This window comes from Ostrinia furnacalis, unplaced genomic scaffold (assembly GCF_004193835.3).
Source record: "Ostrinia furnacalis isolate ACB-3 unplaced genomic scaffold, ASM419383v2 OfSCF6942, whole genome shotgun sequence".
Lineage (NCBI taxonomy): Eukaryota > Metazoa > Arthropoda > Insecta > Lepidoptera > Crambidae > Ostrinia > Ostrinia furnacalis.
The window spans coordinates 279684-422062 of record NW_021137181.1 but is presented as its reverse complement, the minus strand read 5'-3'; the positions used below and the strand labels follow the sequence as shown (position 1 = coordinate 422062).

The 142379-nt window shown below is 37.5% G+C and overlaps 15 protein-coding genes across 16 annotated transcripts; 9 read left to right on the top strand and 6 right to left on the bottom strand.

Annotated features, from left to right (window-relative positions):
* Positions 1-33019: 33019 nt before the first annotated feature.
* Positions 33020-34438, top strand: LOC114363012 (INO80 complex subunit B). 2 transcript variants are annotated; one of them, XM_028318604.1, is made up of 3 exons: positions 33020-33271; positions 33390-33745; positions 33857-34438. In XM_028318604.1, exons 2-3 carry the CDS (start codon positions 33527-33529, stop codon positions 34394-34396), a joined length of 759 nt encoding a protein of 252 aa, XP_028174405.1. In that variant the 5' UTR covers positions 33020-33271; positions 33390-33526; the 3' UTR covers positions 34397-34438. The 2 variants fall into 2 exon arrangements, with proteins under 2 accessions (XP_028174405.1, XP_028174404.1); XM_028318603.1 differs by having other exon boundaries at positions 33021-33320.
* A 320-nt stretch (positions 34439-34758) lies between these two features.
* Positions 34759-37613, bottom strand: LOC114363013 (BTB/POZ domain-containing adapter for CUL3-mediated RhoA degradation protein 3). Its single transcript, XM_028318605.1, has 3 exons — positions 37186-37613; positions 36773-37032; positions 34759-36402 (listed from the first exon to the last, which is right to left on the bottom strand). Exons 1-3 carry the CDS (start codon positions 37349-37351, stop codon positions 35950-35952), a joined length of 879 nt encoding a protein of 292 aa, XP_028174406.1. The 5' UTR covers positions 37352-37613; the 3' UTR covers positions 34759-35949.
* A 1647-nt stretch (positions 37614-39260) lies between these two features.
* LOC114363038 (probable protein phosphatase CG10417) lies at positions 39261-41671 on the top strand. The gene is made up of 6 exons (XM_028318633.1): positions 39261-39469; positions 39766-40000; positions 40502-40593; positions 40685-40808; positions 41313-41500; positions 41639-41671. The coding sequence occupies exons 1-6, from the start codon at positions 39359-39361 to the stop codon at positions 41669-41671; spliced, it is 783 nt and encodes a 260-aa protein (XP_028174434.1). The 5' UTR covers positions 39261-39358.
* A 2508-nt stretch (positions 41672-44179) lies between these two features.
* Positions 44180-46193, bottom strand: LOC114363015 (transmembrane protein 177). Its single transcript, XM_028318606.1, has 4 exons — positions 45564-46193; positions 45302-45438; positions 44890-44981; positions 44180-44798 (listed from the first exon to the last, which is right to left on the bottom strand). The coding sequence occupies exons 1-4, from the start codon at positions 45719-45721 to the stop codon at positions 44229-44231; spliced, it is 957 nt and encodes a 318-aa protein (XP_028174407.1). The 5' UTR covers positions 45722-46193; the 3' UTR covers positions 44180-44228.
* A 3532-nt stretch (positions 46194-49725) lies between these two features.
* On the top strand, positions 49726-61058 carry LOC114363018 (uncharacterized). Its single transcript, XM_028318610.1, has 16 exons — positions 49726-50467; positions 50553-50713; positions 50876-50995; positions 51078-51221; positions 51359-51443; positions 51599-51774; positions 52277-52471; positions 53283-53450; positions 55030-55182; positions 55273-55454; positions 55958-56117; positions 56553-56682; positions 56980-57060; positions 57435-57569; positions 57999-58173; positions 60889-61058. The coding sequence occupies exons 1-16, from the start codon at positions 49810-49812 to the stop codon at positions 61040-61042; spliced, it is 2877 nt and encodes a 958-aa protein (XP_028174411.1). The 5' UTR covers positions 49726-49809; the 3' UTR covers positions 61043-61058.
* A 1523-nt stretch (positions 61059-62581) lies between these two features.
* Positions 62582-64726, top strand: LOC114363037 (uncharacterized). Its single transcript, XM_028318632.1, has 6 exons — positions 62582-62648; positions 62763-62879; positions 62931-63110; positions 63306-63382; positions 63760-63897; positions 64353-64726. The coding sequence occupies exons 1-6, from the start codon at positions 62582-62584 to the stop codon at positions 64560-64562; spliced, it is 789 nt and encodes a 262-aa protein (XP_028174433.1). The 3' UTR covers positions 64563-64726.
* Positions 64727-65667: 941 nt separating this feature from the next.
* On the bottom strand, positions 65668-73805 carry RecQ5 (RecQ5 helicase). Its single transcript, XM_028318608.1, has 11 exons — positions 73475-73805; positions 72528-73174; positions 72280-72385; positions 71495-71655; positions 70149-70339; positions 69684-69893; positions 68991-69195; positions 68620-68829; positions 68219-68378; positions 66428-68077; positions 65668-66336 (listed from the first exon to the last, which is right to left on the bottom strand). Exons 1-11 carry the CDS (start codon positions 73566-73568, stop codon positions 66230-66232), a joined length of 3741 nt encoding a protein of 1246 aa, XP_028174409.1. The 5' UTR covers positions 73569-73805; the 3' UTR covers positions 65668-66229.
* LOC114363019 (DNA polymerase beta-like) lies at positions 73531-80725 on the top strand. The gene is made up of 7 exons (XM_028318611.1): positions 73531-73613; positions 77137-77581; positions 77692-77814; positions 77895-78063; positions 78134-78323; positions 78593-80076; positions 80305-80725. The coding sequence occupies exons 2-6, from the start codon at positions 77154-77156 to the stop codon at positions 78685-78687; spliced, it is 1005 nt and encodes a 334-aa protein (XP_028174412.1). The 5' UTR covers positions 73531-73613; positions 77137-77153; the 3' UTR covers positions 78688-80076; positions 80305-80725.
* Positions 80726-80938: 213 nt separating this feature from the next.
* On the bottom strand, positions 80939-96460 carry LOC114363016 (multidrug resistance-associated protein 7). The gene is made up of 22 exons (XM_028318607.1): positions 95624-96460; positions 95425-95542; positions 95187-95345; positions 94579-94828; positions 94215-94479; positions 93886-94123; positions 93552-93700; positions 92858-92977; positions 92355-92742; positions 92036-92158; positions 91670-91783; positions 90139-90318; positions 88049-88191; positions 87205-87741; positions 86999-87131; positions 85880-86053; positions 84429-84635; positions 83521-83648; positions 83350-83441; positions 83048-83245; positions 82019-82250; positions 80939-81205 (listed from the first exon to the last, which is right to left on the bottom strand). The coding sequence occupies exons 1-22, from the start codon at positions 96233-96235 to the stop codon at positions 80963-80965; spliced, it is 4803 nt and encodes a 1600-aa protein (XP_028174408.1). The 5' UTR covers positions 96236-96460; the 3' UTR covers positions 80939-80962.
* Positions 96461-97109: 649 nt separating this feature from the next.
* Positions 97110-98384, top strand: LOC114363028 (coiled-coil domain-containing protein 97). Its single transcript, XM_028318619.1, has one exon. It carries the CDS (start codon positions 97336-97338, stop codon positions 98380-98382), a length of 1047 nt encoding a protein of 348 aa, XP_028174420.1. The 5' UTR covers positions 97110-97335; the 3' UTR covers positions 98383-98384.
* Positions 98385-102269: 3885 nt separating this feature from the next.
* On the top strand, positions 102270-113881 carry LOC114363030 (uncharacterized). Its single transcript, XM_028318621.1, has 3 exons — positions 102270-102697; positions 110541-110652; positions 110747-113881. Exons 1-3 carry the CDS (start codon positions 102416-102418, stop codon positions 112687-112689), a joined length of 2337 nt encoding a protein of 778 aa, XP_028174422.1. The 5' UTR covers positions 102270-102415; the 3' UTR covers positions 112690-113881.
* A 179-nt stretch (positions 113882-114060) lies between these two features.
* Positions 114061-115616, bottom strand: LOC114363029 (uncharacterized). Its single transcript, XM_028318620.1, has 4 exons — positions 115318-115616; positions 114895-115042; positions 114515-114624; positions 114061-114148 (listed from the first exon to the last, which is right to left on the bottom strand). The coding sequence occupies exons 1-4, from the start codon at positions 115490-115492 to the stop codon at positions 114135-114137; spliced, it is 447 nt and encodes a 148-aa protein (XP_028174421.1). The 5' UTR covers positions 115493-115616; the 3' UTR covers positions 114061-114134.
* A 6136-nt stretch (positions 115617-121752) lies between these two features.
* Tom70 (translocase of outer membrane 70) lies at positions 121753-124999 on the bottom strand. The gene is made up of 2 exons (XM_028318602.1): positions 123332-124999; positions 121753-122922 (listed from the first exon to the last, which is right to left on the bottom strand). Exons 1-2 carry the CDS (start codon positions 124822-124824, stop codon positions 122769-122771), a joined length of 1647 nt encoding a protein of 548 aa, XP_028174403.1. The 5' UTR covers positions 124825-124999; the 3' UTR covers positions 121753-122768.
* Positions 125000-126328: 1329 nt separating this feature from the next.
* On the top strand, positions 126329-127562 carry LOC114363036 (phospholipase A-2-activating protein-like). Its single transcript, XM_028318631.1, has 3 exons — positions 126329-126588; positions 126663-126896; positions 127457-127562. The coding sequence occupies exons 1-3, from the start codon at positions 126452-126454 to the stop codon at positions 127560-127562; spliced, it is 477 nt and encodes a 158-aa protein (XP_028174432.1). The 5' UTR covers positions 126329-126451.
* Positions 127563-127652: 90 nt separating this feature from the next.
* On the top strand, positions 127653-130620 carry mRpL48 (mitochondrial ribosomal protein L48). Its single transcript, XM_028318616.1, has 5 exons — positions 127653-127882; positions 128164-128274; positions 128552-128685; positions 128872-128974; positions 129950-130620. The coding sequence occupies exons 1-5, from the start codon at positions 127856-127858 to the stop codon at positions 130151-130153; spliced, it is 579 nt and encodes a 192-aa protein (XP_028174417.1). The 5' UTR covers positions 127653-127855; the 3' UTR covers positions 130154-130620.
* The last annotated feature ends 11759 nt before the right edge of the window (positions 130621-142379 follow it).

Here is a 142379-nt window from a genome sequence, read left to right as displayed (position 1 = left end):
GTGTTTCCGGACGGATACGATCAGTACCTCTAGTACGAAAAACTTTCGAGTTCGTTTCGTTGCGTATTCAAAGTGTCATCGAAAAATTTTGTATGAAAAATTAAACAGCGCCCCCTATATTATAGCCGCCCTAGGGGGCGCTGTTTAATTTTTCATACAAAATTTTTCGATGACACTTTGAATACGCAACGAAACGAACTCGAAAGTTTTTCGTACTAGAGGTACTGTACCTCTAGTACGAAAAACTTTCGAGTTCGTTTCGTTGCGTATTCAAAGTGTCATCGAAAAATTTTGTATGAAAAATTAAACAGCGCCCCCTAGGGCAGCTATACTATAGGGGGCGCTGTTTAATTTTTCATACAAAATTTTTCGATGACACTTTGAATACGCAACGAAACGAACTCGAAAGTTTTTCGTACTAGAGGTACTGTACCTCTAGTACGAAAAACTTTCGAGTTCGTTTCGTTGCGTATTCAAAGTGTCATCGAAAAATTTTGTATGAAAAATTAAACAGCGCCCCCTAGGGCGGCTATAATATAGGGGGCGCTGTTTAATTTTTCATACAAAATTTTTCGATGACACTTTGAATACGCAACGAAACGAACTCGAAAGTTTTTCCTACTAGAGGTACTGCAAGCTTTCAAGAGGAGAGCGTATCTTCACCTTAAAGGCCGGCAACGCACCTGTAACGCCCCTGGGTCTGCGGGTGTCTATGGGCGACGGTAATCACTTACCATCAGGTGATCCGTCTGCTCGTTTGCCTCCTGTCACATAAAAAAAAGAAGTACCTAAGTAAGATAAGGGTGTAGATTTATTTAAGCTTGTACTATTTCTTTATTTCTTGCCAGATATAATAAAAGTTCTCGCCCAAGACAATATTTTACGGAGCTTATAGTGACTTGGCCGCGGGCGGTGCGGATGCTTTACAGTCCGAACATGATAAGTGGCTCGCGTGCATTTCCTGCTTGTCCCGGATTACCTACTTTATATTTTTAAACCGGCAGACAGTGGTGACTGAGTTTGTTGCGGCGCTTCTTCTCAGCACTTGCCAAATGTTTGTCTCGAAGCGCTGGTAGGGCAAAAAAAGAATGAGACATGTATAGGCTCCTTAAGAGCATTTGACGATTTGCAAGAACTAATTTAATTAGTCTAAACAAATAAAGATAATTTTGATTTTGATTTTGATTACTCCTCGGGATCTACAGGCGAGCTCACATCAGCGTTAACACTGCAGCATCTTATTCTTCTTCTTGTCGTGTCGACAATAAACCTACACAGTGTCAGCCCAGTATTCTGCCACAAGAGTGGCGTTGTCAGTAGCCTTCATTAAATCTTCTTGCGTGCAGTTGTTTGGGCACACAGGGCACGACATCATGTGCTTCGTCGACTGCAATGTGTTATGTAGGTACTTTATAATTAATAATATTGCGATACGAGGGTATGCCTAAATGCTTTTGACAAGCCTATATTTGTAAGGAGAAGCCAGTCACCAAATATACGCCGTTGAGTTAACCTGAGTTTCATTCCGATATACAACAATAGCGAACAAAACCACACTTGCACTCCAAGCTTGAACAGAATAGTCCTTTCTACGGCTGACCTGCATCTTATTGTAGCAATATATGCTATTTTTCTATAAAAATATGTCGTCTCTATTGTGATGATGATGATGTTGTGATGCCGAAGGTATATTCCGGTACAAGTATCTAAAACCCCAATCCGATTGCAAATAGTATAAACAAAAGTTTAGGTTGCTTGTATCACACAAGACAGCGTACAGATTCGAGCGCCCGCCTAAAACCACCGCGGGTGGCGCCACCAGCGCGATAACGTCGGTTCACCTACGATTCAAACGTTACGAAGGATTTCGTTTTTAAAATATAAAACCAAATTTCAAACTCCCGCATTTTGAGTTCTATGTCCTGAGGGATACGGGTGAAGGATACTGCTCAGTGAAGTACAGTCCGGTCGGAAAACATAAAATTAATGTACCTTTAGTTAGTTTTAATGGAGGCAAGTATATTTCTTGAATGATGAAAGAAAACGAACAAACATGGCTCCTAGATTTTTTCAAAGATTGCTATTGTTTACCTAGATATTTTTAGGTTACACAACAATTCGCTGCCTAAACTATTAATGCCACCACAGGATGCTTGCTAAAGCAATGCCCAGTGATAGAAAATAATGACAAATATGGCGTACCTACTTACTCGCCAAAAAACGGAATTTTACTGACATCAATCTCAAAATTACATTACATACAAATCAATCAAGATGTGAAAAATTATATGCGAGTTAACTTGCTGTTGATTCTCTCTGATGAACTCATATTTTCGATGTTTTATGTTTTGAAACTACACATTATTTTATTACTAACATTATACAGGGTCGACTGTACACAGATACGCTCACCCGTCGCGACGGCTATACAACATGTCCGTGCGATTTTATTTTATTTTATTCCATTCTGATCGAATGTGCAAAGAGTTTTTCGTATTTTCGCGTTTTTGGGGCACGCCATGAAAACACAGGTTTTAGTTTACTACTTATTTGTTTAGCAAAACGATGATGGCTTTTAATAAAAAGTCAGGGCACAGAAATATATTTTTGTCGCCCTTGTGTTTAGGTTTTTTACTGAATAGACCAATAACCGTGCACAATAATACTAGTAAGTTATTAAATAACTACGGAATATAATTTCGACAAACGCTTTTTCAATATAAAAAAACCTTATAATAAAATAAAAAAAATACAAATAACAATGTTGAGGTTCATTTTTTTTTATCTTATAGCAACTATTTATAATGTTAAAAATAGTCTCACAAATTATTTTCTTAATATTAAAGGCAATTAATTTGGCACGAGTACAATACTGTCTATCCCTCCAGGGGCAAAGAGGAGCCTGAGATTATTAAGTATAGCAATATAATCTCAATGAAAGTCAATTTAATCAAAACATTATATTGTTTACTATTCTTGTTTACCTTTAAAGTTTCATGCTAAAGTTTTCCATAGTAATGAGAAAAATATAATCAAATATTCATAAGAAAGAACGCGTGGTTTCAGTTTTGTTATCAAGCTTGTTTTACATGTTATATTACTAAATTTTGTACTGTTAGAAGTTAAATATGCTGTCTGAAGCTCTTATAATATCGTGACTAGACTTATACTTACTTAACCTCTTAAAAGTACATTTAGGTATAAACTGGGACGGAATTATGCCACAGCTCGCGTCATTTTAATGAGAAAAAAGCCTCTTACGGTTAAAGACATTTATTTTCTCAAAAGAATTTACAAAATCCACTTATAGAGAAAACACAAATACAATTCATTACAATTAAATACATTATTACCAACTAGCATTTTAAATGTGGGTATGTTTGAAAACATTCAAACATTGAGTTGTTCGACGCTGCGCGCTAAGCGTATTGCGACTTGCGACTACTTTTAGTGGGGATATTCACTTAAGGGTGATAGCACAGTACAATGCGATAACGCGCTATTGAAATTTGCAAAAAATGTTGAGATGGATCATGCAGCGCTACTTGCGGATATTATTGGAAAGAAAACTATGTGGGCTCTAGATCTGAAGCCGCTTTAACGAACACGAAGTGCTCATACAATGCGGCGTATTTTCTTACAGTCTTTAGTCAGGACTTTAGTCGAATTAAAACTCCGGTTGAACGTGATATAGCCGCACTAGAATACGATGCTTTTTTGCATAATCGCAAGACTTCGTTCCAGTGTCGACCGAATGTTATCACGATGTCCTCCTATCACATAAAATAAAAATTAAAAAATTAAAAAAAAAGATGTATGTGGCCCAGGGGTTACCGTAGCCGCTAAGGTTTGAAACTTCTTGCTTAAAATATTGTAGTCTTTGGCATAGACTACGACGGTAGTCATGGAGATAGGAGTTTGTTATCTCGTGTCAGATGTAAATGGTGAAAAGAAAACTCATGATTCGTGTTATTTTTATGCAATATGTAGGTATTTTATAAAAGTGGACCCCGAGTGAACTCCAAAACCCATCTATTATAACGATTCGGCTTCGATATCTATAATACAATATTAGAGTTTATTTCATGTGTCAGATGACAAGGGTGGAAACAACCTACGATTCATGTTGTTTATTTACGTGCAATATGTGGGCATATTATAAAAGTGGAATGCCGAGTTGTATTTCTAAAACTTGTTCTATTATTTTATACTATTTGGCTGCGACTCGGCGTGACGACAATACAAAACATTTTTCGCGAATCGGTGTTCATACATTCACACAATACATTAGACGCCATGTTGTCATAAACGACATATTATAAAATCGGTGTGATTTAATATTCTTAATCATTAATTTTATGGCAAGTGTCCATCAGGAATCATTGTTCTTACACACAGAATCGTATTATTTCGCTTTCGGGTAGTAATATGTCAAAATTGTTGGTTCTTAGGCGAACAATGTATGGAGAACGAACATTGTCCTTTATACTGTTAGAAGTTAAATATGTTGTCTGAAGCTCATATAATATCGTGACTAGACTTATACTTACTTAACCTCTTAAAAGTAGATTTAGGTATTAAACTGGGACGGAATTATGCCACAGCTCGCGTCATTTTAATGAGAAAAAAGCCTCTTAACCTGTAAGTGTTACATATAAAAAGCCACGTCCTAATTTTAGCCCGCTTGCGGTTTTTAAACCATCCTAGGTGAAACAACTTCCATTTAACTAAGAGCCGCAGGTTAGAGTCAATGTGGTTTTTATTGTTGGTGTGGGAGGCAAAGTACAGGTCTTGCTAGGTAGCCATATTTGGGGCATGCGTGAGTTTATAACTGGGGTAGAAGGGGCCAACTTTGGACAACTGATTGCTTCGCCGATAGAGGCCGCTAGTGGAGGCGGTGGCAAATTTAAATAGTTTGTCACAAGCAACTACGGGAATTGATTTAGGAGTTCGCCCCTGATATTACGTTATAATACGGTTATTTTGGTTAGGTTTCGTGCAAACTGCGCTTTTTGAATATTGAATAATAATATTCTAATATTGGAGCTGCTTTGAATGATAGAAGGACAAATAGAGACTAAAATATAAACGGCAATGTTGGAAATTGAATTCATGACATCTGGCTTGCCTTACAACCGCTCTGAAATTCAGGAACGAATTCTATCGAAAAAGCTTATACAGAGAGTGAGAGAATTGCGATAATCACTCTATGAGGAAGGTATATTAATAAATATTTGAGTTACATTAACATGAAAAATTGAACATACCAAAAATATATCTAAAATATGCCAGCGCCAGCGCTGCCCCAGGCAAATATCTTTTGTTTTTCACTTTTATTTACGACCAACAGTCAGAAGAATGAAAGGTACTCAAGTAAAAAACATTTACGTATTACCTACATTACTCCAACTAAAGCGGACGTCAAACACCAGCGTTCTTTCACAACATGGAGGTACTTATAGTGGAGAGGAAATACTGATCTATACAAACATTGCCTATACAAATACATATCAATCGTCACATTCATGATAAACAGCTGTTTATCTCTTTCTAACTTACCCATGGTCGGTCACGTATGAAAAAAGAGATAGATAATGTTTGGTCAGTACTCATTCTGGCATCATTTTCATGTGACGTCACAAACTACCTGACTTGTGCCGAGTAGGTAGATACAAGATTTAAGAAAACAACATGGCCGCAATATAGGCAATCAGCTGACAACTACACGCACACACACACACACACACACACACACAAAGCTGTCAGCTGATTGCCTATATTGCGGCCATGTTCTTTTCCCAAATCGTGTATGTACCATGCACGTTTATTTTAAAGTCNAGTAATCGTTTAAAATATTATATTTACGTTGTCATTTAAGTCTCTTTACGTTGAACAATATACATAAAATTATAAAAATATGCCGACGTACAAGGGCAATGCGTAAAATCTCAAAATATATAAGAAAACTATAAAAATTGATAACAGCAGTAGCAAAAGCATTACATGTTAAGGCTAAATGTGAAATTTCATTAAATTCGTTTTAGTAGGTCAGAAGATATGACCCAAAAATATGGTTCTGGCCACTAAAATGGCTCTCCTGTAAAATTTACTTTTTTCACTTACGCCAGTATACGTAGGAGCCATCGATGGTCGGTCACGTATGAAAAAAGAGATAGATAATGTTTGGTCAGTACTCATTCTGGCATCATTTTCATGTGACGTCACAAACTACCTGACTTGTGCCGATTTAAGAAAACAACATGGCCGCAATATAGGCAATCAGCTGACAACTACACGCACACACACACACACACACACACACACACACACACACACACACACGCACACAAACACAAACACACACACACACACACACAAAGCTGTCAGCTGATTGCCTATATTGCGGCCATGTTCTTTTCCCAAATCGTGTATGTACCTTGCACGTTTATTTTAAAGTTACGCCAAGTCCATGGTATATACCTCAGTGTTTTACAATCGCTCAGTGCTCGCTGTAGTGAATATTTAAATTGGTCTGCTGTTATGTACTCGCCGTTAATAGTTTCCCATTCTTCGGCCCAAACAAATTCCGGCGCCGCTTTAGAGCGCAATTTAACTTTTTGCCGTGCGAGCGGCCAACTTTGTCTTTGTCGGATTATTCGATTTAACCCTCAAATCGCATGGTTTTTGACATTTTCTTTGATTTGAAAACACGCTGATAAGCTTTAGCAAACGACCAAATATTGTTACTCGGACAGACGTACAATGATACGCCTTTTTAACCATTTCAAGATATATTTGGGACGTGTAGGTATAAGCGCCCTGGAAAGGGCCTATGTACTGAATAAACTATTTGATTTGATTTGTCTATAAAGATGAGATGATGCAAAGTCATGCCGATATCACAATCCTAGGACATTTCAAATAGCCTCTGCCGCAGCTTCGCTCGGGTATGTTAAATAAGAGCCCTGGAAAGGGCATAAGTATGTACTGAATAAACTATTTGATTTGATTTGATTTCTCTATAAAGATGAAGTGCTAATGCTTTTAGGCACAGATATTACAACCCTAGGGCATTTCAAATAGCGTCCGCCCGCAGCTTCGCTCGGATGAGTTAGTTCTTGCTTAAATTATTTTGCTAAAATAAAAGTAATCTGATGGTGCAAAAAAAACTCTTTAAAAATCAGCTATCTAGAAGTAAATGTTCTGTAAAAGTTCCAGCTGTTTTGTAGATTATAGCCGAATCACGCAGAGAGACAACAATTTTAAGAATTGTTTTCGTATAAGTTACTAAGTTATGTTCCATAATACCTATGGCAGGGTTAGTTTGACAAACAGACTGTTCGATTTATTAATTTGTTTATGTACTCGTATATATTTTTCGATTCCAATCACGGTCACGTGTAAAACGTTCATTAGCCTTCGTTTGCGAGCAGTGATTGAAACTGATTTGATTTCGGTGTTCCCTCATTAGCGATCGCGTATGACGGCTCTCATAGCGGAATCCAATTTGCTATTATTATTTTGCGTTTAAGCTTTATTTTGGCACTCGCAATTGTCACACTTAAGCTTCTAGTAACAAAGGTTTTCAGTGGCCATAACCAGGTATAGTAGGTACCTTATCATTGTTATTGATATAGTTGAATGACAAATAAAATGTTTGTTAAAAAATAAATTTACAGTAGCTATCAAATTTACAAAATAATTAAGTATCTATTAACATTTTTACACAATGCCATTTTGTGTTTACCCACTACGAGTAAGGTAACCAAATAAAATAAACATAAATACCCGTATACGTTTGTTATATTATGACTTCAGGCGCAAAATTCCGTTAATTCAACAAGCTCAATCAAATACCTAGACGTTCATTTACCTAAAGATTAGAACTAAAATGTATTATGATACATTCTCCAGTCTCTTTTATAAACCTCGTAAAACAAAAACTTGAATGCATATATCGTTGCAAGCGTCTGCGCGATGCAGTACTTTAGTCACTATAAGTAGGTACGTAAACTCTTGAAAACTTTTGTACGTATACAATTAGTCTAGTGAAACTTTCTGATATCCGAAATAAAAAATATCCAAAACTGTAACCGATTCAAAAGTTTCGGATAGTTTCGAATGTAGGCAGTTTAAATTGTTTTTTGTATAGCATTAAATGTGAAGACATAACAGCCTGATTTACCTTTAGAATGCCATCTAGTATAAATTTTTATTTTTTTATTACTTTTTATTCGATGTAAAGTGTGCGGCCATGAATGAACCGTGTTGGATAACTATTGCAAATTGCATTTTAAAGCACAGATATCCGTAACCGTAACCGAAACTTTCGGATATCCGAAATAAAAAAATATCCGTAACCGTAACCAAAACCGGTATAATATTATTCCTATATCCGTACCCGTATCCATAACCGAAACTACATATCCATAACATCCCTAGTCTCTACTAACTCGTGTAGAGCTCCGTCGATGTTTAATCACTCCGATATATTATGTCTGAACGATAATGAGGTTCACTTGTCAGTTTCCTGAATAAAATGACGTAATGCCACAGAAATCATGGGGGACGTGGTGTCGTGGTCTTGGCAAAAACTAGGAAGCTGTTGAACAAGATGGAGCTGCTGAAAAATAATTAAGGATCGAGCACGTAAAGAAACATATTATGTTACATCTAGCAGTAGACTGAGTAAAGCTTATGAATGATAAAGCTCTTAGGTTCAGCTTTCCTTGAAGTATATCCTTATGTCCTTTACTTTAGCCATTTCTACTACATTGTAACTTTAAATGTGCATTTCAAGTCTATCATGCACGTTACATTACGGCAGTAAAGTTCCACTAACCCCATCGCAACTTACAACGCCATAACCTTTCTGAAAGTGTGGTAGAATATTTTTGTAGCCCGTGACATTCGTCCGATGAACCAAACTCGATCAGTGTATCAATTATTTATACTGCAAGGCCGCTCATAACAGGAGTGTGTCTTAAAACAGTGTCGTTAAAATCAGGTCGATAGTATCGATGCATATGATAGGATGTATCAAATGTGATACTCGTACCTTTGTAATTTGAGATTTATCAAATTGTCATAGCTTTTTTGTTAGTGTGGCACATACATAATAATTAAAGAAAAAATATCATCTAACAATACTCGTTGGTACATTATTTAAACACTACTTACAAACTTTTTCCCTGCCTTGCCCCGCTACACGCAGTCGCTGTTCCAAACATGCAAAGTCATTCATATGTATACCCTGTCGAAATCTTGTTCAAGTCAATGTATGTATTTTATCGTTTTGTATATCTTTACAGATGTAACATTCAAATGCGAAGCATACATTTTCCGGAAAGGAAGTTGCTCCAGTTTGTAAAGAAAACTCATCGCATCGAGGAGTATGGAAATTTAATTCACGAATTTTAATCAGGGAAAATGACTGTTTCTCATAAGTCCTAGCACGCGATCCACGATCTGATAATATACCTGATGGAAAGTGCCGTTCATCGAGCAATTGCAACTCACGGGGGATTGCGGTGACTCTATCTATCGATAAACGGTTTTACACGTTTCACATCACTACTTAGAAGGGGCGTAATCAATTTAAGGGTACGAGCTGTGGAAGTTTTGAACGGCACGTCGGGGCGATCGTCCCTAACTCGAAAATTGTCACTGCCCGGGCCTCGTTAGTGCTTTAGACCAAACTACTAATTGAGTAATGCTCATTACGGCTGTAGTGGCTTCTGTCTTGATTCGGACGTGCTGTTGGCTGTTTCAAGGGCTTGATGTAAGAGCGTCTTGCGACTTGGCGCTAATGACAAGGCGGGGTTTCAATTTATAACACAAACGGGTCTCGCTAGACGTTGAAAGTTTGCTCTTTAAAACTAGAATAACGTTTTCTATACTGGAAATATATGTTTGAATAAGCTATTCTTATTAAATAGTGGGTGGTCATAAACTTTTCCTTTTGCAAACGATTCCTACACAATTTCATACATAATTAAATACATAGGTATAAGATTATTAGATTTAATCGAAAGACGAATTTTGGTATTCACTGAAAGTGGGTAGTCCTCCCACATGCATGTTAAAATTCAATTCAAAACCTACAAGACAAAATAGATATTCTTAGAACAGACGCAAATTACCTTAGGCCCGATTCGACCAAACTTTTATCCGAGAATTACTCCTGTGTGCTTACCATGAGTTTACGTTAGGTGTGTTCGCTAGCGACTGCGTAAAAAAATGACATTAAATGTATGACATATTGCGCAGCGCCCTTAGCGGCTAATTTCAAGAAATACAATCTTCATACATTTTTTGACGTACTCGCTAGCGAGCACACCTAACGTAAACCACAATAGCCATAGAGGAGAAGAAGAAGAAGACCTAACGTAAACTCATGGTAGGCACACTGGTGTAACTGGCACATTGACAGTTTCAGTATGGGAAATAATATGTCAAAATGACAAGTTTATTCTGTGGGTCTAGACAAAGTGCAAAATAAAATCGCAAACCAGTCGATAAGTGGTCGAAAAGCCCCTTTTTTGTATGGAGTTTTGCCGGATTCGATTTTCGATTCGATCAAAAAGTGCGTTTTGTCTAGGGGGGCTGAGATAAATATTTACTCTTGTTTGGTCGAATCCACCCTCAAAGTAGCAAAAAGTCCGATCTACTGTCAGAAGATAACTAAATATAGATACAGTTCTATTTGCGAAGACGCTTGTCTATGTCAGCACAATCATAGGGACTATCTTTAGCACACAAATCAGCCAATCCAGGGCTAACACGCGAAATATTACGGCTGCTATCACGCTGCAGAGGTCACAGGGTGTGTAGGGTTACCATATAATAGAATTTTTGCGGACAAATTAAATGTAAGTAGGTACCTACGGACATTTGACCATGATTACTCTGAACAAGCCACTCAGTTATTTCACTTTTAGAAAGTTTTTAAGAATGTTTTGTGCATCTAAAATTTAGGTATTATTATATTTTATTTTATTTTGTAAAAGGTAAAATGTCTGAACCTTTATAATATCCAGTTACTCTCAGCTATATCTCGCTACAATTCAACGAGGAAGATTCTAGCTAGGCCCATGGCAGGTCCATATTATGGGAATCCAGCATCTATAAACTTTCTTCTCCAATTTTTCTTCGGATTTTGGTAATATTTCTCTCTGTTTTGCAACAAGAATGTACATGACTGATTTATCAACTGTACCTACCTTCTCATTACTACTACAATAAACTGTCTGTACTTTATTGTTTCAGGATTTTCCTCCCCGATGGTGACCCTACCCGCGGGCAGTCCGATCACGTCGGCATTACCATAAGTCGATTGTGAGCCCTCGCCGCATTTATTGCGTTCTGTCAGCGGATATTTTTATTCAGCGTTCAAAGCAAGTGCACTCTTGAATTCAAAGTTGATCAGCATAAGGCACATTGAAGATTGGGACATCGTAAATCGGAATTTTAATGAGATGATATTTGTGGAGCAAATATTCGAGGTTTAATCCGATGATTTTTTTCGTTTGTTCGTCGTTCGTTTCAGCCATTAAAGACGTCCACTGCTGAACAAAGGTCTCCTCCAAGGATTTCAATTACGACCGGTCCTGCGCTGCCCGCATCCATTATCATCCCACGACCTTCACCAGATCGTCGGTCCACCTAGCGGAGTGCTGCCCACGCTACGTCTTCCGGCTCGTGGTCGAAACTTGAGAACGTTTCTGTCTCAACGGCAATCATCTCTACGGTGCCCCGCCCGCCCAATGATTTTTATTTTATTCGACTTTATGTCGATTTGAAAAACCGGAAAATATGTGGCCAGCTTAGGTGACGCGTTTGTGAGGCGTGAGTGAACTTCATAGAGCGCTTCAGCGACAAACCACTCGGTTGAGTGAACTAACACTTTGTTGCGTTTAATGTTCTGCCATTGTGTCTTTTATAGACGTGAATAACTATTAAAATGTTATCCTTTTACATATGTATAATTCTTGAATTTAAAAAACTTGTCTTGGCTTTCCATGAATCGCTTTTATAGGAGGCCGATAATCATACGACTCCACAAACTACGGGGTGTAGGTAGTTTTTGGACTGCACGTAACTTAAAACTGTAATAAACCATGCCCTACCCATAAAACATAACCGACAGGCCCGACAGCCTTCATTATGGCGCAGCCACCAAACCTGCCAAATCGACCGCAAAATGTTTTCCACCTGCAATATTTTAAACACTCGCGACAGCGTTCTAACATTTTCCCACAAAATTTCGCGCTGCATCAGCAATTTCGTTATTGGCGCTATAAATTTTATTTTATTAGCACTGAATACAAGGCTGGACACATAAAAAAGTCTAAAAAACGACCTGCATGCCGGCCCGTGAAAGCTGGACGTTCTCATCAGTTACATAGTGGTAGTTTTAACCGGAAAATTCATTATGATGGCGGCACGAATTATATTTTAGAAGGCAGTTTTACGCGAGACTCCAGCTAGCGGTTGGTTATAAACGTTTAATATTCTCGGGGTGCTTAAAATTGCAACAATGTAATAGTAATTAAATCGTTCACATTTTAGGTAATAATTCTACAACAAACAACTTGTTTGCAATGTAATAAACGATATTTTTTTATTATGATTCATATTGTGCTTGTCAGACATGCCTCTATGCTTTTGAGGACATACAGTATACAGCAGCATACATGCATAACTACTAGTATAGAATCGTAGTGTACTACGATTGCTACGAATTCGTAGCATAGGTACTACGAATCTGCGCTTGCTGTTTTCTGTAGCGTATCAAAACGTTGCAGCGCGTTTTGGTAACGACTAATATCAAAATTATCGAAAAAAAAAAACAATTTGGCATTAGCATTTGGCACCTTCGTCGGCTCATTTCAATTAAATTATCAAATTCTGAGTTTATTATACACAATTTAATGCTCTCACATTGCATCGCTTCGCTTTGAAACGAATGAATAAATCTCCCTCGAAGCTAGTAGCTGTATACTAAAATAATATTTGAAATTGCATAATGAATGATGGCGTGATTCGCTCGTGCTCCTACAATTAAGTTGCATTTATGCAAAGTTCTCGCTTCGCATTTCAAGCTTTCAGTATCCTTACATATAAATGAATGGTAATAATGAATGGGTGAAAAAATGTTTGAGCACTTTAAGGTTTGTAATTAAATGACTAATACCTACTTGATAGGCGTCGATTTATTAATGAAAATCAGTTTTTTGATAATTGCGAAAATTTTGAAATAATGCTGATGCCTCATGTCACTAACCAGCCTATGTGGTTAGAGCCTGTGTTGATTACGGTCTCAAATTTTAAAAGCAAAATGATACGCCGTACCCCACTACAGGGTCTTTTTGTAACCATAAACTACGGAGTTAAGAGATAAGAGACCTTCTCTATCAAATTGGGCCAGTGTGGATGAATATGGGCATTGGGCACATTATGAATTGCCTGTTTCCATTTTTTTAACATAAATAAATTATTGAAATCATTATTTGCGGTTCGGTTCCTCTGTGGTTAAGTATTCCATGTGAGACTCGATCGCACCTTCGGCCTGATCATCACTTTCCTTTAGATGAGATGCCATGACCTTCTCTGTTCTTTAGTGGTTAAAAAAACATTGAATTATTTTTATTTGGCAATGTGTTCTGACAACATTTTTAGACATCTTTTACTTATATTTTCTTCCAACAACAATGTACTTTTATAAGGAGGGAAACCTGTTATTGGCTCTACTATAAGTCTAAATCTTACAACTAATATTTTCTATTATCGCTGTTGGTTTCTATAAATAAACTGATTGTCTGTGATGAGATGTGAATTGTAAGTTCCTATGCCATCAGCAAGGACCCCATAACACTAGATTAAGTTCTCTAAGACGGATAGCCCATAGCTTAAGTGCTCCCGAAGCACCTTGAAGCAAATGTACTGTCTTATCGAAGCATCGCACGTGCTACGTAAGAGCTACCGTTCGAACCGTTTTGCCTGTCCGGTTATCGCGCAGCTCATAGGTCACCCTGTTCGTGTGCAGCAACCCTAATGATAGGGATACCGTAGGGCTGCCACACATTCTATCTATGTTATTTATTAATAGGTTAGCATTCGTTTTAAATTGGAATTATTGCAAAAATTGGGAATTGCAATTTAGCTTCCGCTAACGTCAAATTGTTGATTCTCATTAGAAAAAAACTCTCATATCGTTATTAATTAAAACTGTCGCTTCGAATAGTTTCAAGAAAAAAAAACTTTGATAAAAATATGAAAGTAACAAGTTTAATTACTGGGATTTTCTAAATTTTGATAATACAAAAAAGCATACCAAGCAAAAGTACACCTACACTAAAAATATTAAACAGGTTACATTGAAGCTATATTAAACAGTAATTTAAACTTCATTATAATGGCAGCCCTAATGGCAGGGTAACCACATGAAATACGTAGGTGAGTACACCCATGCAACACTGATTTGGATTCCGGCCGCTCCCGGCCGCGTCCTACTGAATATTTGCAATTAGATTACGCCCAATGCGCACCGGATTCAAATTGAGGAGTTGACACCGTGAAACAATCACTTCAACTCTAAAGAACACAATTCAGAAAACTCAATTAGTTATCAATGTAAGATATGAATTTTTAGTCAATAAAAGAGGTGGCGAAAAGTGACATCATAGCCATAACTGGCGACAAATATGGAAGAACCGTGTTTTATCATTTAAAGCCAATTATCTCACCTGATGGTAAGTGATGATCAGGCCGAAGGTAGAAGCGAGCTATCTGAACTCTAACTGCCGGAGCACAACAATGCTGTTAACATTGTTGTTATTGCGACAGACTTAGGTAAGATGGTGGTAGCTAGCCAGGCGGACTTAGAACAAGCCCTACCACCAACCAAACCGAACAGAAAAATCTGCCCCCACTGGAAATCGAACCCGGGACCTCTGCATCTGAAGCAGGTGGTCTTACCACTATACATCAGAGGCGGTCAAAAGTTAGTGTATTATTCCATCAGATTCCATCACAATATGCGTTCTACCACGCTATGCTATTTTTATTTTCACTAACCCAAAACGGCAACCACGTAGATTAAACAATTTACACTAAAATTAGCGCACCAGCCGTAATTCGAGCCGAAATATTTTTAGCTGCAAGTTTTTTTTAGCCTGCCCTTTCAATACAGTTATTTACGGCCACTTATACCAATTATAACCCACCCCAGGAAAGCAAACACCAATTTAAATTCTATTTTCTCAATTGTCCAAAGGGATTAACAATTTGGGGCACGCCTACACTCATTTATTTGATGTTTTTGTTTGATGAACATTAACAGTACTATAAACTGTTTCCTTTTTCTATTTAATTAAATGTAAAGTATTATATTACCGCTTTTATTTACTTCAAAACCAAAAACGTGCCCAGGATTTTTCATCTAAAAACACAGAAAAAGTTTTTATTATAAATCACCAACTATCGTATACATTTTGCAATATCTGGATATTCTTTTACTTTCTCGCACGAGTGAATTTTCCACTCGAAACGCCGCCTACACCTTGCCACGTGGCGAGTTCTTTTAGCTACGTGACGAATCTAGCGACAGCGGGTGCTGAAGCGGACGAGGTAGCGATTTGGTAAAATCGTAACCTAACTCTACTTACTGTTTAAAAAAGCATCGTTCGTTTCGTTTCAGCCAAATAACAGTGGTAATCTTTAGGATTTTCTGAGCTAAAATAGAGGTTTTTAAAAATATTACCTTAGAATTAGTAATACCTCTACCACCGTATAATCTCTTTTTCTTTAGCTGAAATTGTTGATTCCTAATTCTGGCTCATTCTTAAGCACATAATATCTACAAAACTTTCTTGTGTGTTTTCTGAAAAAAATTCAAAAAGTCTTTCAGAATAAGTTTTTAAATTCTCCATACAAAATTCCAATTTCACAGAAGCACCCAATAACAACGCGGCGAAGAAATCCGTTCCTAAAATAGGCCTCTCGTTACAAAACAAAAACATAAGTGTATCGCGTAAAATGCTCCAAAGTATAGGCTAGATACTTGACAAACGGGAAAAACGTGTCCTCTACCTACCTACACTGATGTTTATGTGAACGATCGGGAAGTAACAAAAAAGCGCGTATGTGGTAACAAAAAAGCGCGTATTTTGTAACAAAAATGCACGTATTTGGTTTCCATCATGCGCTAACTCGATAGAACAACGTACGCCCACGTGAGTGCGTGCCATGCAAAATTTACCCCAAATAAAATTTGACAAGCTCGTGACAGGCGCTTGGTGAGGGTTCCGTACCTGTTACGAATTTTAAAAGATTTATAATAATAGACCGGTTAGTTGTTTTACCCTCTTAGGGGTGGGGTTTCGTAAAACCCATCTTAGCGGATGTCTACACCCTATAAGGAACCTACCTGCTAAATTTTAAGTTTGTTAGGTGTTATAGTTTCTGAGATTTTGTGATTAATCAGTGAGTGGTTCGTTCGTTCGTTCGTTCGTTTCAGCCAAATGACGTCCACTGCTGGACAAAGGCCTCCTCCAAGGTTTTCCACAATGCACGGTCCTGCGCTGCCCGCATCCAGGCTCTTCCCGCGACCTTTACCAGATCGTCGGTCCACCTAGTAGGAGGCCTGCCCACGCTACGTCTTCCAGCCCGTGGCCAAAGGTTATGTATACCTGGGACAAACAGTCCAGTTAGGTAGGGCCAACTTCGAGAAAGAGGTCAATCGTCGAATCCAACTCGGCTGGGCAGTGAGTGGTATTTAATATCAAATGATACCCGAGCAGGGGGTGAAACGAGTTAGTATATTGGTTGAGTTTACAGTACATTATCTATCATATCAAGTACTTACCTAAGATTAAAATCAAACCCAGGGTCAATTTCAAGTAGGTAAAAGAAAATAAAAATACAGTCCATTAAAATTAAATTTACGTCGCGTCTGTGGAACCCTAACGGATCTAGTAGCGGCTGTGCCGGTAGCACCAGTGAAATATGGAAATAAAATTCTTTTAAGCCTGATTGAAAAACTGCCTAATACAAACATAGTCAAATGTTTGCATACGTGAGCAATCTGACAATTGGTATGCAGAAAATTCGGGAGCTGTTTTATTCAATTTAAAACACACTATGGTCCACCATTGCTAATTTCATTACGTATATATACGTAATGAAATTACGTATATAATTTCATTACGTATATTTGATAGTTGTCTTTGTAGATATTGAAATGTTTCCTGACATGCCGTCGACTGCTTAATTTGTTAAAAGCCACGCTACGGGTCACGCTATCTTAATCGCACGAGTAAAGAAACGAACTGCCTTTAAGTATCTTACAAAGTCGTGAAATTGTACAATGTTAGTAGTTAACTATGTATTGTTTTTGTAGCAAAGAAAAAAATATTTATACCTAGTATCGTATTTTAACTTGCCTATGTTACCTATCCAGACATTTATCAAACAGCTAAGTTTATTTATTTGCAATTTTACAAATCTATTTTTCTTTAATTTATTTTTATGATTGGCAGGGCAAGGTATGTGTGAAAAAAAAACAGACTAATTGCTTTACCTAAAAGACAGCAAAAAAAATTTTTGGGTAAAATACGGACGTCCGTCAATCCAAAATAGAGTTGCAGTTTTAAAAAGTAACCAGCATTCATGAGCACGTTGAATAAATTATACTCTCCTTAGTATCCATTAGGCCAACTGATGGCCTACGGTGTGGACGGACCCTGAGTGAGGGTTGCCCAAACTGTCCAGTTTCCACTACGAACGGTTCCCTGGTGATTATGAGGCAGACTAAAAAGGCGCATCCCTAATATTAGGGACGTCATTTATTTTTCAACAACACTTTGTTTAAGCGCGCACTTGGAACACGTAAGTATGGGGTATAAATGAGGTGTGTTAAATTTTTAATTAACAAATAGGTATGGGAAGATACTCCAAAATATAGAAGACTTAATAAAAATACAGATTATGTATTTGTTATTTTCTTGTTATCATTACTACAGAGTATTATGCAAGTTTTTAAAAGCGAGATTAAGACTGCAAGTGCACACGAAGGGTTTTAAAAGCTTTCAGCCTAAATAGGTACCTATTGTTTATACTCGTAGTTTTCATTAGCTATAATTTACTATTCTAATAAACTTCTCCTTGCCTCGTTAAGTTATCCGTAAACTCGTAAACTTAATGGTAAACCCGGTAAAGCAATCTAGCATTTGCATTTCTCTTCAGTAAAACCTTTTTATTCGTTCCAATGGACATTTATCGTGCACGTAATTCCACTCATTAACACCAAATGAAAAATAACTCGCTAAACGGGTAATTAGCTACAAAACACGTTTCTCTGTTTTGTTTCCAATTATGCGACAGTGGCAATTAGAATCCGTGCTTCATGTTTGTTTTTACATTCTAATTTAATTGATAGGTAGCTAGTGATTGTCCAGCACACTACATGTCATGCTCACTGGCACGTTACTACTGGGCACAAATGTCTATGTAAGTAATTTACTTAGATGTTGCCATTTTCAAATCAACTTCCAGGGTATATTTTGAAAATCTCATTAGAACATAGTCAACAAAATGGTGGAATCATGGTTCTTTTCTATTGTTGTACTGGATAAGTTTATTAAATTAAACATAATACCGGTCTCGAGATGAAGAGAGAAACTAGGCTATCCATATTTTTGGACTTTTCTGTAGAAAATTACTTAGGAACGGAATTAATTTAAAAATATTTATTACTCGAACTCTTGAAAATTAGAAAAGAGAAAAATTACTGATTCATAGTTCTAAGGAGTGAAAAACAACGTAAATAAAATCATTATTATGATATTAGAACCGATACTTTTTTTGCATTTCCATATTATTTAGCTGGTATTTTCTTTTGTTCATAAAAGTGATTCTGATGACGACTTATCTTTGAGAATTAAGTAGGTATTTCAATTGCGAGTATGTAATAGGGGAGAGTTCGGTATATTGTACCGCCGGGTAAATTGTACCACCCTCATATTTCGTAAAGTATTTATTGAATGTCTGTAATTGCAACACTCAGCGATACACAACTAAATTCAATTAATATCGGCCATGTGGTTTTTGCCGTGACAACGAACACGTGTGTTTTAANTAAGTAATACTATCAGACCAATAAAACTACACGGAAATCTAATTGGTGTGTCGGTCGTACGACGCCTTCATTAGGGCGCTAACACTACCCACAACTTTATTAATTTTCACAAATAGTTCTGTTTCAAGAGGAGCCACTGTAATAGAGTTAGCTAGACAACTACCACTGAAATGGTATCCGCCTCGAACTAAACAGATTTTAACATACAATTTAATAATAAACTGTAATTGTGTAACCATATAACATAGTAATTATTAACATTTTACGAAATTAGGCCTCAATTTGATATATTTATGGAATTATGAATTTAATTTTAATATTTGCTTGTAATTTGGATTGACGTTCTCGATCCAATTGTTTGAAATTCATCATACACCGGTCATACGCAGAGCATAAACGTTTGGTCAATTTATTGGTTAAAGTAGCTAACTACGTAATCAAGGCTGAGTTGCACCAACTTACTTTGACTGTAACTTTAACAATAACCGGTGCTTTTTGTATGGAGTTTGACAGATTTTTGACATTTGTCAAAGATGAAGTAAGATGTTGCAACTCAGCCTAAGTATTGGATTTTTCAGAATACATATCGGCCAAAAGTAAGTAAGTAAGTAAGTAAGCAATTATTTTATTTGCTGCACACAAAGTCACATACATAGTTCGACAAAATAACATAATACAATATTTAACATGCACATTNCAGCCGCCCGCGTGACAAAACACGCGGACGTTGCCCGGGGTGCACCACGTGGAGGTCCCTCACCATCGCACCCCACAAGCTAATGCCTGCTCAAAGCTCTACAATGTATCATAAGTACTTATAATTATTAGGTAACTATACTTACCTAATTCAAAACTTGTGTATGTCTACTTTCCAAACCTATATTTTGAAAACAAAGTCTTCAAGCTTCAATATTCAGATCCTTTTATAACCTTAAAAGCGAGTTAAACCCACTACTTTTGTTGACTTAATACCTCAGTCGGCCTCCGAAGTTATTGTGGGATAAAGTTATGAAAATTATGTCGGGACCCTGAAAGTGTATACGCAGGTATGCCTGTATATTGTCACGTTAGGCTACCCTGGCAAACGCCTATGTATACCTAGGAACACAAGGGTGCTCCCAAGGGAAAGGAAGGAACAGTCGCTTCCCACAGCTTCTCATATTTCTACATAAAGTTAGATTTAGGGCACGAGATGTCATTTGTTTCAAATTCGGTCGAACAAATTCTAGAATTGCAAAATCTGAGAGTGGGATCTTAGTAATCACCGTTAGGAATGTTTTTTGTAAGTTTAATTTGACTGATTAAATAGAAATAGTAACTCATCACTACATATTATAAACAAATTCGCTTTTCTGTCTGTCTGCCCCTATGTACGAGTATGTTTAGATCTTTAAAATTACGCAACGGATTTTGATGCGGTTTTTTTAATGGATAGGGTGATTCAAGGGGAAGGTTAGGCATATTATAGAAGAAAAAAGCCGAGAAATTCCGGGGCGGACCGCTAGTATAACTATGTATTTAGGTATATATGTATTTATCTGTTCAGTATCTAGTATAGATTCTAGGTAATAAACCATACCTAGATGAAATAATAATACCTTTTATGATCAGAACCTCCTTATTTATGACCCGAAAACAATGAGAAAATTATATTTCAGTAAGTTGTAACAACAAACCCTTGGAAAGCCTATCCTGCCAAAATATACAATGTCAAGTATTGTGAAGGGCTTCGGACATGCTCGGAATAATTTCCCGGAAGTGAGGATACTGTGACCTGGCGTTAATGAAGCAAACATATCCTGGATATGCCTTTACTTATACAGTAACACACTAATAATATAGTTATAGGTAATATTGTTTAAATGTTGTAGATAGGTAACTAAGAAAATAGAGTGGTGTGTGATTGAAAAAGAGGGAAAATAGGAATGGGGAGAGTTCAAACTTTCTTGCTCTTAGACTTTTCTCTCTTTCTCTCCTCTCTTTCTAAGTGCCTATTAACTACAATTACCGCAATACTTAGTCACATTTCGACATCATATTATTATCTCTATTTCTGAAGCTTTTTGCAGTGCTACATAGAAAAACCTTTGTATATTCACTTAGAGAAAAAAACACGAATGATTGGTCTTTTTCCAGCCGATGTTACAAATACACTAATTACACTCGTAGAAGACACGAGCATCGAACTAATAAGGGAACTTCGTTTAAGAACTTGTAGGGTGCGCTACAGGCGCTACCTGCTCGCATGACTATGAAAATTATTTGCAACACGCAACCCCTCTGTTTTTTCTCAATTTTCTTTACACGTAGTACGAAGCTAAGGAACGAAGTAGAACGGGAACAGCAGGCTCGTTTCAGTCGAAGTTCATAACTTCCTTCCTGAAAGATAAGTTATATTATTATGTAAATATAGCTAGACGGCATCACTAGCAGAATCGAAAACCTTCAAAAAAAATGAAAACAGTTTAGGCCTAATGAACTGCGCACTTACGATCGCCTAAAAGTGATTTGGTCACAATACAACAAATGGTCATAATATTAAAAAAATGCTTCACAAAGTTTGAAATTTTGTATTCCACATCACATATCACTTTTAGCTTTAAGGTTAGAGATATAATTTTCGTAACATTCAATAACTCTCACTCACTCATTCTATTGTTGAATTGTTGTCGTCGTTTGAATTTGAATCAACCAAAACCTACTTACAACCACATCCATTGTGTTAGCTATTTTAGTATTTTCATTATAACACTTTGCGCGGGCGTTTTCTATTTTATAGACTTTAATTAGGATATTTTAAGCCTTTATTCTCGTTAATGAAGTGTGTGTATGGTAGAATATTTTAACATTAAAATATTAATAGAGTCCCATTTTTATGTTTACTAAAAGCAGGATCAGAAAAATCAAATTCTGCGCTCTTTTCCAAACTTCGTTTAATCCTTTAATACCAAGAGTTTTGTAAATTAATATCAGGTCTGGCCAACAGCTTGGATTTTGAATTATTCCATTTCCTAGTGAGCCGAACCCAGTATTCGGTCGTCTTTGATAGTGATGGTCGCTAGCTTGAATTTCACAAAGCATTCGTAGTCCAGTCATTTGGTACAAATTAACGTGGTTACCTGGAAAGTTTTCCGGGAGTTTTGAAAATTGGTATTTATACAGGGTGTTAGGTAAATGGGTATATGAGGCGACACTAGCCCATGTTAACATGGGCATATAAATGGTATGGTGAAGTCAGAAAATTGATATCTTCATTTTAATAATTTTTATTTTCTAACAAATCGGATTTTAAAAACATTACTATTTTGTATGAAAATTAAAAAAATTAAAATGATGATATCAAATTTNAACAACAATAACTACAATTACCGCAATACTTAGTCACATTTCGACATCATATTATTATCTCTATTTCTGAAGCTTTTTGCAGTGCTACATAGAAAAACCTTTGGATATTCACTTAGAAAAACACGAAAGATTGGTCTTTTTCCAGCCGATGTTACAAATACACTAATTACACTCGTAGAAGACACGAGCATCGAACTAATAAGGGAACTTCGTTTAAGAACTTGTAGGGTGCGCTACAGGCGCTACCTGCTCGCATGACTATGAAAATTATTTGCAACACGCAACCCCTCTGTTTTTTCTCAATTTTCTTTACACGTAGTACGAAGCTAAGGAACGACGTAGAACGGGAACAGCAGGCTCTTCATAACTTCCTTCCTGAAAGAAAAGTTATATGTAAATATAGCTAGACGGCATCACAAGCAGAATCGAAAACCTTCAAAAAAAATGAAAACAGTTTAGGCCTAATGAACTGCGCACTTACGATCGCCTAAAAGTGATTTGGTCACAATACAACAAATGGTCATAATATTAAAAAAATGCTTCACAAAGTTTGAAATTTTGTATTCCACATCACATATCACTTTTAGCTTTAAGGTTAGAGATATAATTTTCGTAACATTCAATAACTCTCACTCACTCATTCTATTGTTGAATTGTTGTCGTCGTTTGAATTTGAATCAATCAAAACCTACTTACAACCACATCCATTGTGTTAGCTATTTTAGTATTTTCATTATAACACTTTGTGCGGGCGTTTTCTATTTTATAGACTTTAATTAGGATATTTTAAGCCTTTATTCTCGTTAATGAAGTGTGTGTATGGTAGAATATTTTAACATTAAAATATTAATAGAGTCCCGTTTTTATGTTTACTAAAAGCAGGATCAGAAAAATCAAATTCTGCGCTCTTTTCTAAACTTCGTTTAACCCTTTAATACCAAGAGTTTTGTAAATTAATATCAGGTCTGGCCAACAGCTTGGATTTTGAAATAATGCATTTCCTAGTGAGCCAAACCCAGTATTCGGTCGTCTTTGATAGTGATGGTCGCTAGCTTGAATTTCACAAAGCATTCGTAGTCCTGTCATTTGGTACAAATTACCGTGGTTACCTAGAAAGTTTTCCGGAAGTTTTGAAAATTGGTATCTATATAGGTTTTGATGTGTTCTTTCGCGCAAAGTTGAAATTCGGAAAGAGCACATCAAAATCTATATAGGTATACCAATTTTCAAAAATCCCGGAAAACTTTTCAGGTAAAACTACCAAATGACTGAACTATCGTGGAATACAAATGCTTCGTGAAAAAGCTAGCGACCACGCTATCATCAAAGGTAAGTTTGTCAATCCTTATCAGCCGTCCTTCTACATATTTCATTAATTATGTGCGTGAAATCTAAAAATCTGACCTTGAAGTTGTGTCGCAAATAAGCTCGGTCTCACTTACTGTGTACTACAAGTACTTACCAAGTGGTATACCCTAACGCAGGCATACGCGCCTAAGCCATAGTAAACTAATAATAGTAAAATATCTCCCCACTATAAACATAATTTCCCTGACACAAAGACCACACAAGGTCATATACGAGAGTAACCACTATTGATGGTGACAAGAAATCTTCATCGTACCAGGAAAATCAGACGTTATTATTTTCAGTTAACTGCAAATACATTAAAATGGTTCACCGTCACCATTCATTTGATGAGTGCTACTGACAACGCCACTCTTGTGGCGGAGTTTTGGGCTGACACTGTGTAGGTTTGTTGTCGACACGAAAAGAAGAAGACCGTCACCATATTCTGCATATTATGATGTATATGTATGTATACATATACTGTGCCATCTGGTTTATCTGGACAGGTGTTTATAAAGCTTAATTATTCACTCAATAGCAGTCCATTTGTGTTGGTATATACGGAAAATTTAAAAAAAGGTTTTGAAATTTTTGCGCATTTTAAACTACAAACAAATAATTACAACAACAAACAAATTAATCTTAGAAATAGTCTTTATATTTACAAATAGTGAAAAGTTTGAATAGTTTATTAAAAAACAAGTACGACATCCCTTACTATTTAATTTTGACTATGCCTAAGCCGGCGAATCCCCCGAGACTGATGCTCTCCTCAACTTATTTCCTACAAGCCACGCATATTCGCGGCCATATTAAAACGTTTATAGGTCGCATAAACAGAACCTCTCCAATTGGGGAGGTGGGACTAATTCAACCCGTACACATTCCCAAGATAAAATGACACCATTATCACTCAAGGGTGGAGCGAAAAACGTATTACGTTTAACAAACTGGTCCCCTTCTCGTATCATGTTTGTGTTATTCTTGTTTATTTAATTGACGCGCTTTTCTTATGTTGAAACGTTTCTTACTAATTAATTATGATACTGGGTCGTAATGAATAATGTAGGCGTTGGAAAATTTTCAAGACCCTAAAAAATGGTTTGAAGCGGAGTCTAATGAAACTGTTTTAGGTATTCTTTTTACTCATACATACTTATAAAGAACACAAAACAGTCAATATTTGATTGGAGCAGACAGTAAGCTCTATAAGTTAGGGCATGTACTTACCTACCTTTACATTACATAAACCTTTTGTGCCATGTGGTAAAGATTACCTATCCGGGTCATTCCACAAAAATATGTCAACTCTTAGTCCGCGCCACATTTCACATGAAATATTAGTTAATATTTTATTCCAAAATTGTTAAATAACAGCTCGCAATGGGCTTTATTCATCACCCATTTATATTTTTTGAAACTATTTTTAACACGCTCACTGCGTTATGAGGTCTAAAAAGCCTCATGCAGAACTTACCGCAGGTGCGGCAGTCATAATCGCGTTCTCTCACTCTGTGCGGGGGGCGACTATTTTAATATTTCTATGAGTACAACAGAGACAAATATATCAAATTGCTTCTCTTACGAAGCCTAGCATAATGACGTAGACAATATTGTATGAGGTCGATTAGGTCCCATACGCACTGGATAGAAATTAATCACGTTCAGTGCGCCGTGAGGTCTGAACTGCCTCAAAAATTGCAGGCCTCATAACCGCACAGGGTGAGGCGCGGGCGCCGCGCATTTAGAGTAGTGATGTGATAAGTTTCGATACGGACGCACGCTGTTAGCCGGTGACACATTAACACTGACTTTTTAACTAAAAATGGCATTTGTATACACTTAACGCACGTATTTATTTCAGGTATTCCTAGTGACAGATAATAATAATAATGTATTTTTATTTTTTGATAATTACATTGTAATAAGAAAAAAATAAAAATAAGAAAGAAAATTGAATAAAGAAAAAATAATAATAATAAATATTTTTGGACATTTTACACTGCGCTTCTAGTCCCAAACTAAGCAAAGCTTGTACTATGGGTACTAGACAACGGATATAAACATACTTAAATACGCTCAAGACGCGTCTGAGGTGCGGAGCGAACGATAATCTCTGGTCGAGGGTGACACCTAAGTACTTGGCCTCACTCTTCCAAGGAATAGTTTGGTCAAATAAGGTGAGATGGGTGGGGACATGAGGACGAGTGCGAACCGGAGGAAGTTTCGCAGACAAAGCCCTAGAAAAGTACACTGCTGCACTTTTTTCGGGATTTACCTCTATACGCCACTTCCTGAACCATTCGCCTAATTGTGTGACTGCGCGTTGGAGCACCAAGATGACGTAATTCCGATTACGTCCGGACTTGTAGAGTGCGGTGTCGTCCGCAAAGAGGGCTAAATCCGTATTCGGATATTTGGGGATGTCATTGACGTACAATGAAAAAATAATGGGTGCTAGATGATGTCCAGGGTCCTGATGATGGAGTCAGGAGGTGGCCATAGGAACTCCTAAACGAAACGGCAGAATCTTATCGAGTTTGGGTTCGTTGGATTCGACTTCTCGAGCACTTTGGTGCTAAATAATGACCCAGAGATTGAGATACAACTAAAAAGTGTAAAATAAAATTATAATAAAAAAAACTTTTTTAAAAACAAGCTTTATCCTGAAATGCAGTTGTACTAAAACGAAAGAAGAAAGATAATATGTGCACTTAATCGTGACTCACACTGTATGTATAAGAATAATAATATATCATTATAGAAACAGTTTTTTGGCATGGCTATTAGTTGAGTGAGTACTAAGATAGGCCCCCAAGTAGTTTCAGCCCAGGGCCCCACAAATTCACGATCCGGCCCTGCGTAGAATACTTCTCTTGAACTTTTACATAAACACTTTTTAGAGTAAAATTAGAAGTTCCAAAGATTACCCGTTAAGCAAACATTCACATACGGCTAACTTTGAACAGTATAAAACAAACTCTACATTTGTAGTCAGAAGTACTTATTAAGATAAGAACGTTCTCAAAATAACAATAGCAAACCCGTCCGTTTTAGGCTGGGTTGCACCATCTTAGTACTTTGACTTTAACAAACGTCAAAAATTTGTCAAACTCCATACAAAAAACACCGGTTATCGTTATAGTTACGGTCAAAGTTAGGTGGTGCAACTCATCCTAAATTTTATCTGACTAACAAACTCCCAAGTGTAAGGCAGCACTACTAGTATTATATTATCTGTGGCAGCACTAAGGCTGGGTGCTGGGTTGCACCATCTTACTTTAACTTTGACAAACTTCAAAATCTGTCAAACTCCATACAAAAAACACCGGTTATCGTTATAGTTACGGTCAAAGTTAGGTGGTGCAACTCAGCCTTAAAATGTTATCTGACTAACAAACTTCCAAGTGTAAGGCAGCACTAAGTTCTTTATATAATCAGAACAAATTCGATTATTACGGCTTCGTCGTCTGTTCCATCAAATTTTATTAGCGAACTACGAAATTCAGGCAAATATGTATTATACTGGTCTTCGAGATTACTTCCCGCAGTAATTAATTTAAGTAAAGTGACACAACGGCAAACAAGTGAAGGCTAGTCGCTTGCAGGGCTACCAGACCGTTTTAATTTATTGTTTTTTTGATAAATCAAAATAGTTTTTTGCATCGAGCTCCTAATAAACAATAACATATTATTTTAATCGGCAGTCATTTTAGTTATTATAATACTTCTAGTAGTATGCAATGGCCAACATTGAGATGAGACCTAGTTAACTACAGTGTAACAACAACTATCTTTGAAAGGTTTTCGAGGGTAGAAAATGTTTGAATTTTTCCATAACGTTATAAATGAAAACCTATAGCCTACAGGCGACTGTGTACCTTTATTTTTCTCAAAAAATTTTCAATTACAGACAAAAAAATACAGTTTGGCTAATTAGCTCCGCCCGGAATGTTGGCAGCCCCTGGCAGTCGCAGATGACAGAGAAACTTTTTGTAAGAACTTCGCGACACGAAACAACGACATTTCCCGCCGGTTAATGGGATTGTGCAGTTAAATTCCACTGCAATTATCGTACAACGTCTGAAGGGACTGATTTTCTTTGCTATTGTGTAAAGATACTCGTGGTATAGTTGTAATCAATTTCAAGAAAAGAATAAAAGAACATTGGCTATTCATATTCAAGTTCTAAAACATACGTTATTTTGTGGATGATGGACAAAAACGACTAAGTATAAACAGAGCGCTTAAACAAAATAACATTGGTGACTTTATTGATGAGCTTTAATTCTGATATCGATTCACGCTTATAAAAAACACCGCAAAGCTACTTATTTCGGAATTAAAAGTAGCGTACCTATGTTTTTTCTACTTTCTTCGGTGATAAAAACAATGGTTTAGTAGGTTCGCAAACAATAATATAAATGTATGCGATTGACAAGATCCTAAAGCATCCCACGTTGTCCAAAGCGCTGTAACACATAAGAATTTAACTGCAATACACTACTACCCAAACCGTAACAGAATCGCTTTAACGCACCCAGCTACGTTAGTTTCCACCCGATTAGGTGCCAACGGGCGACCATGTCCCGTCCTCGCGCCCGCGACTGCTAGCCACTGGCCCGAACACTGACATTCACCTCAAACGATTTACTCCGATACAATACACTCTACACACCCTTAAGTGTTATTAACGTTCACATTTGGAAATTTGATTGAAGTTTGATATCAAAGGCGTCACCTTACTAACAAGCGGGAGAACCTTAAGTTAGACTGATTGCGCCGATCGTTTGGAAACTGAAATTCGTTTTTAGGTCTATTCCACCTTGATCACCCAGGTGATCGCCTACATTATTCATTATGACCCAGTAACATAATTAGTAAGAAACCTTGATCACCCAGGTGATCAAAGTGAACTCCAGGCGTCACTTTGGTGTCCTTTGCTTTGTTCACCCATAGATAATAATAATAAGTATCACCTCGGTGATCAAAGTGGACTTATCCATGGGTGATCAAAGGACACCATCTGAACAAGGTGATCAAAGTGGAATAGACAGTTTTACGATACTTAGTTTTTATCGTCCGTTTTTAAATCACTGTCGTTTCAAAATTAAACTCTACGTAAAGTATTTTTGAGAAAATAAGTAAGATTCATCTTGACAGTGGTTTCAGTTCCATTTCCTGATTGCCCCCGTCAAGGGGGATAAAGGAGATAATAGCCCCGTCTAATGGCCTACCATTGCGGGGTCCCCTGTTAGTACCCGCTGGTCCCCTGCGAGTCCCTGTTGGTACACGCTTCCGGATCAAGATGGCTATGGCCTTGCTAATGGACAGTATGGAATTGTTTCACGTACTGAGTGATGGATACATTACTACTTGTACCTATTCGTATCCCATGACATGACAGAATGTAGGTAGGTATACCTACATAGGATAAAGCTACAGGAAATTATATTATTGGTGTAATATTGGGTAGTGGTTTTTACCCAAATTACAGCCTACTTACCCAGTTTATTTAACCTGGCATGCTCGAACTATCTCATCTATGATGTACCTAAAAGCTTAAGCTGGGAATCAAACAAAACTCCAAGACGAGACTCCAAACCAAAAATGTCTATGTCAAAATTAATTGAATTACCTACTTATCTTTGTAAATAATCAAAATCATAATTCCATTCCAAACACATCATAATATCTATGANCCGTTTAATATCATTCGTCTGTGTATCTCATTCGTCTGTCAGATAATCGATGCCATTTCTGTGATCGTAGCGGTGCGTTGGGGCAACGGCGGTATCGGCATCTTTGAATCGATTACGATTTCCCGTCACTAAATGTTGGCTGTGACGTCACAGTAGGTGTTAAAAAGTCGGCACGCTTGGTTTTAATACAGAGCCCCGATTACGGTAACTTTTAACGTCTACAATCCAGACGCGTTTCTGATGCGTTTCTGATTCTGCAATACGATTGGTCAAAACAGCTGACGTGCGCTGTTGAACGACCAATCGTATCGCAGAATCGAGAAGCGTGTCTGGATTGTTGACGTTAAAAATTACCGTAATCGGGGCTCAGATCGTGTTACTTGCGTTATCTATGTATATCTATATCTGTGTCTATGACTGTGTGTGTAACATCTACTCATATAATTGTCGAGGGAGACTATTGCGAAATCCACATGTACCATCGTACAAATAGTTATTCGGACGCCAATAAATGTCAAACCGTCTGAAAACCGAAACAAGCAGATTCTACATTGGTATCGGTAAACGTAGCACATGTATGTGAATTTTATTATAGCCGCTAGCCAGACAAACATGGTTTATCCATACAATATGCTAACGTAATGAAACGCTAAAGTAGTACAGTCACTACTTTAAAAATAGTAAAGAAACACAGAGCTTCTAACATTTAATAAGTTTGTACTCGTTCGTATATGAAGAGGAAGATTATGGCTATAATGTACAGTGTACATTGTACACCCTTTAAGTTCCTACTTACCAGTGAAGGTCAAGTTTTTCCCGGAGGAAAGTTAAACTGTCATTGGACCCGCAACGAAATTAATCAAAAGAACATAAATTAAGTAGGAGGAGTTCGAAGTTAAGGTTTGACTTCCCTCCATTGCACTCTAATCCATATCTGTTGGTACAATACTTATTTATTTTTAATTAATACATCTATTAGTAATTGTTATATTATAAGCTTTAAGTAGTTACATGGCTAGAGGAACTTCAATTAATAAAAAGTAATTAAACTGCTTATTAGTGGCAGTAGAAATATCTAGGTCTAAATTTTTAAGCTTACATTTTCCTGCACACGTGTGCGTTACGTGTACAAGTAAGCTAATTTTCCAATATGTAAGAAAATAGTGTCTGGCAAATAGGCAATATACACCGGTTTACATTTCAGCCCAGAGAAAATGAGCTCTACCAAGATGGAGCACCGATTATAAGAGATAACAGCTTAGTGTGTTCTTGAGCCTATAATCTAAATGCCATTTAGACTATGTTTTGGTAAAAGGTTCCTTTAATAGCGTACAGATTTGTAACACAAAATTGGATGAAAAGGGAAAGGCTATTACTTCGTACTTTATCGGCGATTGCCTATGAAATGAAACGATATCCGATAGTTTCTCGGGTTATTTCAGTTCAATTTAATGTTTCATAAACATAGCATAATATCTACCATTTATTTGAATAAGTACATTTCAGTTTATTACTTAACAACCACTCTAAATATGTATAGGTAGGTACATCCTAACCTACGATGGCACGAAACTTTCTATAGCCTGACCAGGAACATAAAAACCCTCGCCATGTTGCGGAAAACTAATGGTACTAATTGACTGACATGTTTATCGTATAGTACAGTCCACTATGAAAATTAGCTGTCATCATCATCATTTCAGCCACAGGACGTCCACTGCTGAACATAGGCCTCCCCCAATGCTTTCCATGTTGATCGATTGGTAGCGGCCTGCGTCCAGCGCTTCCCTGCTACCTTTACGATGTCGTCGGTCCACCTTGTAGGTGGACGTCTCACGCTGCGTTTTCCGGTACGCGGCCTCCATTCCAGAACCTTTCTGCCCCATCGGCCGGTTGTTTCAACTACCTATTTTAAAAATTTTGTCACTTTCTAAGTGTTGAATTTTATGGGAATGGGAAAGAAGTACCGAGTTTGAAGCGTTCATGAGCAGACATTGCAGTTGAATATTCAAGTNGCACGGTGCAGTCACCTCCCTAGAACTAGGCTTAACATGCTCCTGCATGTCTATAGTGTTTGCTCAATGTTGATTTAGTCGATTTTCTCCTGAAAAGAACATGTAAGACAAAAATAAAATATCCAACTTTACAGACCTTCTAGAGCAGATGCCGCAAAAACTATACAAGATATAGAAAAACTTGATAGTCTCACCTGTAGCAAATTGAATAAGCTTTTTTTGGTTCATAGTAGTCATGTCACTGGGACGCATAGTTTCCGAGGATTAAGCGAAAAACCGAAAAGTGGTACCTTTAAACCCCCCTCTCCCCGCCGGCTCAAAGGCTAAGGGCGGGGACTTTTGCTATGTTCACCACCTAACTAGGCTAAATAAAGTCCCGATGTCAGAAATTGTGTTCCACGGATTTCTCTCTACACCGTCGTTAAGGCATTCATTGACTGGACTATCTAAATACATCTTAACTTACGATAGCACGAAACTTTCTATTTTCAATATTGTGCTTTAATCAAATCCATAAACCACATCGAAATAAATGATGCGAGATTATTTGCCGCCCTAACCACATTCCGACGGATCCAAAAACAAACACGTGAATGTTATATTTCCGCCATAACGTGCAGGAATCGCGTGCCGAGGATGGAATAAATAAATTAACTTGCGTGATTATGCAAGGCGGCCGATACTTTGATTATAAGTTCATTAGTGTACCATTAAAAATATTCTTTTAGAATTAAGTACCTACAGCTAGTAAAATTATATAATTACGAATTTTAAATCACCTCGCACCATTGAGTTATAATAATGTACTCTACGTAGTAATAATATTAGTTCAATGCCTCGCACGCGATTTAATAGTAAAGATTTGAATTCAAATGTATTGCATTCGGTCTAATCTTCATAAGGTTCCAATTTGCATTGAGGAGATCCGCAGGAAAATATAGCCTGCAGAATTGGTAAAATCAAGTGGCAGTGGGCGGAGCACATAGCTTGTAGAGATGATGGCCGTTGGGTTCGGGTAGAAAAATTTCTCTAGTGGCGACCACGGGCCGGAAGACGTAGCTCGGGCAGGTCTCCCACTACGTGGACCGACGATCTTTTGAAGGTCGCGGGAAGAACTTGGATGCGTGCAGCGCAGGACCGGTCGTTGTGGAACTTCTTGGGGCAGACTTTGTCCAGCAGTGGACGTCATTTGGTTGTAGGTAAACTTAGTTTTAACGAATATTACCTACCTTTTTCTACCTTTGCCTATCATTTTCCTTTAATAATTTATTGTTGAGCAAAAATAAATTAGGTAGGAATAAGTAATACTAAATTCCTAGAAAAATTTTGCACGATTTTACGTCCTAATGGACAAACTTTATTTTTATTTCACATATTAAACCTTATTTCTATAGAGGAATATTAATTCCTCTATGCTTATTTCACATTAATCTTGTGCCATGCATAGGTATACATTAAAAAAAAAGTTGTCAACACTGTCAAAAAAGATAACCTACAAATTCCTACGATTTGTTTTGTTGTTATTGATTACAAATTATTAAAATTAACATTAACCAAATCCTGAATGTTAACTACTGTGTACTCTAACTCGTTTGTTTATTAAGATTTGTCTTTGAGTCTAAAGGAAACGTGCAATAAAGGAATCCGCCATCTTCATATTCATATAATTTTGGTTCGAGCTAAATGATCATCATAACAAAATAATTAACATAGAAATGGTACGACGTCAGCGAGAACCAAGCACTACAGACGACGAGATTGTAATTGGTAGTAGAATTTCTGTAACCTATTAAGTTTCTGTTATTGAATTGGACTAATAAAACCATTATTTTACAGACACATCTCCACCCAAGAAACTCAAGCGCCACAAGCACAAAAAGTTCAAGAAACGCAAAATTGAAAATGAATTTGATAGTGACACATCCATTGATGTTTCCTACGAGGACATTGTTGACAAACCATACAAAATAAAGATGAAAACTGGTAAAGAACTGCCAGGGACATCTGCAGCAGATTTACTTAAAGCCCAAACAATGAAGTCTTCGTCAGATTCTAGGAGATCCATGCCTGGATCCTCATCAAGTACACCACCAAAAGCAACAGTGAAGAAAAAGAAAAAGGGTAGAGATAGTGGTACTTCAAGTGAGGAAGAGAGATGGCTTGATGCAATCAAGTCAGGCAAACTGGAAGAGGTGATATTATATTTTAATTTTCTAAATTCTGTTACAAAATATTTGCTTTCCCAATTTAGTAAGAAAATATTCCTAGTATTTCATTTGTAAAGACCATAATATTTTGCACAGGTTGATGAAGAGTTGAAAAAAATAAAACCAAAGGATCCTAAAATGATGACCGCAAGACAGAGAGCCATGTATGAGAGAGGAACTGATAAAGAAACTAGCCCAGGAGGCGAAGTCCTTTTAGCACTACCATCGGGTTACAAAGAGAAAGTCATGACAGCTGAAGCAATACAAAAAGCAGCCCTAAAATCACAAAAAAGAAAACAGCTGGCTGATGAAAAGCGTGAAAAGGACAAGAAAAAAACAATGGATAGATTATTGAAGAAACAAGAATCTAAAAATTTAAAGAATGCCCAGAAAGGTAAACCATTAAAAAAACTGGAACCTATGATCGTTTATAAAAACAATAATAATGAAATATCTTTGACTTTACCACCTGGAATACCATTTCCTATAGAAGCTCAGCCACCCATTGAAGCGCCGGCGCCAATAAAGTGTGGTATTGAAGGATGTCCGAATGTCAAAAAATACAACTGTTCCAAAAGTGGAATTCCTTTATGTAGTCTAGAGTGTTACAAAACAAATTTAATGACCTTAGTATAACTGTAGAAGTAAAATAAGAAAAATAAAGTACCTATTGGGTAATTTTTGTGATATTTTACTTGTTTTCAACCCAGATCTAAAATTATTCTGGACAACATAAGTAAGTAAATGTTTCATCTTGTAGTAAATTGCTATCTAAGATAGATAATGTTATTTTTTATGTAATAAATGACTGACCTAAAACAAAATATGTATAGGATGTGATTCTTTGATAAATTGAAACAGGAAAATATTTTTAAATTAAACTACAACAGACAGCTAAACAGTGAGCATATATTTTGTAAGATTAACAAGTTAAATTTTACATAGTTATAATTATTATTATATTATTAATACAAGGTACACAATGTGGTTTCTCTATACAGAAACCAGTCTTGCATGGGAACTAATAAGAAATAGTTAACCATTATCAAAATGTGGACAAATAAGAGCATCTCCCATAAAAATATACATTTGTGCAGTAATTAATGACTTGTAATTATTGCATTATTAATATTAATAAATAGCCTCCCAATCGTTCATCAGCCACTGCACAAATTCAACATAATTTAATAGGATAAATTAAAAAAATACATATCAGACTAGACTTTGCTCAACAATCTGACTACTTAAACAAAATGGCATCTCAACAACAAAGTGTAAAAACAGTAGGACTGAATTAAAATTATTTTTGTAAAAAATTTCCTATATGCCTAAGGACCATAAATATTCATATTGTACTAATGCGGCTATGTAGGAATGTGCAGCTATCTGCACTACATTGGACATAGTGATAAGTACTCACTCATCTAGCAAATAGACTATTATTTTACTTGTTCGACATGAATACAATACTTGCTTCCTTAATGAGCTTCTTAACCATTATTTCAGGAATGTTGTCCTAACATCTAAACAACACTGATTTGGCAAATTACTTGAGCTATGTAATGTGATTATATGCATACAATAATTTAAAGTACCATGTAAATGTACTGTGAATCTTGTACACATTGTTTACGAATTCTTAGTAGCTACAATAATAACATTCTATTTTACATTTTAATCTAGTTTACAAGACACAAGTAATAAGTTGGGGAAAAAATAGAATTCTTCATCATGTTAATTTCTTATATCCTTACTAAATTACACTACACTTGATTTTGTTTGGTATTATGAATGCATCGTATACAGAAATTCCAGCATAATCAATCTCAATGTCACTACCAGCTATTCTTCTAACACTGGACTGTCATTGATATACTTTTTCTATTTACTATTTTGTGACGCACTTACACCAACTAACACAACATGGATATGTAAACACTTAAAGATGTCCAATCAGTTTTTTCCACCTGCTTTTGAATCGTAAATGCTATTTCCATTCCATCGTAACCATTCACATCCCCAAGAGAGCTCGTAGAAATAGAGACCCATAGAGAACAAGGCATGGGCACAGCTCATAAAATCTACAGACCAAAGCATGGCAGCCAACAACATGGCAGAGAGATTCCAGCTTGGTATCAGACATTAGTGCGTTTAGAGCTCCTAAGGCGCGCCAAGCCAGACTGTAACCGCTAAGACTGGTTATTCTGCTTATTCGATCTGAGACGCGCCAAGCCCGAGCGCTCCTCCTCCTCATCGCTGGTGCAGGACAGCCCTCCAACAGCACCGCGAGACGACGTAGCTTGAATCAAATCCTGATCAGGTCCATTTCTGCTCTCATACAATAATATTCCTAATGTTTCTTCATAAATTCTAGCTTCTGGAAACTCTACCTTAGTGTGTTTCTTGTCAGTGGCATACACAATGGACGTGCAGCAAACCTCAGCACACTTCTTTCCATGTCCAAAGAAGGACCAGCAACATATTTCATTGGATCCAATAACATCTTTTATGAAAAGAACTCTGCCACTGAAGCGTAGTGACAATTTGTCAAACAATTCAATATTCTTTAGAAGGTTGTCATCAGAAGTGCTTGTGTATGAATATTTGTTGTTGTGTCTGTTGATAAGCAGCTTCACCACAGGCTGAAAATTTAAAAATTTCTGATTAGTGAAAGATAGATTGTGGTTAATTGACATTAAGGCTAATGCGAGCTCTTATTATTGGGAGAGTATGAAATACTATTAAAAAAATAGCATAAAGAATAATGTTGGGAACTCTGCTAATATTTTAAAGCAATGACTTGAAGGCCCGTCCATCTGCCGCCATTCACTATAACTATGTTGGCGGCGTGCTCCGATGCCCTCAATGCGAAATTGGTCGGATGGATCATCATCAATATTTTAAAACATGTTCAGTCCTTAATTATAACTGTCTTTCAAAGCATGTGAAGAATAAAGTAAGGAGTGTAAGTTACTAGTTCGAAAGATATCAGTTAAAAGCTAAAATGCATACCTTGGATGTTGACATAATAAGCAACTGCTCCTCTTTATGTGATGTAATAAGGGGCACTCTGCAAATAGGCTCTGCTTCTCTCTCCTTCTTTGCCAAAGCTTGCTGGCATGATTCCGTCAACTCCTCAATCAGAAAGTATTTCGCTTCAGCTAATAACTCCATAACTTCACGATAACTGTCTGGCAGTGCAACTGTGCCATCACGGAGATAATTTAGTATAGTCCCAAAATGCTTGCCACACCGGTCAATAAGTATCCAGCCTGAAATTTAGACACAGATTGTTAGAACATTTTACAATGAATAAAAGAAATTAGGTAGCAACTGGGAAGTGCATCATGTCATTCACATTACCTACTTGCTATAGAATATGAAAGTGATAAAATATCGGCTGTAGTTCTAGTCATAAAAAATACCTTCAGAATCTGTGAGCACCTCCATCCTCCCACTGAACATCGTCCTCAGCATATTGTCACTCTTGGTCAGTGTACCAAGCGTAGTGTAAAAGAGAGTACCGCCCACATTTAACTTCACGTATTGCGATGGACTGCCTTTTATCAGAGTTTTGTGATCGCCCGACATTTTATACGACGAAAATCTGTACGGGTCACTGCACGAACTACAATACACCCCTACTATTTTGAGAGAAGAGAAGCCCCTCGGATAGGAACTACAATACACGATATTAATCGTTATATTTCCTTCCTCTTTATTTTCATCGAACAATTTCGTAATTTAATACTTTTTGACGATTTCTTTCAAAAACACAAATCTCAACTCAATCAATGAAATAAATTTTTTTTTTGTTAAATAGTTGTCTATCTCACTCTTTTTTAGCTTGATCTTTTTCTAGCACACCCACGTTCGATTGAATGAGATGTATTTTATCTCCTTTTTACATATATCGTTTATTCACTCGCACAATCGCGCGATCGTAATTTTTGTCTATGAAATTAATGCCATTGTTATTTTATTTCAAAATGAATTTTATCTTTCTGCCCAAGCCTGTGGCCCAAGCCATAATTTTAAAAAATCAAACAAAATCCAAAGACAAGTTAAAAAGTAAAAAGTGATTGTCTATTTTTTTTTTAAATGCATAAGTGTTGCCATTACACATCAAATGTGCTTACTTGAAGGGTAATCAATATTCAATCATTTCTATACCTTGATTTTTTAGAATCCAGCAGAGATGTAAACAAACACTTTCATACACAATTACACCATAATCACTTGTGTGGACACACTGTTCATAATATCATACACAATATTTAACAAGCCCATGAAACCAACTTTATTTTCACGTTTATACAAGTTTGAAATCAATCTTTGAAACAAATTGTTGTTGTTGTTGTTTCAGCCAAATGACGTCCACTGCTGGACAAAGGCCTCCCCCAAGGTTTTCCACAATGAACGGTCCTGCGCTGCCCGCATCCAGGCTCTTCCCGCGACCTTTACCAGATCGTCGGTCCACCTAGTAGGAGGCCTGCCCACGCTACGTCTTCCAGCCCGTGGTCGCCACTCGAGAACTTTCCTGCCCCAACGGCCATCGTCTCTACGAGCTATGTGCCCCGCCCACTGCCACTTGATTTTAGCAATTCTGCGAGCTATGTCGGTTACTTTGGTTCTCCTACGGATTGGTTATTTTTGACATGACATTGACAGATATGTCAAAATCCACCAATCACGCAGCAAGCAACAGCAAGCAACAGAAGATTACTAACTTTACGGATATCATTGATTGTTTTACTGTCCAGTGCATAGAGAAAAGTAATACATAGGAAATAGAGAACCCTCTCTGTCAAATTTTTGAGCCTACTAATTGACAGCCTGGTGTTAAATTCCCTGTACTTAACCTACGTACGTAACGCTCACATACATACATAGTACACGCACACATACATACATAAAGTCCACGCACACATACACACAGTTCACGCACACATAGGCCCTCATAACCTTCAAAGAATTATTGTTTTTATGATGTAGAATGTTTAAGTACAATGTAGAATGTTTTCAAATCCATTATTTTGAAAATATTTATCTTTATGGTGTACGTAACAGCTAGCTAGAAGGGAAACGATAGCTTCTTTGATAAATTCTACATTTATGTTTTTTTAATGATTTGACGTTACTTAGTAGAAAGACGTAATAGCACCGTAAGACGCAAGCAAGGGCAGAAATCTTAAATAAGAACCGCCAGCCAGCGGTTTTTGTTAAAGATTTCTGATTAAACAAAACATTATATGAACTAAAATATTTTTTTCTTTCTTTCTTTCTTTCTTTCTTTAAAATTCACATCCTGTTTAAACTAAAATAAAGACTATTTTGGTATTGTTATTAATCCTGTGTATTAAATTATCATTTATAGATGCCTTATTAAACTGAGCTTAAAAGATGGGGATTTGTGTTTTAAAGTTTAGTGTATCAATGGGTAGTTTTATTTTTTATTCAGGCAACATTATATCCGGCGGTTGACTGCAGGGTACGGNGGTTGACTGACTCTTGCTACTTACCGCCTGCGTGATATTTTGGAGAATTTTCGCGCCTCATTCATTCTTTATTTCATGATTATTTGTATAACATTCCAAAATGGGTGCATATTTATCGGAACCAGTAACTGAAAAAGTGTCAAGCGATGAAGCAAACGCGAAACTGGAGTGTGGCGCCAGCTCCATGCAGGGGTGGCGTGTCAATCAAGAGGTACCGATATTGTTTCTTTGCTAATTATTAGTATATTTGTGCCTAATAAAGCAATATTTAAGCCGCGAACCATGCAATATTATCATAATATATGTTATTATTCAATCGTTTTCGTCGTTAAAAGCTTTTATTGTTACTGTCTAGCCTTTCGCTATTTCCCTCACTGGTGGTATATTCTGTAACCTATGTGCATTATCATATTTGTATTTATGTACTCGTTACTCTTTTGCTTAGTTTCTGCAAAATGTAACGTTTAAATCGACAGAGTTTCATAACTATTCATGATAACTTTGCAGGATGCACACAATACGATATTAGATTTTGATGTGAACACATCATTCTTTGCTGTGTATGATGGTCACGGTGGGGCAGAAGTAGCAACATATTGCTCACAAAACCTACCGGACTACATAAAGAATACAGAAGCTTACAAAAGTGGTGAACTTGTAAAAGCATTAGAAGATGCATTCCTGGGATTTGATGCCACTATTGCTACCAAAGAGGTTATGGATATTTTAAAAGAACTTGCAGGTAAAGAACATAAATTATTATGATTTTATCAAATAACTACATATTAAACCCAAAAAGCTATCTAAGTCATAAACATCCCAAGCAACAACAAACCTAACCTTAAAATTATTTATCAATCTAAATTGTTGCAAAAAAACAACAATTAAATGTTTGACCTTATAATGTCCTTTAAAATAAGTATTTGCCAAGCCATGTGTAACCCTAGGTTAATTAAAACATAAATTATTGTCAATCTTTGATAATCTCATGTTATCTGTGAGCTAACTAACTTGGCAAATGAATATTTTCTAGAAGTATGATTTTTAAGTTAGACTTCTTAGCAACTGGTAATTAATTTAATTAATTGAACAATCCTATTCTATTCATTAAAAATGTGCACCAATCTATTTTTTTTTAATGTGTGTGATGTGAAAGAAAATGAAATGACTGAAAATTAACAACACTATTACCTTCATAAATTGAAAACAAATTGAACACCTTAGGTGATCTTGTTTCTTATAGGTGAAATAAATCCTCCAGGTCCGAGCGACAATGATGAGTCCGAGGATGAAAACGTCAGTAATTTATACCAAGAAGCAAGTCTGCCTTTACAGGTGAGCCTTTAAAATATACATAAATCAGTATACTCATTAAATTGACATTATTTTTCTGAGCAGTCTTCCTTTAACACTATTATTGTAACAGGAGGTTCTGGCCAAGTATGAAAATAAGCTGAGCACGCTGCACCGCGCAAAACTAGGCGACACAGCTACACCCTTGTCTCCCTGTTTGCGAGCCAAGAAGAATACAGATGAACCAGGTGGCTCAGGTATGTGATGATTTCAGGCTCCAATATTATTCTGTTTCAATGGATGGAACAAGTCTCCCCATTTGGTTCCTTTAAAAATTCATTTCATTCAATTCCATTCATATTTTTCATTGCATAACAGCAGGGTTTTGAAAATATATTTTAGGTAACAAAAATGTTTAATACATAATATAATCATTCCATTATTTATTTTCATTTGTTGAGGTGATATAATCTTTACAGTTGCAATTTTAATGCAAAATAAGACAAGACCTTGACCTTCAAAGCATAATCTCTGTATTAAATATTTATTTGGGTTTTTATACATTAATCATTATGTAAAAAATGGAACCATAATAGAATGCCTATTGTTCACATTTCTAATGTGGTTAGCTAGGTTTAAATGTTACATAAAATGATTTTAGCTTGATAGTGATAGTTGAATTCTATACACAAAAGAACTGTACGTCATAGCCCCTATTAAATACAACTGATTAGGATATTATTATGCAAAACATATTGCAGGAGCCTCAAGTTCGAGTTCAGGGTTGTCGTTTGCTGCAGGATCAAGCTCGGAACAGGCAGGCGAGGGCGCTTCGTCCAGCAAAAACGGTGCTGTTGAGATGGACACGACCCCGGATAAACCGGACGAAGACTCTGGTGGTGTATCCTCAACTAATTCAAATGAAGAAGACAAGGATGTGAATGGAGAGGTGGGTTTAATTCCATTATCTATAAAAACTCATGTCTTAAAAAAAAGGGTGTATTATTTTACTGTAGGCTTGTGTCTGTTACCCAGTAGTTGAAGTATTTGAGCTTTTACAATATGAATGTTCCACTAAATTGAGTAGGTTCAGTTCTCAGCTAATATGCACCCAATTTAGTTAGGATGTTGCAAGCTTGAATAAAAAAGTGTCCATAAACTATTCAATGCTGTGTAAAAGTGCTTTTAAAAGCCTACTTGCAAAATTAAAATTAGTTTTTTGAATGAGGTTTTTTATGTGCAATGTTAGCGTGTGTAAAGTGTTTGAGTGATGAATTTTATTGTATTCATAAGGATAGTGCCAGGGTCTGGACCAAGTGTTGCCCAGAATCAACCCATAGTACATTTTGTTCCTCAAGCCTATACTAATGTGTAAACCGAAGCGCACTGAAATCTATCCCTGGAGTTACGAGAAAAAGAGAGTTTTGTTTTGAATTATTTACATACAAAATATCATCGATGTATACGTACTACCAGGGTTCGAGGATATATATCAAGGGATATATATCAAGATATATATCGGATATATATCCGATATATATCCAGCCGGTTTTGATGATATATATCAACTTTTAAAATTTGTTACTGTATTTGTACTTTTTGACATAAGATTTTTATTTTTTTAGTTGATTGTGCCGTATTTAACAGAATATTTTATGTTTTTGCTTTATTTGTCTGATTTTAAGTTTAAAAACTATAAAAACATGTTTATGTAACACATATGCAATAGTATTCATGAATAATACAATAAAATAATACTATGGCTTTCATACAAAATTGATATATATCAAAGTTGATATATATCGGATATACAGGGTGTTTNATACACAATAATTACTGTATTTGTACTTTTTGACATAAGATTTTTATTTTTTTAGTTGATTTTGCCGTATTTCAAAGATATTTTATGTTTTTGCTTTATTTGTCTGATTTTAAGTTTTAAAAACATTAAAAACATGTTTATGTAACACATATGCAATAGTATTCATGAATAATACAATAAAATAATACTATGGCTTTCCTACAAAATTGATATATAACAAAGTTGATATACAGGGTGTTTGGCGCATCGTGTGCCAAAATGATTTGGCGGATAGAATGGGTCATTTCCTATTTTTTCACCCTCCATAACACGTTCCATGTCAGGCGGCTACTTTTATATTAAGTTTTTTAGTAATTTCACCAAAATACCCAAATCGCATCATTTAATTTCGATTTAAAAAAAAACTACTAAGCGTAGCCTCAAAGTAAATATTTTGTTTTGACGTGCATTGATATAGGGTTGCATCAAATCTAAATTTACTGGCAAATATCATCAAGTTTTTTTTAAATTCAGCTTTGAACTTTTCTGAAAAGTTAAAAATGGACTGAACATTTAAGTTTACATGGCTATAAAAAAAAAATTGACGGATTTAGTATGGAGTATGGACTTTTTCCAACTTTTTTCTATCTAGAGTAGTAAAGGGGGTGGGGGTCATTTTTGAAAACTAGTTGGATTACAAAATTCTAGGTTAGGTTAGACTGGTGACCTTACCCAGCGTGAAGGCAAGGCCGCCCGCTTCGTCTCTCCTTTCCCTGCTATCATCTTTTACACACATTGACGGCTGCGCGTTTGGTATTGTATAGAATACCTAGTCAGGGCATAAAATTAATAATATTTCATACAATAACTGAACGTTTTTGGCTAGGGATTGTATAGAACAGGGTTTCCTATTTTTTTTTTTGCCAAGGAACCCTAATTGATTATACTTTTCCTAGCGGAACCCCTGTACCTACTACTCCGTTCGCACGCCCTGCCCCTCCCTTGTGCGTAAACAAGTCGGTGCGCGCGAACAACGTCGGTCACGAAACGTGGGATAATATTTTTTACGGAACCCTTGCGGCCTTTCCACGGAACCCCAGGGTTCCGCGGACCACCTTTCGGGAACCGCTGGTATATAATGCCGGATTATACACACTGCCGGTAACATAAATACACGATTTTAAGAAAACGATATGGCCGCAATATAGGCAATCAGCTGACAGGTTTGTGTGTATGTGTGTATGTGTGTGTGTGTGTGTGTATGTGTAGTTGTCAGCTGATTGCCTATTGCGGCCATGTTGTTTTCTTAAATCATGTATCTCTCGGCACAAGCACAGAATAAGTAATAGTCAGGTAGTAAGTGACGTCACATGAAAATGTTGCGCATGAATGAGTAGGTACTGACCAAAAATCTCTCTCTTTTTTCCTACATCACTATAGGTAAGTTAGAAAGAGATAAACAGCTGTTTGTCTTTAATGTGTCGATTTGATATGTATGTGTATAAGCAATTTTTGTATACTTAGCTTAAAATGTTAGGCGAATTAGGCTACTTTGAGAAAAAAAAATTTTAGGCGATTTAGGCTACTCGGTAGGAAAAATTAGGCGAATTGAGTTAGCTGGTATCTGGCAACCCTGTTTCCGAGTTGATAGGTGTGCTTCGTCCTTTAAACATTCTTGATGATACAAACAAAAAAATTTTGCAAAATATTATGTTCTTTGAGGTTGTGGGGTTCATAATTATTGTTCTTATCGTATTATAAGTAAAACATTAATAAAACAAAAAAAAAATGTATTAACAAAATAAGTTCTGTACATTTAAATTTAAATGTCGCCTAGTTTACTTACAATGATTGAAATTAAAAAATCTAAATTAAATTATTCATTAATTTCTTCATTCCCTTTTTTAATTTCATTTAACTTCTCTACAAAATACTGTTTCCTATGAGAAAGAGCAATTCGAGGTTGCCTTATAGCGAAATTCTCATTACCTAACTTGCTATATTTAGCTTCACCATCTTTACCCATCAATTCTCTTAATGCTTGATTTCTTTGTAACATTTTTTCATAGAATATTACTCCACTTTCTACAAATTCAGGTCCTAACTCACACAATTTCTTATCAACTGAAGTTTCATAGTGAACTTCAGTCATATCTTTCATAAGAAAATAAGTGCCCATACTAAATAATCCTACTATTGAATACAAAGTCAACCTCATAGAAAGTGGAGCAATGTATAAATTTAATTTCGTATTTATGAATTGAGAAACATTATATGCCAGAAATAAACATGCAAATGGATAAGCAGATTCATATAAAAACTTGTTGTTCTGAGTCATCATAATCTCTCTACAAATTGCAAACTGCTGTACTTTTTCTGGCAATATCAGTGCATCTGCTAACTTTTTACCAGCTTCTGTAGTCCAGTCTACATTTTTTAGATTGACCTGAAACATATAGTATAATATTATAACTGTTAATCTACAATATATTTTATCCATTTTGTATAGATGATTCATAAAAGTATGATGTACTAACCTGAATGCTATCCTTTTCAATATCTTCAAATGATTTATAACTAAAGTTGACTGGGATACCGATAGCAACTCCATATTTTGAATTTGTACTACCTAAATGGAAAAACTTCAGATAAAAAGTTGGAAAATACAATTTCAAAACACAATCAATCCTGATGTTAATATCTATTAAATAAAAAAGTAAAATACTTGCATAATGAGCACCTATCAAAATTCAAATGGACGTACATATTAACATGGTAAGGATCCAACCCACAACTTCACTCAAATTGTGTTGGATCTTTTTCATGGATATTATGTCCAAATATAACCTAGTAAAAGTAATAAAATAGTAGAATTGTTGTATCTATTATAATTTAATACTATTCTAGTTATTTATTACGACAGATGTGACTTATATAATTTTTACTTACCTGCATGAAACAAGTCATAACCAAAAACACTAAAAGGTGTTATGAGTTTTCTGTGTACTTCAGGCACCTTAAGTATATCCAAACAACTCTTGCAACGATCTTCAAGTTCTTCGGACAGATTTACTGGCTGACTATTCCTGTTAAAATACGTAAAAATTATTGTACCTACACAAATTGAATAGCAAGTAGGTATAAATTAATGTATGCAAGTGATGACGAAAATGACGATTAATTAATTAGAAAGGACAAAAAACATACTTACTGATAATAGTGAACGAATTCTTTGTATTTATCAAGAAGCAACGTATGAGGAGTGAACTTCGCTGCTGTAAACGCAAAGCCAGTACCGGTAACCAAAGCAAAAGTAAACTTGCGCCCCGATTCGGTCAAAAACCAAGACACTGGTCTTTTAACACTCATGTTTTCGTTAAGATGTAAATATAATTACAAACAGAACGGCTGCAATCCTATCGTGATCCTATCACCAATACACCAATACGAGAAAAATAGATGGATGGAATGGCAGTGGAAGTGCCGGAGACGGACTGCCTGTCAAAATCATATGTTATGTCATAACAATAGTAATGTACTAATGTCCCAACACCACAATCGATAAATCGATTACTTTATTAATTAATTTGTGCTAAATTCATTGGCGCTTCTTCTCCAGTTGCGCTCCGTTTTTCATTCCAGCTGAGGTGTACATTCGGTATCGCGGTAAAGTTCACGCGCAAACAAAGACGAAACAACGGATTTAACCACTTTCCTATAAAAGTTGTTCGTGAAGGCACATAGAGTTATTAACTCTATGTGAAGGCATTTGACTCAAGTTTGAGAAAAAGTGGAAAAGTAGCTTTCTTTCAGCTTTTACCACAGCTTTTACACAAAGAAGCGGTTGCGTTTTGATTTCGTTTGAACTAGCTGTCATTAAGCGACACCGACCGCGCGACGAATTTGTGAGTTTCGTTCGTCGTCTAGTCGCGTTGTAGCTGAAAATATTTAGCGCAATCGGGGCACTGCGCACTGCTCGTATTTCATTCCGCTCACATACAAAAAGCAGAGACGTAATATTTAAAATAATCTTACTATTTCTATTTTCGATTCTACTTTTAGCTCATTCTTAACTCAATTTTCGATGTTCGATGGCTAGCCCACAGGAAAGTTATTCTGTGGGTCTAGACAAAGTGCAAATTATAATCGCAAACCAGTCGAAAAGTGGTCGAAAAGCCCCTTTTTTGTATGGAGTTTTGACGGATTCGATTTTCGATTCGATCAAAAAGTGCGTTTTGTCTAGGGGGGCTGACTCAGTCGGACTCTAGTTTGTCTGTGGTCTTGTGTCAGTCATCAAATGACCTCGGGGGCGTTTAGCGGAAAATAGCGCTAGCTAGCACTAGTACGTAAAATAGATCCCTTTAGTGTAAAAAAATATGGAATCGTCACTTTTGAAGTTTAGAAAAGGTGTCCTTTTTTTTAAGGTGTCCTATCCTAGCCACAGATATAGACCTAGCCTTCTAGCCAAAAACATGCTAAAGTCTTTGGCGGTTGCCATGGCAATCGCCATTCTTCTAACAATTGAGAATGTTACTAGGTATGCAAAATCTCTTGAAACCTATGTTACAGTTAAACTTTTACATTTACAAATACATTAGATTTTATTTCATTCAAAAATACCCAGTAGTTATGATTTTATAGGCATTCAAAGTTCGCTTAAATATTGAGTCCCGCCGACGGTCACGTGACCCCGCGTGACGTACATTCACAGTGTCCGCTCACTAGAAAACGGATATAAACATACTTAAATACATTTTTTTTTGTAAATACAAACTTATTATACAGGGTGGGCCAAGAATTCGTTAACATTTAAATGTAACTTACCGCGCAAACTATTGCCGCGCGGGGCGCGGGCGCGGGCAGGGGCAGTGCTGCCAGATTAGGCGAATATCGCCATTTAGGCTACCTTCGGGGGTCAAATGGCGACCAAAAAATGCAAACGGCTACCGGTAGCCATTTAGGCTACCTAGAAATAAAGATCGGGCTATTTAGGCTACTTCAGGATTACCTTGGAAAAAGAAATTTTGCATGTAACAAAAGTAACGAAACGTAATAATGCACATCCACCTAACACTTAATCTGAGACATCCACCGTTCTTTCCATTCGCTCACTCTTCATAAGAGTGAGATAGAGCTATTGCGTACTGTGCGTACAAGTATAGATATAAGATACTAGCTTTTGCCCGCATCTTCACCTGCGTGAAATTTAGTTTGTCACAGAACATGTTCCGAGTTATAAATAATGATGCTGTAAAGTTTCATCAAAATCCGTTTCGCAATTTTTGCGTGAGAGAGTAACAAACATGTTAACATCCAGACATCCATACACACTTTCGCTTAATAATATTAGTATGATAGGTAATACTCGTATCTCATGGACTTGGCGTAACTTTAAAATAAACGTGCTCAGTACATACATTACGCACACACTTACACGCATTATAAATACACGATTTAAGAAAACAACATGGCCGCAATGTAGGCAATCAGCTGACAGGTTTGTGTGTGTGTGTGTGTGTAGTTGTCAGCTGATTGCCATGTTGTTTTCTTAAATCTTGTATTTACTCGGCACAAGTCAGGTAGTGACGTCACATGAAAATGTTTCCAGAATGAGTACTGACCAAACATTATCTATCTCTTTTTTTATGTCACCATGGGTAAGTTAGAAAGAAATAAACAGCTGTTTGTCATTAAATGTGTCGATTTGATATGTATTTGTATAAGCAATTTTTGTATACTTAGCTCAAAATGTTAGGCGAATTAGGCTACTTTAAGAAAAAAAAAATTAGGCGATTTAGGCTACTCGGTAGGAAAAATTAGGCGAATTGAGTTGGCTGATATCTGGCAACCCTGGGCAGGGGTACTAGCTCGCTACTTGGGAAATTTAGTCGCAATGGATCGCTTCACGGGGCCGCAACGCGCTTACTGCGTGAAACAGTTTTATTTAAACAACTTTTCGCTCATTACTGTGAGACGCTTATTTCGCGTTTAATANTATCCAGATGTGGTGACAGCAGACTTCTTTTTATGGGGTTACTAGCTTTCCGCCCGCGGCTTCGCCCGCGTGGAATTTTGTCTGACACAGAAAAACTTTATCGCGCGCGTCCCTGTTTCAAAAACCGGGATAAAAACTATCCTATGTTCTTTCCCGGGACTCAAACTATCTCTATGCCAAATTTCATCAAAATCGGTTGCGAGGTTTAAGCGGGAAAGCGTAACAGACAGACAGACAGACAGACAGACAGACAGACAGAGTTACTTTCGCATTTATAATATTAGTTGAGATTAGTTGGGATTTAAAGAGTCGTGTCTACATTGATAAACCGAATACACTGCGTCAACTTAAAGAAAAAATCATCGAAGAGATGTCGGCGATCTCGCGGTCTCTTTGCAGAAGAGTATTTGAAAACTTCAGCCCCCCTAGACAAAACGCACTTTTTGATCGAATCGAAAATCGAATCCGTCAAAACTCCATACAAAAAAGGGGCTTTTCGACCACTTTTCGACTGGTTTGCGATTATAATTTGCACTTTGTCTAGACCCACTGGACTCGCTTAGATGAGCGCAAAAACCGGAACGGTGGTCATTTAGACGAAATAATTTAAAAAAAAAATTACAACTAATTAGCTTTCTCGTAAATAAACGATTTCTAAAATATGTTAAATGGTTTTTTTTATACGATTTTTTCAAATGTTAACTAATTCATGGCCCACCCTGTACATAATACATATTAACACCCAGACCCATCACAGAAATTAAAATTGAACCAAACCACCTTCCAGCTTTATCATTAGACCCTGATTACTATATAGAATTAAAATACTCATGAATCTTAGATTAATAAAACTCATGAATACAAAATGAACTAGCCCAAACTCGATGCATTTAAATCGTTTTATTATAGAGTTCCTATGGCCACCTTCCAGCTCCATCATCAGATCAGCTCCATGTCATCATAATATGGCATGGTCATCCAAATCACATGTGTTTGCGAAATTGCCTGGAAGTGGGTCTTAATTCAGCTTGCAAGATTCCACCCATACAATTAGGAGCCAGTCACTGTAATATGACGTCACGCGCATAAAATGGCGGGCCGGCCGCCGCCCGCACTTTTAAAATTCAATATCTTGGAAAATAATTGACGTATCGAAATAATTCTTTCACGTATTGTTTCACGTGTATTTTTTATTTTTAACAGAGAATACAGAGAGCTAAAAAACAAAATTAGTGAACATTCTTCATTTCTAACAAACGCTATTTTTCGCCAAACGCCCCCACTGTCAAAAATGTCAAACTGACATTACTGACACTGACAATACGAAAGCATACAGCGATGTATGCCTATGTATTACTTTTCTCTATGGCATACAGCGAGTGGTGGTCTGGGTGGTCATGTTTAATTTGTTTGTTTAGCTCACAAAGTACGTAAATAAAATTCCTGGTGGTTTAATGTTAAAATGGATCAAGTATTAAACGAACTAAAGAATATTCACTTAGATTGTCTTGATGATGATTGGGTCCAGGGTATTTACTATTCAGAATTTCTTGAATTCGGTGAAATTTCCACCGAGTATGAAGCTGCTATTGATGCTCAAGACAATATACGTTCAGTAATCAAGAAAATCATGAAATCCTTTGATGAATGGCTCAATACTGAAGATAGCGTCGAGGAAAAATCTTGGGCTGCTTTGTCAACTCATGTCCGACATCAAAAACTTTTAGCCATCATTGCATATTACATTGATCAAGGCAGTAAGAACGTTGTTTCTAAAGAATATAGAAACAATGCTTTGCTTGCATCGCGTTTGTATTACAAATTGTTATCCATTCCTGGGTATAAGGCCTATCATATTTATCACTCCCAACTTTTTGCACATTCCCTTGGTTGTCTTGGATTTCCAAAAATTATGTGTGACAATGAAGAGAATTACTTCAATACCAAAGAGTTGACTCGGGAAGTAAATTCAGTGATAAGAGAGCTAAGAAACTTTGTCATTGATCTAAGAGCTATAATAGAGAAGCTTCAGCTCAACTCAAATGATATGAATTTTGAAGACATCCTGAGTAATTTAGTAGATATTACTGGAGGTGCTATTGTTAATAAGTTGAATATTGGTAAGTATAAAAATGGTGTTGTCTCATTGCTGAATTTTGAATTATACATAATATAATTTTTCATACTTTTTTTTTAAATTTTCAGATAAAATTGAACTTGCTAATTTATCAAGAGTTATCTATGAAATGATTGATATATTAATATGCGAGGCTAATGGAGAGCCAAACAAAGAAGCTATAAAACTACTTTTCAAGTGCATTCTTCCAAAACTGGTTGCAGCATCTGTTGATACCAGAAATGCTAATGTATGTAATGTTTTATAATATCCAATGTTATTTTAAGCAAAGAAATGTGGAAAATGACAACCTAACTGAATCCAGTTAGGTGGTGACTAGTTTAGTGATTACTAAGCTAACTCATAGTTCTCACTACAGTAATTAATTCACTAGTTACTTTTTTGTTTACAGAATCTTGTAAGAGCGTCATATGTTACGTATTCTGGACTGCTTCTGAGTAAATATGGTAAAGCAGCATTGCCTGGTTACAATGTACTTTTGCAACATCTCTGTTACACATTAGATGGTTTGGTAAGTAGTTATTTATATGTAGAAAATATAATTTATATTTTATTTAAAACTATATGTCATCATGTTTCTTCTTCTACATTAGGAACGCGCAGAAGTTCGCGCCGCTCGAGTCTCGTTGGTTGTTGGCCTGATGAGTCTACTGCCACGTAAATCTTACCGAAATATTGTGAAATGGTTGCTCAAGCTGTCAACAACATCAAAAATCTCACATCGTCAGATTGCAATGGTATCTTCTTTAATATTCTAAAAGAAATATTTTCTACATGGCACTGGGTAACAATTGCTTCACCAACAGCTGACATCATAATTTTGTCTAAAAAGATTATACAGAAATATCTCAAAATATATCATATATTTTTACAGGAAATGTTATCCAACTTACTTAGCAATGAACCTGAAGAAGTAAAACCTCAAGAGTCCATACCTGAAAAGCCAGTGGAAAATGCAGGTATGTAAATAATGACTTTTAAGAAAATGTGAGATTGTGTTTAAACTATAATGGGCCGAGAATCGATAGTTTGATCATACTCAAGATGACTTCGTTTTCTCGCTTGTGCTTGCCACTGAGATAGATACTTTGATAAAATGGGTACAATTTTATAGAATCATCTGAAACACAACCTGAACTTGAACAGCCTGAAAATACTGCATCAGATTCAGGAATTGGAGACTCTACAGCTAGCACAAGTATGGAAGTGGAGGGACAAACTAGCAGTGCAATGATGACTGAAGATGAAAGCAGTCAAGATAGTCAAGAGACTATAATTCCACCAAATAATGTATGTATATGAATGCCTCACTTTTAAATGACCTAGAATCATTCCTTTGCTTTATCATAGTTTCAATCAGACTAATGATAAGGGATCGAAAAGTTGATAAAATATTTCTTGCTGTTGTATTACAGTCAGCATCAAATACATAGTTTGTGACACCCAAATTGGCTTTTGACCAGTTGACAACACAACCTTATTCCAGTTAGTAGTATAGTTTAATGAAGATACCTATGATACAGGCAATTTTGCTTAGTCTAGGTGTTAATAATTTCATTCACTTCAAAATGTATCTAGGCTAAGTAATTATTGATAAAATTCTTATTCTTAATATTTAGTAACAAGGACGTCTTGCGTACTTTTTGGCTCCTTTGGGTGTCTCAAACTATTTATTTGTAGCTGACTGTACAAACGATGACACGTCAAGCTAGATACTGTGGAATCTTATGCAGTTGGAAAAGGTGTGATTTTTGAAAGAAAAAAAAGGTTTTTTTTTTCATTTCCAATGTAGGAGGACCAAGAAATAACGGAGGAAGACGTGGCCGGCTTGCTCAGGCAGCGGCCGCACACGGTCCCGTACGCCGACATCCTGCGCGCCGTGCACGAGCGCGTCAACGACGTGTCCAGCACGCTGCGCACGCGCGCGCTGCAAGTGCTCGCCGACTGCGTGGCCAGCCCGCGCGCGCCCATGAAGCACGCCATACGGGTTATTAGAAAAATAAAAAACTGTCATCTACTAACAAATGACAATCGCACTATAGTCACGATTCTGAAACGTCAAACAAGCGGTAAAAATCGGAACTAATAATCCAGTATTGATAGTAGCGCCCTCCTGACAATCTCATAGTTGGGATGGTTCAGTGTCGGACAACTATAAAACGAAATAAAAATCGATTTCGACAGTAACTAAAGCGCTCTATTGCAACCAATATCATTATCATTTATAGTAAGTCTCCAAAAACCATTCTTACTTCATAACTTTTTTGTCGCTGATTTGGGACAAATCATTTATGACAAAAAAAAACATTAGGCTGAGATTGGTGGAATTGTTGTACCTGCAACAGCTTGCCTTAGTTGAACATCATAAAAATCTCAAGAAAAAGAAAATTTGTAAAGCGCATGCCACTTTTGTTGGTTATAGGTCCAGCCTGCCTTAGTTAAACATCATTCAGACGCAGAGGTCCCGGGTGTGATTCCCAGTGGGGGCAGATTTTTCTGTTCGGTTTGGTTGGTGGTAGGGCTTCTTCTAAGTCCACCTGGCTAGCTACCATCATCTTACCTAAGTCTGTCGCCATAACAACAATGTTAACATCATTGTTGTGTTCCGGCAGCTAGAGGTAAGATAGCCAGTTCCTCCGTGGTTGAGGATTCCGGGTGAAGCTCACTTCCACCTTCGGCCTGCTCATCACTTACCATCAAGTGAGATACAGGCCAAAAGCTTCCTCGTTGTGGATAAAAAAAAAGATAATCTCAAGGAAAAGCGTATTTGTTAACTATGTTACTTTTGTTGGTTACAGGATCTGAACGGTGACGGTGAAGTGTCCCGCCTAATGGCGGTGTGCGCTCGCTGCGTGTGTGACGAGCGAGCGGCCGTGCGCCGGGCGTCCGTAGGCCTGCTGCACCGGTTGCTGACCGGCATCGAGCCAGACGGAGAACCTACTAAACCCTCCGCTAATGACGTGGGCGTAAGTACATAATTTAGTTTACGAAAATGGTCACAATCGGGCTCTTTGTTGATGACACTGTCTGGTCTCTAAGCACGTAGAATTTTGTCCAATGACCCCAAGATACCCATCCTTGTCGCTCGCGCGTAATTATATTGCGGTCGCGACTGTGCGACGGGCGCCCGCAGTGAGTGCGCGCGAGCAATAAGGATGGGTAGCTTCGGGTCATGAGACAAAATTCTACGTGCTCAGAGACCGGACTTTAGTACTTTTTTTTTACTATTGTGGTTTTTCTGTAGTGGTTTAGGGTCTTTGACCGTAACTTCTTTTTTATACCTTCCAATTTTAGTCAAACAACAAGTTACAATTATTTTTTTATTTAAAAGCATACTTTTAAATTTAAAATAAAAAAAATATAAAAAATTTGTACCTTGTGTTAAGAGCGTTTACGCCGTTTGGCGCAAAAACAGTACTTTTTCAACTCGTTACAATCATTAACCAGTAATACTACAAATATGTTATAGGCATAAATAGTTAGGCAATTTCGTCGTCTAAATAGTTAATTGAGAAAATATTGCGATTAGTTTAGCATTTAAGAATTCTATCAAGATAAGTCCACACAGGTTTTGTAAATTTCCACTTTAGCGTCAGTTTACAAGCTGAAATTTTTATAAAAACACTGTGTAAACGATTTAACAAACATTTATATCCTATAGCATAAATCCTTAGGCAAATAGTTATCTGAGAAAATTTCTAGATTTAAGCATTTTACAATAAGAAATCACAAATTAAAAGAACGTGAAATACCCAAAAATCTAAGTGATTTTTTCACCAATATTCTTCCTTTATTCAACACAAAAATAGCTTGATAAAAAAAATCACTGATTTGAAACATTCTTCATTGGTGCTCCGCTCCTAGTGGTCTTAGCGTGATGATATATAGCCTAAAGCCTTCAGGGATTAACGGACTATCCAACACAAAAAGAATTTTTCAAATTGGTCCAGTAGTTCCTGAGATTAGCGCGTTCAACCAAATAAACAAACTGTGATTAATAAATTGCGCCACTACAAACCGTACTAACAGATGGCGCTGTTACGATCTTACTATGGCAAACTCCACCGCGCATACAATCCTGCATCGCGGTGACGAAGTTTTTTACCCTGCCCAGTATATATAGACAAACCAAGATAGTGTAAATTAGATGCACTAACACCATAGCTTGCTTATGGTGGTTGAGCGTCATGGTCCACAACTTCAGCTTTATAATATTAGTATAGATTATGGAGTCGGTGTTGGAAGATTTAAAGATTTTATAGTTTCCTTGAGCTGTCACTTGACAGCCTGGCACACTTTTACGATGGCGGATCAAAGTATTTTGGTTTGACTATAGAGCGTGAAAACACTCACACAGTCATAATTATTTTAGTGTGAATAAAACTAGCATCGAAATTACCTAAACTTGACATGCCACGCTAGACGTAAACGCTCTTAAGCATAATACAAAAAAATTACTCAGCTATTGCAAGCGAAAATACTAACATTGCTTCTAACCACATTGTTAATTACAAAAAAAAGTACTAATTGTCTCTTATTTTATAGATCCTAGTAGGGTTGTGCCGGGACGCGAGTATCTTAGTTCGCTCGTCAGCCATCTCTGCTTTGGGCGAGCTCGTGTTGCATACGCCCTGTGACGCGGTCTTTGATGCTTTCCTCTTGGGGCCGATGCACCAACTCTCGGATCCTGAAAATAAGGTGAATATAATTGTCCTTTGTCTCCTTTTAGAAAAGTCGATGTATCACAGAATATTATATTGTCAAAGTTGTAAATTAATATTTCAACAGGTTCAGGAACAAGTAGTAACACTAGTACAGCAGATATTAATAGATCGCCTCAGGAAATATGACGTGAATGTTGTCGAAGACCAGCTGCCATGGAAGTTCTTGGCGGCTGTTACCCGGCACAACATGAGGAGGCATCTACAAAAAGCCTGCACACTGTTGAATAAATCCTCCAAATGTATAAGGTAAGTTTACGTAACTAACCATTTGTGTGTTGTGGTTGTACTTTCTTACTTTCGAATACATCTCCCAAAAATTGTTTGTATGACCCAATGTCATACATTTAGCTCTATAAACCAGCTTACACGCATTCTGACTCGTGATCTTTTAAGCACGTTACAAATTATAAAAAAAAACCGACTGTTTCAAGCTCGCTAAGTCCTTGGCAAAACTGGGAACAAACACAGCATTTGATGTCCATTTTATTCATTACTTTGACTGCCAACTGTTTCTGAGATCTGGTAATTCCCAGTACTCTTATGCTTCAACCACACCAACGCGTGCAGATCGCCATCGCCGGCACGATCATAGGCCAATGACAGGTAGCTCGACCCATGACAGTCCGCGCGACCTGTCATTGGACTATGATCGCGCCGGCGATGGCGATATGCACGCGTTGGTGTGGTTGAAGCTTAAGAAACCTGTTTATACAAGCTATACTAGGTATTTATTGCAATAATGTGCGCAGCCACCGGCTCATAGACATCGTGAGCACGCACCTGCGCGTGGGCAGCGACGCGCGCGACCTGCAGTGCCTGGTGCTGCTCACGAGCGCCGCGCGCCACGTCGACTACACCGAGCTCGGCTTCCTGCTCGACTACTACTACACGCTGGCCCGCGGCGACGCGGTATGTACAGACTACATAAAATAGCCTGTATTACAACGACACAACGCCATAGTGTTTAGCTTCGGGTACTGTAATAGTCCATACGCCGAAGACTGCAGCGCTGCCTAGCAGACACATTGACCACCTAGCACGATATCTTACTTAAATTGATCTGTAACATTACAAAAAGCCTATGTTCAGCAGTGGACGTCCTATGGCTGAAATGATGATGATGATGATGATGATGATTACAAAAAGCGTAACTCGCATGTTAAACCGCATGCTCATTAAAATAGCCGACATGATCTTACTGATTGCTGCTCCCCACAAACAGTTCCGGAGCGACAGTACTTATTCACAAGTGCAGTGAATATCGACTGATATTAAAGACTGTACCGGCCGAAAAGGAAACGACCGAACTTATAATGCGTTAAGAATATTCCTTTCCACACCCAGGAGCACGACCCGCGCCTGATGCCACTGACGCTGGAGCTGCTGAGCACGTGGGCGCGCTGCCTGGGCGACGCCGCGCGCACGGCGCTGCGCGACCACCTCGTCAAGCGCCTCGCGGCCGCCGGGGACGACGGTAGCTATCTAAAACTTGTATGCCTGTAAAGGAAGGAAGATTTCTAAATGTACTAAAAGTTACGTAGCTACTAAGTAAAAAAGTATCATAACACGGACATAATAATATCCATCTTATCACTTGGGTGACTTGCCTCAACAAACTATCGTTTGTGTAAAAGCGGTTTCGCACTACTACGTCTAAATCTGATCAAGTGCGTAAACTACCATACAAATAGTTCTACGACTGTTCAAAACCGTATTCACGGATACGCATTGGACGTAGTGCGAAATCGCTTTAAATAAAAAATTTTTTTAGGTTGCAGAATCGCATGTGCTGCCCTTGCGGCACATCTCGACCCGTCTAACTTACTGTGGGCAACTGAACTAATGCAACTGTGTAAGTGATGTTCTTACAATAGTTTCCTTCGTCATATTTTTAACAATAGTTGTCTACTAATATTCGAAACAGTATTGAAATTTATTTTTATTCGAAGTAAATGAGTTTTCATAAGACCATTGTCTCAGGCTCAGAGGTCCGGGGTTCGATTTTAGTTCGGTCCCGGTTTATTTGGTGGCTATTTACTCAAGCCGATAATCACAGAACAAATCTGTTCATAGTCTTCTGACTGATCGCATGATGGAATAAAGGAAAAAAAAAAAATTACTCAAGCCATTTTACCCAAGTAGGGTTTATCGATATTCAGTATACCTTTTTAGGCTTAATAAATCACTCCATGGTAGATAAAAAATCAATGTGGTATTGTTTGTCAGCGGAGCGGCGCGCGCTGAACGGCGGCGAGCTGGAGGAGTGGGTGCGCGCCGCCGACCTGTCGCTGGTGGCGCCCGCGCCGCCCTCCGCCGCGCTGCTGCGGCTGTTCCTCGCCGCCGTGCCCGACCCGCCGCCTGGTACGTTATTATAGTCCGCGCGGAAGAGCTAGGCACCGCCTGAGGTGCGCAACCTACCTCAGGAGGGTAACCTCACCTTTAAGACTTGAACGTTTCGCAACTTGAACGTTTTGCGACTTGGACATTTTGCTACCACTTGACATTTTGCAAATTGGACACTGAGATTAGACCAAATCTGTATGCCTTATTACCATTGCGAGTCAGTCGTAACAGCATTCTAGGGACCATAGAGGACAGATACACATCGCCGCTGTGGAAGTGTCTTGTGCAGAGACTGATCACGGGGCCTTATCCACCACCATGATGGTCCGTCTCTGCACAGGGTACAATTTTCCTTTGTTTATTTTTATTATGAACCCGCATTTGGACTTTTTTAAATTGTCTGTAATAAAGAATTTTTATTTATTATTTATTAATGTATTCCTGCAGAGTGGTGCGAGGAGCGTCGCGGCACCAGCGTGGCAGGACTAGGCCGGTTATGCGTCCGCTCGCGCGCGGCGGCGGCGGACGCGGCCGGGCCGCTGGCCGCGCTGCTGCAGGAGCCATCTGCGCCGCTGCCCGCGCGCATCAACGCGCTGCTGGCACTCACCGACATTTGCACCAGGTTGGTACATGGTACTGGTGGGGACTCTCCTCACCACCCAGGTCATCCATTCGGCCATTTCCCGACGTAAAAAAATACTTATAATTACGAGGTAGATTTGTTACACTTATGTGCCGACATCGTAATTATCATCAGTCATCAGGGTCATTCGGTTTCCACTGCAGGAAGACGATGCTCTCTAATTTATTAAAGGCAAAAGAAAGAAGGCCTACACTCCTCGCGCGGGTCAAGCATGGATGATGTTGATACTTCTCCCTTAGCCGTCTCTTACGATAACCACTGGTAAAGTGGGGATGGTCCTAACTCTGCTGAAACTAGACAGCTAATCGTAAATATTACCACAAACTGTTGCAGAATTGCCCATTTATAAATTTAAAGCACATATCATCATAAGCACCTTAATGTAAAAAGGTTATAGAAGTTGATGATTATTAAAAATGTTTGGAATGTTTAACTACCTAGCTCGCATCATAGTAGGGAATTTAGTGCAAGAACCCCTCCACTTTGGTATAGAAGGCTCATTTTTGCAACAGTGGTTCTTTGGGTGCTCCTGAGTGGATTTCCGTCGGTAGACATCGGGAGCCCCCCCTGTGGTAGCAGGGGGAGGGGGGGAAAGTTTCCTTCCGCCGCGCTTCACTTTAAGGCCCATATCTTCAAAACTATGGGTATTAGGGCAAGTGTGGTATCATTTTCAGATAATTAAAGGATGGCGAATTCATTTCTAGAACAAACTTTTTGCCTTTTCATACAAAAAAATTGAAATATTGAGTAAAATTCTCAAAAATCAAAAAGTATTTTTTTAAATAAACGTCATTTACTTTTAAACAACTGGAGATAATCTAATAAAAAAAATATGACCTGAAAGCTATATTTATCAGGATTATAAAAATATAACATTGTATGGTACTTTTTTCGCAAAAAGTAGGTGGAAAAAAATATTTCTTCAGGACACAGCGGGCGATTTTTATTGCGCATCGGAAAAAAATATTTATTTTATCCATGAATTCATACTATTTGGTTCATAAGCAAGCAAGAATTATTATTTTANACACTGTAGCAAACCTCCTTAAGCGTTCACTATGTTCGAAGTGTTTACAGTAGACGCCCGTTCCTGTTCCCAAGGCCATCTTTACAGTGGCGGCGTAAGCCCTAAGGCACCCCCTGGTAACCCCCACGATTTTGGGGTTACCTACCGATTCCAAGATTGAAAGACAATGACATAGACCGCAGACTTGCTATGCAGATGCGCCAGTGAGTACTTATCTGTGCGACATGTGTCACCCTCTGATGCTTGGCACCCGCCGCTACTGCATCTTTGAGCTATCAGTAAACCAGATTAGGCTGTTCTGTTGGGATTTTGGTCCTCTTTTCTAGTCGTCCCTTGTTCAAGATCTATCCACTTACTTATTAGATCAATCCAAGTCTTCCCTTTACCCGACTGGTTGGGGGTGGACCAGAGCCGATAGCAAGATGGAGCCTACATGGACCGGCTTGCCCGTAGCTGCCGAGGCTTGCCTGGAAATGGTGAGATGTAAGTGCAAGAATATAAAAAGGNTATATATATAGATTTATTAATATATTCATGCAGAGTGGTGCGAGGAGCGTCGCGGCACCAGCGTGGCAGGACTAGGCCGGTTATGCGTCCGCTCCCGCGCGGCGGCGGCGGACGCGGCCGGGCCGCTGGCCGCGCTACTGCAGGAGCCATCGGCGCCGCTGCCCGCGCGCATCAACGCGCTGCTGGCACTCACCGACATTTGCACCAGGTTGGTACATGGTTACTGGTGGGGACTCTCCTCACCACCCAGGTCATCCATTCGGCCATTTCCCGACGTAAAAAACTACTTATACAGGGTGTTAGGTAAATGGGTATATGAGTCGACACTGGCCCATGTTAACATGGGCATATAAATGGTATGGTGAAGTCAGAAATTTGATATCTTCACTTTAATTATTTTAATTTTCATACGATGTATGAGTAGCAGTATGAAAATTAAAAAAATTACAATGATGATATCAAATTTCTGACTTCACAATACTATTTATATGCCCATGTTAACATGGGCTAGTGTCGGCTCATATACCTATTTACCTAACACCTTGTATAGAGGTAGATTTGTTAAACTTATGTGCCGACATCGTAATTATCATCAGTCATCAGGGTCATTCGGTTTCCATTGCAGGAAGACGATGCTCTCTAATTTACTAGAGGCAAAAGAAAGGATTCGGCCTACACTCCTCGCACGGGTCAAGCATGATGATGTTGAAAGTTCTCCCTTTGCCGCCTCTTACGATAACCACTGGAAAAGTGGGGATGGTCCTAACTCTGCTGAAACTAGACAGCTAATCGTAAATATTACCACAAACTGTTGCAGAATTGCCCATTTATAAATTTAAAGCACATATCATAAGCACCTTAATGTAAAAAGGCTACTATAAAGTTGATGATTATTAAAAATGTTTAACTACCTAGCTCGCATCAATACTTATGACTATAATTTGTATATTTTAAAGATTGTAAACCCTTGAAAAGGAGGCTGACAATAGTGACTTGAGTTTCTTGCGCTGCTTCTTCTCAGCACTGGCCCATTTATTGTCCCGAAGCAGTGGTAGGGTTAATATTGGGACGTGTAAAAGTGCTTTTTAAAAGCCTATTTGCAAAAATAAATGAGTTTTATGACACAATCTGTGCTGAGTTCAATGTTATCACGCTCCTAGGTACACGTGCATCGTGGAGCCGCTGCTGGGTTCGGTTTGCGGCTGCCTGGCGCCTGAGGCGGCGGCCCCGCTGCGGCGGGCCACGGCGCGCGCGCTCACGAGGCTACTCCTGGCCGGCTACCTGCGTCTGCGCACGCCGCTGTATTACCGGTAATCGTCATCATCATGGAATGGAGGCCGCGTACCGGAAAACGCAGCGTGGGACGTCCACCTACAAGGTGGACCGACGACATCGTAAAGGTAGCAGGGAAGCGCTGGACGCAGGCCGCTGCCAATCGATCAACATGGAAAGCATTGGGGGAGGCCTATGTTCAGCAGTGGACGTCCTGTGGCTGAAATGATGATGATGATGATCATCATCATCATTTCAGCCCTTCTGTTGTCGTGCCCTGAGTGCCCAAGCAACTGCACTCAGGAGGATTTGATGAGTGCTACTGACAACGCCACTCTTGTGGCGGAGTTTTGGGCTGACACTGTGTAGGTGTGTTGTCGACACGAAAAGAAGAAGATCATTTCAGCCACAGGACGTCCACTGCTGGACATAGGCCTCCCCCAATGAATTCCACATCGCACGCATTCCCGGTAAGCTAAATCAAAAGTAAGAACAATTCACAGATCAGTCGCACTCAACTCGTACTGAAACCCAATCAGCAGCTTCGGCCTCAACCTATAATTAGAATAGCAGATCAAAACTTATCTTCATTTCGCCCTACCTTATGGCCTCTATGTATGTTGAAAATTCAGGTATCAATAAATTGAAGGGGTAAGTGGACAAAGGTGTTATCTGACAAAACTGAAGAAACATGAACATAGGTTTTAAGTGATGATAAAACCGACTAATGAGCTCAAAACACGCAAATTTTGTTACGTGTCAAACCTTAACAAAGGTGTTATCTGACAAGCATTCATACATTTCAGGATTCAAATGTGGTAACACTTTCAAACACTCGTAACTCATTTTGAACTTTTTGTTAGTTAATTAACGGCCGAATACTGAAACACTACTCAAATCTGTCACTCAGCTGACGGGCTCCTAAATTTAAGTATCCTTCAATTTTAAATGGTATTCTCAAACGCTACTCAACGGATTTGAAGCCGTGATCAGCTAAGCAGCTCTCAAATGTTTACATAATGGCAACATTTACCAAAAAAAGTATGTTTTCATTTACACAAATGATAACTTTACGTTTTTTATCCGTTACACGCATCATCGTTTGGTTATGTATCGTCTTTTATGGAAATATTACTCAATCAACTTAACATACAACAGTTTATTTTTAGTTTCTATTATACATAAATGTCGTTTTATCATATAAAAAAATTAATGCTTGCATTTTTATTTAATTAAAAAAATAATTTTAAAGGTGATAATTTTTATTGTTGAAATCTATTAAGTGGCGATCGTGGACCGAAACGTAATCACAATTGACATTTATCATTGTTGACAGAGCATCAAATTGACAAATCAACAACTCTTGGAAATGCTACTATGCGATGTCCCCATATTATTCCTCAGAAATAAGCATGTTTATGTAAAGCGATTTCATAGCAGCTATTTTGGTTGTTACTTTGTGCACTATACGATGCACAGTTGGCTGTTCGATGTAGAAGATATCACCTAGTACCTACACGTTCATAACTTCCCGTTGCGTAGAACAGTAGGGTTATAATAAGTATTTGGTCCACTGGTTGTATGGCGTTTGATGCTGCCCTGTTGGACACCATCACGCTACTCTGCGGGCCTAGGATGAAGCTGCCGAGTGAGTGGTGGACTTAATGATTCGTTAGGGACTTGCGAATGACTCGATGAGTCTACGGCGAGGTGCTGCAGCGGTTGTCGCTAGTGCAGAAACTGAACGTTCAGTGCTGACTAGCGCGCGAAGTGCTGGGCCACGCGGCCGACGAGTGCGACGAGGAGCTCTCGCCCGCGCCCAATGCTGCCCTGTTGGATACCATCACGCTACTCTGCGGGCCTAGGATGAAGCTACCGAGTGAGTGGTGGACTTAATGATTCGTTAGGGACTTGCGAATGACTCGATGAGTCTACGGCAAGGTGCTGCAGCGGTTGTCGCTAGTGCAGAAACTGAACGTCCGGTGCAAACTGGCGCGCGAAGTGCTGGGCCACGCGGCCGACGAGTGCGACGAGGAGCTCTCGCCCGCGCTCTATGCTGCCCTGTTGGATACCATTACGCTACTCTGCGGGCTTAGGATGAAGCTGCCGAGTGAGAGTGTTTGTTAGTGTTGGCAACAACCTAAAAATGTATTTCATTTGATTATACAGATCAATTTGAACCTCTTTCCGCGATTTATGTATTGTATAGTGGGAATGAGATGACTGTTCATTCAATACTTCATCAATCATAAGAGTAATTAGTTCTGCAGAGAGTAAGAGTATAATATTGCTAAAATTATTTCAGAAAAACCTGAAAAAAATAGCGGTGATGCAGATATCGACGATCTCCAAGAACGTGTAACTACAAACATAGTGTCCCATGTGAGTGCCTTCTCGTTATTTATTTGCTGCCTAACAATTTTGAACGGCTCCTGTGCTCTTCTGATTAATTTCGTTGCGGGTCCAATGACAGTTTAACTTTCCCCCGGGACAAACTTGACCTTCATTGGTTGGGTTTTTGTGGCGGTCAAGCTGTAGATCCTGGTTACACAGGAGTTTCAGTGGTGGGAATAGTCTCGTAACAATTTTATTACTTCCAACCTTTTTCTCGGGGGAAAGATGTTCAAACGGGTACCGCATATTAGAAGTCTCCACCACGTGTTATCAATATACCAATATCTTTGCATCGTGTTACAGCCTTCAGTGGAAAATAGCGTTGTAATGAATAGTAACTATACAGAAGTATATTTTCTTTGCAGAAAATGAAGCGCACCGTAGCGGAAGTATTGGTACCGGCCGTGCTGCGGCTATACGGACGGCTGCGCGCGCGCGGCGGGCAAGTGGCTGCATATCTCGTGCGCATCGCCACCGACCTGCTCAACGACTACCGGCACGAGGTATGTCACGTTACTGCTATGCTTATATTTACTTAATTTGTTTCTGGTCGTCGTTTTAGCCAAAAGACGTTCGCTGCTGGTCAAGACTCCCCAAAGATTTCCCCTAAGGTACTACGCTGCCTACATTCAGGTACCTCCCGTGACATTCACTGGTTCGTCGGTCTACAAAGTGGGACCGTGTACTACACAACCGGTCCGTGATTCCCACTAGTACTAGATTGTACTTTCTACCCCAACTTTTGTTAGGTGTCTGGCTGCAGGAGTCCGAAATCCATGAGGACGAAGCATCAGTAAACTGGATTGAACCTTCACTGGATCGTCGGTTTACAAAGTGGGATCGTCTACTACACGATGTCTCCCGGTCCGTGATTACCACTAGAGTACTTTCTGTCCCAACTTTCGTATGAACGAAGCTCTAGTGAAAGCTAGTATCTTAAAAAAAATTTTCGTTCCAGATCGAGGAGCTGATCGAGAACGACGAGGAGCTAGTGGAGCGCGTGCGACAGTTCCAAGAGACGATCGGGCAGGCGCCGTCGTTCGGCAACGCTCGCAACCTCGTGACGGCGTCCGCGCCGCCCGAGCCAGAGACGCCGCGCGCGCCGCGCCGCCGGTACCGCGGGGCCGCCGCGCGAGAGCCGCCGCGCAAGCGCGCACTTAACATATAGGACGAGGCCGTGTCTGCGCCGCCCGGCCCAGACACGACTGGGGAATAAATTGCAAGACACTTTGTGAGGCAAAACAGCACTAAAGTCGGATTCTTTAGAAATTTCCTTAAATGTAAACAAATATGGCCAACTGACATTAAAACATTTTTAATCTGTGCCCTAGTGAGGCGACAAAACCTCTCGTTAATCGCGAATTGAAATTATTGTAGTACTTACGTACCTATAGAAAGAATTTATAATGCTTTATAAAGCAGTGCAATAAATAATTAGTAGTACATTCAATGAAGAAAAAATACATTGTTGATTAAGGCCCTATTTAAATCTATTTAATTGCAATCAGTAATAAAAATGATTGAATAATTTACCGATTATTGTCTATGACTTACAGGTTACAACACTGATGTGTCAGAGACAACATGGAGATAACACATAATTTTAAACTTCAAGTCAATTTGACAAGTCTCACAAATTTTCATCGTCCACATATTTTCCTAAAATAATTTGTTTCAAAGATTGATTCCAAACTTGTATAATCGTGAGAATAAAGTTGGTTTCATGGGCTTGTGAAATAATGTGTATGATATTATGAACACGTAAGTGATTATGGTGTAATTGTGTGCACAAGTGTTTGTTTACATTTAAGGAAATTTCTAAAGAATTTAGGTATATAGGTCTAGCTCTTATCTCAGTGCCTGAGGTATGAGAGCAGCAATTTGTATTGCACAAATTACTAATAGTCCCGTTAGCCCCTGGAGGTAAGCTAAATAAGCTTGTGTTACGAGTGGGCTCACGCCACAATATGGTGTTTCTGTAACGCCAAAAGTCAGTGAGACTTCAGATTTATATGCTCTGGCACGTCATAATTATGTCAATGTTACCCCTCCCCTCAGGACTAATATAGATGACCCACGCTGAACTGTCCCGCCAAACTCAATGACAGGGGGGCGCTACCATCGTTCAACTATATGGTTTCCAACATGGCAAAAATCTGAACCAGCGATCCGGTATTGACGGTGGCGCCCCACTGTCAATGTCATCGACAGGACAGTCCAGTATTTTGGAACTATAGAGCGCTACACCTATAGTTGCTAATATACTTTGAACCTATTGCCTTATGCATAGCATTAAAGTTAGCTACTTTTTTGAGTTTTTGACAAAATATAAAATTTATGAATGGCCTTGAATGTAAAAAAAATCTTGACGGAAATAAAAATTTTTATACAATTAGTTTCGTTGATTCCAAGGTGCATTTAAAGCAGTTCAGAACTGCAATTAGTATATTTTATTGTATTTGTAAGAAAATTATGTTGACTATAAGAAAAACGTTTATTTTGTACGATTTATGGATGGATTTTATTATTGAAAGATGTCTATGAAGGTAATTTTATAAGATTAGCGAAATGTTTGTAATGAAACACTAAACAAATACATAAACAAATTATGTCTAACATATTATGTATTTTATTTCCTGCAATCCCTCTGCTATAGAAAATGTAAAATATGAAACATCTTAACACACGCGATGTTAAAATTTTAATTATAATTAAATAACATTATATATATAATAATGTATACAATGTACAAGAATAATATTTAATAGGCAATTAAAACGTGCCGAACAATAAATATCAATTATAAAAATCATAAATAATTAATTATTGATATTATTACGTAACATTGCTTAAATTCAGTTTAACAGGTAAATCACTTTCCGTTTCTATTTTCAATTCCTTGCTGAAGGCTTTCTTAAGTAACATGTCGATAGCTGCTTCTTCTGTAAATAAAATTATGTATTTATCAGTTAGATTATTTCATTTCATTATTATTATTAAAAATAAATAAATTTTCTATTTTCAGAGACTTACCGGTTATTTGTATTGCTAATAATTGGTGCACAATGTGTCTAGCAGTGATTTTAAACAAGTCTCTGCTGCTTATCTTTTTATTCTTATAATACGGCATCAATAACTTAACGACTAATCCGGCTACGTCTACTTTTTCTGTTTTTCTTGTAGACGTTTCTTTTGAATTATCGACTTTGTTTTTAGATGATCTCTTTTCATGCTTGTGTTTATCCTTAGATTTTTTCAAACTTAACGATTTATGCTTAGAGCTACTTTCCTTAGACTTACTTTTATCGTGTTTAGTTGGTGAAAGTGGTTGAGAAATTGAGGGACTAGATTTCTTTTCAGTTTTAGGAGTTTCGACAACAATAGGCTCTGGTGGCTTTTCTGCAAATTTCTTAAGAGACAGTAACACTTTATCTGCCTCTTCGCTTAGTTTAAGTGCTTTATTCAGTTCTGGGTCATCTACAGATAAAGCAGACGAATTGTTTGACTCAATAGAGGTTTTATTACTGACAGGTGGATTCGCAATTTCTTTTTCATCATCATCTATAGCCATATCTGCATCTAATCCAGGTTCTTTAAATTGTTTCTTGTGTTTTGAATTCCTTGATTCTACGCTATTTTTTAACTTATTTTCGGTTTCATGAGATTCAATGTCAATAACCAACTCTTTTTCAGACTCGCTGTCTGAATTCATAGGCAAAATTTCTGTTTTCGGTTTATCTTTGTCTAAATCAATCACCAAATCGCTTTCAGATTCACTCTCTGAAACATGTTTATGGGAAGTTGCCCTTTTTTTCTTGTTTTTGTCAGTATCAATAACCAGCTCTTTTTCTTTATCACTTTCTGATACGGTTTTATTTCGGTTGTATTTTTCTTTTTTCTTTCTATTTCTGTCTGTATCAATTACCATCTCTTTTTCAGATTCACTATCTGAAATACTTTTTTGATGACTTTCTCTTTTCTTTTTCTTTTTTTCTTTATCTTTATCTTTGCTCTTGTTCTTTTTCTTGTGTTCTTTATTATCTTTTTTGTCATCGTATTTAGATCCTTTTTTCTCTTTGTCGTCATTACATTTAATTTTTTTTTGCTTTTGTTGATCAGTGTCACTGTCAGAAGAGTCACCAAACAGCGCTTTTATTTTTCGTTTTGCTATGGGCTTGACTTTTTGTGGAGACTTGATAGGTGATTTTTCTTTATCTTTTTTTGCTGGACTATCTGATGTTTTCGACTCTTTAATAACCTTTGAAGCTTCATCATCACTTTCGCTATCATCGTGATGGCGTCTTGCTTCATCTGAGCTGTTATCTTTATTTTTATTGCTAGGTATACCTTTTAGTGTAATATTTATAACAAACGTTTTCGACTTTCTTTTATTTTTCTCATCTGTATTAACGCTTTCGCTTAACTTTAAAGTAGTATCGTTGTGTATATCGCCGTCTTCCAACTTTAATGTTGTATCGTTGTGATTGTCTTCATCGATTACAAGACTGGTATTATCGTCATCACTTACGTCTGTATTTGAACTTGGAGATTCGTCTGAAGCTTTTTTGAAGAAACTTTTTAACTTGGTCTGAGTTAGGGGGTCTCGTTTAAAGGAATTGGCCTTTCTTTTAGTTTCTCTATCAGCTTTAGAAAGCTCCCTCGGGCCATTGCCTTCCATATTATCTAAAACAATATAATGAGTTAAATAGTTGCACATAAATAAGGAAATTATCAACGTAACGTTTGCAAAATCTCCCGATTTAGGATATGTTATGGCAAGAACTGATGTGGCAATTGATAATGATTTTTGACTATTAAACTTACCAATTTCTAATTGCGATGCTGTAATGAAGCCTTGATGCTTCTGCTCATTTTTCTTCGACTCGAAATCTTTAGCGAATTCAGCAAGAGTATTACGTTTCCTTGGTTCGAATGTTTTCAACTGCGGGTACATGTGTTCCTTGCAATCTTTAACAGCAGCTATCTACAAAATAAAAAATAATATTAGCTCCCAAAGCGCAAACAACCTATTGTTTCTGCAATGGTTGAGCGGTATGGGAGGGGCGACATATCAGAGCTGTCACAGCATACTACTAGTACATGTCTGAAGTCTTACTTACATTTTAACAAAAACATTCCACTACGCCCCATCACCGCAGGAATATATTCAGTTATGTGCTATACGTGTAAATATTCATTTTTGAAATAAAAGAAAGCATAATTACCAATTTAGACATGGCTCGCCTATAAAGACTGATGACAGTGCTGTTTGAGAAGGCTTCGTACTCCATATCTATTGCGCACTGCTCGATTGCGCCGCGGGACAAAGGCCTGTCGGATGGGTCCTCGTCCTTTGCTCTCGAATAGTTGTGGTAGAGGGCGTCGTTAAGAAGCGAGAGGTAGCTCTCCCGGCCTGCTACTGTTAGTCCATTCACCTGATAATTAATAATAAGTGTTCAGTTAGTTCCTGATACAAGTTCTAGAGGCAAGTTCTTTAAGACACAAAAAGGGGGGTTCTCATCTAAGAGTGTCAATGTACAACCGAGATTCTGATTTTGGGTTTAGGCTCACATAAAGCAGTAAAAATTAAACTTACCTTTTTACATGTACTTTCCGCTGCTCTACATTTGGAGAATTTCGCAGACTCTGTGTCGTCTTTTTTCTTTTTTCCCTGATCCAGAATATTCTTTTTTCTGTTGGCAAACTCCTGCATGATCAGCGATTTAGTCTCTTGAGCTACCTTGCGGCGAGTACTCTCGCCATCGGATTCGTCGCTGGCTTCGTTGTAACCTTCTGCTTCCCTAAAATGGACAATATTGAAAAATTATTATACATTGAGCACCAGAACTTCCCCCTTACAGAATAAGCAATATTTTTGCATCTTGCATTTAAAGACTGACACTTAATATAATTATTTTATGCATTTTTTACTATAAATGATCACTATAACGACACTAGCTTAGAGTTTTTGTCCGTAGTGGCCTTCGCCGGCCTTCGCCGTACAGGCCAGAGCGGTCCTCATTAGTAGAGAAGCCGCCGCTGGCCAGACGCGCGGACATGGCGCGGCACTGTTGCTGCTCCAATACTCGGCGCACGCATAGCAGCTCGCCATGTAGCTACTGGGCACTTACCGTTTCTGCCCGTAGTGGCCTTCGCCGTACAGGCCAGAGCGGTCCTCATTAGTAGAGAAGCCGCCGCTGGCCAGACGCGCGGACATGGCGCGGCACTGTTGCTGCTCCAATACTCGGCGCACGCATGGCAGCTCGCCATGTAGCTACTGGGCACTAACCGTTTCTGCCCGTAGCGGCCTTCGCCGTACAGGCCAGAGGGGTCCTCATTGATGGAGAAGCCGCCGCTGGCCAGGCGCGCGGACATGGCGCGGCGCTGGTGCTGCTCGAGCGCGCGGCGCACGGCGCGCTCGTCGGCGCACGCGTCGCAGCGCGCCATGCACTTGGGCGCCTCCTCGCCGAAGTACTCCGCGAACATCTTGTGTCGGCATCTGAACATCATCAGGCGGTTTAGTCTCAGGATTTCGTTGAAGGACTTACGACTTTTTCTAATTTACCAGAGACAAATAGAGGATTTGGCCTACACACTGTTTTGACTGACTTTATACATAATATGATAACCTAAATCATATAAACAACTATGTGTGTGTAGTAATTAAAATAGAGCAAGTGTCACAAATTATAATTTATTACAAGGTAAAGTAAAAAAAAACGACTAAAAATGTATGTGTGGTGTATTAACTTACTTCACTGTCTCGCAATATTTGACCATAATTTCGAAGCTTTTGTAGTTATTCTTGCAACGCTTCTTCTGATCTTCAGTTTTCGCGCGCCCCATCTCAGATTTGAGCAAGAAATCGACGGCGTTACGTTCGCTGTGGCAGTAGTAGATGCGGCAGAAGGCTGGCTTGCCGTCTCGTCCAGCGCGGCCTGATTCCTAAATTTATAATATGACGTTATTATTATAATATTCTGGTATAGCTAACTAACTTGGTTAACAAGTTTAAAAACGTCCAGTTTCCCTGCATTGCGCACCCTTTTGAGACATATTGAACTCGAGTGGGTGTCTCCCCGAAGGGATTCGCGATGCCAAAACAAGGGCGTCCGCGGAAGACCAGCTTCTTGACATGCCCTTATGAGCATGTAGATAAATGCTGAGCGAGAGCCTATTGGCGCAGTGGCCTACTATTTTTATTATTTGTTTTGTTACAAATTGTGCTTACTGTGTCAATAAAGTTTTATTCTATTCTAACACTACAATCTCATAAACTAAGTAGGATAGATACACGCAAATAGATAGATATAAACAATACCTATAGTTTAAAATAAAATATAAGTAAGAATATCGCAATATTTAAACAGATGGCAGAAGCCATGATGCTACCCTGGATGTTTATTGTACAATTTTAACATCTGCGCAGTGCGTTAGAAGTTCTGCATACAATATAAAATCAACAATACCATCGTTAACAATGTTAAGATTGAGCCTTGAATAGATCAGGGTGCCAGTTCAGTTGCATAGTCATCTTGCAATCACATCCAATATACACATTTCCTGTGTGCAATTGCAGCGACCATGAACTTTAAATCACTCTTGCAGACAAGCATACAGTTCCATTATAAATAGAACTAGCTTTTCCCACAACTCCGCACGCGTGAAATTCGGTTAATCACAGAAAGTCCGATTTACTTCACACTTATCGAAGTATTTTAAGCACACTGGTTTCGTAATTGTTTAGTGTAAGTATAAAGAGACACGCGGTGGAGTTTTAAGTTTGCCCGGTGATAACTTTTAGGCCGTCAATTATGTATATTATCAAAAAATATTGGACATAATTTGTTTGATAGTACTAATTACGGAGTTATGGTGAGTTGAAATACCGTATGACGTCACAACGTGCTACACTTTTAAGTGCCTTGACGTCACAAACCTCTCTCCTTTTGAGCTTTGACGCGCTTTATCTCTAAATTTTTATTTTTTATTAGTTTGAAAAATTTAAAAATACGTGTCAAGTATTTTTTGATAAGTTAACTAATAAAAACTTCTTTTTTACCCAGGAAACATCTCTATTCTATCCAATGCCATAGCTACCTGGTAGTACGCCGCCACGTTCTGCGCGAGCCCCCAGTGCGCGACGGCACGCACGCTGGCCTTGTCCACGCCCATGCCGAACGACACCGTCGCGCAGATGCACGCGCATTCGCCGCCCGACCACTGCTCCTGCACCGCTATCCTGTCCGACGACTTCATACCTGTCCGCCAAGAATTACTGATTAAGTCATCAGTAAGCCTAGGATACGCACCGCGATAAGCTTTTATCGTGCCTTTTCATCAATTTTACGCGATAAGCCCATGTTTGTCAAAAATCATCGATGAGATTTTATCACGGCACGCATCTTAACCAGTAGACCTAGGATACGCACCGCGATATGCTTTTATCACGCCTTTTTATCGATTTTACGCGATAAGCCCATGTTTGTCGAAAAATCATCGATGAGATTTTATCACGGCGCGCATCTTAACCAGTAGGCCTAGGATGCGCGCGGGGATAAACTTTTATCGCGCCATTTTATCGATTTTACACGATAATCACACACATTCAGTCGTCTAAAATCATCGATGAGATTTTATCACGGCGTGTATTCTAGCCCGGCTGGCTGATCTACAATAAGTAATAAATTCACATTGATTAAGGGGCATTATCTTGCCCGCCAAGAGTACAAGTTGATGAGCATTTTATAATACCCTTAATTTTATGACATTGTACATTTACTTTTATAAGACCTTAGGTTGTACTAAGCCCATAAAACTAGTATTACAACAATGCACAAATATTGTTTAATTTATAGTAAAAAGTTATTGTTTATAGGCAATACCTCCATTATATGCCAATGACTTTAACCCCCTCTTAGTCAACATATTGGCCAGCTCCTCAGTCTGATCTCTTGTTCTACAGTACACAATTACAGCATTTTTATCTTTCTGAAAACAAACAAAAAAGAAATTGTATTATTACATAGTTAATATTAAACCAAATTAATTATGCATCTCTCATTTCCCATTGTTTGTCCCGTTGCCATATAGATGTGGGCCTCTTAGAAAAAAATTATAACCGATTACTCACAGGCTTTGCATTTTCATCCCCACTTAGACTTTTCTTTAAAAATTCCATTAAATGTCCAATTTCATCTTGTATACAATTTTGATAAACTATGTCATAAAATAAGTTTTTTCTAAAACTAGGTGTTTTGTATTTTGCTACAGGCTGTAGCAGTTTGAGGTTTGATAGGATATCATTAGCCACCTCTACACTCGCAGTGGCTGTAAGTGCGACCCAAGGTATGCTCTTATATTTTTCTCTTAGTTCACCTAATTTTAAATAGTCTGGTCTGAAATCATGACCCCACTCACTAACACAGTGGGCTTCATCCACAATAATATAAGAAACCTTTTTATACTTTACTAAATGGTCTAATAGACTTTTGAAGGTACTAGTAGCAGCCTGTTCTGGTGTCACATATAGGAATCTCGTATTAGGTTTCATACTACGTAAATCATTTAAAACCCTTTCTCGGTCTTTTGTAGTCATTTTTGAATTTATAGATTCTGCTGATATTTTTATTTTTGTCAAATGATCAATTTGATCTTTTATGAGGGCCAGCAGTGGTGAAAAGACGATTGCCACTTTATTATCTTGCAACATAGCCGGTAGTTGGAAACATAGGGACTTGCCCGAACCCGTTGGCATTGACACATAAACATCATGAACACCTGAAAGAAAATAATAATAATTTTATTTATCAACATTTATGTATTTTCTTTTTCATTAAACAATATTATTATACTTTCACACTTGTTTTAATTTCTTAAAAACGATTTTGTTAGAAACAGTGGAAAGGAACGTAAATTTAGAAATGTCACTTTTGGCACTTCTGATATAACCCAACCAAATATAAATATAACCTCTCAAATACATAACTCCAAAGCCCAAGCTGTCCTTCAATTTACCACTATTCGAAATTGCGTGACATTATTTTGTATCATTTTTAAATTAACAATTTAAATATTTACCTCTTGCAATCGCCCTTACAGCTTGTTCTTGAAGTTCACTCTTGAATTTACGGTGTCCAAAACATTCGAACAGTTTTTCTGTAACGCTATCCATTATTTGGAAAACTTTCTTTTTGCTTCACAGCTAGCAGCATCACAGGTACTACACTTATGTTGTTTGCTAAACGTAACACAATTAGAGATAACAACACCATAACACATTATTATTTTGCGAAACGCGCAATAATTTAATAAAAATAAATAAAGTAACAACCTCAAAATTTTGAACCTGAAAAAGTGACGTTTGTTTGTGTTTGACGTTTTGATTCAACCAACGTATCGATTCTCACATAATTCTCACCTTAATGTCACTATCCACTCGATCAAAAAGAATATACCTTTTTTTTATCTTTGAATACGTGTTTTGTGTACTAATCAAAAAACATTATAGAAATATAGGTAGCTTCTTGCTTGAATTGCGCCTTAATGATTTTTTTTATACTAACATAAATGACGAAATGAGTTTGACTTTTTTTCTATACTAACAAAATGACTAAATGTTTTGAGTGTTTTAATACAAATCATTTTGATGAATAGTATTTCTAAAATGAAAATGTTTGGTTGTCATTCGTGTAATTTTACTTCGAATTTAAATGTGTTACATAATTTTAAGTGAGTACGGTTCGAGTTTCTAGAGTACCTACCAGTTGACGTATCAGTGTTGCTAGTCAAAATAACTCAATGTGTGGTAAAACATTTTTGAGGCGACAACAATAGCCCAACCGATGGTTTCGGTCCATTGTTTCGCTAGTCGCTAGTTCGATTCCCATCTGCCGTTAAAGTAACTTAATGAACATTCTAACACAAGCTTACAATTGGAAGTAAGCTGAAAGATTATAATTTGTTTCTTATTGCTATTATTTTTTATAAATTTAAGCGTATTTTATTTTTTATTTATTTATTTTATTTGGTGCACAAAACAGGGATACAACCATAACATACAAAGCGTTTAAAGCAGGTTATACAGTGCAATCAGCGTTGCCAGACGTCCCGATTTTGGCGGGACGTCCCGATTTTTTAATCAAATTTAAATGTCCCGCGCGGGACAGGCTTGGTCCCGCTTTTCGGAGAGAAACACTCACTTCACCAGACTATTGTTTGAAACGCCATATTATTGTAAATAATAAAACTTTTTTAATTTCGATATTTTTTCTTTTTTTATTCTAAAGACGAATTTAATGATAGAGTAAATCTGTACCTCCAGCATGAACAACTTTCGTCTTCGAATCGTTTGCGTATTCGATAAAATTCGATACTCAACCTTCGAATTAAACGATAATGTGACAATTTTGATTCTCAAAATAAGTTTCGTGCAACCATTTCTTACACTAAGTTCACTTTACGACACGTCCACAAGGGTGCTGTTGTAGTTTTCGTACTAAATCTTTTGATGGCGATTTGAGGACGCAAACGATTTGAACTCGAAAGATTTTCGTGCTAGCCGTACTGATTTAAAATATTATTTTTTTGTTAAAATACATTTTCTATGGCTACTTTTGTTATCTATTGTCACGTAAACGTAATTTTAAGTCAATAGTCCAGTAGAATTAGCTTTTAAATCGGAAATAATTCCTACAAAAGATTTTATTGCTTTAAGGGCTTCATTGGTTGNTTTTTTTACCTTTTCATCCGAAAAATGTTCTTGATATCATTCTATCCATTGCACATTTTGGACTAATCTACGCATGTTATGTCATGTCGCATGTGGTGCGGGGCTATAGACGAATTTTATTAAATATTATACTAGCTGTGCCTACGACTTTGTACGCGTGAAAATAGTTTGAATAATATTTCCCAATTTTACATCATTTGTCTTTACTGCTCCGCCCCTATTGGTTGTAGGGTGATGTTATTTATCCTAAAACCATCCTTGATAAATGGGCTATCTATAACAAAAATAATTTTTCAAATCGGACCAGTGGTTCCTGAGATTAGCGCGTAAACTACTACAATTTTTCAAACAGTCATAACTTTTTACTGACAGCTTATTTTTTTTTCGTCCCATACTGAAAGTTAATCTCTATTTAATGGACTATAAGCCAATATAGGTCTCATTAGTGGTGGACATTTGGACCACTTTTGGTCATTGTCCTTTAATCGTATTTTATTTTTTATTTATTTATTTTATTAGGTGCACAAAACAGGGATACAACCATAACATACAAAGCGTTTAAAGCAGGTTATACAGTGCAATACAATAATAACTTGTTGCAGCTCCAATAACAAGTGCACACAACATACAATCGAGTTAACATTATACATATATTTTACATAATACATAAATTATAAATAGAGAAAGAATGATTTAATATTAATTAACAATGAAAATTAATAGGTAGAATTAATAATACTAACACACACATACATACATTACATACGCAACACACACTTGAAGAGCACTGTGTTATTTATTTTTTGTTTTGTGTAAAACTTAAATATTAATGTCTACCCACTTGATATGGCTGCCACACAATACCAGCGTTATTCTTGACCTAGGGCATAGCACATGTGGAGTGGCTGCCATTTTAGTTCAAATTTGACTACTTAAGTAGCTAAGTAATGTTTACAAGCTGTTTTCGAGAGTCATCACAAATCGTCTCGCACGTAGATTCGATGACTTCCAGCCTCCCGAACAAGCCGGTTTCCGGAAAGGTTATAGTACCATAGACCACATCCATACGCTGCGGCAGGTTATACAGAAGACTGAGGAGTATAACTTGCCATTATGCTTTTTGTTCGTGGACTAATAATACATATGCGTAGGCATTCGCTTTGAGAACTGATTAGGAAAATTACCGTGCGCTATTCCCTACTCTATGTGTATCAGTTAAACCTAATATTTTCATGAATTTTCCTATTTTAAAAATGACAATATAAAAAACATTTAGTTATAACTAAAAATGTTTACGTAAGCATAGGGGGAGGGGGTAAGTGCATTGCTTACTTTTGATGACAAGGGGGGCGGGGGGGTAAAAAATGGTAAGAAATCTGCTTACGTAATACTTGAACGGCCCCTAAGTAATTATATTGTTGTAAGTAGTCTAAGGATGTTTGGACTAAATAAAAATATTTTTCTTTCTTTCTTAAAATAAGTTAATAATAATAATGAAATTTAAATTAATAATTGTTACAATTTCTCTAAGAAATCTATGTATCTTTTTCGGTTTTCCGGTTATACCTCGTAAAGGACTTACCCTATCGAAAAGTGGTCTTCCTGACGTAAATGCCCTTCAACCGTCGTTGAAGGGCATTTAATCTTGCATTAAATAAGACCAAATTCATATTATGTTTTGAACAAATCGTTTTCGTGAAAATGTTCGGCAAAGTAGAAAATATGTGTATAATTAATGACCCTCTCCACGTCCAATGGCTCGTTACCCGCAGGCTACCCGCTCGTTACGCCACTTAAGCACACCTCCGTCGAAGTCGAAAACCTAGGAGTCTTTATGGGCAGCTAATAAAGCCATTAAAGCACTAAAATTATTTCCGATTTAATTCATTTTTGTGTTTAATTCTACTGGCCTATTACGATTTCCAAAGAATTGATGAACCGATTTTGATCTACAATAATAAAATTTATTCAGTCACGAAGTTTTATTTACTTACCTTTAATTTACTTTCAGATACTAAAAAACTAACAATGAGTAAGCGTAAAAATCCAGCAGATGCCGATAATAAAAATGCAAACTTTTGCGACTTTTTGATGGAATTAGCAGATTATGAAAAAAACGTTAGTCGAAACATACACAAGTATAATGCATACAGAAAAGCAGCGAGTGTATTGGCCGCACATCCCAAGAAAATCGAATCTGGAGACGAAGCAAAAAAACTGAACGGTATAGGAGAAAAAATTGCGAAAAAAATTGACGAGTTTATACAGACAGGAAAATTGAAGAAATTAGAAAATATACATCAAGACACAGATGCCCAAGCAATAAGTTTACTGACGCGAGTGTCCGGCATAGGACCCGTAAAAGCTGCTGAACTTGTTAGAAATGGCATTAAAACAATTGAAGATCTGAAAAATAATGAAAATAAATTAAACCATCACCAACTTATCGGTTTAAAGTAAGTAAAAGAGTAGGTAGTATCCAACACATAGGATACAAACCTAATATGAGTTTTCAATAAAAGTCTATAAACGCAGTGAGCAACAGTTTAATTTTTTATTTGTACAGGTATTTTGAAGATTTTGAGCGGAAAATACCACGATCTGAAATTCAAGAGATAGAAACTATGCTTCAAAAGAAAATTGCAAAAATAGATTGCAATTATACAATTACTATTTGTGGGAGTTACAGGTGATTGTTATGATACTACTATCATATAAACTTCTAATTAGGATGTACAAGCTTATGAAAATACGTAATTATAATTACAGACGCGGTAAGTCTGAGAGCGGTGATATCGACGCATTAGTGACGCACCCCACACTAAAAGTATCAGAAGGAAAGAAGAAACACAGTGAAGTATTTCTAAAAACTCTTGTAGATGAATTGAAGAAAGATCTCATTACCGACGTTATATCTATAGGAGATACTAAGTTTATGGTTGGTAAAAAATTAAGAATTATCAAAAATATTTTTGCTTTTTCTGTGTTTGACTGTAATATCATTTTAGGGTGTCTGCCGTGCATCAAGCGAGTCCTCGGCGCGTCGACTTGACATAAGGCTGGTGCCACACGAACAGTATTACTGCGCGGTGCTTTACTTCACGGGCAGTGATGTGTTTAACAAGACCATGCGCGCGCACGCGCTCGATAAAGGATTCACCCTCAACGAGTATTCCTTGCGGCCAGTGGGAATAACTGGTGAGATGTTTATTTTGAGAACAAAATGACGTTTCTTTACCTGGGATACTATCTCTATTACATCTTGCCATCGATAATTCGCGGTTATTTACCCATTTTTCACTCCCGGTGCGAGTTGTACTTTGACTAAAATACTCGCCATGTTTATACATTTTTTTAAATCCTAATGTATCTTTCTGTCTAATTTTACACTGTAATGTATCTTTGTCTAATTTTACATTGTAATTTTTCAACAAATTTACAATTAATTGTTTTGTTCAACATTTTAGGAGTTCCCGGAGAACCGGTACCGATTTCGTCTGAAGAGGATATTTTTGACTACATAGACTATCCATATAAAAAGCCTGAGGAAAGAAATATGTAAATAGATTAAAAAACACCTCTTTGTTTATTTTAGTTTTTATTGCGTCACAATAAAACTATATCACAAAGTTTACTTACAAAATTACTTTAACGTTATTAAAAAAATAGGCATTTCTCATTGTTTATTTAATACACACAAATGTAGTAATGACTAAAAATAATAGACTTACTTTACAATAACATTTTCATAACTTTTATTTACTGAAATGAATGCAAAATACTCTGTTAATTGAAACATAAAAATTCACTAATAATATGAATCGTTTCTATCAAACAGGGGGAAGCACACGAGAAACTAGATAAAATATTTTTAGGTCTCTAATAAGAATATCTTTTAAGTATTCTCTACAAACTAGCGGTCGATAATATTAGACCATATCATTTTAAAATAACACTATTATGATAATGTAAGCATGATTTATCATTGGGTCTCAGTCTCAATCTTAAACAATTCAAATACGATTGATACACGTGATGTTTGCGGAATGTATGTGAAATGTATATTTATAATAACTTAGGTAGTTAAAATAAATTACAAGTAAAATACTTCATACTCGTATCGTAGTATCCGTTACTAATGATAATGGACTAGAATAGTTCATTCTCATCTTTATAGATTGTCACATTCACACGTTGTCTCACATGCCTAAAAATGCTCAATAAATTAAAAATATTCTAATAGACTCCTTACAAAGTTTTCTACCATTCGTTTTAAATTTGTAGGTTTAATATCGACTTTATTTTTGTAATTGACAAAAAAATTTAATTTAGTCATGAAGTAACCATCATAATTATACAATCATCCTAATACTTTTGTATGAATTGAACTGTAACTAAGTGCACGATAGTATTATCACTAAATTAGTACTTATAAAAACTTTAATGTTGAATTACATAATGATATAGGAATTCTTAAATCACGAAAATACAATATTGCACCAAATGGTACTTACCAAGTATATTACTTTTTTAAGCCTCTTGAATTGATCATCTAACATAATAAATGGAATAAAATGTAATATCTATTAATCATTGATAATATCTAGCTTTGTCTACATAAGAAATGATAAGAGAGAGAGTTATCGAACATATTGAATAATTTTTGTGATGTAAATATTTTTGTCGTGTTTATAAATTACTGAGCCTCACTTGTCGTGTACATAGGCAAGTTACGCAATATCACATGATAAATTCAGTCTTTCTCTCATATCATCACATTAAGACGCCACACAAAAATAAAACACATTAAATAGTTGCTATAGTAAAGTTTGATAATTCTGATTTCTTAGAAAGACCAAATGAAATCGCCTAATTATAGTAAAATAACGCAGTTTAAATTATATTGCGTAATTTCTATTTTCATAAGATACTAATTAATAAATTACGAGCCATTCGTCACAGTGGCGGCGTAGCATAGGTTGGCACCCGGGGCGGCACCCCCCCCTCGTCTAATTATAGCCTAAGGCACCCCAGAATGGCACCCCCCTGTCATGACATCACGACCGTCCTTGCCATGCAGATGCGTCAGTGAGTACTAATCTGCGCGACTTTTGTCACCCCCTGATGCTTGGCACCCGGGGCGGACCGCCCCCACCGCCCCCCCCTTACGCCGCTACTGATTCGTCACATAATAATCAAATTTGTTACGCACACCATCATGATTGTCACCACATTTTGAAATTTGATCATAGCCTTTTTTGCTACTTTTATTTAAGCCCTTGGATACACTAGTGACACATGAAATCGAATTATGAAATAGAAAAATGAATGATTTCTGAAATAATAACCCAGCAAAATGTTCAAAATACAATGACGTATGAAATCAGCACGGCAGCAGAGCATTCGCTCTCAGAGTGGAGTGGATACTGCACAACGTTACAGAGTCACTTATTTTAGGAGTCATAGAGTAAGATAGATAGAATAGAAAGAAGAAACGTATTTGGTATACGTAGCGCTCATATATCTAGTGTATCCGCAGCTTTATGTTGACGGTCAGCGCTCGTCAGTGTATGTGGGCGGAGCTTAACATTTTTTTTAAATAAAATAATTTATTACCGCATTTAAACATTCGTGCGAGTCACGACTCGAGACTCCCGTTCGTCTCGGCGAATAGTTTGTCATAAAACATTGCTCGCGACGGTTAGCGACGGCACTCGCATGTCTCCCATACTAATGTTTCGCGAGTCATAAGGCGAATGGCGTGCTCGATAGTGTAAACGCGGGATAAGTAAAGTTATAAAAGGTAACGTACACCGTATGCTCTCCCGGTAGGGACATCAATGCGCGTAGAGTAGCGCGTACAGATGCGAGGTGGGGTCGTCGAGCGCGCGCGCTGGCACGTCGAACTCCAGCACGCGGCCCTGTCCCAGCACGAGCGCGCGCGCGCACTCCAGCACGCCGGCCGCGCGGTGCGCCACGTACACCACGGTGGAGCCGCCGAAGGAGCAGCGCAGCGTGTCCAGGATCACGCGCTCCATCTCCTGGTCAAGGTTCGCTGTTGCCTCGTCCACTAGCACGATCTGCGGCGAAAATTGTCCATTTAAAGATCGCATACACGCGTAAATATTACAATGACAACCCTGTGGGGATTATAGACTGATATCAAGTTAATTGAGCATTGTAGCTCAAATATATCGATGAATGCGGCATCCTTTTATTACGGATCTAGCACCGCACGGCTCCGAGTCTAAGTATATTTACAGCGGGACCACGTTCAAAACTTATATGTATGTATAGCAGTCTTACTACCCTAGCCCGCCAGACACAGCTCCGAGTCCAAATATACTTGGAGCGGATTCATGCTAAAGCCGCGGGCACAACCCTAGTTAAATAGCAGTTCTTCAATAAGCTTACCTTAGCCCGCTGTAGCAGCGCCAGACACAGCTCCAGGGCGCGCCACAGCTCCGAGTCCAGGTACACTTGCAGCGGGATTACGTTCAAAAGCTAGCTTAATGGCAGTCTAACCTTAGCTCGCTGCAGCAACGCGCGTGCCAGACACAGCAGCTGCGCGTGGCCGCGTGCCAGCCCGTCAGCGGGCGCATTCAGCCCACCGCGCGCGCTCCGCACAGCTCTAAGGCACGCCACAGCTCCGAGTCCAGGTACACTTGCAGCGGGACTACGTTCAAAAGCTAGTTTAATGGCAGTCTTACCTTAGCTCGCTGCAGCAGCGCGCGCGCCAGGCACAGCAGCTGCGCGTGGCCGCGTGCCAGCTCGTCAGCGGGCGCATAGCTCTAAGGCACGCCACAGCTCCGAGTCCAAATATACTTGGAGCGGATTAATTTTAGAGCCACGGACACAACCTTAGTTAAATAGCAGTCCTTTAATAAGCTCACCTTAGCTCGCTGCAGCAGCGCGCGCGCCAGACACAGCAGCTGCGCGTGACCGCGTGCGAGCCCGTCAGCGGGCGCGTCCAGCCCTCCGCGCCCAACCACATACGCGCGCGCTCCGCACAGCTCTAAGGCACGCCACAGCTCCGAGTCCAAATATACTTGCAACGGGTCAACATTCTCGCGAATGCTGCCCGCGAATATGAACGGCTCCTGCGGGATCACGCCGATGCGCGACCTGGGGAACCGCGACGATGGTGAGAAACGAGTAAGGAAAACAAAAACAGGGGGCTTAGTGTGAGACACACTGTGAGTTTACATCAAACGTATTCGATATCGAGTGGTTCAAAAAATCTATGAAGATTTAAGTTCTTCAAGTATCCTCTAAGGGCGCTGTACAATCCGTCATACATTTAACGTAATTTTTGACGTTTGATGTAAACTCACACTAAGCCCCCAGAAAGAACGAGTTATTAATAGATCCACCTCGGCAATTCTGATTGGATGTCAGTCTTACAAAATCTAAAATTAGTCAGAACTAGCTTTCCGCCCGCGGCTTCGCCCGCGTGGAATTTTGTCTGTCACAGAAAAACTTTATCGCGCGCGTCCCTGTTTCAAAAACCGGGATAAAAACTATCCTATGTTCTTTCCCGGGACTCAAACTATCTCTATGCCAAATTTCATCAAAATCGGTTGCGAGGTTTAAGCGGGAAAGCGTAACAGACAGACAGACAGACAGACAGAGTTACTTTCGCATTTATAATATTAGTTGGGATTTCTACTGTGCCTGATCAGCAGCTTTTAACAAAAATGCTAATCACAGTAGCCCTTCAAATACCAGCGAATCGAGTAATTATAGAAAACAATTGATATCTGTCTCATGGGACCACTTAGGCTGATTTGCACCACCTAACTTTAACCGTGAATGCGACATTAACGTGTTTTTTGTATGGAGTTTGGCAGATTTTTGACGGTTTTCAAAGTTAATGTAAGATGGTGCAACAACCCACCCTAGTTAATATCTTTCAGACATACCTTAGAGCTTGTAAATTAAGCTTGGAAAGGTCAACACCGTCAATCACAATTTGCCCTTGCGTCAAGGGCACAAGTCTCAATATGGCCTGCAGCATCGAGCTCTTGCCGGACCCGGTGCGCCCGACCACCGCCATCTTCTCGCTCGGCCAACTCGAGAACGACACGTCGTTTAGCGCGAGTGTGCCGCTGTCACGATTACTGTAAATGTTATTAAAAATCTAATTGTCTGCTTATTAGAGGAGTATGTAGTTGAAATATACGTAATAGAGATCGAAAATCGAATAATGTAGCGAATTAATTACCTGTATTTCAGTGATACATTTTTGAATTCTATCACGCCTTGAGACGGCCATCCGTACGGCGGTGCATCCCCACTTATCGTTTCGCTCTCAACCTGACATTGAAAAACATAAGTTAATCCTTAAGTAAACCATTCAGAACATTATACAATCCCCACTTGATTTATTAAATACCTGTGTTATGTATTCGCCGACTCTCTCGACGGCGATCATCTCCCTCTCAGTCTCAGTGAAGGCATTGAGGACGCCGCTGAGCATCGAAGTCATCGACAGCGCGTACGATATGGCGAGACCCACCAGACCTGAGGACATGGTATAGTCGATTACATGACTGTACATAAACTGCGCCTATAGACCGCATCAATAGAATATGGCATTTTTGTAAATTTAGGCTATCTCAATCTACATATCTGATCGATTCGATTGCTAACGCTCCGCAAATTTCTAATATTAAAAAAAAATAAAAAAATAATTTGACTGTCGGATACAGACATCGTTAGGATATTATTGTTATCTGTTGGCGATTAACTGTGTAATTTGATCATATCACCGAACAGTGTCAACAAATTGGTGGAATGGAAATACCCTTTTCATTTGACACGGCTTATAAAGTGAAAGTCAAAATTCATTCATATGCATGGACTATTAAATAGTGCTTACAAATTGTCAAATGTATAGTATAAAAATGAATCGCAAAATGTGTTGGTAAGCGCATAACTCAACAACGCCTGGACCAATGCCAATTTTTAAATTTTTTAAAAATGTTGTTGAAGTTCAAGGATGGTTTATAAAAGTTCGAATAATTTCCGGGAAACCACTAAAAAAAGTCGAAACTTCACCCGCGCGCTGCCAGCCCTCCACCAGCAACTATATGACGTCACAGCCTCCACAGTACCCACCTGGGTCCGCGGCGTGCACGGCTCGCTGCAGCACGGCCAGCGCGGCGGCGGCGGCCACGACGGCGGCGGCGCCGGCCTGCAGGCGCAGCGCCAGCCACTGTGCGGCGCCGGCCGCGCACAGCGCCGCGCGCTGCCAGCCCTCCACCAGCAACTATATGACGTCACAGCCTCCACAGTACCCACCTGGGTCCGCGGCGTGCACGGCTCGCTGCAGCACGGCCAGCGCGGCGGCGGCGGCCACGACGGCGGCGGCGCCGGCCTGCAGGCGCAGCGCCAGCCACTGTGCGGCGCCGGCCGCGCACAGCGCCGCGCGCTGCCAGCCCTCCACCAGCTCGTCGCCCGCGTCCGCCCAGCGCCCGCTCGCGCTCATAGCGCGGATTATTGTCAACCCTGCAGTTATCAAAATAAAATCCGTTTAAAACAAATCAAATCAAATCATTTATTGCATTACATGTGTGGTTTGACAGTTGGTAAATGGTAGGGTAGTACATCACATTTATTTGGTTTATTTCAGACCACGCATGATCCATAGATTTGAAGTTATTCACACACAGTCAATATCTTACCGATGTTTTATCTCAGATTTTCTATAAGGATAGATTGCGCACGATAGACTATTTGATACCATTATATTTCGAAATCACAACTTAAAAAAACACTTCATTCTGGTCTTAAAAACTTAATTAATTTTAAATCACCTGGAAACTTCAGCCAACCAACGTCACTTGGTTGTATTGCCATAAAAAATCTATGGCAGTCTCGTTTTGACAGTTTTTAAAAGAACGTCAATGTGGTGTCAAATACTTAGTCTATTTTTTGCAGACGTTTTATCACAGATTTTCGATAAGGATAGATTGCACACGATACACAATTTTTTAAGGTCTTTAAAAACCAGACTGATCTAGGAGATGTTACTGGTTTTCTGAATGTTCGACATACCATCAACATACAGTAAACTACAAGCGTATGTTCTGCTAAGATTCGCATGTAAATAATGACAAGGTATTATTATCCAATTATACGGTATCCTTCCGTTTGGCCAAATTACTTTTCGCCAAATTTCACTTCGCAAACAACTTATCGCCAAAGTTTCATTTCCCAAATGAACTTTTAGCAAATGTACTTTTCGCAACTATTTCATTTGGTCAAATTATCATTTGGTCAAATTTTACTTGGCAAATGTTTATATAGCAAATGTTTTATTTTGCCAAATATTATATCCCAAACAATTTATTTGGTCAAATTGAAACTTCACATGCTTACCCACCGTTACCCACAAATCAAAGCACAAGGCAAATGATCATGGTTTTCACAAGAATTTTATGTAAAACAAAGAGATTGCAGAAAATAGTATGGATGNAGAAATAATAATGGCAGGTTGAACCAACAAGAAGGTTTTAGTTTATCAATCATAATAATCTTCTTGACAAGATAAATCGTCAAACAACTTTGATCTGAATAATTTTGAACTTTACTGACGAACATTTAAAGATTATTTTCTCTAACTCGAGGTTGTTCTGTAACATAGTTTCAAAAGGTTATATGTGCTCGCGATTCGTTGAAGGAATCAATTTGAAAACTGACGAACCTTTTCATTCCGTGACTGTACAAGGTGTATAGTGTAAGTGACTGACCCTCGAGCGTGTCGTTGAAGTGCGTGTAGACGGGCGACAGCGTGACGCTCTGCAGGCGGCGCAGCTGGCGCGAGGCGGCGCGGTAGCGGCGCTGCAGGCGGTGGTACAGCAGCAGCAGCGGCAGCAGCGCCGCCAGCAGCCACGGCAGCCCGTACACCGTCACTGTCACGGCACCTGAAAATTAAAAGTCAAAAGTCAAAATTTCTTTATTTGTTTAGACTAATAAATAGTTCTTACAAATCGTCATTTTGCTCTTAAGGAGCCTCTACATGTCTCATAATCTTTTTACCCTACCAGCGCTTCGAGACCAACATTTGGCAAGTGCTGAGAAGAAGCGCCGCAACAAACTCAGTCACCACTGTCTGCCGGTTAATATAAATAAATAGAAATAGCAGTAGNGCTGAGAAGAAGCGCCGCAACAAACTCAGTCACCACTGTCTGCCGGTTAATATAAATAAATAGAAATAGCAGTAGTAGGTACATTCGATTCAGGAGCAGTTCACTGAATTTACCATGCATTCTTGTATAGTGTATCTTATAAGAATGGGTATACAAAATTGCGTGGTATATTAAATAAGGTAGTGACGTGCTAATATCTAGACTTACAGATTACATACTTAAATACAAGTAGAAATGACTCGCATACATAAATTGGAATAACGCCACTGACCCTCGAGCCTGACCCTGACATAGTGTAACCATGTGTCACCGGATTTAGAACTCCTATGTTCTTCTGATAATTTCGTTGCGGTCCAATGACAGTTTAACTTTCCCCCGGGACAAACTTGACCTTCATTGGTTGGGTTGTGGCAGTTGCAGCGGTGGGAACGAGGTGGGAATAGTCCCGATGTGTCACCGAGGTAGATAAAATTCCGTAGAAACAATTTTTAGGTTATAGATGTTTATCGGGCTCGAAAGACCAAATTCGTCAAGAGTTAATTTATTTACATAAGTTATATGGACATAAAACACTGTACAAAATGCGGACTTAGATCGCAAATAAATTAATAAGTACTACAATATTTATGAATTTGGTAAATTCATTTGGTAAAAGAAGTTTATCTATGTGATTTATAGTATCAACGGCATAATAAATGCACCTACAAATAAAATTCTTACCTATCAGTGAGAAGGTTTGAGCCAGCAAAATGTTCAGAATGAAGGGCAGCGAGTCGTCTACGGTGTATGTGTCGGAAGAGAATCTATTTAAAATACGACCCAATGGAGTCATGTCAAAAAACTTCACCTTTGCCTAAAATAAAATAAAGTCATTAAGTACATCAATAAATCTTGCGGTAAAAATAGCTTCTTATTATGTAACTTACCTTTATAATAGTCTTTAAAAGCATCCTGTGTATACGCTGCGCAGCTTTCACGCCTCCATACGCGAAGAGGAATGCACGCATTATTGTGAACACGAGGTTAATGCCCGCCAGAGCGAAATACATTTCCAGGTAAAAATTGTTACTGTAACTTGGCACAGCGTCTACTTGCATTTCCATTGGTCTCAATATATTCTCATTAGTTTTATTGGCTACTGACGTATCGTTATTGCTCATGTTATACACTAACGCTAAAGTAGTATTTATCAGCGTATGAACAATATTGTCAACGGCATAAAACCCATGATCTATCAATGTCGTGTTTTCATGAGGGACGTCCATATTTTCAACAAAATGAGTAGCGTTTGTGGAGTTGCTGGGTCTGTCCTTGACCCAGAACGTGAGCCATAGGAATGTGAAGTTTTGTGAGACTTGCATCAGCACCAGCGACATGAGAATAACAATGGTTAGGATGATCCCAACCGATCGCAGGTACAATCTGATGACCCACCAGCTCACAGTTCCTTGTGACATTGCTTCCTGAAAGGGAAAACGTATTTGTTAAACCTAAGTATATGTCTGTAAGTTTTTTACCCATCGACGACAATGGGTGCATTTGGCGGAAAAAAGCGCTTGGAAGCGCTTGTAAGTAAAATGGCGATCGCTAAGCGGTAAGCGCTGTCACTGCTAAAAAATGAATGAAACACATCACTATTGAAGTTAGCAAACGTATCCTCGCCGACAACTGTACCTATAGTTTGTTTCTCAGCTAACAATCGCTTCCAACCAGCGCTTTATGCGCAAAACGCACCAAATATCTTAAAAAAAATAATTTATGTACACATACCTCGTCTTCCAGGCTGTTTCGGCTGACATTGTCGTCTTGGCTCCGTTGTGGCGTGTCAGGCGCGCGCGGCGGTTCTTCACCAATAGATTCAGTCTCGCTCGGCATAAACTCTTCCAGGTTGTGCAATACGGTTTCGGGAGGACCTACAGAACATAATCTTGTAATTTTTTCATCTATTGCGGTTTCCTAAAGCTACGTAATATTACGCAACAATAGGCCTCTGGCCATGTTGTCAATAAATTATGTTAGTAAAATTGGAATAATGATTCATCTGCCTCAGTATCCTCAATAATATATCACACATGTTCAGATAAATCTTTTAAGACATAGGCAAGTCAATGTCAACATTGTTTGATTTTATTTACTTGCATAATTTGTTCGTAACAACTATTGTCACGGACTTTAGACGGCGATATATGGGTTAGTAAATATTACAAGAATTTGCTTGTGATATGAAATATCACGATAGCAAGAGAATGTGTGTTAATTAGTTTGTTTAATTTATTATTAATATGTAATAGAATATAATGGTCGCATTTCATATGTGTAACTGAGGGCTGACTGTGAGTTTACATCAAATGTCTGTATGACATATGCTATGACTCGCAGCTACGTTGGCCACTATTATACAGGGTTATTTNGCGGCGGCGCCGGCCTGCAGGCGCAGCGCCAGCCACTGTGCGGCGCCGGCCGCGCACAGCGCCGCGCGCTGCCAGCCCTCCACCAGCAACTATATGACGTCACAGCCTCCACAGTACCCACCTGGGTCCGCGGCGTGCACGGCTCGCTGCAGCACGGCCAGCGCGGCGGCGGCGGCCACGACGGCGGCGGCGCCGGCCTGCAGGCGCAGCGCCAGCCACTGTGCGGCGCCGGCCGCGCACAGCGCCGCGCGCTGCCAGCCCTCCACCAGCTCGTCGCCCGCGTCCGCCCAGCGCCCGCTCGCGCTCATAGCGCGGATTATTGTCAACCCTGCAGTTATCAAAATAAAATCCGTTTAAAACAAATCAAATCAAATCATTTATTGCATTACATGTGTGGTTTGACAGTTGGTAAATGGTAGGGTAGTACATCACATTTATTTGGTTTATTTCAGACCACGCATGATCCATAGATTTGAAGTTATTCACACACAGTCAATATCTTACCGATGTTTTATCTCAGATTTTCTATAAGGATAGATTGCGCACGATAGACTATTTGATACCATTATATTTCGAAATCACAACTTAAAAAAACACTTCATTCTGGTCTTAAAAACTTAATTAATTTTAAATCACCTGGAAACTTCAGCCAACCAACGTCACTTGGTTGTATTGCCATAAAAAATCTATGGCAGTCTCGTTTTGACAGTTTTTAAAAGAACGTCAATGTGGTGTCAAATACTTAGTCTATTTTTTGCAGACGTTTTATCACAGATTTTCGATAAGGATAGATTGCACACGATACACAATTTTTTAAGGTCTTTAAAAACCAGACTGATCTAGGAGATGTTACTGGTTTTCTGAATGTTCGACATACCATCAACATACAGTAAACTACAAGCGTATGTTCTGCTAAGATTCGCATGTAAATAATGACAAGGTATTATTATCCAATTATACGATATGACAGTTAATTTGTCGACAACTTTCGCGGCCTCTACAGCACCTCGTTTGATCGTCATGACTTGTTAACAACTCAATAATCACATAGCCTATCTAGTACAGTAAAAAAAAGCGTTCGTTTTGTACAGTCGCGGAANAAAATGGGATTGAAAAAAACTGGTCCAAATTAGCGGACTCTCCCTTATGCCATGACTCGCAGCTACGTTGGCCACTATTATACAGGGTTATTTGTAAAACTACAGTAACCTCGCATAAGACTAGATAGCTGATATCAAAAGTAATAATATTTGTTCTACGACTTTTGAGTAATGTTAAAACTTGTAGAACGAATTTTGTTGTATATGATATCAACTATCTACTCCTGCGAGGTAGCTGGTGTTTTAAAAATAACCCTGTATAACAACGACTGCTCGATATTTTCGCATCGGGTCGCGTCGCGTTGTCAAGGGGTGCCGGGCGAGGCAGTGTGTTGACGGGGCCACCGACCTTGTCGTACGATGCGGCCCTCGTGCACGACGCAGACGGCGGAGGCGCGCACGAGGTGGCGGTGCGAGTGCGACACGAGCACGCGGGTGGCGCGCCGCAGCAGCCCCAGCACGCAGCGCTGCATCACGTGCGCCGCCACCGCGCCGTCCAGCCCCGCCAGCACGTCGTCCAGCAAGTACACTGTAATGAAGAATGTTCACTAATTTTGTTTTTTAGCTTTCTGTATTCTCTGTTAAAAATAAAAAATACACGTGAAAGAATTATTTCGATACGTCAATTAGTTTCCAAGATATTGAATTTTAAAAGTGCTGGCGGCGGCCGGCCCGCCATTTTATGCGCGTGACGTCATATTACAGTGACTGGCTCATATTTGTATGGGTGGAATCTTGCAATCTGAATTAAGACCCAATTCCAGGCAACCGATTAAGCTGAAATTTCGCAAACACATGTGATTTGGATGACCATACAATATTATGATGACATGGAGCTGATCTGATGATGGAGCTGGAAGGTGGCCATAGGAACTCTATAATAAAACGACTTAAATCCATCGAGTTTGGGCTCGTTCGTTTTGTATTGATGAGTACTTTAATTCTTTATAGTAATCAGGGTTTAATGATGGAGCTGTAAGGTAATTCGCAATAAAACGACACAATCGCATCAAGTTTGGGTTTGGTTCAATTTTAATTTCTGTGATGGGTCTGGGTGTTAATATGTATAATAAGTTTGTATTTACAAAAAAAAATGTATTTAAGTATGTTTATATCCGTTTTCTAGTGAGCGGACACTGTGAATGTACGTCACGCGGTCTCACGTGACCGTCGGCGGGACTCAATATTTAAGCGAACTTTGAATGCCTATAAAATCATAACTACTGGGTATTCTTGAATGAAATAAAAACTAATGTATATGTAAAAGCTTAACTGTAACATAGGTTTCAAGTGATTTTGCATACCTAGTAACATTCTCAATTACATTTTGAGCGGGCGTTGACGAGGGAAAAACTTGACCTTCACTGCTTCACTGTTTTTATTGGTGGTCAAGCTGTGGATCCTGGCTATGCAGGAGTTGCAGCGGTGGGAAAGAAAGGTGAGAATAGCCTGCGGTTCGTCAACGCTCGACCCGGTAAATAACCGGCACCGGTTAAGGCTTAAGATATATCCGGCTAAAAGGACCATCTCCGTTTTTGGATAATCAAAACTGGATTTAAAATGCCAATATCTGTATGACTATGTGACCTATCAATTCCAAGCTAGTATCTTAAAAAAATCATTAGTAAATAATACCCACATCATGGGTCGGGTTTGTTTACAACGTTTTAAATTAGCTGGTACTTGTGTTTAACATAATATTATTTAAGATAAGACAGAAAGTCTCTATGAATCGTCTTTTCAACTTCCGATTTAATGAAAACCCAAACAAACTGAGTGTGCACTATGGACTATGGTGACTAGATAACAGATAATTATTATTATGTTCAAACAGATCCATATGAACAATGTCACTATTCAAGAAGTTTGCTAATATTGACCTTGTTTCTCATGATAGACAGCGCGCGCCAGCGATATCCGCGCCCGCTGGCCGCCGCTCAGCGTGCAGCCGCCTTCTCCGACGTAAGCATTCCATCCGAGAATGTTCAGGTCCTCTGTTGAAAATAACAAATGTTTCAGCTTTTTGCTTAAATTCTTTGTGCAGGTAGGGAATACAAAGTCAATAGTATTTAACCGGTTTCCTGTACTTAATCAGCGAGGCCAGTAACTTCTTGCACAATATGCGTCATCGTGTCATCATTTGGTATTAGAACAAAACGAGCGACATAAGGTAGGCGTAGTGGGAATCCCCGATTTCAATTCCTAGTCCTGTAAAAATTACAATATTTTTTGAAACATGAAATTACCTGTAAGGGCGCAGGCATCCACGACTGTCCTGAATTTAGTTTCATCATATGGTTTCCCAAATATTATGTTATCTCGGATTGTGCCGCGTATTAACCATGGCTTCTGAGAAACATATCCAAAACCTGTAAGTAATATAATATTGCAACCATACTTTCAATTGAACTTAATAACTAACCACAAGCTCTGGATATAGAAAGCTATTGAGTATGAATCATGGATATCAATAACATTAAAGCAAATGAGCTACACTCCCGGCGACAAATAATGACTCACGTGTTGTTTAGCTTCGTGAATGCAATTGATTTAGATATCACTTACCATTCAGATTCTCTGGTATTTGTATATCACCGTCCTTCTTTATCATTTCCCCGATTATAGCCATTAATAGGGAAGTCTTCCCACTGCCGACTTTTCCTGTAATGCCTATTAAATCTTCCCTACCAATCTCAAGGGAAATATCGTTTAATGTAAAGGGACTATCTAGTGTCCCTGCCTCTGCGGAAGAAGATGAATCGCGTCTTTGAATGCTCACTCTTGATAACTTTTTCTTTGACTTTCCTTTATTTTTTCTTTTCTTTGGAGTAGGTTTTGGTTTTTGTGACGGTTTCGCCCAAGTAAATGAGGCGTTTTTAAATATGATAACTTTATCCTCATCTCTGTTTGTATTCACTCTATCGTAATAATCTTCGTAATCACTATCTGGAAGCTAGAAGAAGGATACAAAATGTTTATTTAGATCCAATTAACATAATTAAATTAATGCCCGCCAAAGCGGTTTTTTATTATTATTTTTGTTATTAGTAATTATTAATGGAACATACGTCGAGAAGTTTCTGAATACGTTTTATCGAGACCCACGCCTCTGTGAGTCCATTGAGCACCCATGGGAATGCATTTAATGGTGAAATCAGCATGTTGATAAGTGCTACAGTAGTAAAAACCTGCAACATAAAATGAAAAATTATTTAAAGACACATGACCCCAATTTTAAACACACTACAAGATAGAAATAATTTGAAAAATATTAGTGTATAAATTAATTTGTAATCTTAATGTCCTTGTTTTGTTATCATATCAGATTTGAGTGTGACTGTAAATAAGTCACAATATCGGACCATTTTAATATGAAAACTATTTATGCATGGAAAATATTATTGAAAGAAAGAAAGAAAGGTATTTATTCGATGCTAGTATTAATCAATATAAGTTTATACCAATGACTATTTGTTAAATTATTGAACAATAACAAACTAAATTTGTACAGGTAATTTTTACAAACTTAAAAACAAATTATTGAAACTTATGATCTTATTTTTTTTTAGCTGTGATAAAGCTGTATTTTAGTTAAAATAGATTGCGACTCTATTTTACGATTGTGAGACTAATGCCCGTTTTCACCATCAATCCCTAATTTTTAAGTGACCCCTATGGTAACACTTATAGGGAATTTTGTTTTCATAGGGGTCACTTAAAAATTAGGGATTGATGGTTAAAACGGTCATAAGTAGCACTTACGGTGGGTGCGTCCAGAGGTTGTCCGCGCAGCGCGTGCGTGCCGAGCGTCAGAGCCGCCACCATGACCGGCGTCGTGGCCCACAGCACCACGCAAATGGCGTCCAAGTACTTGCGCAGGCGCAAATACTTCAGCTCCTGCGCTCGAACCACTGACGAAACACGTTATGATTAGAAAAAAAACTAAAAACTTTTATTTGTTATGAAAATAAGAAAGAAGAAAAGCTTAATTCCAATTAAAAGCTAAAGAAAACCACCAATATGGTTTTCGCTTAATTTGAGGCAGAGACGAAGGGAGATTCACAAGAAAAACAAGATTAATTACGTTACAACTTACCAGATACTCGTCTCAAGAAATAATCCTCCCAAACATGAACCTTTATTGTTCGAATCCCTTTCAATATGTCGCTAATCAAACTAACGCGGGCATCCTTGTATTTCATCATTTCAGTGCTGAGTTGGCCGATTTTGTTTGCTATAACTTTATTGATGGGTATCAAAACTACAGAAAATGCTACTCCAGCCAGGAAAGATATGCCAACTTGCTGATATAGCAAAACCAATGTGATAACCAGCTGAAAGAAACAGGATGTATAAAACTCGATCTTATCTTATAATGTGGTTAGTGGAAGAAAAAATATTTAGCCAAAACTAAGATTTACTAACCTGAAGAGGGATACTCCACAGAGCATGAAAACTGGGACATGAGTTGATAATTCTGTCTGTGTCTGTCGACATGAAGTTCGTTATTTCACCGACACTAAATTCTTTGGACAACACGGTAGATGTCACGCTCAGAGTTTTTCTCAAGATAGTAGAGACAATCGCCCCACGCATTTTAAGCCCAACCAATGACATTAACCAGTTGAAATGCACAATAAAGAATGTAGATACTAATGTAGCTACCAAGAGACCAGCAGCATAGGTGTACCTGCAAGTAAATGTTTAAAATGTTAAATCAATCACAAAATTGTAAATAAGGTCTAGTTTGATTTAATTAAATACATATTCGTTTAAAATGAATTTTTACCCCAAATGTTCGTCAATGCTCTCATCTTGGACAAAGGCAACCAATCTGTTCAACAAAATAGGTCCTGCAAACCCTGCCATGTCAGATACAAGCTTCAGGATGCCAATGCTGTAGAACTGAAAAGCAAAGCAGGAGTGCAAGGCGCGCAGCAGCGACACATTCTGCCGACGCTGCGGCCGCACCAGGACTCGCGATGTTGGCGTCACGGGGGTTGAAGATTGTGGCACGGTTTCTCCTACTGAGCCATATCCTAAAAATAAAACATAAGATTTAAGAGATATAAATTAATGAAATCTAGTAAAGTTTACTACTATTATGCTATTATTATTATTACCCTACTATGCTCAATTATTGCTGACTTAAGTAAATCTCTGCTAAGATTTTTACATCTTATATGTTCATCCACCTTTAATAACTTTTGAATACATTGGTGTTTGTGATTAAAAAAATGCAATAACATGCTTGCTACGGCACAAAATTGCTTGCAGTATTGTTTCCTAAGTATAATAAAGTAAAGAGTAAGGTCAGTGTTAGTCAGTGTGGTATATTATGTAACAAAAGGAATGTGTTTATAAATAATCTGATATAAGTTCTATTAATGTATTTACCTGATGCAATAAATGGCTGATGTGGCACCTCTGCATATTGTTGGTACTGGTCCACATTGCCCACAAGAGCATGGTCCATTCTTGCTGCCACATAGGAGCAGCGGTACTTGGCAGGTATGTCAAAAAGTTCTTCAGGGTCATTTAATTTGTTTTCTAAACCTTTTAAAACAAAAATGTTACATTTTAGATCACATATAAGGTCATAATGAAGTTTCAATTAAAATTAAAATAAATTTACCTTTGTCAAGCAAGGGATTTAACCAAGATAATGTCAATTTTGAGAAACAGCCAGATCCCTGCATAGCAGTTCCCAAAATACCTTCATCCATGTGGGGCAGGAGGGGAGTGTACTCGCTCTAAATCATAGATATAATTTATGTTAGTTTTCAAACTCATTAGCAACTAAGACTAAAAAATACTTATAAAACATTGCTTACATGTGAATGTTGTGAACCCACAAGGCAAGGTGAATAAAAAGTCGGCCTTGAGTCGCTTGATGGTAAAAGTGTAAAGAAATACATAACATGACCACAAAGCGCAGCAACAATGTAGGTGTAGGCTGCCCCAGTCAGAATACTGCTCCGAAGAGCAATAACATTCAGCACTACCAACATACTCCATAACACTAGCTGTATGGTCGGACCTCGCGCACTAGAACCTAGGCGATGTTTTAAGGCCAATACATAACCAAAGTGCACCAACCACGCCAGACACGATGATCCAGCAACAAAGTAATCAACAGGATACAAAACAGAGTCCGCTTTGGTTATGATGAAATATATCTGAACTATAGGAATAAACAGAAGAAAGAGCACTACAAAACTTCGTAAAATAATCGCTCGCTCTTGCATCTTCTCTCTGACGACCCAATCTCTTCTGTAGCCTACATAATAACCAGAGACGATGGTAATTATGAAGTACACGGGTATTTGTAAGAACAATTCTTGAAAACAATGTCCGAAGTCCTTTGTCACGTCGTTCCATGGTTGTAGACCCGTCGGTCCACACATATCTTCCCATTTCCACTTGATATTAAAGAAGGATTCCATGATAACAGCAATGTAAATAGTTCAACTTTGTTTAGTAAATATTATGATTACGAATTGTCACGATAAAACATTTCACTTAATTTCACCACTAGAAAGAAATTCATCATACATTCATAAAGTATATAATTCCACTTTTAGAGAAAATAAATACCACGAAGCACGACGAACGAAACAAACATTTTGCAGACTTTTTTCCCCTTACTCATTTTTTGTGTGACTGACAGTTTAAAACTCTAATCCATATCTGTGGTTTAAAAGATTGACAGTTGACAGTTTGACACTGACAGCGGCTGCGAAGTTTTTTTTGCGATGTTTTACGGCTTTGGATTCAAGCCTTGTGGATAATATAGTTGTTGTTTTACTACAGTGTACAACAATTATATTTCTAGCCAATAGGCTTGCTAAACTAGAATCTTGTGGCAAGCGCATTTTTAGTGAAAATCAATGACCATTGACCAATAGGAAGCCGTAAAAGTACAATTTGCTGATATCTATTGGCCAATGATTTTATACTCTGTATTGCTCTGTTTATCGTCCAATGACAATGAGATCTCGGGCAACTGTAGGGGTGTCCACTTTGAAAAAACATCGATGTTTTTTTCGATTCGATATTTTAAAACTGTACATCGATTTCTTTCGATGTATTGGAAGAAAACATCGATGTTTTGTATAAATCGAGTACTTTTTTAAGATTTTTTATAATCCACTAATTTAAGCATTGTATTATTAAAAAACAGTAAAAGCCATACATGAGAAAAATCTTCATTATACAGTGTGAGTCACGTTAAAGTGCACATATTAAAATAGGTGAAACTAGACCTATTTTTATCGACAAAAAAGAGGTAAAAAATTTTTGAGGTTTTTTTTNGGGCAACTGTAAAAAAAATATGTCAAAAATCATCAACATTCATCATGAGATTTAGCAAGCACAATAAATTTTAATTTAATAGAAGAGATACAGTACACCTACAATAATCTGCCGAGTACATTGTTTTACTAAGAATTATTTGGACATTATTAGAGAGAGCCACCCATCCTGCCGAGTATAAGTATGTATTGTTAATGATTTTAGTTTCTTCAAACTTTGGAGATTAACAAGAATGGACAAATCTCAAGAACACAGCGATATTGAATATTCTGATGATGACCAGGTTGATGTCGATCCTATATTCGATATAATTGATTATCTAGTAAGATGTACCAAAATATCATTTAAAAATGCCCATGTAAATGAAGAAGAGGCAAGAACTTCAGATAAACTACAAATTGCACATGATGTTTATAAAAAATCCCCTTTGGAATTCTTGCTTCGGTATGGAAAATACTTGACCCCAAATCATATTCAATATTTTGAAAATGTTAAGGTTCCAGAGGATATTAATCTTAGTAGTTTTCAAGACTGTGTGGAAAAACTTAAAGTGTACCATTCTGCTGAGTGTAAGCATAAGAGAGTGAGAAACAGAAGGTACAGAGCTTTACAGAAGTTGCAAAATGAATCTGACTATTTCAGTGAAAAGCAGATGATGTCCAGAAATCCTCTTCTCTATGAGCAATTAATAGGCCAGTATTTAACAGACGAGGAAATACATGAGCGTGATGGAATTGATAGGGAGAACTTGACTTTTCTGGATTTAATCTTGGAGACAGTAGATCGCAATCAAATAAGAGAGACCAAAAATGAGCAAATGCTTGAGGAAGATCTTGAATCAATGTCCTTATTGACTGATCAAGAAAATGAAAAAAAATCAAATGTCAAGAAGAAAAAGCAATGGGGAGATTTTGATACTGTAGATACAACACCTACTTTTACACCTGAAGTTCGAAAACAGTCAATGATAAGTGCTCCTGAGAGGAGATTATTGAGAGAAGAATTCCTTCATGAAATGTACAGCAGTTTTGTTGAAGGTAGGGACACAGATGTTGATTATAGCAGTATTGATAATGATGAACAGTATGATGACTTAGACCAACTATCTCAAGATGCAGAAGACAAATACTTTGACTCTGAGACCAATGATGTTGAAAATCTTGAACAACACATGAAGCTTGTAGAAGAATATGGGAATGCCCCATCAAAAGACAACACTGCTGAAGATTCATTGGATGTTTTTATGACTCATATAACCAATAAAGTTAATAATGTGTAATTTTTCTGATTTATTATTTTAACAACAACTTAAAAACACCATATTCCAAAAAGGCACTGGCTAGTTGTAATTTTTTAGGGAAACACATTTAGGTCCTAGAGCATAATAGCTTAGGGTATGTATGATCAGAGAGTACTTAAAAGTATTTGACTTGAAAAGATAATACCTCATAATTAAATTAGTTTCAGCTGAATGACGTCCACTGCTGGTCAAAGGCCTCCCCCAAGGATTTCCACTAAGACCGGTCCTGCGCCGCCCGCATCCAGGCACCTCCCGCGACCTTCACCAGATCGTCGGTCCGCCTAATAGGGGGCCTGCCCACACGTCTTCGGGCTTGTGGTCGCCACTCAAGAACTTTTCTGCTCCGGCGGCCATTAGCTAGTCTGCGAGCTAGGCTAATACCTAGGTACTATAATCCCGTTAGCCCCTCGTGGTAAGCTAAATGCTTGTGTTACGAGTGGGCTCACCACAATAGTTTAGCGGCGGCGGGAATCGAACCGCGTTCCTCGGAATCAACGAGTCAGTCCGACACCTTTACCGTTCGGCTATCGTCGCTTCAATTTTCGGTAGTTCAATAGTTCTTAGCTATGTAAAATTGTATATACAGGATGTTAGGTAAATGGGTATATGAGCCGACACTAACCCATGTTAACATATGCAAATGGTATGGTGAAGTCAGAAAATTGATACCATCATTTTAATTATTTTAATTTTCATACAAATCTGATTTTATAAATTTTATTTTGTATGAAAATTTAAAAAATTTGAATGGTGATATCAATTTTCTGACTTCACCATACCATTTACCTAACACCCTGTATACAAGGGAGCGAGTACGATTCGGAGTGCCCGCTTTATTTACCCAACGAGCGAGTTACTCGACATGCATGCTTGCTTTGTAACGAATCTACCCAAAGGTGTGGTTTTGGTTCAAACTGATGGCCGTTGGGATATGAAAGTTCTCGAGTGGCGACCACAGATCGGAAAACGTAATTTAGGCAGGCTTCTCCCTCGGTGAACTGGCGATCTGGCGAAGCACTTAGTTGCAGACAGCTCAGGGCAAGGGCAAGTGGAAATCTTTGAGGGAAGTCTTTATCCAATACCAATAGTGAACGATATTTATTTGACTGAAATTAAACTTTCATTTAAATGTGCGTATCTTATAGATTAAGCATTTATTAGTACTTTTTTTTGTATTTTTTTGCTCTTTGTCTTTTTTTCGTCAGGAAAATGCATAAAAATTGCATACCGAGGGGGTAGATACTGGATTTTATGGGGCTTGTAGTGTTTGTATCTACGTACTAGATAGATACAATACGCTGTCTCACGTACACAAGTGATAGGCAGTCACGTGACGTCGTTACGAGTGGGACGAGTCAGTCGTACGGCAGACGCCGACGAGTACGGACGTGCCGCAGTGAGACGCTTGGTGTGACGGTGAGCCAGTGTGCACATTTACAAGTGGCGACGAGGATAAATACACATTTTTTGAAAAATAAGGAAAATAAAAGGTCAGTAAAATACATATTTTGAAATAATAATTAATTTGTAACAAACCTGCCATAATAATTAAAGTTCAGTAATGTGTCTGATTTCATCGAGTTATGGATAAAATAACGATTATTCTGCTTTGGAAAGGGCATAATTATTTTGTTGTATGNATGTTCTTAGTAACAACATTATTAATTAAAACAATATGATCAATGAATGTTATGAAGAAAAAAGATCTGAAAATAAAAATTATGTATTTTAAATGGTTCTTGGTAGTAACAGTATTGATAAAAAAATTATGATTACTAACTGTTATGAGCTCCGATGGTAGTAATAAAAATGTATGAATAAAAAAAGTATGAAAAATAAAATTATGAAGAGAGATTATTATGAACACAAATCGGTAGTAAGACAAAGAATAGGATTTAGAATTTTATGTGAGCCAATATAGAACCATTAAGCATTTATCAGTACTTTTTTGTATTTTTTTGCTCTTGTCTTTTTTTCGTCAAGAAAATGCATAAAAGTTGCATACCGAGGGGGTTAGATACTGGATTTTACAGGGCTCTTCCTACCAGAAGGGTACTCTTTATTACTCTATCTTATTTTTACCCATCTAGCTAAGTTACGTACATTAGCACCTAAAATAAAATTTTATCTTACTTTAAAAATGCTCTTTATGTTTTGAGTAAGTAAGTACCTACTGGCACTACTGGTTTGACTTAGCTAGGAATATAACCTGGCATCTAAATAATGTTCTTATGGTGTAGCAAAGTCGTATAATTACATCAGGGTAATGATATAACAATTATGCAGGTGTCTAAAGATGGGACTGTTGCACAAGTTATATCTTCCGGAAATTAAGGCGGTAGTGGACATGAATCAATCGTTTGTAATACTAGGGGCGTTTCACTTTTGCGCTTGTCGGTGTGCTTGTTTCCTATATGGCGCTGACAAACGCGGTATGCATACTGAAAATGATTACCTACCTACAAAATTTCACATTGAACACGTAAAATCAGTTTTGCTTATAACACTGCTTAGTGTTATTAGGTAAGTAAGTGAGTACAGTCATATTTTTTAAAAGAAAAACATGTATTTCTGATAGAGCGTAAGATTTATGAGCTTATGAAAATAGGTAGGTCGTTTTTAGTCACCTTTAGCACCCTCTATTGCGGTGCCCTATATATAGGACCTATATAAGAATCATCATTCATCGTTTTACTATGCTAGGATCCTTGAAATTGTGTATACGGGCGTTTGAAGTAGAGTTTACTACAACTCTGAAGTAAAAAACTAGCTCACTCCACTCTTCAACTCCAATGTTGTGAACCCTACACATTTTTAAAGAGCTCAAACCATCGTCATCGATTCGTCAAGACAGGAAAGCTCTATTAGCTGTTTGCGTGCGATTTTAGCCCTATGATATCAAATATTAATTTGGCAAATCAACTATGATTCGAATAGTCATTATCTTTAAAATTTAATTAGCTACCTCTTAGGTAAAAATATTAATCTAATTTATTTTTCGAATAAGAATGCAAACAATACCTACTTACTTACAGCCACACTCTCGTATTTAGTACGCGTGAATTATTTATAATAGACTAACTGTAAATTCTGTAATACACCTGTAATACACAATCCGTGTAGTACCCCATACGTGTCCCTATGGCAAAGAGGTGGACCAATTCGGTCACCAAGGTATCTGTTGCCAGCAAAGTGCTGGTCGTCTCGCCAGACACGCTGCTCTCATCGACGCCATCAGGAGAGCCCTTGCCAGCATCAACGTTCCTTCCACGTTAGAACCACGTGGATTGGCCCGTGATGATAGCAAGAGACCTGACGGTCTCACTCTGGTTCCCTGGGAACGGGGACGGGCTTTAGTTTGGGACGCTACATGTGTCGATACTTTAGTCCCTTTCCACCTCAGGGAATCAGTTGCTAAAGCTGGGGCTGCAGCGGAGTCGACTGAATTAGCCAAACGGCGCAATTATGAGTCACTTTCTAATGATTAGGTAGGTACATATTTGCGCCTTTTGGTGTCGAGACCTTCGGACCCTGGGGACCGAATGCTCAATTACTGTTTCGGACCATTTCCCCTAAATTAATTAAAATTTCGGAAAATTTAAATGCTGGCTCTTTCCTTGCACAAAAGCTTAGTATTGCTATCCAGCGAGGAAATGCAGCCAGCATCCTCGCCTCTTTGCCTCGCGGACACACTTTTATTTTTGAGTAATAAGTGTTTATATTTCTTTTTTGTTTAGAGTTAAGTATGAGTTATTTAAAAAAAATCTGTTTATTTGAATGCAAAAAACTAATGTTATTCTATAAAAAAATGTTTGAGATTGTAGTTATTCTGTTGTTGTACCTATTAGAATTGATATAATTTTTCAACGTCTATCATAATTGTTTTACTTGAAACTTTTTGTAGAGTTCAATTAGACGTAAAAGCGGTTTATTCCCAACGACCACCACTAAATCTGCCACCAGTGGTGGTGGTTGAAGTAAAAGGGTTAAAGTGGTCAGCGGTACCGTGCCAATGTTTAGACGTAAACAATGGTCTGTATTAATCCTGGTACTGAGATTGTTTCAGTCGATAGCGGTCAATGTCGGTTATGTGATATGTGGTACCTTAGCAGCTACTTTCGGCTGTTGTTGCCGGTTGTGCAGCGGAGCAGTGGGCGGCGCGGGTGCGCTATGGCTCGCAGACGCGCCGCAGACGCCACGGGAGCTACGCGCACGCGCATCTTCGCAAACGCCTCGTCCACACGACTGTCGCGCTCGAGTTGCTGCCGATGCATACAACTACACAATCGTCCTGGTGAGTGAGCTTTTGACTATCTATAATTAATAGGGATTTATTTATTGAAGCATTAAATTACCTATTACCAATGTAAGCTTAGAATTTAATACTTTTGTCCACATGGTTATCAATGAAATTCAACTTTATTGAATTTCAAAAGTATCAAAAATTCCATTGTGCTAAAACGTAGGTATATTGCAAAAGTTATTAAATAAAAAGTTTTTATAATTAAAGTGTTCGGGAATTTCCGAAGGTATTTTTTTTTTGTTCGCGAATAAAAAGTTACTCCTGCGAATAAATCATGGAGATAATAACTTTTAATACTTAGTTAGTAGGATAATCTTAACATTATTCCCGGAATGTCTACCGCTATTTTAGGTATTTAATTCGATTTGCAATGTTATTTTAGTAAGTAAAGTATGTAAGTGGGTGTCGCATCATTGTGATTCTGAGAGGGGCAGCCAGAGTAAAAGCTTAAGTTAGGTTCTGAATATAATCAGTTGTTTACCTACTCTTACAACAGTTATGTAGCGCATTATTTTATGCAATACTTACTCACTTAAACTTACCTACCTAAATTCTTTTCAACTCGCTGTTTTTAGGTTTATATTTTTGTAATAAACGTCAAATTCTATTAATTAATTATAACATAATGTAATCTGCAATAATGTTGAGACAGCTAAATCATAGTGCACGAAAAATAGAGATAAGATTCAACAGTATAGTTTCGTCTAAAAGTTAGTTAGGTAACATATTATATTATAAACTGAAATGAGAAAGATTCAAAAATTAGAATTTCTTTCAGTCTAAAATAACAAACTGCGATTAAAAATCAAAATTAATTCGCTATACTTTCTTTGAAGATCGACATCGCGCTTTGAGCACAAAAGTCTGTCCATGATAAACGAGTTGCTAACTGAATTCAGAATCAATTTTTGGGAAGTTGATTAATAATGAGATATCACCATAATGTGCGTTTGAAACATTTGAAGTCCGCCGCATCCAATTAACAAGCAACTTTGTCCATAAAAGGAAATATGGGTCATTAGTCCGCACAAAAGTATTGCTGAAAGTACCAAAAGAAATATATTTTGCCAAACAATTTACACTTAATACAGTCGTTTCTTTATATTTTAATCAGTAACTTGTATTTTGTTCCATAATAAGTACTAAGCTTAGAGGTATCTGACTGATTCCCATTAAGTACTAACATGCTCGGTGATTTTTGTAGCTTTCTAACGATTAATAATTTGAATTTTCTAACAAACACTTACTGTCATGACGTTAACAAATTAGCATTGAATTGAATGAATATCTAACATGTTATCGCAAATAAAAAATCTTGCAGGGGGATTAATGACAGTTTTTATCGAAAACTAATATTATAAATGCGAAAGTAACTCTGTCTGTCTGTCTGTCTGTCTGTCTGTTACGCTTTCCCGCTTAAACCTCGCAACCGATTTTGATGAAATTTGGCATAGAGATAGTTTGAGTCCCGGGAAAGAACATAGGATAGTTTTTATCCCGGTTTTTGAAACAGGGACGCGCGCGATAAAGTTTTTCTGTGACAGACAAAATTCCACGCGGGCGAAGCCGCGGGCGGAAAGCTAGTCTTCTATAAAAATTCAACATTTTGTTTTATGTAAAAGTCAGTTTTTATTGATAGTTTGAATCGCTTAAGAGTTAAGTTACGTGTGGTCCTTATAAGCACGTGTATAAGAGATTAATTGATTAATCATTTGCTTAAACGTTCCGCGTTGGAGATTATTGATCTTGTTTAGAAGCCAAATTAAAGTGGGAGAAAATACCTTTTTCTAAGAATTTAAAACGGTGTAAAAAGATACGAATTCAAAAGTACTGAATATAACAAGTATATGTATATCCATAATTTTACTTTATTTAAATCCCTGTTTTAGATTCAATAAAAATAAGGCTATGTAAAATTTAAAGTTTTCGTAGCAAGCGTTACTACGACCGGACGGATCAAAAAGACATCAACGCGTGGTGCGCAACTCATTTCGTAGCAAGCAACTAGTGCATATTTTTTGCGATTGTTAAACTTAACTACTTACCAGTACCTACAACTAATAGTAACATTAGTAAGTGTAAGGAAGGAGTACGTAAATAGCTGATATGTATATCTTGAGAAGTATATTTTGATGACTTCCGTATTGTAATGATTGATGGACGGGACTAAGTTCATATTCATAAATCAACACCATCAACGCATAGACAATTTTTTGTTCTGCTACAGCGATAGAATTAAGCCTCGGCAAAGTGTGTGTTACACGATATGGTGTTTCTATAAAATCCGTACAAACGTGTGAGGTGATAACAGCAGACGTTTGTTAAAATATATGAAAATTAGATTACAGTTAATGACAAAAACAATTTATATCAAATTACCTACATAGATAATGATTTAATACTTTTAAAATGCCACTAACCAACATTAANGTAGTTTTCCATTGGGCGTTAATGGGTTAAGACTGAGTTGCACTACCTAACTTTAACGGTAACTATGTATGGAGTTTGACAGATTTTTAATGTTTGTCAAAGTTAAAGTAAGATGGTACAACCCAGCCTAAGTAATACTTTCATGAAAACGGTAACCATAATAAAATTGTTCTAACGCTACTTACCTTGAAAATAAAAGATCTAGTGCTATCATCCCTATTGATTGTGCGTTATGTAATAAACTCTGTCACACAATGCCCGAGGTCCGAGAGGGCCGGCCGGCGCGTGGGCTCGTCTTCAGCGCGCCGGGTCATCGACACATAAAACATGTGAAAGTGTTAATATTTCTTTCCTTGCGCACCCACTCGTCTGCCTGTCGGAAAAAACGGATCCGTGGCGCAGATCCTCGATCAAGTTGACGACTATACAGGGTGGAAACGATAAGTGATCTCACTTGATTATTTCTAAACTATACAAGATATCCAAAAACTGGTTACTGATCCTGAAAGTGCTTTACGAGCTCTATCCAACGGTACCAATAATAGGTTACAAAATAAACTGGATCTATCCGAAAATTCAATGTTTCCAGCTTCCATACATTTAGTAAAACCACATAATATTAAAAAGTATACAAGATATTCAAAAGTTGGTTACTGATCTTGAAAGTGCTTCACGAGCTCTATCCAAAGATACCAATAATAGATTACAAAATAAACTGGATCTATCCGAAAATTCAATGTTTCCAGTTTCCATACATTTAGTACTGCCACAGTCATGGCACTCATGTCTTGATAATATTATAGCAAGTAAAGCCTAAAGTCAATGTTTTCCATTAATAATTTTAAATAAGAATGCACAACAAGTTCTCTTTAAGAGTTTATTATTTGATAAAAAAAAATAACACTTCTAATATTGTGCGGCTGGCATACATTTAGTATGGAGGCTGAAAACATTGAATTTTCGGATGGATCCAGTTAATTCTGTAACCTATTACTGATATCATTTGAAAGAGCTCGTGAAGCACTTTTAGGATCAGTAACCAGTTTTTGGATATCTTTTATAGTTTAGAAATAATCGAGTGAGAACTTATCGTTTCCACCCTGTATGTGGGACTTGGATGCAAGGTTACTAATTTATCAGTATCCACCACCACCAGGTCCATAAAATTAAAAGCTTTGAAGGTATGATTGTACATCGACTGTAATAACTGCTTAGGCTGGGAGATAAAGATTTAATTTCATTTGCATGTAGTTTTAATTAATAACAATTAGCTCGAACAAAGTTCTATTCTGGAAAGCTTTTCCATGCATATTAAGTTGTGGACACATATAAGCTATAACTTCCTTCTACAAAACAATTAAACAAAACCATTAGCAAGTATAGATTACGAAGAAAGAATGACGGAAGAAGAAACTTTGATAACAATTAGATTAGATCTTATGAAAGCAGAAAAGCAGTTCTCGAGAAATTAAGTCGCAAAGTCAAGTCGTATGTGCAGTGACAAAAACGGAATGTCATTAAAATGATTTATTTTCGAAGAAAAAAGTTTATTCTTAATTAGTATAAATAACCATATCCGTCCGTCGGTGATGATGAATGATGTCGATTGTAATCCGTTCTCTGCTAATTCTACCGCGAGTTAGCAACAACACTTCGCAGACTGTACCAGTCTAATCAGACACATTTAACGGTGCAGTGTCGTGACGGAAACTGTTGCGTAGGTTATAGATGCATGAGAAATAGAGAAGATAATGGCAAACCACTCCGTTGAAATTGCCATAAGAGGTGTATCTCAAGGTGCGTGGGCAGCGGGTAGAGTTGGGCGCGAGGCGAGTAGGCAAGCTGGGCGCGCGTCACCCGTGGGCGTCGAACCGCCCGTGGCGCCACTCAGTCTGCGCGTGCGCCTCGCCACGTTCCCACGGTCGCCTCCGTAACCCTCCGCAGCGCCTTTAGAAGGTTTTATACAAATAAATTACCTAGAACTTTCACTGCAAAATCAACGCTAATCTCAATATCTGGAAGCGCGTTGTTAATTGAGTTACGAAACACCAAAACACGCAGGTACAATAGGTATTTAATTTGTATGTAATAACTCTTGTATAAAGCTATGGATGCCGAACCCATGACTAAACAACATTAATTCAGCTATCTAAAAGATCTAACTACTTTTTGAGTATATGACTATAACAACTAAATATTGTAAGCAAGTATCAGCAATTACTTAGTGTTACTGTCATTTGTTTCAATTACTGCATATAATTCGGATCAAGCTTTGTAGCACCAAATAAAATCAAAACCTCCTAGGCCACACAACACTCCTCTGACTCTCTGTTTGACCTCAAATTGAGATAAGTACCTACGATTTCTGTAGTACTTTAGTAGGTAGGTACTCGTTAATTTACCTGTGCAATAAAGTGTAAAATACTTACTATTCATAGTTCCTATTTCAATAATTTTAATTTGTATGTATTAACACTCCTTTCAAAAACTTTAATAAGATGCCANGTGATAAATAGGCATTTTGTATTAGTTTTTGTATAACGCCTGAACAAAAACAAAGGGTAATATTTTGGTGTTATACATAGATTTCAAATATAAAAAATATATAATTTATCTAATTAAGACATGACAAAAAAACTGAGGTATGTCTCGTTTCTGTCGGGCCTGGGTCACAGATGACCGTTCTTCTTTGTTGTAATATTAGTTCAAAGTTGTGCCTTCGCGAGTTACCTGGAAATCGGGCTTTCGAAATTCGCTGTTTTCGTAGGCAAAAATCCAATTTGAACGAGATTTTGTCAATAGACATTCCGTAAAAACGTATGATAATTACGATGATATAAGTCAAAAGAAGCTATAACAATAAATTATATGACTAAAATCATTTCGAAATCTGCCAAATTCTCGATTTCTGCATGAAAAATGTGACAACGCTCTTAATTTTTAACATGATTTTATATTCAGCCTGTATAATGCACGTAACATAAATAATGTCACATGTAGCAGGCCTAACGGAAACCGCTTCGGAGACAGGTTTGGAGGCTGTTTTATGTCTCGCCATTGTATTAGACAATGGTGTGGATGCGCGCCTACTTAGCGAAACTTTACTGCCCCGTATAACCAAACTAGAAATATCTAGCAAATTAGTTACTTGTGCGTTAGGTCATTGGCTCTGACTGCAAACTGTGTAACCTTGATTCCAAGAAGCACTAATGGGTTCCGAGTTTCCAGCCTGTCTCATAGAGCTGCAAACTGAAAACCCGCTGGTAATATAATCACGATTGAAATTACTCATCAAAGTTATTTTGCCGTATATTGTAAAAAACTGTTTAAAATCGTATAGGTATATGACGTTAAACATTTTTTTACAATATACGGCTGTAGAGTTAGGTACTGCCACTTTATTTATAAAATTTAAAAAAATATACATATCTACACCACTAAAAAACGTTAAACACATACCTAACAATTTAAATAGTAAGTTTAATAACAAGAATATTTGAATATCTTAAAGAAATTGGATAGCTTAGATCATGTTGCCTGAATAATGCAATTTATGATCAAATTAGCGGTCCTTTAGAATCCTTGAGCTTGCTCGCTGGTACCACAGAATAGATAAATAGACGGTACGCTAGATGTTGTTACCCAACACAAGATCATTTACACCTACACATGCAACTACGCACATCATCCGTAAGAAGAGTGCACATAGCGTGTGCGTGCATTATCCTTATTTTATGCATCGAAATATGAGTACCTCACAAGATCAAACTTAGCTTACTGACGATCATTAATTAAGATAATTAAAAAAAACTCTATCAAAAACTTATCAGGTGGAATCCTAATTGTAAACAGCTTAAAAGTAATATTATAAAATTATAATTACGTACGTTTGCCACAAAAATGAATTATTTAGCACAATCGAATATCCCAAGACTAAGCTCATAAAGATAAATACTAAACTTCAGGTTTGTTTTTAAACTAGCCCGTTCAAGTCTATGTGACACGTTCAACAAACATATTTGTTCGAAATGCTGGCAAATTGACTTTCCATTTATACTACAAGCTATTGTGGTTAACCTGATCCTCTGGTTTGTGTATGAAATTTATACCTCGTCCCCATGCACCGCGTGTGCTACCCACTACAACCAGTGAAAACATTGTTTAAGAATTCATATAGCAACGGTATGCCTAAGTAATATTATATTCACAAGTATCGTATAAGTTCTAAGTTATCCAATATGCAAAGAATATTGTCAAGTGAAAGTGTGGGATCTGAAAGGGGATGATTCTGGTGCCTTTTTTATAAATATGGGATCAACATTTGGAAGAACATACTCTGGAATCTAACAGATTAAATGTAAATTATCCGATTCTATCTAAAGCTCTAACATTAATACTTAGATTTAAAATAACAGCAAAGCGTCACACAAACAGTGTCTTCACTTTTTAACTAGGTAGAAGGACATTGTTGTTAAGTGTCATTTTATTAGATAGTGAAAGGACATTAGAAAGAGGGCAAATAAATACGAATGCCTATATGATTCCTGTCATGTAACGCCAGAGCTTGCGATTCAGCGCACGCGCGGCTTTCACTGCCGCCACGACCATCGTATCCTGCTCTACGCAGTACCTACGACCCCATGTGTTAGTGATGACACGTAAATACTCTCCGAATATTTGTTTAATTTTCTAATTTAATTGTAAATTACGTTGCAATTTTTACTTTTAGACATTTATGTTATAATGTATTTTTATGTTTTTAACGGCTGCAATCTCCATAAAATACCTACAACCTAAGAATGACTACTCTACTAAGCAGGTGCCTACTTGAAATATCATAATTTATATGAAAAGAATGAACCTACCTATAAAAGTAAGAACGGTCTTTAACATGGTCTTTAAAAATAATAAACTGAAGCTAATTTAAAAGTTTTAAAATGGACCACCAATACACACTACACTATACACAGAATTAGTCGTCATTAAGATCATTTGGGAACATATAAGAATTCACTAAAGTCACGTAGCTCGTTAACACACATTTTCTTCCTTTATAACTACCGATCAACATTTTTTCCATAACGAGTTATTGAGGTCAGGTCTTTCGAGTTATAACAAGGAGGATGGTTTCATATATTAAATTAGCTCGTCTTTCTTCCCGCAAAGCCGACAGCCGACCGGTATTTTAACGAGCGGTGTTTAATATGTGACCCTTTCCCGAAAACCAATTTAACTACTTGTATTATAAATACAAATAGGTACATGCAAAAATATTATTTTCATTTAAATTTTGCAAACAGAACAATGACTCTGATTATTATTAAAAACTTGTTATTATACAATGATTAACGCCTCACTCAGTGTTTTGTGTTCAACATTCCTAATTGTTTCTTCATTTTTACAGAGGTCAAGCAATATGTACGTGTGGATCATTTTGAGCTGGCTCTTTGGGCTAGCTTCTCCTAACCCCGATGCTGTCGACACCATTTCACTGAAACACATTGCGAATCTATCTTGTAAGTGCACACCTACCTTAAGTGATAATCTTAATCCAATATCCGTGTTAACTTTAAGTAGCAATACTTTATTATTTCTTTACGTTACTTACAGACGAAGCATCAAATGATGATCTCAGCTCGGTGGCTTCAATTTTCTCCCCACGTATGGACTTTGATCAATGGAAACCTTTGACTGGTCGAGGGGATCCATTAAGAAATGATCCTACTTACGACTACGAACCACCTGTATTGGAACGCGTGCACTACTGGGCTGACGACACTCGGCTCGAGCGCGAGCACTATCCCGAGAGAAAGTCTGAAGTTCTCATGCTTGGAGTGTCGTCTCGCAGGCCGAGCGTCGCGCCGCGCCAGCCGCCGCCCCAGCGGCACCAGCGCTTGCCTGTGCCGCCCAAGTATGAAGATTACTCGTACAAACTTAATGAGCACTATCCTATGACTATACTTGTACCACCTCCGCCACCGCCACCAGGACATCAACCATCTCCGTATGTACTAACTGAAAAAGTACCAGTATCAAACCCACCGGTTAAAATAACAACTCCGACAACATTTTCATCAAAGAAACCCACCACGCCAATATCAAAAAGCCCCACATCTTTGTACGCTTTGCAGGAATCGAATTTGATTTATCAATCGTCAACAACTACTCATAATTGGCTTTTAAATCAAAATAACTCTATTTCCAACATAGTGAGCAGTGATTATGCTGGATGGGGTCCTACAGCTTCTATAGAAGAGATTGAGGTAGCTAATGATACTCAAAACATAATACCCACTGATCATAACGAAATATTTAAGCAACCTTATGCATTTTATAAACCGATGCTATCAGAAGGACCGCCACCTCCACAAACTACTTCGAATTCTTTACTTCTACCGGATTTCATACCGACAGCCTTGCCACCTATAGCAACGCCACAAATATCAACATTCAGTGTCACGCTTGCAACACCGACAACAGATACCACTACAGCAGAGGTTCCAACAAGGGTAGCTCAAGATTATTTTGAAGAGACTACCACAGAAAGACAAATAGACCCGTTGACAAAACTTACATCTTCAGCCACTTTTGCTAGTTCCAAACCAGATAAAAATATATTTGATATGTTAGGTCCAATGTTGAGCATGCCGCTCGTAAATGGACCTGAGAGACCGGAAGACAATCTGTATGCCCATGCTTCTGAAAATTTACAAGTGTATAAAGAGCATCCAACCGAAGACACTCTAAACTTAGAAACTATGCAAACAATGCAACCACCTCCTGTTCCAATTACCGAAAGTACTACACAATCTGAATCATACTATACTAATCCATATATCATAAATAATCAAATGAAACATAAACCTTCGACATTTACGCACGATCCGTACCTACACATGCGTTTTACCACAGTAAAACCACCGAATAAGATAGAGGCGCACAAAGATTTAAAACCTATTTCTGAAGAGCCAGCCGTTCCGATGTATTTAATAATACAAGGTCATTCTAAAGTAAAAACATATAGCTCGAAACCCAACAGTAAAGACAATCTGGACACAATAAGTAATGAAATACCAAAACCAAATGAAACGAACGAAGTCAAACATTTGCACCCATTGCAAGACAGCAAACCTGAAAAATTAATGAAACATATAACGAGAGAAAGTCGATCAAAAAATTTAAAAACTTTAGTCGAAAGTAGTTTCGGTTCTATTGAAATTCAGGAAGCCGATGTAGGTATAAAGTATGATGTAAGTGACGGTAGCGATGTTCCTGTGGAGATATACAGAAAAGGTATTGTCGATAGTGATGAGAATTCCTACACCTCAAAGAAGCTGTTAAAACAAAGTCGTCAAAAGAGACAGATTGATTTGGAAGACCTGATTCCGTTTGATGAAGATACTATTGAAGAGTATGTGTACAACTTTCTGAACGGTAAACGAAATTCTACGGGAATAACCGGATTAATAGCACAAGCAGTGACGAGTGATGTGGCGTCTGTAGTTGATGATCTCGAGGAGGACGAGGACAACGAACAAGAAGAAGAGAGATGAATAGAAATGACGTTAAATTCATAAAAAGACTTAGTGCAAAGTGTAGCGCAATGCCAAATATAGGTTTTGGTGAATATTGTAGTTACCCACCAAATTTTTGAATTCGAATTGATGTAAGTACTCAGGCAAATGGCCTTACTATCTACATATATTCGCCGACACTTAAAAGGACAGTAATGAAAACTCTCAAATACGTAGTACAATTATTGTAGTTAATTATAAAGTACAATTTCGACATAATTAATTCGTATATGTAATAATACACGCTTAGAGCTAAATAAATAGACGTAAGTAGGTACTCTGACGATGCTATGTACTTATTATAACTAATTTATCGATAGGACTTGCGTCCCCGTTTGCACGAGGCGTACCTACCTACAAAAAATTCAAGTGTACTTTGATACCCCATAAGACAGGAGATTGCATTCAGAACTCCATCTTGTAATACTCGAATACAAATAATTCTAGTGATACTTAGTTGTTGGAACGATAATTATACCCACCAAGTTATTATTTATATACAAAAGTACTATCCCCCAAAAATAATTAGAATCCAGCTAATATGTTTGTGCACTGATGTGGGGGATTCTAACCAGCAATTACTTTACCCTTGAAGTCCATATCACGTGTATGATCATCATTTTTATAATACACGAGTTCAATAAATAAACGTTTGTTTATTATGATAAAATATTCTATGGTGGAGTTCAGCTCAAACAAACGCATAAAACATTCATGTATCTAAGTCTGTAGTTCAGTTCGGATATATTTTTGTGGTATTTTTACAAAGTAAATTTGAAAACATTTGTTTTTGTCTTTTACATCCTAATGTAAGATACAAAATCTTTAACGTTCTTTTTCATCGTATGGAAATGTCTAGCTAAAGTGAAATTGCAGCGTTAAAACGTTTATCTAATAAGTTAGGTACTGAGCTTATGACCTTATCATCTGCAGTCTGTGGACAACTTCAGAAAACTTAGCTTATTCTATTTATTATTTATTTCTATATTAAGATAAAAACTAGCATAGAAAAATATACAATTTATACATTATTTCCAACCATTTGTTTGTTTATTTTTCTGACGAGAAATCAACAACGCACACCTAAGTATAAATGAGAAAAGTTTTCCTGGCACTAAGTGCAACCAGCTATTACCAATGTCGATGGAAAATTTACTATTTTTCTAATTATGTAGGTGTACATTGAGGCATATATGTCTACAAAAAAGACGCATGCGACTTAGCGGACGCGGCCCACTGACACACACTTCTTACCATCCTTTTCGTAGAAATAGACGCAGGTAACTCTGATAAAGTGAAAGCTGCTTATAAACCGATAAAGTAGCATTTTATTGCGATACACCATAGTCTTATAGGCCAGTATGGAGTTATCAATTAAAATTAGCGAATTAATTATTGGTGCGTGATAGTTTATTTATCTTTAACTATATCAATGCTAAAGCAACTGAACAAAAAACAACTATAGCAAAGCTTTTTACTTGAAGAAAATGTGTAGAATTACACCAATCAGCTTGACAGAAACATACTTTATATTCAGCTTCAACAAATCTGAAATGGTAAGAGGAATATTTTTGTAATAATCGTGTTATTAGTTTAATAGCTGATAGAGATCTTTTTAATACTGAGGCCCTCGAGGCTAATCAAATTGTTATACCTAGATTCAAAATCGTGATATTTTGTTACGTTCTTAACTTGAGCACAAACCCGAATCGAAATGGAATTATTAAGTATTTTTCATACGTTTTGATAGAAGGGTTTTCCTCTAGCAAATTGAAAGTGTCTAAGAAGTAGGTATAATGTCGCNAAGCAACTAAACAGAAAACAACTATAGCGAAGCTTTTTACTTGAAGCAAATGTGTAGAATTACACCAATCAGCTTGACAGAAACATACTTTATATTCAGCTTCAACAAATCTGAAATGATAAGAGGAATATTTTTGTAAAAAGTGTTATTCGTGTAATAGCTGATAGAGATCTTTTTAATACTGAGGCCCTCGAGGCTAATCAAATTGTTATAGATTCAAAATCGTGATATTTTGCTACGTTCTTAACCGAATCGAAATGGAATTAGGTATTAAGTATTTTTCATACGTTTTGAAAGAAGTGTTTTCCTCTAGCAAGTTGAAAGTGTCTAAAAAGTAGGTATAATATCGCGATGGTTTTAAAAATGAAAAATGTTCTTACCTTTCATTTCTGCAAGACATAGCTCTAGTAGGAGTGGTCATAGAACGTGGAATGGGGTCATCTTTATTTGCCAGGTAGCACCCGCGCTGCACCATCCATGCGTACCGCGCTCGCGCTGTCCACGAGCGAACGAAGCACATGGCACCATCTTCAATCAAAATTTATAAAGCACAATTAAATTTCACGAAACCGGAAGAATGCTAAAACTGCTTGAGTGAGGTAACGTAGTATTATAATTTTTATTTAGATGAACTTGCGGTAAGTCTTCAAAATTTAATTAAAATAAGCTACTTAATCAATTAAATAAAAGCTTTTAGAATATAGATAAACCAGTCATCATGAATTAATTGTATAAGAATAAGCAACAATGGGATGGGATGGAGATGGAGAAGTTAAGATTAACTATTTTCACAGATGGCAAACCTCCAGTGCAGTTCACCAAAAGTTGTCTGTCGTTGACAAAGGGTTCATCTGCAGGCGTAAAATCTCCGCCACAATTCTTCCTATCCCGATGTGTAGAAGTACAGTTGTAACAAAGCAAGCTTGCTACTTCATTGAACGAATAGAATATTAATAACCAACATAATTTTATTGTCATTTGAATGAAACCTTACGCAATCCGTTGAAGAAACGGCATAAATAAGCTATAATTGATTAAACACTTTTCATCGTTTTTCCATTAAATTAATAAAAAAACAAATTGATATTGTAGTTGATTTTCCTCAAAGATGACTGACCAAATGACTGACTACCAAAGCTGACTACTGACTAGTAGGTATAGTTCCAAAATACTGGACTGTCCTGTCGATGACATTGACAGTGGGGCGCCACCGTCAATACCGGATCGCTGGTTCAGATTTTTGCCATGTTGGAAACCATATAGTTGAACGATGGTAGCGCCCCCCTGTCATTGAGTTTGGCGGGACAGTTCAGCGTGGGTCATCTATAGATGTCAGATCATGTCAGAGACAACAAAGAGAAAACTTGGTGCGCAAAGCTTTAAGGTCAGTTGAAAAGCTACCGTTTGAGGGAGAGGTAATATCTTTAATTTAAAATTACTTTGTGTGAATGTTTTACTGCTCAATTACTGCATTCATTTTACAAGGTAGGTCGGAATCAGTACTGACCCGAAATTTTTATTCAACCAAAGACTACTTACCTCAAGGGGCAAGGAGTACTGAAATGACCTTAGTCAAAGTGAGTACAACGACGTGGCATCAACAAGGGCCGGTCTTGGTAGATATCTTAACTTTATAGAAAATTAAAAAACATTAGGTATACCTAACTGCCTTTTGCTTAAATAATATGAATCTAGATCAATTCAGTCGCAAAAGCTTTCAAATAGGAATTTTTAAGTTACAGAGTACTTATTGTTATTCTATGGTACAACGCAATAACTAAGTTAGGATCCTGTGATAGTGGAGCAGTGCGGGAGAGAAAGAGTCAGGTGACTCTAAACATTATAGGAAAGAATAGAGTTGAAAAACCTTTTTTGAAAAATCTTTACATGAGAGGCATACCTGCACATGGTATAGTCATTGCACAGCGTAACCTTGCCATATATCTGCGAGTAGGTGTAAATAATCCTTTGAAGAGCAGTGGATCCTCCCCATTCATTTTATGAGAAAATGTCCCGTTGTAACATAATAGCGATTGCGACTTTGCAACGCAGATAAAACTAAACAAAACTGCATTTGTAATACAAATTAACATTAATATTCTGCCGTCGTGTCGTGACCAACACGATTTAATAAGGGGGGTCGGGAAGTATCACGTATTTTTTTCCGCAAGAAACAGAGTACCTGAATTGCGAGAAAACTGGGTTATTGTAAAATAATTTGCAAACAGATCCCTAAATCGAAAAATAATCTATTTTAAAAGACCTATCCAACGATACCCCACACCAGTAGCGGCGGGAGGGGGGGGGGGGGTGCCGCCCCGGGTGCCAAGCATCAGAGCCCCGATNAATCTAAGATTTTCTTGAATATTTAGCTTCTGGTAGGTCCCTTTTAACTGTCCAGCAGTAATCTATTAACATATTTGGGCTCCATTTGCCCTGGTACCGCATTTCCATATTAGAAATGTCCTGATAGAACCTCTCACCGTGCTCGTCTCTGTCAGCCCCTAAATTGTCAGAAAAAGATCCAGGTGCGAGTCTAAAAAATGGATCTTAAGTGGCATGTTGCAACCCAATGCTTGATATGACAATAATAGCTCGCTAACCAACTCTCTGTAGCTGTCACTCTTGTGGTTACCCAAAAAATTGCAACAACGTTTTTAAAAGCCTTCCATGTAGATTTTTTTAAATTGCTTAATTTTTCTTCAAATCTTGAATCTTTTATTAACTTTCTAATTTAAGGGCCAACAAAAATATCTTTGCATCACTTATTTTAAGGACAACACATTGACCTGAAGTGGACGGTTGTGAATTGTCGTTCTCAACAGATGTAGTTGCAACTGGTATTCGTTCTGCCAATTTTTTAAAATGAGAGACTGGTCTTATAGCTGAAGATAAGTTAGGGTAAATAACTGTGTTTTTTTTTCTTGTAATTTATACCTTTTATGTCAGTGAGACAAAAATAGCAATGAGAAACGTGATCTCGCTGTTCAGTCCATATCATGGGTCCAACAAACGGCATAGGTCGTGCAGCTTTGTTCCAGACATGAGAGGACGTTAGGCAACAGATATGAGGGCCCAGGATTTGTCATGATGGGCGACAGAAAAACCAAAACATTGATGATAACACTCCAACACAAGATTCGTAAAATTTCGTCGTTGTTTTTTTAATATAAGTTCTCCGCAGACATAACAAAAAGAGTTAGGATCATTATTATACTTCCACTACATGTTCACAGGGTTAATAAATCCAAAAAAGTGTTCAACTTCAACGACAAATATTTCTATAACGATTTACTTGTAAGCATTTCTGTTAATTTACTGCCGTAGTACTAGTTATGAGTATTACCGTATCACAACAAATATGAGGCTAATTGACATATGGCAACTGTGTTTTAATAATGCGGGTAGATTGATAAAACAAAATTAGCTATCAAAGTTCGTGTGGCAAAACTAGTGTTGANTAAACTTCAGGTTTGTTTTTAAACTAGCCCGTTCAAGTCTATGTGACACGTTCAACAAACATATTTGTTCGAAATGCTGGCAAATTGACTTTCCATTTCTACTACAAGCTATTGTGGTTAACCTGATCCTCTGGTTTGTGTATGAAATTTATTAGAGATGAAACGGATATCCGGCAACTATCCGGTAGGCCGGATATCCGGCCTAAATTTACTATCCGGCCGGATACCGGATAGTAGCTCACTATCCGGCCGGATACCGGATATTAAAAAACTACGAAAATTTCCTATAATAAAATGAAACGAATTAATCTTTGAGTTAAATATCAATTAAATGGCTTATAATAATGACGGTTTTTATCTAAAGTCCAAAAAGTTACAAAAAAGCCATATTAAGGCCTTTCAAAATTTCCTTTCTGGGCTATTCACTCTAATGACGAATACATAAATAGTAAATATATTTTATTATCGAAATATTGCCAAATAAAATAGGCGATCTTTTTTTCACTGATGGTCTGATCACATACTCGTACAGGGTGACTTTGAAATTGTTGGCATCCTTTTAATAAAGACTCATGATACATAGTGCATTCCCCAAATATGAGACAAATCCAATGAGATTTTTTGACATTATTTTAACTATGTATTTGTATTAGTGTGCTCTTAAAAAGAGTTTAAAACTATTGTCCAGTCAACAGCACATCATCATCACCTATACATTTGGTTGCAAAATAACACTTCATCATTTCAGCCATAGGACGTCCACTGCTGAACATAGGCCTCCCCCAATGCTTTCCATGTTGATCGATTGGTAGCGGCCTGCGTCCAGCGCTTCCCTGCTACCTTTACGATGTCGTCAGTCGTCGGCGCTTCCCTGCTACCTTTACGTCCCACGCTGCGTTTTCCGGTACGCGGCCTCCACTCCAGAACCATTCTGCCCCATCGGCCGTCAGTTCTGCGTACTATGTGCCCTGCCCATTGCCACTTCAGCTTGCTAATCCGTCGGGCTATGTCGGCGACTTTGGTTCGTTTACGNTATCACGTATTTTTTTTCCACAAGGCCCCGGGTGCCAATCATCAGGGGGTGACAAGTCGCGCAGATTAATACTCACTGGCGCATCTGCATGGCAAGTCTACGGGGGCAATCATGGGGGGTAAATATTAACAAAATGTAAACTAATAGTTAAAAATTGTAATAAAAGTAAAATAAGGGTTCCTTGTCAGGACTACGGAACCCTAAAAACTGGACCTAAATTGTCTTGTCGCGTTTTTCTAATATAGGTATAAGTATTAGATTTATATGAAAAAAGCATAGATTAACTCATTTACATTGCAAATAGACATTTTTTTAAATCTCACGTAAGATTATGGGGTGGGGGAGGGGGTCTGGCAAAATCTCATGAAATTTCATCAAGGCCGTAGGGGGCGGGGGGGTTGAAAAATAAATAGCCAAAATTGTCTCACGTAATTAATGAACGCCCCCTAATGAAACCAAGAGATATGATCTGTGGGTCCCGTACGTAGGGGTTACCTACGCCATATCGAATGACAAATGATCGAAAATCAAAATATCGAATACGTTTCATCGAACGATCAAAATATCGAATGCTCAAAATATCGAACGTTCAGAATATCGAACGATCAAAATATCGAACGATCAAAATATCGAAAGTCGATATAGACGTTTTTATTAAATTTCATCACGCATCATTTCTTCAAGTTTATAAATTTTGAGAATAATTTCCGTGGGGACCAATTATAAGCCTAGCCTGTCCCAAAAAGGAAAGTTCAGAAATGATGCGTGATGCGAAGGTCGATTTAGCGAAGTACGTTTTGGCGAAAAACATTCATGGTGGTACGCTGGAGCGAAAGGCCCTCCTCCCTCTAATAGGCCTTTGAATTGTATCAATTAAATAATTTATAATCTAATCAGCACAGAGGAAGTTGAAGTTGTATTTGGAAATTCAGTCATAAACAAAATTCAAAGAAATTCTTTTACTTTAATTTTTATCACAATATAACCCTTCAAGGTCAATTAAATAAGTAAATGCAGAATATCAAATTGAAAGAATATTAATTAAAACTAGCTCATATTTTTTATAATGTATTTTGTAGTTTTCATAAATTGATAACTATTCACTATCGGTGAGGTAACAACTCTTGTAGAACCAATTCTGCAAGCTATAATTCCTAAATTCACGAACTACCTGATATTTTGCAGGGCGCATCCAAGTCATCAATTTACATACAATAATATGATTCATGGTATATGAAAAATACATTGAAAATTCTAAACCGAGTTAAGGATTATTATGGCCATATACGATGACGAATGCGCCCCTCGCGAGCGTACGCGCCGCCGCGCACCTCCCTACCTGAACAGTGAAACTTTAACGCTATCTACTCTATACAAGTATGAAGCACTTAGTTACAAAACGATTGAACCAGATTGTTCACAACAACGAATCAGAGTTTTTAAGACTGAGCGACAATTTATTCGATTAACTGATAAATAAATACTGCAATAATTTGAATACAATGGCAAGATATAAGGGCAGTGTTAATCGCTACGAGTAATATTAAACTCTTTCAATATTTATATGTATACGAACAAAATATGCCCAAGTAAAAGTATTGCAATAATCATCTTATCAAAGCAAATTACTTAACTACTGAATCTAAAAATAAAGACAATTTTAAATTTTAATTGATAAAGATAGTTCTCTTCTGTAAACAAAACGTTATCACATACAGTACTGAAGCTAATTACACTATCCAATATGATGCAATACACGTGGGATTTAAACGATTTGTATGAGTGTGCGTTTACGAACCAATTTAAAAGTGATTAATATTATTATAGCGATAGCTATACATACATACGTCTTATTTATACGATTCACATAATAATTAATAGGTTTTCAGCTGAATAGGCATAACACCGGACATGACAAACTTAAAAAGGAATGAATTAATGTAGAATCTTATGTTAACAATTTATGTGCTACTGTTTTACAATTTTATTGTATGAACATGATTATGTAGAACAGTACTGATCTTTATGTCATGTTTTAAACCGAATTCACAGAATATTTAAAATACCTAAGGAATTTCAAGTGTTACAGCATTGATTGAAATTAACATTTTATATCTAGGACATAATATCATCAATTATTTATGTGATAGTAGTAAAAATATACAACTTCCTAGTTATATACATGTTGGCAATGTGTAACTTTTAAAATTCTTTGGTACTTTAAAAAATGGTCCAGTAAATACTACAGTACAGATCACTAAGGGGTCATCCATAAAGTACGTCACACGTAAAGAGGGGGGGAGGGGGTTGACAAAGTGTGACATGGTGTGACAAGGGGTGGGAGGGGTCCTAAGTTTTGTGAAATCACATTTCAATTGTTTCAAATTTTTGATATAATGTTGATTTCATAAAAAAAAGTGCTTAATTTAAATGGAAATAAAACTAATTTCGGAACTGCTGTTAATTTAATAATTTTTCGATGTGAAATTGCAAAACATGTGACGTCACACTAGGGAGGGGGGGGTCTCAGAAATGTGACCACCTGTGACAAGGACGGAGGGGGGGTCAAAAAATCGTGAAATTCGTGTGACGTACTTTATGGATGGCCCCTAATCAATATAATAAACAGTTTTAATTATTAATGCTACCGCTCAGTCTCTAAATTATGTAATGCAAAACAATACTACGTAGGTAATTTAAATACCTAGGTGATTCAATTTAAACTTACGAAATAATATTCACAATTTCACATTTCTTTTAAAACCTATAAATGCAATAGGATTTTTACAATTTATTATATCAATAAAGGAAAACATTTTTATTTATATAATGTGCTAGCTACCGCTTACATCAAGTATTTTCGATTCAACAGACAATTTTAGAGGCAGCCTACCCTAATAGAACATATCCCACTCTCGTAGCTATTATTTATTATCAACCAATCATAGCTACAATAATAATTTGTTTAATAGATATTTTTAAAATACCTGTTTAATGTAGTGGGTCCAGAAATATAAAAATTCAGAAAAATTAATAAAAGACACCCACATTATTACACACAGACATGTAAAATATGCCAGAGTTTGTTAAGGTACTTTTAAAGTATTGCCCTAGTGTACAGACCACATTAATGATGAATGAATGCAGAGAAATGGAAACAAAGATTTACAAAAAAACAAGAGTAACCACAGCAGTACCAAACCAAAAAGAATTTCAAAAGGTCGTTAAAAAATAAATTATGTCGTTATATTATTTCCTTTCCACTAGACAAATAAAAAGTGCATGTACCTAAAATCACTTAAAAAAATTTATTAATATGTATTTGATTTATTCTATGAATAAAAACTTTTAGAAAAGCATTTAATTAGTGTACTGTCATTTACATGTGCAATGTGAATTTGACAAAAATTTTATGTTTTACTAATAAATACAACACTACTAAGGAAGGACAGCTCAGTAATGCTATCACCACTAGTTGTCACCGTAACAACGCTCAGGGCCGGTCGGCGGCGGCTAGTACCCATCAAGCAACGGGAATAGTATCTGGCTCCCTGAGTTATTACCATCAGTTATGAAACTATGCAACACAGTAATATATTAATTATTTTAAAAGAATTGATAAACACTTAAGTCAATTTAATAAGATAAGAATGTAAATTGAGACATCTGATTTATAAACAAATGTTTAGTTTCTTGGACGTTTAAAGAGTACTCCAGATATTATTCTCGTTGAATGTGACTTGCAATGAGGGGCGAACGCCTAGCTGACAGTCCAGTCCAGGCCCCAGCGCTCTGACACCTTCAGTTGTGCAGCTGCTGCGTCTTTAAGAGAGAACAAGTGTGTCATCTCTAGTTCCGTTTTAGCTAAAGCTATAGCTTTCTCAAACAGTTCAAGCGACCGCCTCAAGTTTCCCCTGAAATATAAGAAATAAAATATATTTAAATATCAGTTAGCAAAGTACAAAAGAAATAGAATTGGCGATGAATTTTTTTAGTATGGCTTTTTCTCAACATTAAATAATTTAGTGTTGACTGCAAAATCTAGTACAATACTAAGATTCAACCAGGTTCTTTTAAGACCATTAGGACCATGACTAATCATACAGTATCAAGAAATCAAGATGCAAGATCTACAATCAAACTCACACCTTAAAAGCAATGTTATAATGATAACCAACATAACATAATGGCTAAGATAACTCAGATAAAATTTATCAAGAAAAGGAAAATCCTTCATATTTTTACATTAATAAATGTGGCAGTGTCATAACTTTATTCAAAATTATTAGTTCAGAATTAAAGGTTGTTTTTTGCTGTAATTACCTCTGTACTTCTATGGTGCCAAGTGTTTCATATGCAAAATCACATTTGTCATCCATTTCAATAGCTTTGTTAATAAGTTTAACTGCTTTTTCAAAGTCTGTATTCTTCTGTAGTTGTACCAATCCTTTGTGGACATACAGTGTAGCATTGTTTGGATCTACTGCCAATGCAGAATCAAACAGTGCTTCAGCACGGCCCCATTCTTGCTGGTCAGACAGAACTTGAGCAAACAGGATGTAGGCCTCGGCACACCGCGGGAACCTCTCCAGGGCGTGCTCGAAGTCTGCTCGCACCTGGTTTAATGCACCAACATTCTTGTTTATCTGAGCATGCCTATAGTCAGCATAACATTTCTGAATATAGGCGATGGAAAAGTCAGGATTTAATTCAACTGCTTTTGCAAATTCAGCAGTTGCTTCATCCATGCGCTCCAATAACAAATACACTTGACCTCGGTGGTGGTAGATGTCAGAATTGTTTGGGTCTAATTGGGCAGCTCGTGCAAAATCTTCCAAGCAACGTTCTGTGTTCTCCAGCTGGGTGTACAGGGATGCACGCTTAATCAGTGCATTCACCTTCACTTTGACTGATGCATCACTGTCTATTACTTTGACCAAATCAGCCTGAGCTTCATCGTGGCGTCCAAGCAGCAGATAGAAAGTAGCGCGTAGGAGTAAAGCTTCATTTTTATACTTTCCATTAGCTTCCAGCTCTTCAGTGCAAGCATCAACAATAGAATCATAGTCCTGAGCATCAAGAGCATGTTTAGCTTTAGAAAATCCACCAGTAGCCTTCTCTTCCAATTGAATTTTAGTAATGGGATCCTCAGAAAATGCTGAAAAGTATGTTTTAATGAAATGCTTAGAGGGCATGACCGGGTGCCGTCTCGCCAGCGCTTCGCGGGCGTGTTGCCGACCCAGAGCTTTGAGGATGCGATCCGCGTTGACTAGAGAACTCTGGACCTGGAATCTCTCCAGAATACATGCCGAAGTTACATCTTCCAAGGCAAGAACCAGATCACCACTCTTTTCGGCTGCACGTGAGCGACGCAGGAAGGCTTTAACATATTTCTCATTCAACTTAAGCGCAAAGGTGCAATCCTCTTTTACCTGTTCCCACATTTCTCTTTTCTCATAGCAGGCAGATCGATTCTGATAGAATGTGGCCAGATCCACTGGACGGTCCGGTGGGCAAGCTTCAATAGCTTCATTGTACAGAGAGATAGCTTTATCGTATTCACCAGCATGGAAGGCACGGTTTCCGGCACCTTTCAACTTCATAGCACGGTCGATGGCATTTTCCGAAGTTTTGGCATTATTTTCTTCATTATCCAATGAAATAGTAGTCTTGGCCTTTAAATCAGCTACTTTTTTCTTTTCTGGGTCTTCTAATCTATTTCTTAGATAAAGGTAACCTAAGCCAATGGCCAAAGGTGCACCGAGTAGAATGGCTAGTTGCCATTTAGGAAATGGTGTACTGCCGGTCGAAGCCATATCCTCACGAACACTACTTCAAACGATATTCAACATAAACGATTCACCATTTACTTTTTCAAACACGTAAAGTAATAACTGTACTCTAAATTTTAATCATTACTTCCATTTCTTTAAAACCTTGGCCCTCGATGCAGCAAGGAGCGATTACGGACGGCTGGCAAGCAAGCAAAGACAATTTTTTGACATTATAGCTTTTTTATGTCAAGAATCATGTGCAGATTTCCTGCCAGTATAAAAAATAAATTTACCACCAAAGATATTTAAACAGATAGATTAAACTTACCGCCCGCGGGCATGCCACCTGGGCACAGACCCGGGTGGAAATCCAAGGTTGGATTCAACCTTTAATCTCCGAAGGAACTTGGAAATTACTTGTCACTTAATGGAGGTACTATGAATAAATGCATGCTAGCCGACTATGCAGTACTTGTGTTTGCAACAAATTAATTTCTAGCTTCAGTCAACCAAACAACACAAAGTTTCAAGTTTTCTGGGCCCTGTGGATAGAGATGGGTTTCCACCCGGGTAAAAACCCACATGAGGGTAAAAACCCAATAAAAACCCGTTTCATTCCACCCGTGGGTGTTTACACCGGGTGAAAACAAATAATTTTGTAATTATTTCAATTGGTATCTTTTCTTTATTTTTATTGAATTTTTCTCATTTAAGTTTATTGATTAATAAGTAATAAGTTAAATTTAATACTAATATGCATTTATATCGTGGCCAAATCGTAAAATTGATCACGTTATGATGATGTGACCAATTATTTTATAAAATGATGTTATTTCAAGAATCGTTGAACCGATTTAGAAGAAATTTAGTAGGAACACAATAATTTGTGATCATGGCAAGGACATGGAGGGAGGGTGCCAAAGATGCCAAACTCTCTCTTTGATGACATTACGGTATAAAGTTACAAATAACAACACCAACTACAAAGTACTTCTGCTTAAAAACTTGAAATCCAACCGCCCTTCCGCCACTGTAACACATTGTGACGTTTTTCAAGACCTCCTCTCCCCCCAGATTGCATTACATATCACTAGAATGCCCCCTTAGCAACAAATACCATTTCTCACTTTAAAAAAAACGCTATTTTTGTTTTCACCCACCAAAATGGGTGATAATGGGTAAAAACCGGGTTTTTACCCAAATCACCCAGTTTTAACCCAATCGGGTGAAATGGGTTTTTACCCACTACCCATCTCTAATTACAGCTAGTTTATTCGATATTTGAACATGAATGTGCAATGTATTCTGTGTTCTTTATTCAAATAAGCTACATCAGTGTGAGTAAGTACGGGTTCGCCTCAACTGTCACTGCGTGACTTCTATTTTATACTTCGCTGAATTTTAAAATTGGCATGGCATGCAACTTTGGTAGGAGGGCATCACTAACTATTTTAAAAAAATATGCTTTAAAAATATTCATAGGTCAATGATGATTTTCAAGCTGTCAGGAAGTCAGGATGCCAACCGTAAGAAACTTAAAAAAAAAGAAAGTGTCATAAACGTCAAAATCGTCCACCATGATTTGACAACTTTGTTTTTTTGTTCATATCGCAAATATTGCCGACTGCTCTTGTTTGTACCGTAAAATTTAGAAACAATAGTGATACCAATGGCTATACCAGAATATAAACTTAGTGCTGTATTATGTGGTCACTCTTTGGATGTACGATGTGTCTCTACGACAAAAGAAAACTGTATATTATCAGCTTCTCGTGATAGGACTGCAAAGCTATGGCACCCGGAAGGGTAAGATATAGTTCTGTATACTTGTGAAGCAGAGAAAGGGTTACTTATATACTAAATAATATTTTCTTTTATAGGATCAAGGATTTCGTGAACGTAGTGACGTACAAAGGTCACAAAAACTTTGTCTCGTGCGTTTGTTGGTTACCACCCTGCGAAGCGTATCCTGAGGGTTTAGTGATAACGGGGAGTAACGACAACACCATTCTTGGGTATAACCTGCAAGATGCGATGATCCAGATCACGCTGGAAGGCCACGAGAACGCTGTGTGCAGTGTGGCACCTGGTAGAGACTCAGGAATACTTCTAAGGCAAGTATTTGAAGCACTTGTGAAGTGTATTTTTATTGTACAGATGACAGCACATCATGGTAAATACTGTGAAATTTTAATAAGTTGTGACAGGGGATTTTCCAACCAAAATGTCTGTCCTGCTTTTTCTGCCCATTTTGATTGGAGAATTGGGGATTCCCCGTCAGGTCATATGACTGCTCTATGGGGATTCCCTCAATTGTTTCATGGTTTATCTTACCTGGCAGCCATAGGTATTGTTAGAAATGTTTAGTGGAGAATAACACTTTATTTTTAACAATTTCCAATTGGTTTTCACTGAAACTTATTACAAGTTTCATGTTATTTTAATTTCTAAAGGATTTTAATAATTGGATCTGGACCAATAATACGCTCTGTTTATAATTATTTTCAAAATGTACTCACTCACATCCAGGGTTCGNCTCGATTACTGAACCATGCCTCTCAAAATAATTCAACAAACTTATCTATACATTGTTAACTGTTTAAGTGTTATTTAGTTTGAAGTTGCATGCTAGCCGACTATGCAGTACTTGTGTTTGCAACAAATTAATTTCTAGCTTCAGTCAACCAAACAACACAAAGTTTCAAGTGTTCTGGGCCCTGTGGATCGACGCGCTACGCCCGCGCGCCCATTTGGTTGGAGCCACATTTTGTCCGTTGTGATTTTATAATAATAGTTACTTTGTCTTTGGCAAATCTGACAACTATTAAAAAGCAAAGCTGTCAACTATTAAAAAGCAAATTGTCAAAAATGTCAACTCTATGACATAACCTTTTTGTGGAATTACGGTTCCAATTATTTCTAAAAATTTGAATTGAATTAAAAATGAACTAAAAGCACTATCCCAAATACAGAACACGTAATAATAATCCCAAGGGTCTGCTCTAGTTAATTTGTTGTAAGCTACCATTACCTACGTTTTAAATTATCTTAAAAAAATTAAACATTCGTTAGAATGCTGGGAACAAAGTTAATAAAGTTTGTAAGTCTATTCTATTGTTTTTAATTATTGAAAACAAAATTGTTTAGTATCCCTATCGTCTGCATAAACATATATTATCAGTATTTAACAATCAACTGACCGCCAGTGACCCTTAATTGTATATACTTACTGTTTATTAAAACAAATCTTAACATGATTTAACATTTTACTTGAATCTTACAGAAAATTCTTTATTTGCTGAGAAACTGCTGATACTGGTTAGAATTCATAACTCACCCAAAACAGTTAAAGTGAACTATCGTTGGTTCGTTTTGTTACAGGTAATGAGAAATAATATATTGAAACAAAACAAATTAGCAACAATATCATCATCTTTGCAATGTCAACAACTGCGATACAAAAGTGATCTCTATGAGCCAGATTATCTCATTGTAAGTAAATAATATTTTTAATTATAGTTCCTTACTATTTAATACTAATTATTTTAGTAGAAGAATGTGTTTCTTTAATTGGCTTATGTTCAAGTTGTATCTTCCTGCATGTGTATATAACAATCAAATGTTTTTGAAACATTGTTAAACAAACAATAATAATACATACATACACTCCAAAAACATAACAAATAAATAAATAACCTTCCTTCTGGCGCAGTCAGGTAAATACTTACATTATCACACATTTATAACTTTACTGTTATTATTGTTTCAGAGTATGGAACCTGATGAGCCAGTATATGATTGCCTGAATTTGCAATTAAAAGGATATGATTTTGCATTGTTAGAAGCTTGCCAGAGTCAAATCCACAGATATGCTGAAGTCATGGGTCTCACAGTTGATGAATGGTATTAGTTATGATTTTGAATATGATATGCATGCACAACCTGTATTATTAATTAAATATAATATTAACTTCTAAAGTATTACGTTTGAATAGTAAATCCATACACAAAATAGTGTTTTCTTCATCCTATCCTAAGTTGTATGAGGCAACAGCTGATATTTGCTTATTTTTTCCATTGTATAAACAGTTGGGCGACACCAGCACAACAACTCAAAGTGCAGCGTTTCAAACCTAAAGGAACTGCAGTAGATGCTGAATATCACTTAAATATTTATGAAAGAAATGTACAGGTAAATGCTCAATATCATACTTAGAAACTTACATTGCATCTTTCTGTTTACCTGCATAAGTTGGCTTATTCTACTGAACTTTTTGTTCACTATTCCCCGTTAGTGCCAATTGGAGCTTTATAATGGGGAATAATGAACTAAAAAGTTCATTAATCCCTGTTATATTAGGATTATTTTGAACGTAATGGGGATTTATGAACTTTTTAGTTTATGATTCCCCATTATAAGTTCCAAATTAAAGTTAATGGGGAATAGTGAACAAAAAGTTCACTTATACTTAATAGTGGAATAAGCCCATAAGTTGATTAATATGCAAAGATATTACATCATCATATAGATAGTACATCAGCAAAAAGTAATACCGTAATAATTATGCGTAATATCAATATTTCTTCGATATATTTGCATGCTATTGTTGATGGCTGGATAGGTGATCATATTTTGATATTTTCGACCTTCTGTACACCCTATTCAAAGACAAATAAATATTTCTATTTACATTCATAAGTATTTTGAATTTTTACTCTGAATTTGCACTTCAAACTTAGTACTACAAGAGTAGAGTAGTAAATACAAGAGTGATCTCTTCCTTACAGCCAGAGAGGCAAAAAGGATAAATTATGTTTAAAATAAAAAGGAAGGTGGTGAAGAACCATATAACATTAACATACCTTTATAAATGAAAATAAGCCCTAAGAGTAGGCGCACACCGTTGATTTTTAGTTGGCCGATAGTTGTGCCCGATTTTAAATTGTATGAAGAATCGGCCAAATCGAATCGGCGTAGTGTGCGCACTCCCATACATGCCCATACTGATCAACTGCCCGCAATTCCGCGCACACCTCCCGCGATTCTGCCAGTATAACCGCAAGGTTGGTATGGCCATGGGTGATCAACTGCCCGACTAAACTATCGGCCGAAGAAAAATCAACGGTGTGCGCCTACTCTTACTTTATCTAAACTAAACATTGTAAGGTGAGCGACGTGCCGGCCTGGGCGCTGGGCACGCTTCTGCGCGTGGCGCGCGCGAGCCTGCCCGAGGGCTGCTCGCTGCGCGTGCACGAGCACGCCGTCGAGCACGAGGAGGTGCGCTACGTGCCCGACAACCAGCTGCGCGAGCTCAAACAGCAACTCGAAGACATGGGCGGCAGCCGCGCCGACAAGAAGAAGAGAAAGTAGCGCGTGTGTCGATTTATTAAATAGTGCGTTATAGATCGTTTCATCCACGAAGACGCGCCTCATCATTCTTCCGTTAGGCGGGTTTTAGAATCGCGCTGACCGCTCGCTGATCGTCCGCGCTGACAAATNCTGACAAACAAAATGTATGTAATTAAAGGGAACGTTCCTGAGTGACGCTGATCGCTCGGCGCCGACGCTTCATACATTTCGGCTGTCAGCGCTGACGGTCAGCGTGACTCTAAAAGCAGCCTTAATGTTTGAGTGTTATCGGTACACGCTAAATCATCCATGAGTGCACACGCACACTACAATAATGACGCTCGGATTACTCAGATCAAACTCACCGCGGGTGCGGGGGAGGGTTCCCTCGATCGAAAATTGGTGGGGTGCGTCTTCGTGGATGAAACGAACTGTAATTGAGTGTTATCTAGTTGTTTCAGGAAATAAATATTTATGATTAGTACGGATATTGTTTTTTTTTTCCTTATTACGCGACAGTGAGACAAATACGATAACGCAGTAGCGCAGTTCCTTTGCTCAAAAAGGAAATCACAGATTTTGTAAAAAAAAATCTAAGGAATACGTTAAAAACTTACAGACCACGGCACAGGAGTTCACAGGACACATCAAGCTAGACTGGGACATTTTTACCCCTACTGTTTGTTTAAGGAATTACGTAGTTTATTCGTGCTCAGGGCACAATACTTACTTAGTCCGTGATTTGACCGGAAGTGAAAGATTTTCTCAATCTTCCGGCAAATGCCAGACGCGTTAATCCTCTCTCATCTCAGCACAATACGACTGATACGACTATCTATTGTGTAAACGACAGTCAACGTACTCGTATTCCGGTATATTTATCTGTTCAGCGTCGATTCTTGAGAGGTCTGTGCTGTAGACTGGGACTTAGACGCAAGTTACCTAGTTATGAGGATAGACTTCGGGAGTTTGGAATGAGCAGTTTGGAAGACCGTCGGGATGTAGTAGATCTTTGCACCTTGCATAAAGTAGTGAATGGTGCACTCGACTCTTCACTGCTTCAAAAGATACTGTTTAGGGTTCCGAAGCGTTCAGTGCGTCGACCTCAGCTGTTTCATGTACCACTCGCTACAAATAATGTCTCAGTAAATCACCCTATTTACAGAATGTGCAGGGCCTACAATAGTCTTGACGTTGACAAGGACATATTCCAGTATACATTTCAGGTTTTTAAAAATAAATTAAGAAATGCTGATTAGATTGTTGGATTAGTTGTTGTTGTAGCTAACATTAGTTTTTGTTGTTTTATCTAAGCACTTAAGTTATTAGGCATAGTTGTGTGCAGTTGTAATTGGTCCATAGATTTGTAAGTGATTTGTAGCTGTATTTTTTTTTACTAAATAAGTAGTGTAACTGTACTGTAACTGTACCTATTAATAAATAAATAAATAAATTTATTTTAAAAAAAATCATCGTCTTTAATTTATCGACAGTGCTGCAAATGCAATACAATGATTACCTACGTCGTCTAGGCAGGCTCTGCAGGTGGACAACCATCATCTGTGTAATTATTATTTATTTGGTAAATGCATCAAAATAATAATTGTTATTCCTTCAAATCAGGCACATTAATTGTATGAGCTTTACGCAATTGCGTAAGTTGTAAAATACGATGTTCCTAAAACGGGGATTAATGGCACATACGGCCTTGGTTCGCCGCTCCCATAGTACCTATCTAATTATTTATATTCATACCACATGCATGCCGTCTGCTAAATCTGTTCGTATTAGGTAAACACTGAGCCAGTGTGCCTAAACCCTAATTTTAGTTGCGAGAGAATTGTTTGCTTGCTAGCTATAATTACTTAATGGAAGCCTAACCAGTGTACGAAACCCGCTTTGTTTGTTGTTATAATAATGTGTATTTAGGTACCTACCTACGTCGTTTCTACTTTTAAAATTGTTACAGTTCTTGCACAAACACCTATTTTATAAGACTGGGTTAATTTGTCACAAAAATTGTACGGTTCCGTAATAAAACAACAAGGAATTGTAGTTTTGAGTATGGGAATAGTATTTATTTATGATATCTACTACTACTTTTAAGTACATAGATCCCTTTAAAATATTGCTATTGTAAAATCTAGTTTATTTCTTTCTTGACAATTATAGGAATTCTTTTAAACTTATTTTCAACAAAGGGCGAGCTTAATGCCATTTGGCATTCTCCTACACTTCAGGGCCAATCAAAAATTAGAGTAGTCGGTTAATATGTAATAGTGAATCATAATTGAAACATCAAAACAAGTCATTATTTTGAAAGGTGCACGCATAAAACACAGCCAAAGTTTGTGCAACGCACGACGTAGCTGTAATGTAATACAATACAGACTCTGTAATCATTTGATAGTGCTTGTGATAGGCAATCCTTTCCCTCCTTCAGTAAAATGACCGTCGGTCTTCCGAGTGGTGCTTGGCATTGCGACAGACTTTAAGCCACAACAGAGGAGTATAAAGTAGGTATACCTACTTAGTTAATAATTCTAAGTAAAAAACTGTTCTCTACTCTAGTGGAGAATGTGAGTGATGAAGGTCTCAAAGACACTTTGTTTTGCACTCCGCTCGCTTTCATATGAAAGCAAGTGATAACAGCTTCGAATGCGGTAATTTGAAATATTGTGATAAACTCAACAAAATCTCGTGCGCCACATTATTTCTATTGTGGATCAGCGAAATAGACTTGTTAGGGCCTAAAGTAGAGCTTTCCTAGTGTCGATTCCACATCCACATTCCTGTTCTCTGCAATGGTTTTAACGACTGGATTTTTATTGGTATTATTTTGAATTTCTAATCTCAATTAAATATAAGATTACTTGCACAATGTCTGATGAACTAAACATTAATATAAAACGGTCATTGAGTCGCTACTGAACGTACATCATGGTAGATAGATGCTATGTTATAAATTAAACGAGTACCTACCTAGAAGACGACTAGTGTTAAGTGTTAAGCAATTAAAATCAGATAATGGACGTCAAAACTTGAAAGAAATAAACTTGTACGAAACAAAGAACGATCTCAAATGCCTTGTGATTGTAAGATAGATCAGCAAATAATTACGGTTGTCCGCACTAAGTTGACCTTTCTGTCTAGTTGGTATTGCGAAACCGACCGACTGCCCACTGTGAATGTAAGTAAATATGATGATCTTCGGGTTTCATGATGTCCTTGGCCCTTACTGTACCTCTACAATAAAAGTAACGTGAGCCTAAATATTAGGTTCCATTATATGTTGCTTGTAGATGTTTTTTTTACAATTTCGTAGACCAAAATAGGTAGGTAATGTAAAGAAAGAGTACCCATCACCTAGTTCATATAAGTAGTTATTTTTACAGGGTGGATTTTTTAAACATTTGATGGTGTGGACTGAAGCAGCAAGGAGGTATTGTATTCAGCCTTAGCTTCAGAATCGGCCACAGGCATCTGATTTGCTCATGTAACGACCATTAACTATCTACCTAGTTTAGAGACAGTGCGATAGGGCTAAATGCTACTTCCTCCGAGTACGCAACATCATAATGATGTTTTGAGAGGCTTAAGAGTCGGCATATTCAAAGTCGGCCAGTAAGTACTTATTCATTGAACAACAAAGCACACTCTCGAAGCAATTGTCACGCATGATTGTTAAGCTATAAAAATTAGTTAATGTTCCTTGATTGCTATCGGGTTGAAAGAGTAACAAATGATGAAACCAACGTAAAATGCACTTATTAACATGCCTGAGCAATAATAATTACCTAAGTTTTCACACGGCTCGATTCACTAGATCTTATTTTGTAAAAAATATTTTTTTTAAATCCCAGGAAAAATATAAATTACATTTGAATAAAAGTAGTACCTATAGATTCTGATGGCGCAGGGAATGGGTACGAGTGGGGCCGGATGAGAATTTTTTATTAAAAATATATTTTTTTCTTGCTGCAAGCTTTTAATAAAATTGTTGGGAAGACTTAGAACTATTGAAAATACTATAGTAAAATTTATACATTAAAAAAACGCAGCTAGTCCTCCACTTTTTGTCGCTTGCCAAGTATCGAATGTATTAATAATGTTTATTATAACAGCTTTAGCCAATGACCATGATACTGACCTTAGTTGAGATATGGTGTGAATCCTTTCTCACTTACGCATCAACTCATACTTTCAAATAAAAAATATAGGTACCTAGGTAATTAATGTTTACCCATCATGACAAAAGAAAGATGAAACCAATGCAACGGTTGTGTGTGGTTTCCTGGTGCGTTCTTGTTTGTATTGTGTTATTAAGATATACAGGGTGCAACGAACAGACTAGCAAAAATTTTAACTTTTACTGATAAAATTAAATGTAAGTACCTAAACATATTCTAGTGCAGTCAGTGTAGAGTCAGTGCATGTGTAGTGTACGTACCTGCTTACATTGAAAAATTTACTAAATATAAAAACAATATTATTGCTACAAAGAGACTAATGATGTCGGATTTGATAATAGTGATCCGAGTTACCTAACCGTTTAAGTTTTTGCCATCTTTTTTTTATGCATAATAATAATGCCTAATCTTGCGCCTTATGTAGGTACACTCTGTACTTATAATTTTATTGTTCTTTTTAGGGTATCTATCGTAGGAAAAAGGAACCCTTATAGAAAGGTTTCGTTGTCATATCAAGCAAGCACTTTGTCTTGGAAAATTGTAACTAATAATAAGATGGTAGAGTTGAATCAAATAGGCACGACTTAGTCTTTTTAAGACATAAAAAGTCAAGCTCCTGAATGTTGTTAACACAATAAAAAATCGGCCTTTGATGCGCTGTTTTGACTCGGGCCAATTAAACAAAGCTATATCAAGCAAACTGCAACGTTTAGGTATAAGTAATCTATATCTATATATATAAAAGAAAGTCGTGTTAGTTACTTCGCTTATAACTCAAGAACGGCTGAACCGATTTAGCTGAAAATTGTCAGGGAGGTAGTTTAGAGCCAGGAGAAGGACATAGGATACTTTATATCCCGTTCGAAATTAAAAAAAAAGTCTGCTTATTTATTGCCATTAAGGCGGAACAAAGTTCGCCGGGTCAGCTAGTCTATATATATANCAGCTAGTAAGAAAATAAAGACGACGTGGACCTAATGAAAGAGGAAAAGGTGGACGGGATAGTGGGAGGAAGAAAAGTGAGCTTCGGCTACGGAACCCTTAGTTCGTAGACTCTCACTTGACTGTTTTATGCTGATCATCGCTCATAACTTTTTATAGAGTAATCCGATTTTGATGATTATTTTTTATTGGATAGCTAGTGCTAATTGATTAATTGTGATTCGGCAACAAAAACAAACCAACAATTAATTACATAAAGCGTAAAAATATGGCAGCGAGATGTCTAGTCGACGAAATCAGGAAGTTGACTGATTCCATCAATACACAACTAAATAATATGTCGGTGCTTCTAACCCGTAACATTACCAAAACAAGACATTTGCGATTTGTCAGTGGAACTGTGGGAGAAGCTCACCATGAAGCAAATAGTGTCAGTTTAACTACGAGTATGACCGCTCTTCTTGTTTTATGTGCTCTCCAGCCGACTTAAGTTAAGCTTAGTGCCATGGCAAGCGTATAACTATGTGATTCAAACTAACAGACGCATAGTTTGCTGTTGGGACACTAGTATTGCTGACAAAAAAGACAAAAGCTTTCGTAGAGATCCTTTCTTCCTCATCCTTACGACATTAGGAGACCCCCATAAATCCTTACTGTAAGTATACGTAACCGTATTTTCGACACGTTGATATAAAATAATTACAAACACTGCCATAATGGACTTCATGAGTCTGGTAACTCTGCATTATTAAGGCCCAGTTTTTTGATTCATAGTTAAAATAACAAATTGTTAAATTTTGCTACTAATGGTTAAATATTAACAAAATGTTAACTAATAGTTAAAAAATGTACTAAAAGTCAAGCTAACCATTGTTCGAAAAACATTTTTTTCTGATATTTAACCACTTGTCACTTGACATCTGTCAAATTTGACCATTGGTTATTTTAACTACGAATCAAAAAACTGGGCCTTAGAGCATAAATGGCGTTGCTCAATTGCGTTGAACTCATAAAACTCACAAAAACGATTAAGAAGATGCTTTATGACTTCATAATTGCGTTTGTGTAACACTTTAAAATGCCCACTTACTTTTTCATGATCATTTTTACATACTAAATCGCCAGATTAGCCAGTTGAAAATCTAGGAACTTTTATTACTATTCAATTCGTACTACCTAATTCCGTAACTCTCAAGGGATATGGACTATGGAGTTAAGGGAAAAGTAACATTAGTTACTTACTTTTTGACTTCTTTCAGACCGGGCAGGGCTTTATGTATTCCTACGAGTGAGTATGGTATATCGCATTGGCATCATTAATAGAGTAAGCTTGTGAAATAGAGCAATTCACAATAAAATTCATCTGACTTAACTATCATAGAAGTACAAAAAATAATACAGGTAGGTAATTATAATTGGTATTGGTATCATATCGTCCAGTAACCCTGTATATAGAGGTAAAAGGTCATTGCATAATACCGCGGGATGGTGACCATTTGCCGTCGAACGTGATGAACCTTTCAATTTTACACTCACTCGATTTTTGGAGCGGGACACTACCACTACTGAGCGACTCTTTCTAATTATTCAGCGTAATATACGGAAGCATAACAGTTGTTTTGTTTATATCATACGATGTTGCTGGTGCTCTATTTGGTAAAAACTAAATATGTTTTGTAATTAACTTTATACATAAGTACTTACTCACACAAAAATAACATCATTTGACTCATCACACAATGGATAAGATGAGGTTCCGTATGCCTTAGATTTTAGGTTGGAAGTGGATGTATAGGGTGGTTGTGATGGTGTAATCTTCAGAAGCCATGTGCATTTTGCCAAGCTTAGGCAATCATATTAAAAATAGATTCGCGACGATGTAATATTTCCTGTTTCCTGTATTTGACAGTAATGTTAGTTTCGTCTTTTAACTAGATGATCTCGAAATATTTCAACATTTTGACTCGACAATCATCATCATCATTTCAGCTATTGGACGTCCGCTGCTGAACATAGGCCACCCCCAATGATTTCCACAATAGCCGGCTCGACTCGACAATAAGAGGGCTCTATTAGTAAAAAATAAAATATTTTGAAAATTATAAATAAATAATAATTTTCAAATTAGTTTGAGATGCGACTCTTAACGCTAAAAAAAAATAAATAACTATGAAATAAAGTATACTATACAAATAAAGCGATTTGATTTGATTTGAAAATAAAATATGTTTCAAAAGGCGAAAAGAAAAAAAAAACATTTTAATGTTAGAATCGTTAACTAAATTCCACCATGTAAAATGAAGTACTTATAATCAGAGTACCTGTACATATAAATGAAAGAATATTATAAATATTATAAAACATAAGTACCTACAATATTATTTTTAGTACGAGTAGCTGTAACGTCTGCCTTTGTCGCCCATAGAAAGGACATCAACGCGTCAGCGGATTCAATGTTAACGCTTTGTGCATTTAATTACGAGTAATACAGTATTAGCTCACTGACAACTATGAAAATCATGATTCAAGCTTATGATGATCTTCGAGGTTAATTTTAATTATTAATAGCCTCCAATGGGCGATTTCATTCCTACTACGAAATTTTAATTTGTGTGTTTTAAAGATCTTAAATACAAGTTCTCCTATTTTATGAAACTAACACTGTAGCTTTAGTAGTATTTTAAGCATACATAAATTACTACACATAAGGGGGGGAAAGGGTCGACATCGAAGTGTGACATTGTATTACAAAGGGTTTATATTTCATGTGATATTTATGTAATTTTTGTGAAAGTTATATTTTCAGAAAGATAGGTTTACGAAGGACATCGGCAAGTTAAGTTTCGAAGTTGTAATTTCGAAATGTTCGATTTCAGAAAAGTTAGGATTCCGAAAGTGAAGTTCCGATAACTAGGTTTTCAGGAAAGGTTTAAAAATATTCAGGTAGGTTTTCGACTTGTAGGTTTACTTACGATTAATTTCGGATTTTCATTCAGGAAGCTATGGTGCGAGAATTTAGGTTTTCGATAAATGAAATTTTCTCAAGAGTTAGGTTTTGAAAATCTAATGTTTATGAAAAAGTTTTTCTGAAAGTTAGGTTGACGAGCTAACTACTCACTAATTGGAGAGTTAGGTTTTGGTAAGTTAGGTTTTCTAAATATTAGGGTTTTTTTTGGAAGCTATGTTGTCGAAAATTAAACTTAGGTTACAGAATTACGAAATTTTGGTTTTCAAAAAGTTAGCTTTAATTCTAAAATTATGATACGATACGTCAGATTTACGAAATTATGATATCGAAAAGTTAATTAGATGTTCGAAAAGTTGTATTTTCAGTAAGACTAGGAAAGACTTAGGCCTACCTAAGTCTACTAGGTTTTCGAAACTTATTGAAAACGTAATATATCAACGTAGTTTTAAAATTACATGATATTAGCATCTTCCGTGTTATCTACACATTCAAAATAGATTGTTAATCCCAGCCTTAGATAAAAAAGATCCCAGCTATATGCCAGTAGTAGAAGTAGTGGTGATTACCAATGACCGCCTTTATGTTTTTCGTCTCTGACAGACAGAAGTACTTACTTAACTACTTATTTACAACAATCTTATCGTTTTAAAATCCAAAAGCAACGACCTTACTTAGTTGAACATCTACGAATGTTGTGCGGACAAGTTGCCACATTATTGTTTAGAAGCTCGAATAAATACTATTTACACACTTCAGTGACCTTCATGGTTCAAGTTTACTTGGACTTAATTAATAAATGTTTATATTGGTTTATCAAAATATTGACAATTTATTGAATACTAGCTTATGTAGGTACGTGACTTCACCCGCATGTATTTCGGTCTGCCACAAAAGTTGTCCGGTTGTCGCGTTCATATTTTACTTTCATATTACCAACGTGAGAAGTTAGGGGATTCCCATACAAACTTTCCCATTATAATAAGTACCTAGGTACTCATTTCAGTAGGTACTACCTATAGGGAGGTAAAGATATAATTGTAGGAATTAATTTACCGCCCCCTCTAGGGATGTTACCTGGGTAAAAAAAGCAAGTTTGAATAAGTTCGTTGTCGATTAATTTATCAAAAAACCGGCCAAGTGCGAGTCGGGCTCGCACACCGAGGGTTCCGCCGTACAAACGTAGCGGTTTACAATTTATGACGTACTAGCTTTCCGCCCGCGGCTTCGCCCGCGTGGAATTTTGNTATCAAAAAATACTTGACACGTAATTTCCACTTTTTCAAAGTAATGAAAATTGAAAGAGAGAGTTCAAAAGAAGTGTAGCACTTTGTGACGTCACGCGGAACTTCAACGCATCATAACTTCGTAATTACTTGTTTGATTGACAATTTTTTATAAGTGTCCAATATTTTTTGATAATGTAATTGACGGACTAAAAGTTTTTTTAGGAAACTAGTCTATTGGTTCAGCTAGTACTTAGTTTAAGCGAGAAGGCGCAAGCGCAACTGCAGGCATAGGTACAGATTTGCTACTTAGCTTTTTAAGTAGTTTTTTACTGATAGTACGGCTCATGAAGTAATGGTATCGTACACAAAAACAATATGTAAAGGTGGCTTAATCCTAAAAGCATTCTCCACCAGTGAACCAAGTAGGTACCTATCATACTCAATACTCAATTTTTTATTGTATCCATAATGTTACAGAGGTGGTATGTATGGTTTTATAAGATACAATTATGGACCCTGTCGGGCACAGCATTCTAAGAGAGTGGAAGAATTTTATAAACATTTAATTATTTAATTAATTCAATTACATTATTATTATATTATTAGTTATTAATTATTTATCACAATAGGTGTACAATTAATTTAATAATTGGTATTACTATTACATATAACATTTTATTAATTTTGTACTTAGTTTATTTTTAAATAAATAAATACTTAAGGTCAATTTTGAAGTATGATGACTGGTACTAGATTCATGCAAATCTGATTAGCGAGAATAAACAACTAAACAATTGGAACACCCACTTAGATTTCTTTATTAAATAAACAGTTATTATTTCTACTAGAATTTTTTGATTCAAACGTAATTAGACGTTTCGAGAATTACCGCAGTTAGTCCCACTCCCTTTACAATGTGGGATATTGTTAAACCACACGATGATAAACGGCTTGTCTGTGTTGAAATATCCTTGACGAACAAATCTGAGAGCGCTTTGAACTGATGGAATCAAATGAATAATAAATTCACAAGATGATGAAGGTAATTTTTGCCGGCACCGCTATCGGAGCATCTCCAAAATCATAGTTGCCCAATGTTCACGTAGATTCGCGGGCAGACGGCGGTTACTTCATGTAACGCACTCCGATGCAACATTTAGCGATTAAGCACAATATTCACACAATGCTATTGTGCTCGCAGGCTGGCGCATAATTATGTGCTACCTCACACTAGTGTTTTGTCATATTAACCTTCCAGCATAAAAAACGACGCTGAAAAAGTATAAAACAAGATTTTCAGAATACTGAACTGCTATTGCTATTAGATTTTGTGAAACCCCATATAGCCTATAACCTCGGACAATTAAGACACTTCTAATGATATGTCATTTGTCGAATTCTGATAAGTAGTTTAGAAGTTACGAGGGAATAACAAATGAACATACATAGCCTGTCAAAATCATAGCCCTCCTTTTGCTTTGCCGTAGTCGGGTAAAAACTAATCTCCCATTGCTGCAACTAACCAAATTAAACCAATACTTAATTGCAGGTTTTAAGAAAAACGTTGATGCAGGCCGCTACCAACCGGCCAATCTAAGTAGGCTAGGTAGGTACCTACATAGAAATATTGGAAGAGGCTGTGGGGGGATTCCTATGTTCAGCACTGATTCTGTGGCTGAAAGACGATGATGAATTGATGATGATGATGATATGGTATGCGCAGGTGTGGTCAATCCAATTATCCGAAAAGTTACTAACTAGATAAGGTAATGATGATACATAAGTAGAACCTTTCTGTATTTACTTAAGTGGGTTAAAAAGTTTAAAAAAGCTCATTTCATGACAAATAGTTAATCCCATGGATTAGTAGGTGGCACGGGCAAGTTGTCCAGTAACGGACCAGACAACACTGAGTTCCATTTGTGGTTCCATGTTGTTAGCGGAGACTGCCGGAGACCAACCCGACCCCCTACCATTCCTCCTTTGTAACCACTCTCTCACCACTAAGTACCGGCACGGAAATGTACCTACTGCCCGCGAAATTTTAAACCGTTCTCGGACCAATTGCTTTTCAAGCAATATAAAATATGATACCGACTAATATCTGCCCTAAAACTAGGAACCAATGGTTTTAGTTAATGCGCCCGTTAAAGTTACTTGGTGGTTAATTTCTCATAAACTGCACTGCGAACCCGTTATTGATCGCCAACCAAAAATAACCAGAATAGAACTTGCCATTAGGATTCCACCATAAAACCCTTTTGTACCTACCTACATATTTACGGCACCGGAACCCTAGTTAAGTATGCCAACAAATCGCTGAATGAGACTGACTGAACTTGCACTGGAACTTTTGGAAAATCTCCCGTTTACCTTTTCCGAATTACCTATCTAGCTACTTACGTTTTAATTTGATAACGAAGCTGTTACGGAAACTTTTGAAACATCAGCAGAGGTCACTTGCATCACGTTTTAAGCTGTCTACGTGTAATTATCCTAATAATGTATCAAAATTAGAATGTTGTCGATCTTCAGATCTTTAGTAGACATGGTAAAAAATAAGATTTGTTATGAGCAAGAATAAACAGGAACAGTCTTTAACTCGAGGCTAAGAAATAGCATTTGAGCATCCCTCTGAACTGTTAAGTTTCCCCTCGAAAAGCTTTTTATCGTTATGTAAGTAGGTAATGTACTTATAGTACATACCTACACAGTAAGAAGAGCAAAACAAATAAAGCCTGAATAAATCGAAAATCTATCTGCTACATTGTTTTCAAAAACGAATTTGAATGTAAGTAGTCTATTGGGTTAGAATTTCTGTCTGATCGTCATCAACAGCTCAATCGAATTTTCAACCAGCCGAAATTTATTAGGTGTCCATAGATTTGGTAGAATCACCAACTCAGGTGAAGCTAAAAATA

Excerpts from the sequence above, each read along its gene's own strand:
- LOC114363028 (XM_028318619.1), top strand. The coding sequence starts at position 97,336 with ATGGACAAATCTCAAGAACACAGCGATATTGAATATTCTGATGATGAC.
- LOC114363036 (XM_028318631.1), top strand. The coding sequence starts at position 126,452 with ATGGCTATACCAGAATATAAACTTAGTGCTGTATTATGTGGTCACTCT. Across the intron at positions 126,589-126,662 it reads AAGCTATGGCACCCGGAAGG|GATCAAGGATTTCGTGAACG; the intron begins GTAAGATATAGT and ends TTTCTTTTATAG. Across the intron at positions 126,897-127,456 it reads GACTCAGGAATACTTCTAAG|CTTCAGTCAACCAAACAACA; the intron begins GCAAGTATTTGA and ends ATTAATTTCTAG.
- mRpL48 (XM_028318616.1), top strand. The coding sequence starts at position 127,856 with ATGCTGGGAACAAAGTTAATAAAGTTT. Across the intron at positions 128,275-128,551 it reads ATGAGCCAGATTATCTCATT|AGTATGGAACCTGATGAGCC; the intron begins GTAAGTAAATAA and ends TTATTGTTTCAG. Across the intron at positions 128,975-129,949 it reads TTTATGAAAGAAATGTACAG|GTGAGCGACGTGCCGGCCTG; the intron begins GTAAATGCTCAA and ends AAACATTGTAAG.
- LOC114363013 (XM_028318605.1), bottom strand. The coding sequence starts at position 37,351 with ATGTCGGGCGATCACAAAACTCTGATAAAAGGCAGTCCATCGCAATAC. Across the intron at positions 37,033-37,185 it reads GGTGCTCACAGATTCTGAAG|GCTGGATACTTATTGACCGG; the intron begins GTATTTTTTATG and ends TCTAAATTTCAG. Across the intron at positions 36,403-36,772 it reads TTATTATGTCAACATCCAAG|CCTGTGGTGAAGCTGCTTAT; the intron begins GTATGCATTTTA and ends TTAAATTTTCAG.
- LOC114363015 (XM_028318606.1), bottom strand. The coding sequence starts at position 45,721 with ATGAGTGTTAAAAGACCAGTGTCTTGGTTTTTGACCGAATCGGGGCGC. Across the intron at positions 44,982-45,301 it reads TTATGACTTGTTTCATGCAG|GTAGTACAAATTCAAAATAT; the intron begins GTAAGTAAAAAT and ends TTTTCCATTTAG. Across the intron at positions 44,799-44,889 it reads TTGAAAAGGATAGCATTCAG|GTCAATCTAAAAAATGTAGA; the intron begins GTTAGTACATCA and ends TATATGTTTCAG.
- LOC114363038 (XM_028318633.1), top strand. The coding sequence starts at position 39,359 with ATGGGTGCATATTTATCGGAACCAGTAACTGAAAAAGTGTCAAGCGAT. Across the intron at positions 40,001-40,501 it reads TATTTTAAAAGAACTTGCAG|GTGAAATAAATCCTCCAGGT; the intron begins GTAAAGAACATA and ends TGTTTCTTATAG. Across the intron at positions 40,809-41,312 it reads AGATGAACCAGGTGGCTCAG|GAGCCTCAAGTTCGAGTTCA; the intron begins GTATGTGATGAT and ends AACATATTGCAG.
- LOC114363037 (XM_028318632.1), top strand. The coding sequence starts at position 62,582 with ATGGCGTTTGATGCTGCCCTGTTGGACACCATCACGCTACTCTGCGGG. Across the intron at positions 63,111-63,305 it reads GCTTAGGATGAAGCTGCCGA|AAAAACCTGAAAAAAATAGC; the intron begins GTGAGAGTGTTT and ends AAATTATTTCAG. Across the intron at positions 63,383-63,759 it reads CTACAAACATAGTGTCCCAT|AAAATGAAGCGCACCGTAGC; the intron begins GTGAGTGCCTTC and ends TTTTCTTTGCAG.
- LOC114363016 (XM_028318607.1), bottom strand. The coding sequence starts at position 96,235 with ATGGAATCCTTCTTTAATATCAAGTGGAAATGGGAAGATATGTGTGGA. Across the intron at positions 94,124-94,214 it reads TGTGGAGTATCCCTCTTCAG|CTGGTTATCACATTGGTTTT; the intron begins GTTAGTAAATCT and ends TGTTTCTTTCAG. Across the intron at positions 90,319-91,669 it reads TGTCTATCATGAGAAACAAG|TGTACTTGCTGGACGACGTG; the intron begins GTCAATATTAGC and ends TCTTCATTACAG.
- Tom70 (XM_028318602.1), bottom strand. The coding sequence starts at position 124,824 with ATGGCTTCGACCGGCAGTACACCATTTCCTAAATGGCAACTAGCCATT. Across the intron at positions 122,923-123,331 it reads GGCACCATAGAAGTACAGAG|GGGAAACTTGAGGCGGTCGC; the intron begins GTAATTACAGCA and ends CTTATATTTCAG.
- LOC114363012 (XM_028318603.1), top strand. The coding sequence starts at position 33,269 with ATGGTACGACGTCAGCGAGAACCAAGCACTACAGACGACGAGATTGTA. Across the intron at positions 33,321-33,389 it reads AGACGACGAGATTGTAATTG|ACACATCTCCACCCAAGAAA; the intron begins GTAGTAGAATTT and ends ATTATTTTACAG. Across the intron at positions 33,746-33,856 it reads AGTCAGGCAAACTGGAAGAG|GTTGATGAAGAGTTGAAAAA; the intron begins GTGATATTATAT and ends TATTTTGCACAG.
- RecQ5 (XM_028318608.1), bottom strand. The coding sequence starts at position 73,568 with ATGGATAGCGTTACAGAAAAACTGTTCGAATGTTTTGGACACCGTAAA. Across the intron at positions 70,340-71,494 it reads ACGTGGCGGCGTACTACCAG|GAATCAGGCCGCGCTGGACG; the intron begins GTAGCTATGGCA and ends TTATAAATTTAG. Across the intron at positions 69,894-70,148 it reads AAATATTGCGAGACAGTGAA|ATGCCGACACAAGATGTTCG; the intron begins GTAAGTTAATAC and ends GATGATGTTCAG.
- LOC114363018 (XM_028318610.1), top strand. The coding sequence starts at position 49,810 with ATGGATCAAGTATTAAACGAACTAAAGAATATTCACTTAGATTGTCTT. Across the intron at positions 50,468-50,552 it reads TGTTAATAAGTTGAATATTG|ATAAAATTGAACTTGCTAAT; the intron begins GTAAGTATAAAA and ends TTAAATTTTCAG. Across the intron at positions 52,472-53,282 it reads CCATGAAGCACGCCATACGG|GATCTGAACGGTGACGGTGA; the intron begins GTTATTAGAAAA and ends TGTTGGTTACAG.
- LOC114363029 (XM_028318620.1), bottom strand. The coding sequence starts at position 115,492 with ATGACAATAAAATTATGTTGGTTATTAATATTCTATTCGTTCAATGAA. Across the intron at positions 115,043-115,317 it reads TTTGGTGAACTGCACTGGAG|ATGGTGCCATGTGCTTCGTT; the intron begins GTTTGCCATCTG and ends TTTTGATTGAAG. Across the intron at positions 114,625-114,894 it reads ATGTCTTGCAGAAATGAAAG|ATTTGTTGAAGCTGAATATA; the intron begins GTAAGAACATTT and ends TTATCATTTCAG.
- LOC114363030 (XM_028318621.1), top strand. The coding sequence starts at position 102,416 with ATGTTTAGACGTAAACAATGGTCTGTATTAATCCTGGTACTGAGATTG. Across the intron at positions 102,698-110,540 it reads ACAACTACACAATCGTCCTG|AGGTCAAGCAATATGTACGT; the intron begins GTGAGTGAGCTT and ends TCATTTTTACAG. Across the intron at positions 110,653-110,746 it reads ACACATTGCGAATCTATCTT|ACGAAGCATCAAATGATGAT; the intron begins GTAAGTGCACAC and ends CGTTACTTACAG.
- LOC114363019 (XM_028318611.1), top strand. The coding sequence starts at position 77,154 with ATGAGTAAGCGTAAAAATCCAGCAGATGCCGATAATAAAAATGCAAAC. Across the intron at positions 77,815-77,894 it reads ACTATTTGTGGGAGTTACAG|ACGCGGTAAGTCTGAGAGCG; the intron begins GTGATTGTTATG and ends TTATAATTACAG. Across the intron at positions 78,324-78,592 it reads GCGGCCAGTGGGAATAACTG|GAGTTCCCGGAGAACCGGTA; the intron begins GTGAGATGTTTA and ends TCAACATTTTAG.